The 144,179-nt window shown below is 43.9% G+C and overlaps 1 protein-coding gene across 1 annotated transcript; it reads left to right on the top strand.

The window, feature by feature from the left end:
• The first annotated feature begins 25,940 nt into the window (after positions 1-25,940).
• On the top strand, positions 25,941-93,130 carry LMCD1 (LIM and cysteine rich domains 1). The gene is made up of 6 exons (XM_003894145.4): positions 25,941-26,209; positions 57,805-57,893; positions 62,278-62,533; positions 72,966-73,301; positions 90,419-90,634; positions 92,444-93,130. Exons 1-6 carry the CDS (start codon positions 26,168-26,170, stop codon positions 92,600-92,602), a joined length of 1,098 nt encoding a protein of 365 aa, XP_003894194.1. The 5' UTR covers positions 25,941-26,167; the 3' UTR covers positions 92,603-93,130.
• The last annotated feature ends 51,049 nt before the right edge of the window (positions 93,131-144,179 follow it).

The raw sequence follows: 144,179 nt of genomic DNA, 5'->3' as shown, positions 1-144,179 counted from the left end.
CCTGAATAGACCAATAGCAGGCTCTGAAATTGAGGCAACAATTAATAGCCTACCAACCAAAAAAATCCAGGACCAGACGGATTCACAGTCAAATTCTACCAGAGGTACAAGGAGGAGCTGGTACCATTCCTTCTGAAACTATTCCAATCAATAGAAAAAGAGGGAATCCTCCCTAACTCATTTTACGAGGCCAACATCATCCGGATACCAAAGCCTGACAGAGATACAACAAAAAAAGAGAATTTTAGACCAATATCCCTGATGAACATCAATGCAAAAATCCTCAATAAAATACTGGCAAACCAAATCCAGCAGCACATCAAAAAGCTTATCCACCATGATCAAGTGGGCTTCATCCCTGGGATGCAAGACTGGTTCAACATACGCAAATCAATAAATGTAACCCAGCATATAAACAGAACCAAAGACAAAAGCTACTTGATTATCTCAATAGATGCAGAAAAGGCCTTTGACAAAATTCAACAGCCCTTCATGCTAAAAACTCTCAATAAATTCGATATTGATGGAACGTATCTCAAAATAATAAGAGCTATTTATGACAAACCCACAGCCGATATCATACGGAACGGGCAAAAACTGGAAGCATTCCCTTTGAAAACTGGCACAAGACAGGGATGCCCTCTCTCACCACTCCTATTCAACATACTGTTGGAAGTTCTGGCTAGGGCAATCAGGCAAGAGAAAGAAATCAAGGGTATTCGGTTAGGAAAAGAAGAAGTCAAATTGTCCCTGTTTGCAGATGACATGATTGTATATTTGGAAAACCCCATTGTCTCAGCCCAAAATCTCCTTAAGCTGGTAAGCAACTTCAGCAAAGTCTCAGGATACAAAATTAACGTGCAACAATCACAAGCATTCTTATACACCAGTAACAGACAAACAGAGCCAAATCATTAATGAACTCCCATTCACAATAGCTTCAAAGAGAATAAAATACCTAGGAATCCAACTTACAAGGGATTCCTTATAAAGAACCTCTTCAAGGAGAACTACAAACCACTACTCAGTGAAATAAAAGAGGATACAAACAAATGGAAAAACATACCATGCTCATGGATAGGAAGAATCAATATTGTGAAAATGGCCTTACTGCCCAAGGTAATTTATAGATTCGATGCCATCTCCATTAAGCTACCAATGACTTTCTTCACAGAACTGGAAAAAACTGCCTTAAAGTTCACATGGAACCAAAAAAGACCCTGCATTGCCAAGATAATCCTAAGCCAAAAGAACAAAGCTGGAGGCATCATACTACCTGACTTCAAACTATACTAGGCTGCAGTAACCAAAACAGCATGGTACTGGCACCAAAACAGAGATATAGACCAGTGGAACAGAACTGAGTCCTCAGAAATAATACCACACATCTACAGCCATCTGCTCTTTGACAAACCTGACAAAAACAAGAAATGGGGAAAGGATTCCCTATTTAATAAATGGTGCTGGGAAAATTGGCTAGCCATAAGTAGAAAGCTGAAACTGGATCCTTTCCTTACTCCTTATATGAAAATTAATTCAAGATGGATTAGAGACTTAAATGTTAGACCTAAAACCATAAAAACCCTAGAAGAAAACCTAGGTAGTACCATTCAGGACATAGGCATGGGCAAGGACTTCATGTCTAAAACACCAAAAGCAACGGCAACAAAAGCCAAAATTGACAAATGGGATCTAATTAAACTAAAGAGCTTCTGCACAGCAAAAGAAACTACCATCAGAGTGAACAGGTAACCTACAGAATGGGAGAAAATTTTTGCAATCTACTCATCTGACAAAGGTCTAATATCCAGAACCTATAAAGAATGCAATCAAATTTACAAGAAAAAAACAAACAACCCCATCAAAAAGTGGGCAAAGGATATGAACAGACACTTCTTAAAAGAAGACATTCATACAGCCAACAGACATATGAAAAAATGCTCATCATCACTCGCCATCAGAGAAATGTGAATCAAAACCACAATGAAATACCATCTCACACCAGTTAGAATGGCAATCATTAAAAAATCAGGAAACAATAGATGCTGGAGAGGATGTGGAGAAACAGGAACACTTTTACACTGTTGGTGGGACTGTAAACTAGTTCAACCATTGTGGAAAACAGTGTGGTGATTCCTCAAGGATCTAGAACTTGAAATACCCAGCCATCCCACTACTGGGGATATACCCAAAGGATTATAAGTCATGCTGCTATAAAGACACATGCACATGTATGTTTATTGTGGCACTATTCACAATAGCAAAGACTTGGAATCAACCCAAATGTCCATCAGTGACAGACTGGATTAAGAAAATGTGGCACATATACACCATGGAATACTATGCAGCCATAAAAAAGGATGAGTTCATGTCCTTTGCAGGGACATGGATGCAGCTGGAAACCATCATGCTCAGCAAACTATCACAGGAACAGAAAACCAAATACCACATGTTCTCACTCATAGGTGGGAATTGAACAATGAGATCACTTGGACATAGGAAGGGGATCATCACACACTGGGTCCTATTGTGGGGAGGTGGGGCAGGGAAGGATAGCATTAGGAGATATACCTAATGTAAATGACGTGTTAATGGGTACAGCACACCAACATGGCACATGTATACATATGTAACAAACCTGCACATTGTGCACATGTACCCTAGAACTTAAAGTATAATAATAATTAAAAAGAAACCTATCATTTATTTTGCTTATAAATCCAGAGGTTGACTGGGCTCAGCTGGGCAGATTTTGCTCAGGGCCCTCATGTGGGTGCAGTTGGATGGTGACTGAGATAGGGTCATCTCAATGGTGTATTCACTTATGTGTCTAGATGTTGTGCTGGGAAGTCTCCACAGCTGGGGCTGGATGAGCTGTGGCTCCTTGTCTATCTTTCATCCTCTGTGTTTTCTTTCTATGTGGGGTCTCTACCTGGGAGCCTCAAAGTCCCTGGGTTTCTTATACTGTGGCTATAAGTATAGGCCCCAGAGCGCAAAGATGCATGGCCTTTTCTAACTTGGCCTTGGGTGTTCTGCAGCAATCACTTCATCCCATTCTGTTCGTTGAAGCAGCCACCAAGGCCCACCAGGCTCAAGGGGAGGAGACATTGATGCCACTTCTTAATAGGAGGAAAGAATTTGCAGGCATATTTTAAAACTACTACCTGGATATTAGCCCCCATTTTAATAATGGGAAAACTGAAGCTCAGAAAGGTTAAGGAACTTGGTGAAGGTCCCCAGAGCCAGTAAAAGGCATTAAACTCAAATCTGTCATCTACGAGCACTATCTGCCCAGTGTGCCCGAAGCATTGTAGGTGCTCAATAAATGTTTGTTGAATGAACAAAAAAATGAGAGCCATCATGACGATTATTCTTAATTTTCCCTTCTGCCATGCTTAATCAATGGCTCCCTGGAAATCACAGCATTCAAGAAATGATAACCAAGAATCATGACAATTGACAATCAAGGAAGAATTTAAAAGAAGCTATTAGGTTGGTGCAAAAGTAATTGTGGTTTTTACCATTACTAAACCGCAATTACTTTTGCACCAACCTACTAGGACTATCGTTGTTCAGCCCAGGCCTCCCAAACCCAAATCAAGTAAGATACTTAGAGCTGCCAGTCAAGATCTGATTATCCAAGACCGTGGAGACCATGCTGTGGACTGGCCAGATGGAGTGGAGGCTGCTGGGGACCATTCTCTCCCCCAGCACACCAGCCACTTTGATACCTAATGACAAGAAGAGTTAAAATGTTGGGGACAGATGATCTAAGATTTACTGGAAGAAACTACAGCACAGATGTACAGATGAAGAAACTAAGCCCAGAGACATAGGGACCAATTCAATACTCTCCAGTCCATTGGTGCTATGGCAGGGAAAAGCATCAGACCTTGCATTGTAGGTCCATAGACGTCTCAGTAGGAAGATAGCATGGACCAGGTATTTGGGATATACACCAAATCAGACAGGCCTGAGAGGAATGCTGGCCCTCCATGTATGGCTACATGATCATGACCAAGTCATTTAACTCTAGGACATTCAGTTTCCCTGTGTTGAGAAAATATAGCTATTAATTGTCTTTCTGGATTAGTAACAATAACACATTAATAACTCCTATAAAAAAGTCACTAAGCATATTAGTCTGTTCTCATGCTGCTAATAAAGACATACTTGAGACTGGGTAATTTATAAAGGAAAGAGGTTTAATGGACTCACATTCCACATGGCTGGGGAGGCCTCACAATCACGGCAGAAGGCAAAAGAAGAGCAAAGGCACATCTTACATGGTGGCAGGCAAGAGGTCATGTGCAGGGGAACTTCCCTTTATAAAACCATCAGATCTCATGAGAGTTATTCATTATCATGAGAACAGCACAGAAAAACTTGCCCCCATGATTCAATTACCTTCCTCCAGGTCCCTTGCATAACACATGGGGATTATAGGGACTACAATTCAAGATGAGATTTGGGTGGGGACACAGCCAAACCATATCACTAAGTAAAGCATAACTAATGTAATAGGAAAATGTGGGCAAAAGAAAGGAACAGATAATTCACGAAAGAGGAAACATAGAGCCAAATATATATGTGAGTTGTTCAAAATCTTTAATGATCAAGGAAATGCAAATCAATACCACAATTTTTTTTAATGTTCATTAGCTTGAAAAAAAATTTAAAACTGACAATTCCAAACATTGGACTGACTATAATCTACGTATTTCCAGTAAGCATGTAAATTGGTTCAACCACTTTGGAAAATCAAGATGCAAAAGAATGTTCAAGGCCACACTGTTAACAAGAGCAACAGTCTGGTGATAACCCAAAAGCCCATTCAAGGAAGAATGAATGAATAAACTGTGGGATATTCCCACAATAGAATATTTAAGAGTATATGGCAGATACTTAGAATATAATAAGAGTCTAAATGGATAAACTACAGAGAAATGCAACAACATGGATGGGTCTCAGCAATGTATTAAGTAAAGAAGACAAGTCCCTAAACTTACCTAAAGTGTGATCACCTTTTATATACATTTTAAAACAACTAGAATGGAATAGACACAAGTATTTATGAATATGTATAGATGAAATAAAGTTATATAAAAAGGAAAGGCGGGGTGATGGATATGAGACTCAGGACAATAGAATGATGGGGGGGTGGGGATGAGATGACGGAGGAGGCATACACTTAGAGGTAAGTTATTGTCAAAGTCTGAGATTTTGTTTTAACTTTGAGGTCATGAGTATTCATTACATGATTCAAATATGAAATTTTTAGTATGTGTATAAACCAAGAATCCTTAATTAATTAATCCTCAATTTAATTTTGTGAAGCAGAGGACCAGTGACAACAATTTCTTCTTCGTCAGGATGCTGTGCAGATGCAGAATGAACAGCCCAGTTCTTACATAACTCCCCAGCACACAGCAGGCCCACAGTAATAGGGCGGTGATTGCTGAAGTGGGCTAAAGAAAATAAAATCCCTTTACTCCAACACCCTCTGCCTTGTGGCTTCATTAATTTTATGCATAAATACAATCTTTCCATTCTTGAGGGGCCCATGCTTTTAAAAATCACCTAGCTCTTATCTGATAGATAAGAAGACCTACTCACTTCCAAATCTCAGCAGATTTGTTTTGAACAGCAAGCTCTTTAAGGTATGGGGATGTGCCACACAATCCTTTGCTTCATAAGGAGCTCTCACAGTTTGATCTCTGGCCCTGTCCTTTTGAACCATTTTTCTTGGTCTAGACCCCAGGTCAAAAGAAAAACTGGCTTTCCACAGAGGGTGAGGGTACCTTGTTGACACGGCTCTTCTACCTGGCCATAAGTTCGAGATTTTTTTTCTTTTTCTTTCCTTCCATGCAACACAAGGAATAGAGAAGTCATTTAAGCCATATGAATTCTTGCAGGCTTAAAAAGCACATTGCCAGCCTTAAAAACATGTCTCTGTTTCCTTTGGCTAATTTGCAAATCCAGTAATATTTTCAGATAAGAAGGTAAACAGAGGATGGAGGAGATTAAGGAGGCCTATCTTAGGCTAGTATCTTTATAGAGAGACCAGGAGAAAAAATATTACTGAAGTCTTTCCTTTTCAGGGAAAAGAATAGTAGCCAAGCCCATGATAGCCTCAAAACCTGGAGGGTGATTGTATAGTCCATTCTCACACTGCTATGAAGAAATACCCGAGACTGATTAATTTATAAAGAAAAGAGGTTTAATTGTCTCACAGTTCTGCATGGCTGGGAGGCCTCAGGAAACTTACAATCAGGGAGAAAGCACATCTTTGCAGGATGACAGGAGAGAGAATGAGAGCCAAGCAAAGGGGAAGGCTCTTTATAAAACCATCAGATCTCGTGAGAACTCACTCACTATCATGATAACAGCATAGGAGTAACCATCCTGCCATGACCCAGTTACCTCCCACCAGGTCCTTCCCATGACACATGGAGATTATGGGAACTACAATTCAAGATGAGATTTGGGTGGGGACACAGTCAAACCATATCAGTGATAGAGGGAGGTACTTCTCTCTGCACTTTCAAGAAAAATGGGAACACAGTGAATAGGGTGCCAGACATATTTGCACAAGACCTCAGACTCAAGGCTTAGAGACAAGGAACAGTGTCAAAAAAGAAATTGGAATACTCTACAGTCAGAGCTCTAGGATGAAATGAGTTGCCTGAGAAGGGAGCAAGTTCCTCATTTAAAAAAAAAAAATCCATTATCTTTCAGTAAGTTCTTATTTGCAAGGATACTGAGGAACTGTCTCAAGATGTTAGAACCAGATCAAAGGTTTTAACCTACGGCTTGGATTTGGGGAGGTAGGGGGGATGAATTATCAGAAACTGAAGGTGAAAGTCTGGATAGATTGAATGAGGATTCACATCTTCTATAACATTCTCAAAGAAGTGTGTGTTCCTAAGAAAGATAGTGAATCAATAGTATAAACGATCTTTAAGGTTGCTTCCCCCACCGAATCCCAAGACCTGGAATCATTTATGTCTTTGAATTCAGGCTGAGGCAAGTAGATATTTTATAGGCTTAATTTAAATATGTACCCAACTAGAAAGTAGGCTCCATGAAGAAAAGGATTTTTATGTTCCCTTTGTTGCTCCATAACCGGTCTCTAGAACAGTGATTGACACATACTAGGTACTTGGAAAACATTTGTTGTTGAGTGGATGAATTGACCCTACCTGAAGCCTGCATTCTTTTCACTTAGTGTGACCCACAGACAAATTATACCTCATCTGACTGGCAGTGGAGGTGGCTGGACCTTAGCAAGCACTCATCTTTGGACTTTATCTGCACCAAGTCAAGGAGTGTCCCACATAATGCTACTGACAACCGCATCTGCAATCGAACGTCAGTGCCTGATTATTTCACCTAATGGTGCAACTCTGAAATGTCACCCTAACCCCCACAGCAAAAAAAACCCTTCCTAGTCCAGAAAGAATGGTGTTAACTGTGGCCCTGGACACTGGATTTATAAAAGGCATCCGCTGTTCCTGACTTCCAACCTTCCCACGTTGTTGATATTGAAACCTAATTGTGTTGATGTTGGTCTCCAAGGTAAACAAAGCTTTACAGGGGAAATGTTTGGACCTAGAGATTCCTGTTTGCTCCAAGTATGGACTAATGGCCAGAATAATGAGCATTTTCATTCATTTCCTTTTAAAGTGCTCCTGCGAATGTAGCTAAGTGGACAGCTCAAAACAGTTCCTACTGGCCAATTATCAAAAACAGTTTCTGGAATATGATCAATACTTCCCACCCCTGTGGAATTTTCACTTAGAGAAAATCCCAAGAATTGTATCTTTATGAAGGCCCCAAGATCCTGAGAGTAGAGCAATAAAAGAGGGGAAGTAGAAGAAGGGAAAAGAGAGAGGAAAGAGAGGGATGGACATCAATTGCTGACATGAATGCTTACTACATGCCTGGGACAAAGTTAAGTTTTTCAAATATATGACCTCATTAAATTCTTTCGACAGCCCTAAATGAAAAATTTTCTTTTCCCCATTTTGTAAATAAGAAAACTAAGGCCCAGGGACAGTTCAAGGTCACACAGTTGAAGTATGACCGTGCTGGGCCTTGATGCGAAAGCCTGTGCTCTTATACACTAGGTTGCACTGCCTCTCAAATCTTGTTCCTCTCTCTCCTCACCATACGTAGTTTTCCCCGTAGTGTGAGGATGGTTTCTGAATTCAACTGTGAGTCCTCTGGCCTGGAGAGGAGAGAGAATGCATATATAAAACAAGTAACCAATGGTGGTAGCAGATGGCAAAGGCTGGAGATGGTAGTAGAGGTTGGTGGGTAGACCAATGAAGTTGGACCTTCTCTGGAGGGCAATGGCGGCCAAAGCAGGGTTGGAAGTAGGGGAGGAGCACGGCCAGGACTGTGTGTTAGAAACAACATGCTGACAGTGGTATGCAGCCTACATGGCATCCTGAACAAGACAGACATCACTGGGCTGAGGAAGTCGTCTAGCCCATGAGTGGCACTTGTGGAAGGACTGAGCCTGGCAAACCTCAGCCTTGTAACCTAGTCTGGGAAGCCAGCCTCTGTTGGGTTTGGCAAGGAGACATGTATGAGCTCAGCAGGAGGGAATGCAGAGTGTCACTGGTTTAGAGAGGAAAACGATCTGCTGAACCAAGACCACAGCTGGGTCATCCTACAAAAGGGCTTGGCAGTGTATCCAGGGCTGCCTTTGTTTTCAGACACATGTGGTATCACATCCACACTGGAGGCAGCCTCAACCCTGGCACACAGGGGCTTACGGCTCTGAAAACAATCCCTAGGAATCTTGTTCCTCCAGGTGTGGTCCAGAGACCAACAGCATGAGCATCACCCGGGAGCTCATCAGAAATGCAGAATCTCAGGCTCCACCCAGACCTACTGAATCAGAACCTGCATTTTAACAAGTTCTCCAGGTAATTATTTTAAATTTGAGAATCACTATCCCGACATAGTGAATCAGAATCTCTGGAGCTACATTTCTCAAATCTGCATAATTTCTAAGTTCATCAGATGAATCAGACACACACTAAAGTTTGGTCACCAGGGCAGGAAACCTTTGAAATGTCCTAAGAATGTCAATATTGCGGCATCTAAACTACATTCTTCATAGGCCTCCCATACCCAGGAGTGTCACAAAAATTCCCTGTGAGCAGGCATGGGCAATATCATGACTTGACCTGCAATGTATCAACTTCTGAAAAAGGAATTGTGACTGTTTATACACAGAGCAGGTGGTCAGCTAAGGAGCATAATAGAATGTGTTCTAAAGAAATTCCACAACCTGCCACCCACTGAGCATGTCTCTCCATATCTGGAGGAGTTTCTAGCCTAAAACCCCAACACTGGCTTAAACTGTGCTTCTTTTAAAAACTTACATTTTTTTTTTCTTGGATAAACACACACACACACACACACACACTTACACTCAGATTAAGTTTTTGACGACTTTTCAGAGCCCGCTTTTCCTAGTGGCAATTTATTAGCAAGTATTTTCAGTCTACCTCCAAAGAAAATCTTGGATGTTCCACCTCTCTACACATCCACTGCCACATCTTGTCTCATCTGCATGCCTGCAAGAACCTCCCAGCTGATCTCTCCGCCTCTACTCCTGCCTTCTCTGGTCTCTACTCCACAAAGAGCTCCAAGGGCCCATTGGAAGACATAAATCAGACTATGTTATACCCCAGCCTGAGGCTAAAATCTGCCTCTATCAGTGTCCTTCAGCTGCTGTAACAAATAATTACAAAGATGATGGCTTAAAACAACAGAAACGTCTTGTCTTCTGTTTCTGAAGGCTGGAAGTCTGAAATCCATGTCACTGGACTAAAATAAACGTGTCAGCACGGCTGTGCTCCTGGCTCTAGGGGAGCATTCTTTGCTACTTCCAGTTTCTAGAAGTTGCCAGCACTCCTTGGCTTGTGGCTGTATCACTCCAATCTCTGTCCCATGTTCACATTGCCTTGTCCTCTTCTGTCTGTGTTGACTTTCCCTCACCTCCCTTTTATAGGAACATGTGTGATTACATTCAGAGCCCACCTGGATAATCTTCCCATCTCAAGATCCTTAACATAATCACATCTGCAAAATCTGGTTTGTAATATCAGATAACATTTACACGTCTAGAGATTAGGATCTGGATACCTTTTGGAGACCATTATTTAGCCTGCCACATTGTCTTTCCATTACACTTAATAAAATCCAAAGTCTTTACTGTGACCCATAGTTCCTACTGATATGGCCCTGGCCCACCACTCAGACCCCATCTTCTTCCACTTTTCTCCTCTCCCAGCCCACCCTGCTGGTCTACTTTCAGGTCTTCAAGTATGTTCCTACCCCACAGCCTTTGTTTTTGCAGTTCCTTTTGCTTGGAATGTAATCTTGGCCTAATGTGCTGAGTGAATGAATAGCTTATTCCCACGAGAGCAGAAAAGACAATGGCAAAACTAGAAGGAGCAGCACGGCTGGAGACTAACTTTGCCCACTTTTCAATTTGACCTGGAGAGTTTTCTGGTTAAAGATGTTTTTACCCCCTCTTTTTTCAATTACCAAATATCCCAAAATATCCACAGTTCTTAGTTATCTGTGGGCTCTCTAGAAGGGAATCACTTTAGACAATTGTACCCATTTGAATTGGGTACTGATGGAAATCATGTCACATGGAGCAATCTCCAGGTTCCTTGTTCTGGTAAAAACAAGGCAGTCTGAGAAAATCCAATAGATTGGCATTCCAATCTATTTTGACTTCCAGCAAGAATTTTGATGAGGCTGCTTCTTCTAGTGCTTGATGAATGTTCATTGTTGACTCTGGGCAATTTTACAAAAGCCACTGCTTCATCCTGCCCTGGAGACAGAAGGCCTGCCCGTGGCTAAGTGGCCTTTACTTACCTCCTGACTCTGAGAGCAAAGCTATCATTAAATGGAATTTCTAATAGGTTATTATGATGAAAACATAAATATAAGGAGGTGTTTTTGCCCCATAAAGATTCTAACTTCTATACAGTTACACAAATTAATATCAGTCACTATAATATAGATACTGGGTTATCTAGAGTGACCAATTCAACTCATTCTGGTTTGCCTGGGACTTTCTCTGTTAGCATTGTAAATCTTGCATCCCAGAGAAACCCCTTAGTCCCAGATAAACCAGGACAGCTCGTTGCCCTAGTAGTAGCTACCTGACCCTACCACTTGGTCAACCCAGGGCAAAGGGTATATAAGTGGAGACCCATATAGCATAGGTCTAAATATATGAGTTGTAAATCAAGCGAACACACCGTTGAATAAAAATGTGTTCTCTCCTACCCTGACAAATGTTTTTGAAACAATTTGGCAGTTAAGGTTTGAATTCCAAGTTCTTGAACTTCTCTCTGGATCCTGGTCTGTCTCCACCTACTCTTCCCACTCCTAGCTCTGTTCCACACTTCAGGGGTCTTGCTCACATATATGCGTAAACTCCATCTATAACCCATACACAGCCAGCTCTTGGTTATTGCTTGGGCCTAGGGGTAAATTGTTATGAGGTTCATCTTGGAAGCAAATAAACCCAGGAAAGCGGCCCACTCAGCTCTGGAAGTGGGATTAAGACCCTTCAAAGACCCTTAGTGGGGACTAAGGTACTTAAAATCCGGCCTAGAAGGAGTGGATAGCCTAGAGGAGGGCCAGAGTGTGGTCCTCAGGACTGGAGCCACTCTTGCCTGGGCATGAGGGTGATGCTGGTAGTCACAACTCACTAGAGGCCCCTTGTAATTGGAAACCATGAAATAATTTCTAGTTTCCAAATAAACCACCAGGTCCTTCTAGGCAGAGGTTAGAGTTGTTCAATCTAGAGAAATAAAGTTGCACAAAATCTTACAGATGCCCTCAAACTATTCCTAGAAATAACTAAGGTCCTTGCTAGAAGAAACAATTATAGTACGGTAGAGAAAAAATACATGTAGTACATTATAGTACAGTAGTACAGTAGAAAAAAAAAATTGCTTAGAAAATGACTCTCATGCCTGGAGATTTATAAGAAAAGTATCTGCCATAGAGGAGACCAGAAGCTTGACAAACTCCTCTTTCCAAGTTCATGTTAATGCTAGGATTTCTGTTTTCCTTCATGGGATTTACTTTGATGGATGATGCAGAGGGCAGTGGAAGTATCGGTAGGTTCAAAGGACCACATGCTCAAAATGACTTGTCTGATCTTGCAACCTAATCATACAAGTGTGGTGCATGCCAGGAACTCTATGTTAAGTAAATAACGGTACAGATGATAAGAGGTGGTGTAAAAAAATCATGAAAGTAGAAAGTGATGATGTCATAGTGCCAGATAAGCTGGGTTTAGATAACGCCTCTGCAATTTACTACTGGTGGGGCTTAGGTGAGTTACTTTACTTATGTGAGCCTTGGTTTGTTTCTAAACAAAACAGGGATCCAAACAGTATCTACCACATAAAACTAGTATGAAGATTGATTAAGATACAGCATGTAGGCCAGGCGGGGTGGCTCACGTCTGTAATCCCAGCACTTTAGGAGGCCAAGGCAGGTGAATCACGAGGTCAGGAGATGGAGATCATCCTGGCTAACATGGTGAAACCCGTCTCTACTAAAAATACAAAAAATTAGCCAGGTGTGGTGGCGGGTGCCTGTAGTCCCAGCCACTTGGGAGGCTGAGGCAGGAGAATGGCATGAACCCAGGAGGTGGAGCTTCCAGTGAACCAAGACTGCACCTCTGCACTCCAACCTGGGCAACAGAGTGAGACACCATCTCAAAAAAAAAAAAAAAGATACAGCATGTAAATAACTCAACCCAGTGCCTAGAACCTGATAAGTGTTCCAAAATACTGCTTACCTGTAGTAATAGAAGTGGTGGTGGTGGTAGTTGTAGTATGACACAAGTACAGTAGTACTAATTGTTTTCAGGAACAGGCAATAATTGTAGCAATATGAGGTGCAAGCAGATTACCTGGTGATATGGTTTGGCTGTGTCCCCATCCAAATCTCATCTTAATTATACCTCCCATAATTCCCACATGTCTTGGGAGGACCTGGTGGGAAGTAACTGAATCGTAGGGGTGGGTCTTACCCATGCTGTTCTCTTGATAGTGAATAAGTCTCATGAGATCTGATGGTTTTATCAAGGGGAGTTCCCCTGCACATGCTCTCTTGCCTGCTGCCACATAAGACATAACTTTGTTCCTCCTTTGCCTTCCACCATGACTGTGAGGCCTCCCTAGCCATGTGGAACTGTGAGTCAATTAAACCTCTTTCCTTTATAAATTACCCAGTCTCAGGCATGTCTTTATTAGCAGCGTGAGAATGGACTAATACAGTTGGATTCTGAGGCTCACTGTTCTTGAGTCTGGATAAGAAGGAGCCAACTTTAGTGATAACTGAGATACTGGGTAAAAGAATCCTTTGGGGGAAGGAGATGACATATGGATGAAGAAGCCTGAAAAAACTGTAAAATGACCAAATGGAACTGGCAGGGAAACATGAATCATTCATGCCTTCATGAGAATATGCAGCACTGTGTCAGCAATGCCTTGAGCATAGAGCCATCCCAAACCATGTAGGGGACACCAAGAGAAGCTTCTGAGAAAGCTCTCCAGCATACTCACAGTTATGAAGACTCCACCTGAGTCACTGCAGCAAGTCAGTGACATCTTAGATGATAGAAGTTGGGTCACTTACTGGCAAGACTGAATCAACACCCCCCTTAGCAACTGTCCCCATCACTGGCCAAACTTAGGTACTACACGATCTGTAGATGAATCAGTTCTAAATTAAGCATGAAGATTTCCAAGTTAGTTCAAAACGATCTAACATCTAGACAGAAGGTACATATCAGAGGACAGGAACATAAGGAGTGAGAAAAAATAGAAGGCTATGTTCTTTGAGAAAACTATTTTCTTTTGAAAGGCAGGACCTATTTTTGCAAAAAATGACTGACTCACTTTATTTTTTGGATCACTGAAAAGGAAAGAGAGTGTGTGTAATGGATTGCTTTACAACCAAATAAAGATGTCATGTGTACATTAAGCTTTCTAATTTGGTTTATATTATTCCAGCTACAAAGAAAATGCACACTTGAATCTAAGATTGATTTATTTCTGGGTTGGATTCTCTAACGTTCTTTCTACTATTATAAGTAACTTCTCGAAAACCTTTCTCATGCTTTCTGGGACTCAGGAGCATAGTTCACCCTAACATGCCCTCTGACCTGGTCACCCCAATTCCTCCTCTTGTTCCCAAGGGCTGTGAGCCTCACTGCAGGGTTATTGGCTCTTTGGGAGTAAACTAGGAAGTTCCTGAGTTCTCGAAGTCTTTTGTCACAGCTTTTCCAGTTCCAAGGCTTGTGTTGGGGCACAAGCACTCATGGTTATTACCAGGAGCTCAGAGAGACCACAGTTCAACTCCCAGCTCTGCCACCTGGCTCTGCATGACCACAGACAAGTTGCTTAATCACTTAGAGCTTCAGCTTCCTCATCTGTGAAATGGGAGTACTCAGAGGCCCTAACCCTAGCATTATTGGGAGGATTAAGTGTGACTATCTTTGTAAAGGGCTTGGCTCAGTGTCTACCCACATGGCAAGAGCTCCACAAATGTTAGTTCTTACTCTTTCTAATGGAGGAGTGTTTGGAGTTATTTATTTAGATGTCCTAGAAGTTAAGCCACTGGAATCTGATACTTTCAGTAATAGAGAACTGTAAGCGCCAGCCAAACTCAACTTTTCTTGCCTCAAGGCCCATTCTTTTCCTGTCATAATGCTCCCATTCATTACCTTTTGTTGTAATTGTTTGCTTAACATCTGTCTTCCCCAGGAGAGTGAATCCTGTGTGTGTCTTTTTACATTGCTGCATGCCCAGCAGAGCTCTTGATACAGAAAGAGATGTGCAATCGTTATTTGTTAAATGCCTGAAAGACTGCTCCACAGATTGAATAACTGAGTAATTCAATGAAAAAAAGAACAAACTCAATGATTGAAGTTGGCCATTTATATTCAACTGGAGTATATAAAAGTACTTTGCTATCATGACAAGAGGTAGGACTACAGAATTGTAGATTTTACCTAGGAAATAGTAAAGTCTTTAGAGGAACACATAATAACCATTTCTGAATATATTGAAGAGTTTAATTCTGTTTTTGCTACCCATCAGTGATGGGATAGGGAGTAATACCCTACGGCAAAGCACTCACTTCACATTCACATAGCCCTCAAATTGTACATCCCTCCCACCCTCCATCATAATCCAGGATCTGTTTGACAGCTTCTGACTTCAGTGTGACTATCCATGTCAGATGACGTCATTGCTAAACCATGTGTCTTGGGTTGTGAGAAAAGCTGGGAGAATCAACAGGAAGGCCCAAAACTTTTAAAGCCTAATTTCTGATAAGTAAGAATCTTTCCTGAAATCTCCTACCCATTCTTTTCTTCTGGGTGAGCTCATCCAGTCTTTCCAGAAAGACTGATCAGCAGCAAGGCATTGCTGGACTTTGTCAGGGGGATTTGGTGTCTTCATACCTTGTTCATCAGCCACGAACACACTCATCTTTCAGAAGCTTTGGAATTCTGCCCACGGCTGTCTGGAAATTCTGCTGCATTCCCAAGGGGCCTCTTGGGATGTGCATGTTTAGTCACAGAATATCCAAACTATGTTTTTAAATTATTACCTGCCTTGTGAGAACAAACTAAAATGGCCATTGAACAACATGCTGACTATCCTATTTTGCTCCTAAAAATCTGTGATTGTGATAAGTGGAACACTTACTTAGTGCCATTTTTTGTCACTAGGGAAGACTTGACTCCCAAATGTAGCCTGAGCAAAATCTTAAATGTCACTGGAAAGAGTTTCTCAGAGAACCAAACATGATAGCTACCTACCTGGCAATTAGAAAATAATTATACAGTACAGCTACCAAGTACCAAACAACTTCTCCATGCCAGGCACTAGCTGCACGCTGTTCGTTTCATCTGTGTGCCAGGACTATGAGGTTGGTAGTATTGCCTCCATTTTATAATAGGTGGATTGAGGATCACGGTAAGTAGCCAGCCAGGGATTTGAATCAAATTTGTCTGACTCCAAAGCAGGAACTTCTACCCTCTTACAGGTCATACCAGCCCACTGAGATGGGGGGCGGGGGGCACTGCCCACAAAGTGGAATATAATGGTGGAATCAAACTTAAGCAGAGTACCATAGTGCCTAAAACACAGAGGGGAGAAGAGGAGAAGACCTCTCATGCACATGATCCTAGCTTTCTAATAGATTAACTGTCATCATGCGGGAAAGGGAGAGCCTTTCGAATAGATTCCAGAGGCTGGAAAAGCACAGAAGGGTGACAGCCCCAGGAAAGCAGATGTCAGCCCAAGGTAAAGAAGAACCTTCTAACAGTGAGAGCTGTCCAAAAGTACTTGGAACTGGCTGGTAAAAAAAAAAAAAAAGAAAAAAAAAAGGAAAAAAAAAGAGCTGCTTGCCATGGAAAGCAGAGGGAAGCACACCCTGTTGGGATGCTACAAAGTTGGGGGATACGATACCTTTGAGGTTCTGTCCAGCTCCCAGCCCCTCTGTTTGCTTTGGGAAGATGTTTACTAATCCCCCTTGCCTGCACGCAGCTACTCCCTATTGCAGACATGCATGTAAAAGAATCTTTGCAGAATCAGTCTGACAAGACAGTTTCATCTCCCTGGTGATGAAGAAAGCAATATGGGGAACTGTTATTATGAATCCAATTCATGACAAACAAAGAAGAACTAGGTGGACATTAAAAAGGAAGGGAATCTTGGGAGAACTATGGGTGTGACTCTGTGCCAGGCAATGGGTGGGTGCTCTATGCACATCATCTCACTTCAGCTAGATGCCTCCCTCTTGATGCCGGGCTCATCATTTCCATTTAACAGCCAGAACAACCTGGGAGAGAAGTCCATTTGCCTGTGGCCACATAGCTAACAAGTGATGGAGCTAGGGTTCAAACTCAGATATGCCTGACTTGGAAACCCTCACTCTTTCCTCAAAAGTATGCTGCTCAACCCAGTGAGGGGAAGGTGAGACAGGTGAGAGGACAGTAGGCAGGACAGGTAAACTTTGATGGGCAGCAAATGAATAATGAGGCTTCAGCACGGAGTGAGACATAAAGGACTAGGACACTAGGTCAGAGGGACATGCTCGGGCAGATAATTTCATCACTGAGGAAGGGTGAGAAACTGGGAGGAAATGGATCAGGGCAGACATCCCCTCCTTCACAATTGAGTCTAATTTTGGCCTTGAGCCCAAGCTACAGAAATTATTTCCAATCACAAATGATGCAGGTTCATAGACAGGAGTTCAGACACAGGTAACATTCAGAAGCATCTTCACCATTTTTTTTTCTAGAAAATGACATGATTTCAACATCCCATGGGGCAATGTTGCCAGGTAACATCATGTTTTCCAGAAGGCATTGGAAAATTAAAATGCCAACATGGCAAACAGAATGGAAAATGTGATAATGGGAAAAATGCTAAGGCTTTAATTATTCTGATTTTTATCTCCTCTCTGTCTCTTAAGTTCTCCTGGAGAACACAGGTGCTATAAGACTTCCCTCCTCCACTCACTAATTAGAGATTCCCTGATGGGAACATTCCCAATTTTCCCTATTTACTGGGGGGTAGAAGGTTATTCTAAACTGGAATGTTATTCTAAATAGGCCACATAATTAGGTTATTGAGGGTCACCTACAATTAGCCCACAGGTGTTAAGTGATGGGTAGGGAGGAGAGGAAGTGGTTTTTATTTCTATCCCAGGTCCCGTAGCACAGCACAGCTTGGCACATGGTAGTTACCCAAGAAGTGGTCACTGGTATTTTAGCTGTGGTTTTGTCCTTTTTCTCAGTGTTAACTTTGAAGTCTGACCCATGTGGGTTCAATTTCAGGCTCTGCAACCAGCTATGTGACCTTGCAAAAACTACTTAACATCCCCAGGGCTCAGTTTGCTCTTCTGCAAAATGGAGATAAGATCGCCTGACTCAGGAGAGTGTCAGGAGGATTCAGTGAAATTTTGTGTGGCTAGAGCCTGGCAATGTCATGTTGGTGGTAGCTCAGAAACAGCACCTGGTACCAATTATCCTGAGCATGTCCCTCGAAGCTGACAGTTCCCTCTTTGACAGGCTACTGTAAATCCGCAACCCAGCCCCCTGGAAGCTAGTTCACCCCTGCCACTACTCTCCCTTTCCCCCAAGAATCAAAGTGATTCTTAGACTAAGAACTTGAAACTGCTGTATTGCTCCTTAATCCTATTCAACACACTTTCTCGGTGAGTCATAGCGACACCTGATTCCCTGAGGGACACGTAGATAATGACAAGGACTTGGTTATATCCCACTGCAAACTCTACCTTTGGGTCAGCAAATTACAGAGATTCAGCTCAGTAAGAAGGTCCAGCTCAGCAATTGCTCTAGGTTCCCCACTACCTCACACTCACACCTAATCCCCAAAGAATCAAGAGGAGATTAATGCAACTGGTCCCCCTGGTCCAGGAATCCAGGCCATCAGGGCTCAAACCATACTTTTGCAGACAGCCCCAAATCCACTCCTCACAGCAAGTCCTACTTTTTAGGGGCAATTTTTATTGATAATTATTTTAATGACAATATTTCTCTTGCATCTTCAACTTACAAGTCATTTTTATGTATAGGTATTCCTGACCATAAGAAGTCCGATGGCTCAGGATTAGATTAGCTGAGGGAAAAGCACAACATAGAAAGTGAAGGAAACCACTCACGAGAAGTGTTTGCCCACCTGTCGCCTCATGGCCCAGTGAGAGGCCCTGGTGCTATTTTCCATGACCCCGTGAAAATATTGATGGTGTTGACTGTTTGCATCACTCGTGTTCTTTGTGTTTCTTTAATAAGGCTGTTCCCATACTTGAAGAGGCCACATTTTTAAAGATGAGGAGACCCTGGCACAAGGGACTCAGTGCCTAAAGTCACTGTCAGTGGCTAAGGAAGAACTCAGCAGTCAGTTTCCTTATGACTCAAGAGCAGTCAACAGATCAATCTAGAAGGCTGCTAAATTTTTGTCTTGTCTTCCCAACACCTCAAACTGGTTTTCCTATTCTAATTCATTTCCAAGTCTTCAATTCAATTATTTTAATTAATCCATATACTAATAGACAAAGATAATATAAAAGAAACATACCGGGCAGACTATATCTGAGCAAGCCATCTAAGGCTGCCCTAGGATCATCTCTCAAACTCACTGTTGTGTCTGCGTGGGTTAGTGTTCTGGCTGGAAACACTCAAAGTGGTAGCTGGAGGGAGTTTAATGAAGGGGTTATTTATAAAGGAGAAGGCATGATTCAAGGACTCCCCACTGGTTCCCACAACAGTGGGAAGCAGGGACCACCCCTAGGCCTGAAAAGGCCAAGGGAGAGAGCAGTCACCAGACCAATGGGAGCTGTGGCTTTAGGTAGGGAGGATGCCAACCCCTCCAAAACCCTGCCTAGCCCAACAGGGAGGCAGTGGGAGAACAAATACACCCACCCCTGATCTCCTACCTCAGACTGGCTGAATCCAGTGGAAGACAGCAAAGGAGTTCATGGATGGAGTCCAAGGGTCAACTTCCTGGGCACAGAGCTGAAAGAAGAGGGAAGAGAGTGAATCTGAGGGGCACATGGAAAATATCCAGAATAGTTCCCAAAGGCTGGGGGTCCAGTCTCTCCATCCTTGTCCAGGCTATGTCCTCACCCTGAAACCAGGGGTCTTCTGAGCAATCGCAGGGTAAGTTTGGATTCCAACTAGCGACGAGGCCTGGAACAGCTTACTTAACCCAGCAGAGCTTCAGTCTCTCATCTGCAAGTAGGAATAACACACTTTCCCCTGGGGTTTTAAGGATTAAACTTATAAAGCACTAATGGCACATTGGAAATAAAAGGCATGTGTTCACTTCCTTCCAGCTACCCAGAATGGGGGCCTCTCCAATTCTGCTGCCCGAAACAAAAATGATAGAGGCTTGACCACATCCACACACACCCTCAGAAGATGGATAGGCTGGATGTGTCATTAAATAGTACACTAGTTAAATTAAATGTGTAATATGATTAAATCCTCCAGGACCATAGCTAGAGTCATCTCCTAGATGCTAGGATAAGAGAAAATGCTGCTTTAAAAACGAGATACTCAGCTTATGGCACTTAGTGCCCCAGGAAAGTATAAGAATCAAGAATCAATTAAATGAAACCTTCATTTAAAAATAGGTACCAAGCTTTTTTACTCCAAGAGAATTAACTCTTTAAAACAGAACCAGGAAAGATGGGGATGATAGTGCATTGGTTTTCTACGCTATGTAACAATACCACTAACTTCACAAAGACTCCAAAGTATCTTGTTCAAATCACCCAGCTTGCCCCTGTGATGGAGCTAAACATGCAGATTTTCTGGGACTTAGGCATATGTGCCTTCCACTCCCTTATCAATCTGTCAAAGAAGGGAATGATGCCATTGCACCATCAGGTGGGATGTGTGACTGATGTGCAGAGCAAGTTTCTCACTTTCCCCCAGTAAATTTTGACAAATTTGAATTGCCAGATGATGGTCAGTCACATTTTTAGCAGAACCAGGATCAAAATGCAGGGCTCCAGAGTCCTGATCTATTGTTATTTTGTAACAGGCACATTTTCCTTGTGTTTCCACTTCCCTTGTCAAAGACTGCAAGGCAAGACACTGTTTGGGACCAACAATTATGTTCTGTTTTTATCCAGATGTTTTAGCCTTATAGGCAAAAACTTTTCTGGTTCTAAGAGGTCATCCAAAAATCTGGAAAAAATTAGACAGTTATTCTAAAGTGAAAGTTACCATGAAAATGACAGGAAAGAAACCAAAACCTTAAGTTGTGAATAATTCACATATATATGGTAAAATGATGGTCCACGTTGATACAAATTAATGTAGAAGGTTCTTGTATATTTATATTAGTTAATTCAGATATCCTGTGTTCCATGGACCATTTCTGTCTACCGATCCTTAAGTGTTAGTTGTGTTCAATGAATACAATATGTAAAAAAAAAAATCCAAATAGGATTTGGTTATAATTTAATTTAACTAGTATACTATTTAATGATATAAACAGAACATACTATTCATGTTTTCACATCGAAATAACTTGGGCCCTGCTTGCTACATTGTAATAGTAAAAACATCATTATGAGCCATGATTATTGGGAATTTATGAAGATGTTGGCATGAAACCAAAAGATCTGGGTTCAAGGTCTTTCTAGTTCTGCCCCTTTCTAGCCTTGTGACTCTGACAAAATCAGGTGTGCCTCCCAGTGCAGTGTTTAGAACACATGGTAGACCATACTGCACCAATTAATTACCAGTTTTTAATTGCTCAGTTTCTCCGCCTGAGAGTGAGACATTGTGAGTTACTGGCTAGCTTTCCATTAACACCTTTTGGTGTCCTTGCTGTGAGTAAAACAGTAAATCAGACACTGTCATTCCCCTGCTTAAGACTCTCTATAACTGCTCTGCTCAATATGGTAGCCACCATCCAGATGTGGTTGATGGTAGCTAGATGGAAGCCACCAGCCAGATGTGGTTATTGAGTATTTGTGACGTGGCTAAACTGAAGACAGATATGCTGTAAGGGTAAAACACACACCAGATTTCAAAGACAAAGCACAAAAAAAAGTGTAAACCATCTCAATAATTTTTATATTAATCACAGGTGGGAATGACAACATTTTAGTTAAATTGAGTTTAATAAAATATATAATAACTATTTCACCTGTTTCTGATTTTTTTAATATGACTATTAGAAATTGTCAAATTACACACATGGCTTGCATTGTGTTCCAGTGGGAAAGCACTGATGTCTAACCTCCCACCACTTTCAGAATAGAATGTAAACTCCTTAGCATGGTTTATAGGGCCTACATGAGCCAGCTCCTGCATGCCTCACCTGAGGCTCCTCATACCATTCTCCCTGTCCCACCACACTGACCTCATGATCCCTCAGACACACCACACTTGCACTCACCTCAGGGTCTCTCCACTCATGACCCCATCCTCCTGGAATGTTCTCTCTATGGGGACTCTACTCACAGCTGACTCATTCTCCTTCATCAGGGCTTAGTTCACACACCACCTGTTCAGCCAGGCCATCCTGGATCCCCTGATCTAAAACGACTGCATCCAATGAATTTGTCCATTTATTTCCTCCTAGGCACTCACTGCCATCCTTAATTACCTTATCTAAATATCTGTCCACTTGTTTAATGCCTGTTCCCCCCTACACACACATTAGAATAGAAGCTATATGAGGGGAGGGGCATTTCCTGTCTTATTCACTGTTGCATCCTCAGCTCATGGCCTAACCCATAGTATTTCCCAATTCAATCTTTGTTTGTTTGTTTAATTAATTCATTCATGAATGGTAAAAAGAATACAAAACTCAGAGTCAAAAATCCCAGTTAGGACAAGACCAGTGAAAATGAGGACAACAACAGCAGCATCTTAATCCAAGTGCTTCCTGTTTTGCTTATAATTGACCATCTGCAATCATTATGGAAGCAGTGCAGTATAGGTGAAAGGGTGCAATCTGAAGTTAAAAACTCTGAATTTAAATTTCAGCTCTGCCACTTGCCAGCTGTATGACCTTTGATACAGCCCTGGGACTGTTTGGGATTTCTGTTTTCTCTGAGACTGGTGGTCTTGGAGTTCAAGTAAGATTAGGGCTCTGTCAACCAGAGAGCCCCAGAAACAGTTATTAGACCAAGATGTTCTCCAAGGAGAAGGATTCTTTTATTTACCTTGATATCTCTAGCGCCTAGCAGAGGGCTTGGCTTATGGCATGTACCCCAAAACTCCTTGATAGATGAATGAATGCTTCTAATAAGCCCCAGTGTCAAAAAGCAATGACCCTTGGAGAAATCAGATCTCTACTCTTTCAACTTGGAAAAGATATCCAATTTTCTTCCAAAGAGAGGTGAAGAGGACCTCAGAGCTGGAGTGAGGCTCAGGTGAAATAACTATATTTCCCTCATTCTCCTAAAAAGTCCCAAGTTGTAATAGTCTGTCCAGGTGTCCGGCTAAGTCTCTGAATACAGGTCCCCTGGAACAAGTGGGTCAAGTGTAAGGTTTAAAGTGTCAAAGTCAGAATCCTCAACTGAGGAGACAGCAACTTCTAGCAGAGAGCAGGGATCCCCTCTCTGCCTACAGCAGGTCTTTTTCCAGAAAGGAGGGAATGAGCCACCCCGAGCAGCAGCTCCTGACACTCACATTCTGAGAAATTCTGAGAAACAGCTGCAATATCTGCCTCCTTAATTGTACCTGGAGCCAAGGGTAAAAATAAGGAAGGGGAGAGACTCTTGTGGTTGGAGCTATTAATAAATAGTGTTAAAGTTAATAAATTAGTATTATTTCATGGAACAATATTTTTTCAAGATGGGGCAAGGAGGGTGGCTGGGAAGGGAGTGGGAAATGACTTCACTGGGCAGGCTTTTGCCTGGTTTGAAAGGGATAAAGCTTGCCTTTGTTATATTCCTGGCTTCTGTTCCCACAGCTCTAAAATATAAAAGCTTCTGACATGACATCCTGATTTAGCACTATTGTTCCTAGGATTTGCTACTGAAAGGACTATTCATGTGGAAACCTCCTCTCCCAAGCCAGGCTTCTGTTGACCACTGTTTATTTACATACTGGTTTAACATGCAGCCCACCTTGGAAGTTTGGACAAACCAGGCCAGGTGTGCCATTGCGCCATCTCTCCCTATTCTTACCTTGCCTGCTTACTGCATGGAGGTAGAGAGTAGAAGGTTACCAGAGGTTGGGAAGTGGTGGGCTGGGGTGTCAGGGAATTAAGAGAGGTTGGTTAACGGGAACAAACACAGTTTGATAATAAGAAAAAGTCTAGTATTCAATAGCACAGTAGGGTGACTATAGTTAACAACAATGAATTGTATACTTCAAAATAGCTAAAAGAGGCTGGGTGTGGTGGCTCACTCCTGTAATTCCAGCACTCTGGGATGTTGAGATAGGAGGATTACTTGAGGTCAGGAGTTCAAGACCAGCCTGGCCAACATGGTGAAACTCTGTCTCTACTAAAAATACAAAAATGAGCCAGGTATGGTGGCTCATGCCTGTAGTCCCAGCTTCTTGGGAAGCCAAGGTGGGAGAATCCCTTGAACCTGGGAGGCGGAGGTTACAGTGAGCCAAGATCGTGCTGCTGCACTCCAGCCTGGGCAACAGCGCAAGACTCTGTCTCAAAAAAAAAAAAAAAAAAAAAAAGCTAAAAGTGATTCGACATGTCCCTAATATGAGGAAATAATAAATGTTCAAGGTGATGGAAATCCTAAACACCCTGATTTGATCATTACACATTGTAAGCATGTATCAAAATATCACATGTACGATCATTACATATCAATTAAAAAATATATAAAAGCCAGAACCCAACCTCTATTCATTTGCCAAATGTGTACTGAGCCTATATCACATGCTAGGTACTTGAGGATACAGCTGGGAGCAAACAAGGCAAAAATCAGTTATAGCAGAAATCTGTGAAAGAAGAAATAGGTCAACCCTCATCTTGGAAAAGAAAAGCCACAAATAGAAAGCCCTTTCCAGGAATGTGTAATAAAAAGTCACAATTCAGGATCCCTGGCCGAGATTTGGGATGACTGGAGACAATGATAAGAACTAAATTGGAGGAGGCTTTCAAGAGGAAAAAGCCTCCAGCAAGAGACAGCCCCCAGAATGGGAACTGCAGCCTCCCCCTCTCAGCAAATCCCTCCCGAACGGTGTACTTCGGAACCACTGTTCAGTCTCTGTGCAACCGAGTTTTATTTTAGCCCACAGGAGCCCTGGTTTCTAGCAGGGGGCACTGCAAAGAGGCGTTACAGGCCGAACCCCTCACAACAGAGACGGCAGTATTCTCTCTAGGATCAAAAGGGCTTGTGTTTAATCCTCTGTCAGAGCAGGGGAAAATGCCTCTGGGAATCCAAGTTTGTGGAACCGGCTCAGCAAAGAGATGTGGCTTTATGGGCAAACAACATGACATAGAGAGAGGAACCTGGCCAATTCTGTCTTACAAGAGTAGTTATGTTATGTGTTGCAAGGACTCCACATTCCATGGATTTGTGAACTCAGATGGAATCTTGTTTGTCCAGGCCTGCATGACCCCATTTATCTAAAAATTACTAACTTACCAGTTTATAGTTTACAATCCTGTGCCCCCCGCCCAAACCCCACCCCCATGAGCTCTCTCTGTCTCTTACTCTCAGTCTCTCAGGTTAAAGCCTTGCTCAAGAGTTCAGCTGTGGACCAGTAATTCTCTCTGATTATTTCCTCATCTATCGTCTTAGAGTCATAATAATAATCATACCTGAGATAATATAAGCATACAACAAGACAATATGTCCTTAGGAGCATCTCTAAGATCAGGACAGTGATTTCTTGCTCATGGAATAGAGAGGATTTATGTTAAAGCAAGTTATGAGAAAGCAGTTTAATACTTTACAAATGTTAAGTTAAAAAAATTCATAACTCGCTGAATATTTTCTCCTCTCTGGGTACTGGAGAACTCGCCCAGGTTTGGGAAAAGTTAGCCAGCTCCTGCAAAACACCTCCTCCCTCGGCCCTCCCCGCGCCCCCTACGACCAGGCAGAAAGGGTGGGAAGGGGAGCACAGCTCAACATTTATTTCTGGATCCAGCTCACTAAAAATACCTCGGCCCTCCTGTTTGATCACTCTCCCTTTTGACCTGAATGGATCGCGGGAGCCGCGCCGTCCGCCCCACCCTCGGCCCGTTGCCCTTTAAAGGAAAAGGGCGTGGGGACGGATTCCTGCCGCTCGAGGGATAGAAGCGAACCGGGCAGTCAGGGGCCGCGGCCATGCTGACGTCAGGGCAGCCAGCGCTCCGCTACGCTAGCGGCCACAGTGCAGAAACCTTCCGTCAGGGACAGCCTCGCGCTGCGATTGGCTGGCCTCGCGCGAGCGCCTGCGCGGAGTGGCTGGCGAGGTTTTAGAGGGAGTCCAGCTCTCCAATTAAAGCGGCCCAGCTGCGCCTGGCTGCGCATAGAGCTCCCTCCCAGGCCCGCGAACTTGGCCATTCAGCCGCCGCTGTCCCCGCTGCGCGCCCTCGCGCCTCTGCCTGAGAAGCCAGGCGCTGTTCCTCCACCCCAGAAGAGGATGGCAAAGGTGGCTAAGGACCTCAACCCAGGAGTTAAAAAGGTGAGCGGAAAGCTGTCTGTATTTACCCAGACTCATTCTTTTTCTTGTTTCCCCTTCCCATCTGTTCTCGGAAACTTCCCAAAAGGTAATGAGAAGGAAACTCTTTAAATTCCAAAACTGCATGGAAAACAAATAGTTGGGGATACACGTTTGAGCTAACAGGCACACACATCCCAAACCCATTGTTGTGTAAAATATTTGCAAAGGGTCTTATGTCTTTGGTGATGCTAGTTAAAATTTAATATTTAATTAAGATGAAACATATATATATATATATATATAGATATATATAAAATCTTATGGTCTGTAAAGGAAAAACCCCTAGCTTCCTCACTCCCTGTCCTCAGGTGGCTGAAGTAAGGGTTGAGGGCATGTAATATTTACTCATAGTCTCCCTTTTGCTATTATCCCAGTGTTTTGTGTGTTTTCCCCAGTACACACACACACACACACACATGCACAGTTTCTTTAGTTGGTGATGTTGGCAGTGGCAGCAGTTCCAGCATAAGGGAACTGATTTCTGTCCCCAGGGTCTGCACGTTTCCCTTTCAAGAAGGGCTGGCCCGGAGCCCAGAAGGTCACGGGTAAACTCCTTCACAGGAGACTGCGGCTGTGCCTATAGCTCCAATATCATTTGTTGCTTACCTGAATGCAGCTGGGAGAGGGCACAGGCTGGAGACTTAGAGAACATGTGAATGGGAAGGGAACAGAGAGACAACCTAGGCTTTACAGATGGGGAAACTGAGGCCTGGAGTCACAGAGAGTTGGTTCTAGCAGGCAGCTGACTGTAAGGAAAGCCCTAGGTATCCAGACTCAGTTCCTGTCACTTTTTAACTGCACAGTATTCACCAAGTCACTTTTCTGAGCCTCAGTTTCCTTGTCTCTGATGTGGGGATGACAGACCTAACCTCCCTCAGGGCAGTGGTAGCAGGGATATTGACACTGTGAGTTAATTTCCCAAAGCAGTAGTTGTTAAACTCTGATTTCACAGGATTTAGTCTTGCAGGGCAAAGTCTTCCTTAAACATCTGCCATTAACCTGCAGGATAGAATGAGAGGGGGAAGAAAAAAGACTGTGAGAATCAAACTAAAGACACAAACAGCCACTTAGAGGCACAGCATTCACCATCTAATTTATAGCTGTGATCTTTTATAGACAATTTGCCCAGACCCTATCACAGAGTCCAGTGGATCCTTCTAAATGGGTATACCAAGTCACATTGAATCTGGGCATTTCTCTGGAATGTATCATGCCTCATTGCATTTGCCAAGCTATTTGCAGAATCAAGTCATTTCCCTTTCTACAGAAATTACCATAATACTTTAGACTCTTAGAAGATACCTATTAATCTCTACCTAGTAGTGAGTTATGCATGCAATGCTCTTAGTTCTCTATGCATTTTTCTGGACTCCTTGAGGACGAACCTGTCTTGTTCATCCCTGTTCGAACATAGCACACCATGCCACACAGCAGGACTCAAAAACGTATGAGTGAGCCACGAGAATGTCTATCCAGCTAAGACCACACTGTTTGCATAGGCTTCATTTTATGCATTATTTTTTAACTTGTACCATTGATATTTGTGTGTCTGAACTGCCTCCCCAAGTTCAGACACAGAATAGTTCCGGGCTAAAGGTGGCAGAGTTCCATTGTCCTCTGGAAAGTGAAATGATTCTGAGTATTTTTAACATAAGCTGGTTTATGGTTACTGTATGAGGTGAGATGAGGTATATGGAGACTCCCCCTCCTCACTGCAGTCCTGGGTTGCCACTTGGAGGAAGCCTTGTTTTTATTTTCCTTTGCATAGGGGAGTGTGATTATCCTGATTAGAGGTGGAACATGTTCTCCTTCTTGTCACCCCCTAGTGCCAACTTCCTTGGCCTGCAAAGGGTTTGTTTTCCATTTAGATCCAATTACAGGCTTAGAGAAAGAATGCGGTGGGTAGAGATGAAAGGGCAGATATTTTTTTACCTCTTGGGACTGCGACAATCAGGAGGAAGATCACCATTTTGTAGGTTAACCAATGCCTTCAACTCAAAATGTGGAGGGGAGGGAAGAGAACCGACAAGCTCCTCTTGCTGAACTGAATGTCACAGAAGTGATTAAGTACTACGTGATATCAGCAACATGCTGAAAAGTTTTTACTGCATATTTATTTTTTAAATCTGTAACAGTGGGGGGGAGGTTTATAACATTTGGCTTCAGGATGCATAATCACACTTAGACATTTTGAAACAATTTCATAGACTCTTAGAGCTACAAGGGGCCTATTTACAAAATGAGAAATGGCATACAGGCTCTTTCCATTGCCCTACCCCCAAGGGGGTTGGGGCAGGAATCCCCACCAACTGGATAGTCATAAAAAGATCTTCAGCAGAGAACACAAAATCTAAAAACTGGAGTAGACTTAAAGATCATCTCACCAACCCCAGGCAGGCTAGGGAAAGAGACTCACTAGGGGCCACATACATACATCATGGCAGACCTTACAAGTTCCCCAACTTCTCTCTTTCTTTCTAAGTAAAATGCTACCACTGGCTGCTCTTGAACCATCATTTTTTTTTTCTGTTAGGATAGAGAAGGTTTCCTAGCCCAGACAGTTCCCTGAAAATGGTGAAATCGCCAACATGTCTTAATAACAAAGGGCCTTGAAGGCCAAATGCCATTTTTCTGGGTGAAATCAATCTCAACTATGGATTTGTTCTTGTTAATTAAGGATGCAAATTATTAGTGCAGGCTATGGCTTCCGATCTGGGTTAAGTCCCAGCTCCACCACTTACTAGCTGTGTGCTCTTGGGCAAGCTAATTAACTCTGAGTCTGTATCCTCACCTCATTTGAAAGTTGAAGAAACAGTAACAACATCTACCTGCCAAGGTGGCTGTGATAATTAAGTGAGATGATGTACATAAAAGGCTCAGCATATGAGCACTCAAAGTTAGCCATGGCAGTCCTTGGTGGTGGCAGTACATTTCAGTGGGTGCATGGATACTGAAAGGAGTCTTTTGGCAAATGAAGGACACTTTTATTTATAACTGTCCCCATCTGAAGAGCACCCAGCTTGCACTCAGCTGAACCTAAGCCATTGCTCAGCTTTGACAAGCTAAGACAATGACCAAATGCTGTTGCCTTCATTCTCACCCAATGGATGCAAAATCTGCTTACGTGGAATAGTCTTCCCTTCCGAATGTGGATTGCCAGTTATTGAGCATTTCACTTTGGAGTTATATAATGTTGGGCCTGGAAGGGGAATTGGAGCTCCTTACTTTTTAGACAAGGAAACTGAGGCCCAGAGGGATCAAGCTCCTTGTCAGAAGTTGCAAAGAAAATGTACTGAAGCCTATTAGGTTCTGCAAGAATACAGACCCCTTGACTCTCAAGGAGCCATCTGTAGGAATTTAGAAGGGATTAGAAGAAAGAGAGCTAGGAGCCTGTTCATAGTTGACTGTGCAGTCACCAGTGGGCTGGCTCCACAGGGAGCCAATTAGAAATTCTCACCCCTCAACAAAATGCCCACGGGGCATTAAATGATGGTAATTCTAAGTGCATTGCCAGGTCCACCTGGATGTCTCTCTCCATGCTTCTCTACGTCACATCCCTCTTGGCTTTCCTGTCCTTCAGGCTAGGCCTTCCCTCTGTACTCAGCCCTTCCTGCTTTCACCTCCACTTCCTGCAGTGTGCAAAACTACTGGCACATCACCCGGGTGAGCTGATCCAATGTAAACACGGCTCCTCGAGAATTGTCGTTGGCTCCCTCAATCTTAAAAACATATTAAACTGTCACTTAAAGACCTTAATAGCCAAGACATTGGAGACATGCCCATAGGTGTATAAGCAACTTGGCCCAAAACAGAGCCTTATTTTTTAAAAACAGAAATAAATTATCCAAGTCCCTTTTAAAGGCTCTCTAAAAACAGATGCTGAAACCATTACTTTGTAAATTGCAGATTTTTGTCCTAACCTGCAGGTGTGTCTGACTATGTGGAGTTGGGGGCTGACAGTTGACTTTCACCAATGTATCCGCCACTGTGGTAGTGGGAGGCAGGGAGGAGCTTCATCAGATTATCTTCAGGCTTTAATCTAAGCCATCTCAGCTCCAAGGCTAGGAATTTGCTCAGAGCTTACCAACACTCCTACGAGTTGGAAAGTGGAAAAATGACTTTGGCATTCCCCTCTGAGGATGCTTGGTTTGATCCTTTCTTCATGCAACTGACCAAAGGTGACAAGGATGAAAAAAGAATAGGCTGAAATCAGCAAAGGCTGGGGACCAGGAAGGAGGGGCTGCGCACAGGCTTTTGTGTGTGTCTTTCCTTCCGCCCTTACGCAGGCCACTTCCCAAGAGGAAAAGGTAAAGAGTAGAGAAGTAAGGGAATAGTTCCTCTCACAGTCCTCTAGAGCCAAGAGGGCTCCAGGAGAAGTATTCGATTTGACTTTAGGGAGGCAAATCGTCCTTTCTTTTCAACTTCACATTCAAAATAGCTTGTGTGTCTCATAAAGTGGAGATTTGCCATGATAAGTAACAGACCTTGAGAGCTCTTATCTCCCGACCATTCATCCAACACCATTTAAATCTTTATTTTAAGAACAGATTTCTGGCAGGGGCGTGAGTCATTATAATAACTGCAGGCATTTACTCACTGGGTGACTTTGGACAGGTCACCTTTCCTAGGAAGTGGCAGAATTTGGGTAACAACCAGGGTTCTTTCTGCCTCCAGCCCACTGACCTTTCCTTTACACCAGACCATCTCCCAAATAACAAATGATTATGAAAAAATAGGCTTAAAACTTCGTTCCACTGAAAGCGGAATTGTGAAGCAGCTTTTCAGGACATCCAAAATGAAGAGCCAGCTGTTGCTCTTGAAGAATCTTCGTTTAGAAATATCCTCACATCCCCTACCATTTGATAACAGGAAGAGGATTTGCCCAGCTGCTACTATCTCACCAGGTGCAGGGCCACCAGCTACTTTTGCAGGACTCCTTCAAGATCACAACATTTCCTTAACTCCACATGGAACAATTGGTGTGTCCCAAACCATTCTTGAATGTTTACACATAGCAATAGCGTAGATCTGCAAAAGCTCTAGAAAATGCTCTCTATAAAACTTTTATAGAAAGAGTTACATATGAAGTGAGTCTCCTATGTCCACCAAGGCTCCTTTAGTGGCTGAAACACAAATTTAGTATCTAATCCTGTATATTTGATGCAGAAATTGTGTTTTCACAAAAACAGAAGGGACAAATCAATTACAGTGCTTTGTGAAACTCCCAGATCAACTCCTTGTCTCATATCTGCTCTTTTGTATGAGAAGCAAACCCTTTTACTTTTTTTTCTCAGAAAAGAGAAAGGAATCTGTTCTTGCTTTTATTATCTATTTGGATTCTTGCCTCCTAAGAGACTTATTCTCTGTTAGGACAGGCCAGTTTGGGGCTAGGCAAAAGAGAGGAAGGAAAGACGTCTCTAAGGGTCCAGAGATGATTGACATTTTCTTGTGTGTTAGCTCTTTAGCTTCAAGGACTACCATGCAAAGATATTTGTGTCCTTTTTTACACATGAGTAAGACTAAGAGTTTAAAATGACTTGCCTAAGGTCACGTGATGACAGATTAAGAACTCAAACTCAGGCCTCTCTGACTCTAAAACTTTAGTTCTTTTTACTCTATAAGAAACAGAAGGCATTCATAGAAAGCAGAAATCTGGTGTGGAGGGACTATGATTATTACTGTGACTTTCATACACAGATCAATTTCTTCCAGCCCACTGAACTCATTGACAGTCTGGTTCAGAATCTTCCCAGCATTTGCAAAATGTTGCCAGGCATCTGCATCTCTTCGATAGCTCTTGGTCACCACCAGGAGTATACTGTTACCCACACCAAATCAGAGCCATTTCCTAGGTATAGAATAAAGACTTTCTTGATTTCTCCTGGTTTTCCAGAAGGCTAATGGACATCTCCCAGCAAAAGACTAGTAGAGAGACCTTTTAAAGAATAATACGTATTATCCTAATACTCTAAAATAATCCTAGAGACCTTGTCCCAGAGCTTTCAGGAAACTCTGGCCTGGAGATAAGGTTGGCCTTGACATGCACATTTCTACATGTCTGGTCAGCCTGACCCATGGCCTACCCAATAATATGTAAATCATGACCGAGCCAAACATGGCCTGGGCCCCCACCAGGAGACATGCTTTAAAAGGAAGTGTAATTGCTAAGGGAGAATAAACAAAGGCTCCATTTGGCAAGTAACTCTGTTGAAGGACAAAGGAGTGCCAGTGTCCAACTCAAGGCGGCTGTTTCAAATCCACATGCTTTGTGTATAGGTTTTGTCTCCTCCTCCTGTTTAAAAAATATTGAGTCCTTTGTAAAATTTATCTTTGGAGACAAATGCTAATGAGACATTGTCTAAAAGAGCTGAGCAGAATCTTGTTATCTGCTCATTCAACCCCTTCATGTCACAAATGGGACAGGGGGAGAAAGGGCATATCTGAAATTTACAAAGAAAAAAATGGCATATCTGAAATTTACATAAGAAATGGCATACCTGAAATTTACAAACTTACATTTACTTGAGTGGTGCCACAACCAAGATACATTGACTCTCAGCGTCTTTTATGAATGAAGGAGAAAAGAGTGTCTGCTGTATTCTGTCACTTCCACATCCAGAGTGTCCCAGTTTTGTGTCAACCTCATACCCTGAAACTCAGAAGTTCAGGTGGACATTTTGACTGTGAACTTAGCTTTGGCCACAAGGTCCAAAAGCCACTTCGAGGAGCCATTAAACACACAGCATTTGCAAGCACAAAGATCTAGGTGTGACCTGCAGTTCTTCAATTTGCCAGGTCTGCAAACTTTGCCAAGTTACTGATCCTCTCTGGACCTCTGGTTCTTCATTTGAGAAAGATAGCTAACCATAGTTCTACATTAAACAATAGTTTAATGAGGTAAAGTGCATAAAGTGCCTGGATACATAATATACCCTTGATAAACATTTTCTCTTGCTCTTATGGGTATCCCCTCTCATCAGCAAGATGCAAAAATCCCATAGGTTATTAAGTATTGGAATGTGGAAGACCAAATTCAGTTTACCTACATCACATGGGGCTTGTAAGCTTTCAGACTGCAGGACCTTCTCTTTGTAGTTAAACTTGGACCTAGCCATAAATATGCTCAGGCCACATCACATTGCAAAATCATGCGAATAGCCACAATTCATCTTGGGTGTTTCCACAGCAGCCCTCCCCTGTTCCATTACCCCATTACTGGTCTTTCCTTCCAATGTCTTGCTTATAAGATAGGGCAACAGTCACTCATTTCTTTATATAACAAATATTTATTTAGCATCTGTTATGTGCCGGCCACTGTGCTAAGTGCTGAATACATGACAATGAATAGAAAAGCTTTGATCCCTGCCAAGTAAACTTGAGTCTGGTGGAATTTATTTTTCATAAGGCAGGAGACAGGTCAAATAATGTCAGTGTTCTGTGAGTCTTTGTGTTCCTTGACCTCTCCCCTCCCCAACACACCCACATACCTCTCCTTCCTTTTCCAACCTCCCTTTCCACCCTCAGATTTTCCAGGACACATACCTTCAGAGCCACATCTCAACTCTGATCATCCCTACAGTGTAACAGTAGAAAGTGTGTGGTAGTTCTCCCAGTTGTCACATTTTAAACAGGGCCTTTGGGAAGAAACCACCAGAGGCACTGAGTGAAAAGGAGTCTGAGGCAAGGGGGACTATTGGCAGCTCTCAGATCCCACCAGCAGCCAGTGGTCTCTCAGCCTTCCTACAGTGATGTGGTGGTAGGCCAGTTGTCTTTGCTTAGCATATGTTTGCTCAGCATATGTTTTCAGAGGCAGCTGAACATTTAGATTGTATTTTGCATAGTATTGATGTCAAGGACACCAAAGGGCAGGAGCATAGGGAAAGGGCTCTTGGCTGGCTAATGACCTCATAAGAAACCTGCCCTTAGAAGAGAGCATCTATTTGGGCTATATGACTCAGTGGCGTTTCTAGGTACTGATTCATGAGGCTGACCATCCAGGTGACTGACCCGGGCAATCTGCTGGCTGAAAGAGGTGGAAGGAAAGTAGATCCCAGCTCTGCCCTCATCCTGGAGGAGAGCCACCCCTCCTACCACGGCACGCGGGTGCTCCCCACCCCAACCCTGGGTCAGTGGCCAGCCAGTCTCCTTGTTAAGAGGATCTGACTCTAATGTGGGGAGAGGTCAGCATCTGGGGGCTTCTTATTTTAGAGGAAGTATAAGAGAGAGATATTTTGAAATCTTATTAGTGGATAGAGGGGAGGCTTTTAACCTAGGATCTATAGATAGAATTGAGGGTGTCAGGGAACTTAAATTAGGAAAAGTATTGCATTTTTTATCCCTAACCTATAACTGAAATTTAGCATTTCTTACTGCTATGAATAATGATAAATACCCTAGAAGTTTAGCAGCCCCTATGCCTTTCATACCAATGGAAAGCAGGTATTTTTATATCACATTACAGCTGAGATAGATCCTCATCCTACCATTTATACTAATCCCTGCTCTGAAATAACCATAATTATACCCACTGCTAGATCATATTCATTAACTTAGTAAAGGCACATCTGTTACTAAGTCACAAATTTGTTTTTATATATTGATACTATCTCAGTAATGTTGGTTTTCTTTGCATTTTTATCTTATGCATTTAAGACATTGTCCTAAGAGATATTCTCATGTCAGATAAACAAAGAACCTAAAAATATAAAGACTCTTTCCACATCAAGCTAAGGCATTAGCAGCATTGCACCACACACACACACACACACACACACACACAAATATACACATATAATCATAAACATGTAAGCACACACATACAGCTATAGTGGATTGAGGTCTGAGGCTCTTGGAGTAAACAAACTCAATTCAAATTCCAACTCTGCCACTCATTTCCTATTACCTCGAACAAGGCATGTTAGTTCTGAGCCTCAGTTTCTTCATCAATAAAAGGGGCCTAAAAGTTATTGTACTCATAACAATCACCTAAGCTCTTGGCACAGTACTTGACATATAAGGAATGTGTGTTAAACACAAGGCATCCTCACCATTAAGAGAGCTAATGAAGGTGAAATGGTAAAGAGAATAAAAACATTACTTTGTTGAAGCTTTTTAAACTAACCTTTGATTTGGCTAACTCTAAGAATTTATTTTGTCCAAACACATATTACACAAATATTACATGCCAGGGACTGAGCTGGGAAATGGAGAAATAAAAGGAGAGGAATTTTAAAATCTGATGGTCTCAGAAAAGGAACAGCCTAATCAAATCATCAAAGAATCATGGCAGTGCCTAAAGACCTTGATCGGGGTACATGTGTGGGACTGAGAGAGATCAGAAGAGGAAATATTTAATCTTACCTGGGGAGGTCAAGAAAGGCTTCCCAAAGAGGGGACATTTGAGCTGAGCATTGAAAGACGAGGATGAATGAGCTGTTAGGATCAGGCCACAGTCCAGTTTTATACCTTCCAAATCTGACACCCATATTTTCCATTCTATTCAATTTCCAACTTGAGGAATATCACCCATCTTGGACTGTGGAGAAATACATTCCACTGTATTCATCCAGCCACAAATGCACATCTTTTATCTTCTCATCTGAGAACCTGTTCCTCTTCCTCTCAAGCAAAACCCACTGGGGTGACAGGATAGCAAGGCCTGTCAGGCTGCACGTAGAAAACTTCTCATGGTAGTGACTTGAGGCTCTCCCAAGCCCTGCAATGGAGATCCAGAAAACCCCTTCTGGTTGAGTTTGAATTTTTGCAGGAAGATACAGGTTTGTGTTTTGACAGCAGGAAAAAAAGGTAACCAAATATATGCAATATATATGGAAAGAAAGGAACACACACGTGTGTGCACACACATATACGTCTGTGAGATCCAGCACATGGCACATGTGAGCAGAACATGAAAACACCATTCAGAGGACCATAGCATGTGTGTGCACCCTGAGCTTCACTCTGAAGCCATTTAATAACAAGAGGAAAAGAAATCGCAAGTAGGACTTTTTGATGAACTGTGAGGAAGCAAAACAGCATTCTGAAATATGGGAACTTGGTTAACAAGATCTGGAATCTTGCATCAAAACAATTCCTTTCACACAGTTTTTACTTCGATTTCTGACTTGGTCTGAAAATGTGAGTTCCTTCTTGCCATATTTTAGAGCAGGTGATGCATTGAAATGAAACACACATGGCTTGGGTATCTCAGTGCCGCTAAGATGATTGTCCTTGATTTTTGTCAGTTGTACATGGTACATTAAACAGAGAAAAATAAAATCCCAGATGATTCCTTGGCAATTATCTGAAAAATAACATTATGGTGATCATCCCTGCATTTGCAAGGACATGAAGAAAGGGCAAGACTTGGTGGAAAAGCTTTGTTTCCTCTAATCTGTCCTCCTACAGAGCCAACAGACCTCAGTAGCCCATGGGGAAGATACAACCCTGTAATGAGATTCCCAGCTAATTAAAATGGCTGTCATCACCCACCTTGCACATTTCCATGAGCCCAGCCCAGAATTGGACCATCACAGGGGAAATCGTCCTATATTTATTTGAATAATGTTTGTACTGTATATTTCAGCAATTAAAATTAACTTTTAAGAAGCAAGAAGAGGCTTAGGGATTCTCTAGGTCAACTGCCTTCTTTAACAGATGAGGAAACAGACCCAGCAAGGCCAGATGACTTGCTTGAGGTCACAGAGCTAGTTAGTGGGAGAGGTAGGATTAGAATTCAAGGTACTATAGCCTTTCAAGTTCAGAAAGACTTTTAAAAACTGTGTTGTGTAGAACCACTTCCACATAAACATGAGATGAGCTGGGCAGCCAGTTGCTGTCAGAATACCACTGTGGAACACTCACACCTCCTGAAGATGTCTAATTTTTTAAACTTCTCTAATTATTGGAAAGCTCTTTGTTATTTTGAGCTAAAATTTCTCTCTATGTAACTTCTCCTTACTGGTTTTCTTTATTTCCTTGGCAGATTCAAGGAGGTAATGGCCATTTTTTTCTGAAGTCCCAGTCCCAGTTAACCTACTAAGTCCTACATATTGGTCAGGATGAAGGTCAGAGCATCTGTATTTTGGGTTTCTTCCTACCTTCAGGGAGACCTGGTGTCAGTTCTTAGCTGAGTGAGATGGCCAGCAGACATCCCCCAAGGTTTGTCTGGGGATCCGTCTTGTTACTTGTGCCAGCTCCTCCACCTGGCTAGGATAGTTCCCTCCCCTGGCCTCACTCAGGTAGGGAAGCCCTTCTGTGCCACCAGCTATCCTGTTTCTTGCAAGAGGATTTTTAATGTGGGAAATCATGGCAAGAAAGAGGTGCTAGGCAGCATTAAAGCACCAAGAGAACTCCAAACCCATGTCATAAACACTCAAGAAAAATCAGCACTGTTCTACATGCATACATGCATAGCACCTGACTTTCAAAGAAAAAAGGAAGAGAGGGATGTATACAAAATCAAAGAAGGCTAAGGAGGCAAAGAGGAAATGCTTGATAAATAGAGGTAATATCCAAAACTTTTAAAAAATAGTTTGTAAAGTTGTCATCACTTATTACTCTGTGGAATGCTAGAACAGTACGAGGGTAATCAAATTTTGCATGCTTGTATCTTTTCCTCTGGAGGCAGTACTCAATAAATAACTATGAAGGCTGGCCATCAAAATGAACTTGCTTTCATGAAAAGATACCACTAAGAAAGTGAAAGGCAATCCACAGAAATAAAATATTTGCAGTATTTATATATACTGATCCCCAGACAAACCCTGGGGCATGTCTGCTGCCATCTCACTCCGCTAAGAGCTGACACCAGGTCTCCCTGAAAGTGGGAAGAAACCCAAGAAATAGACACTCTGACCTTCATTTTGAATATTTATTTGTGTGTGTGTATATATATTTGTGTATATAGATAGATAGATGATAGATAGATAGATAGATAGATAGATAGATAGATAGATAGATAGATCGATCTGGGTTGTACTCAGAATATATAAATAACTTCTACAAATCAATTTAAAAATCAAATTTTTAAAAAACAGGTGAAGACTTGAATAAGCATGTCACAAAAGAAGATGTCTGAATAGCTAAACGTATAGGAAAACATGTTCAACATCATTATTCATTATAGAAAAACAAATGCACAATGAGACAGTGTCACATACCCAGCAGAATGGTAAAATTAAATACTAACAGGACAGAGTGCTGGAGAGGATGTGGAGCAACTGGAACTCACAGACGTTGCCAGGGAGAATATAAAATTATACAACCACCGTGGAAAGCTGTCTGGTAGTATCTAAAAAGTTAAATATATATCCACTTTGTATTCCAACAGTTACACTTCTAGGTATATGTCCAAAAGAAAGGATCACAGATGTTCACAAAAAATCTTGGGCAAGAATATTTGGAGCCATGTTATTCATTACAGACCCAACCTGGAAATATTTCAAATCTCCGTCAACAGGAGAATGGATAAACCAATCGTTTTATATTTGTAAAACAGAATATCTAACATATGTAACAATATGGGTAATTTTAAACCTGTTAGACAGAAAAATAAACCAGACACAAAGGAATACACACCATGTAATTTCATTTTTACGATGTTCAGAAACAAGCAAAACTAATCAACAGTGATAGAAATCAGAATAATGACCACCTTTATAAGAAGAGGTGTTTATTGAGTAGAAAGGGGCCTGAAGGAACTTTCTGGACCACTGAAAATATTCTACATGTTTATCTAGATGATGGTCACATGGGATATACATATAAAGTAATCGAGCAAATACTGGAGATTGGTGCATTTTTACTGCATGTAAGTTTTCCTTTGGAGTACTATTAGATAATAATAGAGACAGTATTTGATAAACAGTTGGAAAGTGATATGTATCCAGGCAGCAGACCAATGTGAGGGCAAAGCATGAAGAGTGAGTTCCTGCTGCAGCCCCCTGGAGGTGTCACGTTAAGGGAGAACTTTGTCTCTAGGAGCTGCCACCGGAACCCTTTCAAATCTTGCCATTGAACTTAGCCTGGCATCCAGGTTTCTATGCGATGGGTCCCTTTTCAGCCACATCTTCCGCTACAACATTCTGCTGCCCCAGGCAGACGTGTCACTCATTCCCTGAACATACTTTTTCTTCCTTGTGGGCATGCTGAGAGAGTTTCCTCCTCCATGGTCCCAAATCCCACCCCTTCCTCAGTGCCTTCCTCCATAAAACCATCAGTTCTGATTAAGTTCGCTGTCCTGTGAACTCCTAGTGTGGACTTACTCTCCCGCTGCACGCACGTTTAATTTTCTGAATGGCCCTGAAGCATCTGCAGTGACTGTCTTGCCTGCCTAACTTTGGCACCGTCATATCCTGTTTATGCTGAAATTCTCCATGTTATGCTCCTTGAGAACAGAGATATTCCCTCTTCCCCTTTGGGTGTACCCTGGAACGGTGGCACATGTTAAGGGCTCAGTGATATTAATGGATAGAAAAGGGAGTGGGATGGAATTGGGAAATAGGAGACAGAAGGAAAGACATCAAAAGAGATAAGAGCAGCTTTGTTCTCCTTTCTGACAGGGACAAGGAATTCTGAGAGGTTAGAAAGAAGGAAAGAGACCCTAAGAGCAGAGGATACAAAAACTAAACAGCTGTGGAATAGAGGAGGGCAGGCCATTAACCTATTCAATCTCCCCTCAGTGTGGTCCCTTCCCATTCTGCACCAAGATCAGAACTGCAAAGTAGAAGTGGGCGGGGGGAATGGGTAGGAGACTGCCTGGTAGTGTTTAGGAGGAATCTTAAGATGGAAAGGAAATGAAAATGAGAGAAACTGGGGAAGGCAGTGCACCAAACCAGACCCTGAATTTTTGTATGCTTTCAAGTTTTATTCTCCTTCTTTAAGCTCGTCTACAGAAAGATGGGCTTTAGGATGGTGAACAAGCCAGGCCTTGATTCATTTCCCCTTTTCAAACAACTAACTTGAACCTTCATCTGAACCTCGAGGCTCTCTCTTTCTGGATGGACTTCTCTTGAGAACAAACCCCAATTATTTCCATGGTCTGGGGAAGCGGTTGGCCTGGATCACGGAACAACAGCAGCTGCATCTCAGGAGGCTTGGCCCTCCTGAGAGACAAGAGCTGGAGGGACGACTGAAAACTGGCTGAAATTTAGTGCAAACCTCTTATAACTCAGACAGCTATCTACTTTAAGTTTGTAGTCCTTGATGAATATTTATACCAAACTAGGGCCAGTGGAAAAGTTCCATCTGCGTGGATTTTAAGAGTTTTGCCTTTCCTCAGCCACGTTGACCAAACTCAGGAAAGTGGCGGAATCATTGCCAAGTACATGCTCTTTGAAGTGCAAGAAATTCTGAGAAGGCCTTGAATTCATCATATTTCTTCTTATCCTGAAGACTTAGAGTTGGCACTCCTTTTAAAAAAAAAAAATGCTTAATATCAACACCTCTCAGTGCTTTATAATTTTAGCCAAGCCCTTGACACCATGCTGACCACAGCACTCTTGAAGGAGTGGATAGGTCTATTCGAAGTTTTGCAGGGAGAAATTGCTTTGTTGGTTGATATTTTTAAAATATGAATGATCCACTTAATCACTGCAATTCTCCTCTTTAGTTTGCTAGTAAGAAAAATGACCCCAACTTTTATTCTTAGTGTTGTTAGTCGTCCTCTACTCCTCAGAACCAAAACACCAGAAATTTCAACCATGTCGTACCTTTTGATGTGTGAAGATAAAACAGAGGCTTTACTCTAGCACGAGGCATAGTAACTGCTCTTACCAAGTACAGGCCGGGTGCCAGGCATTGTGCTACATCATTTTTTCCGAATTTTACAATCATCCCATTTTGCAGATGAGTAAACTAAGATCCAGAGGGATTAAGTTCCATGGTTACATACTTAGTCATGGTGAATGTGAATGAAATGTGGGCAGTTCAACCCACAGCTCTTCCTTTTCCTTCTGTACAGCTGGAGGATCCCTTATATGAAAATCTGGAATACTCTAAAATCTGAAACTTCCTGAGTGCTGACATGAAGCCTTGAGTGGAAAATTCCACACCTGACCTCATGTACTTCATGTACGCACACTTTGTTTTATGCACCAAAATTATTTAAAATATTGTATAAAATTACCCCCCAGGCTGTGTGTATAATGTGTATATGAAACATAACAATTTCAGGTTAAGGCTTGGATCTTGTCCCCAGGATATCCTATTATATATACGCAAATATTCCAAAATCTGAAAAATATCCAAAATCTGAAATACTTCTGGTCCTCAGCATTTTGGATAAGGGATGCTCAACCTGTACTATTTCTAATCTATATCTAATATGTTTGCAGTGTTCCAGAAGTATGGGTCATGGACTTGTTGGTCCAAAGATGAATTTAGTTGACACACAGACATGCACTGACAACATTGAACCATGTTAGTCAGCATCTTTCTCTCATTTCAGTTCTTTCATTCTTCTGATTATGTCAAGGAGGAAGTCTCCATCTGATGCTAAAACGTCTTTATCATCCCAAACACTTGCTGAACTTCACTTTAAACAATTGGCAATTAGTTCCCAGGCTCAGAACTTGTAAAAGGCAATCATACCTAGCTAGAATTTAATTATTCATATTTATTGCATTTGTCGTGGTTACCATCTAATTTTTATACACTTTAGAGATAATGTTTTTCAAGAAAAATGTTTTTAAACGTGTGTGTAAAGAAAAGTCAACAATCACACAGATGGTGTATGGAGAACAAAATTCATGAAGGAGGAACATGAGGTTTTATAAACATCTAATGTTTAATTATCCCTGGTTTTCAAAGCATCTTACATGCATTAAAATATTTGATTTCTACAACCACCTCTTGAAGCTCATAGGGATTATGATCAATTTTAAAGATGAAAAAAAGAAAAGGTTCAGAGAGCGGAAACTACTTGCCAGGGTTCACACAGGTAGTAAAAATGTAGCCAGGGCTCAGGTTCAACGCTAAGTTCCAGCATGCACAGAGTTCCCCCAACACTTTGTCAGCAAATCATTCAAGGGCAGGAGTGGATCAAGGGGTATTCCAGAGCAATGATCCCAGACCAGAAATGCCATGGAAAGGCTGCAAGGCTTACTGACTCACTGATTGCCCTGAGTTTTCACAATTTCCCAGTGCTTGTCTGTATTCTATTTCATAGAGAAGCCTGCAGCAGAGTTTTTCTAGAGAAGTCTGATTTTCTGTCTCTAGTGAGTCACCTTCCAGATGGTCAAGAAACTGGCTGTCCCATCAGAGGGTCATCTCTTGCCTCCTGAGTACACCACACAAGGGATGGCACAAACTAGGAATGGACCACTTGATGAGGAAAACTGGGTTCTGCAGCAAGAAGACAGCATTTCTTTCCAAGTCTCCTTGCCTTGAGCAGTTGACTGGGATTCAGATGTCAGGTCTGGGTGGCTGGATAGGCAAAGATACCAGAAACATAGGAGAAACAGGGAGAGAGTGAGTTAGCAGTCTCATCTGTCTATCCATGAAGAGATTCCAGGAACTGAAAACACTCCTGGAGATAAAGATGAGAGCTGGAGAGAATAGTTGAAACTACAAGTAGATTCTAAGAAGAGAGGAGAAGAGCCAGTGGGAGAACCTTGGGGAGAGAAGAAAGTTATTGAGGAAGGCAGAGAAGCAGGTAGTCAGAGGGGCTGGCGTAACCACAGGAGGCTAGGATCCTGAAAACCAGAGGAAAACAGGGTGGCTCTCTTTCCTTCCAGCTCCCCTTTTGGGCATCAAACGCAGATGCAGGATATCTAACATATATCAGATTTGATGTGCCAAGAAGCATAGATGATGGCGTAGATGAAGCATAGATTAAGGCATGGATAAAGCATAGATTAAGGTGTTTTATATAAAGGTTTATTGAGGAGCTACTATGTGTAAGGCATTATTCTAGACACTGGTAACAGAGCAATGAACTAGACATAAAGGGACCCTGCCCTCATAGAGCTTACAGTCTAGCAGGAAACAATGACATTGAAGAGTTATACACATAATTAAATAATTATCATCATGGTGGATACTACAAAATAAAAGGTACAGGGTTTTCTAAGACCATATGATAGGAGTGTCTGAGGGATAAATAGAAGTTTGTTAGGTGAAGGGAGAGAGAAATGGTGTAAACAGAAGGAACTGTATGTGGGCAGGCTCAGAGGTATGCAGGAATTTGGCATCTTTCCTGGGACATATGGTTAAATGAATAATTCTAAATTTACTCAAGAGATAATTTTCTGGAAAGTAACTTGGCTTCTGTAGTTCTGTTTTACATTTGAATTGTGGCAAATGAGTCTGAAAAACAAGACCTTGAAAGTGAATTATTTGCAACTAATTTGTTTCATAAAACTGAGCTTAGAAAAATGTGACCTAAATACTCTTTAAATTCCTTTTAGTCCTAAAGATCTATGACTTTCTTACATGCAGAATCCAGCTATATATAGTGTGTACAGTTAGATCATTATGTGGGGGAAAATCAAGGAAAGGATAAAACATCTGAACCAAAAAGTGTATTTAGTGTTAGTTTTAAAAACATATGATAGCAAAAAAAAAAAAAAGAAAAAGAAAAAGGAGTCTTTTATAAGAAGGATGCTTGGTTTAAAACCAGGAAAACATCTTGCTGAAGGCACTACACTAAAACACATGTGATATTTTACCATCAAGGCACCAATGTTGGTTGAAGGAAATCCTTTTCCATCTGCGCACACGTGTGTGTGTGTGCTGTGTGTGACTGTGTGTGTGTGTGTGTGTATCAATGCTTCCATTGTCATGAAAGTTAACCCAGGAATTCCTGTGAGATTCCCGGCAGGAAGCATTTGCATAAGCAAAGCCTTAAGACTTTTAATAACAGTGCTGCACGTTTATACAACACATTTCCTTTTAAGATACTAAGATTCAGACAGGCAAGATTAAAAATCCACCAACTTGGTGTGTTATGTCTCCCCTATTTCCAAAATTAACTCCAATAAAAGTGTGTTATCCTTGGAAAGATCAGTAGTGCTGCAAATTTGGATTTCAGATACATGCATGCACAAACACACACACACACACGCACACACCAAATGACATTCCTTCAGGATGACATTCTTAGACATCAGGCTGCTAAAATCAGGGGTATCTTATAAAACTGGGGAGGTATAATAAGTAGCTATTGCTGACCTCAAGCTTACAGATGTATCCTTGAGAAGGAGTCTGCTAAGGGCGGAAACCTAAGCACCACAAAACCAATTAGATTTTAATTTCCAAGTGTAACCTGAAGACACTGGCCTGGGGACACCAACAGCTTGTTCTAATTTAGGAAAGGTGGGGTGGGAGGGGAGTAAGGGGTCCCCATGGGGACCTTATTTTCTTCTATCTTGATTTCCCTCAAGTTACTTGGTAAATCACTAAATAAGATTCCCAGGGGAGTTGGATAACTTCTGGCTCATAGTGATGCTGGTGACTTTACTACATATTCCCAAAGGCTGGCAGGACATACCTAGGGAAAGAAAAAGACAACTCCAAGAGAAAAAACGATTGTGTTGGAACCTCTGGAAGCATTTAGTTTGGCAAGAAATGCCAGGTCAACTTTTGCCCTATAGGAATCCCTTTCATAGGCAATTAAAACAATGCCTACTTTTGGGACTCTGAGTGATCTCAAAAGATTCATAAAAAGTCCACAAATGGAAGGAGATCAGAGGACCATCCTCTCACTGACTGAATTAAGCAGGTAGCCCCTCAAATGACAGGTTGACTTTTCTAGAAACATGGACAATTCTGAAATAAACAGCAGAGAATGGTTTTGCCTCTTAGCTGGTTTTCTCAGTCTGCCTTTGTACAATTCACTATTCACATTAGCCTGGGCAGTATCTGTAGCTAGTTCAAAGGGAGCTTGTGTCAAAGGAAAATATTAGTTCAGCCTTAAAAATCCTATCACTTCAGTCCAGTGGGGTCCCTTATACATAAGATTTGTGGGCCTGCTTTGGATACAATGGCATGTAAACATCAGCAAGAAGCAAGAAGCTGGCAGCCAAAAAGGCTGTTTTCCTTTCCCCCTTGGTCATCATTGTGTTCGCCCTGCCAACAGAATGTTCAACAAGGAGTCCATGTCCTGGGCCAGGACTGCCAGATTCGTAGATGTTCCATGCGCCATCACACAGATCCAGTCACCCAGCAATGAATCTTTGAATTTAGAATTTGGAACTTTTTGCCTTGTTCTATACTCCTCTTTTTCAAAGTGACCCCAACTCCATCCCCTTTGACAGATAAAAGAGAGATCCTGTGACTGTTTCCATTATTCCCCTTCTCAAAGGCTATCACCCATGCCAACTGGGAGAAGGAGCCCAGCCTGCGAATGATTGTATAGAATTGCTTACAGCTCCTCTGTCCAAATGTCCCTCACATCAGGCTGTTCCAAGAGTTGCAAACCCTTGAAAAATGTGCTGAGTTGAGTCTTATCACCTCTTCGTCTATTTTTGATGGAAGTGCTAAAAATACAAAAGAGTAAAATTATCCAAAAGGCAGACAGAAGAAAAAGAAAAAGGAGCAGATAGTCTCCTATCTTGGCTAGCAAAGCACTCACAGTGTCTGCTCCCTTATGCCAAGTGATACTGTGATGATAGGTAGACAATGCTAGTAGATTCGGTTGGTAGACCAGATGACCGAGGGAACTGTGATTGCAGTAATGGATTCTTAATTAGAAGGAGAGTTGTTTTTGTTTTGTTTTGTTTTGTTTTTGTTTTTCAAGATGCAGATGGTGGGGTCAGCTTCTCAGGTGGAGTACAGTTTTAGAACCACCACCAACACCCAACCCCTCAAAGGGAAGCACAGGCTTCTATACACTTACTTCTTTCATGGCCAGGCTCTGGGTATTTTGGCTTTCCTGGAACCATTCTCAAATCAGTGAAACTTGGCTAGCAGAGATGGGGTGAGGGGAGGCAAGAGCAAGGTCTTAAACAGAGAAAGCTTTCATTTTGTATTTCCCTTTCCACATATGGATTTGCTTTTCTACTCTGTTTTTATAGCCAGATTAACCCCTTTTGTTCACAGATGATGTGAGCCTTGGTGGTCTCCAATTATCCCCTCCCCTGGAGGGGAAGGCAGAGCTACACAAGTGATTACAAGCTCAGCAGTGTTCCATGAAAGGGCATCCATGGTGGCTTGGAGACTGCAGCGGGGAGGAGAGTGGGTATCTAGTCTAGGAAAGTCAGAGTCTGCCCTGTGGAGGTGATAGGAGGAATTGGCCAGCCTTTTCCAGAATTGCCCCAGGGTTCTGTTCCTCAAGGAGCCTGAACACAGTGATTGGAACAGAGACTTCAGGGACAGCTGCTGTGGGAGTCACAGGAGCAACAGTTCCCTTTCAACAGTTCCCCAAAGGGTCTGGGACTACCATGCTTCGCTCCAGCCTCTCACATGCTCCAGCTTGGCACATTGGGCTTCTGTGAATTTATTCCTCATTTGTGACCACCCTGATTTTAACTTAATCTCACCCATTAGACATGACATGTTGAGAGAGAGGGACATTAAGGAGAACATGGTATATTTTGCCCCAAACCCAAATTTTCCCTAGAGTTGAACCTGGAAAAACTAATCCTGAGAGGGGGAAAAAAAGGAATGATCGAACAATTTAATTGATGTTTAAAAATTAAAAATTAAAGAGAATATATCATTTGACATAGAGAGTGAAAACTATTCTTTCATTCAGCATTTGCTTAAAACTTTATTTGGGACACCAGAAACTCCTGACATCACGAGATAAATCCATCTGACTCTTCCAATTACAACCAGTCCGTGAGATAAATTTAACACACACAAACCATGTAATAGGAAATATCATGGAATCTTTACCCTGAAGTGCTGCTGATTCAGGCACTTCTGCCATCAATTCATTATCCACCAATTGTGTTCTCATTCTGTTGCTTTAAATAGTATTGATTTTTAAAAACAAAACAAAACAAAAGTTTCCATCCCTAGAATTCTAAGTACTAGATCAGTAGGACTCATCTCAAATTGTTTAGTCTGTGCATTTTTATCTTCATTACACAATTCAGGAAAAGAGTCCCTAAATTAAAGGGATTTCTTCACATTTGTGCTTGTCCAGACAGAGGAATAGGAATGCCTAAGGAGCAACCCTGGAATAGAAATGGTAGATCTGAACACACACACACACAAACACTCACACACATACACACGCGCACACATGCACAAGCACACACAGCTCCCTAAAGAGCATCTGTCATATGACCCCTAATACAGATGAGGTCTTTGTTGCTGTCTGTGTGAAACTCACTGTGGTTTTAGGATGCACTTTATCCAAGTTGTTTTTTTGGTTGATTTCTGCCATAAAAGTGGGCTGCAAGTCTCACTCTTTCATATCATACTTGGGAAGACAGGATTCTCTTGGCCACAGCCTAAAGCCATAGCGTGGGGCTTCCCAAAGCTTGGGGAGATGAGTGAGCAAGAAGCCAAAGGATAAACACGGAGCAGCAGTTCTGCTTTAAGATTGGAGGGAGCAAGATGGGGAACATTTGTTTTACATTACAACAGAAAAAATAGAGATTATGGAATAGGATGCAAAAAGTCACCCTGATGTTTAAGAGCAAATAGACTGGAAAGAGTCATTGTTCCCCTTCCCTCAGCATCCCTGGCTTTCCAACCCCCTGGCCTTCTCCTCTGGTGACACACAGGACCTGTCTCAGGAAGAGAGGTCAGGCAGAGGATTTACTTTCAGGAAGGGCAACAAATGTAGGCTTTAAGTTATGGACAGGCAGTGATCATATTGGTAAGTATGTTGATTCCATTACTCTGTTAAGATTGTGTAACCCTGTTTTGGCAAGTCCTTGCTTCAATTCTTGGAAGCTTCAAACAATGGAAGAAGTCCAGACCCTTGTCAAGACCCCAGTATTCCTTTTTTTTTAACTTTTAATTTTTGTGGGTACATAGTAGGTATAGACCCCAGGATTCTTAAGTGGGAAAGTGAAAAAAGCCTTCCCTGCCAGGCCACTCCCCAGAAAATCATACTTCTTAAGGAAAAAAAAAAAAAAGACTTCCCGTGCAGCTTGCAACCATTTGAGTGTTGTACATTCCCAGGTTGGGCCCCTTCATCTAGTGGAATTCCTCAGTCCAAGCTTCCACCTGGAGTTGGGGAGGGTTTGGGGACCACCCCTCACCTCAGGCGGGGCAGAGAATCTCAGTATCCATGAGCGCCCCAGAGAGGAGTCAGCCAGCCAGTGAAATTTAGAGGAAGAGGAAGGGCTGTGGTTTCCCTTCGGTCTGGTTAAGAGAATGACTGCATTTGGCACCAGAACCTGTGGGGCAGGCTTGTGCCAGGGCTGATGCTGAAATGACAACAACAAAAGCCAGACTTGCTATAAAAAACTTTCCTTGTAAGGAATGGTGGTCCACAAGCTGAGTATGAAAAGAGAATTTTTTTCAGCTTTATTGAGGTATAACTGACAAATAAAAATTGTATGTCTTTAAGAGGTACAACTTGATGGATTTGTGTTGTTTTTGTTGTTGAGACAGGGCCTCCCTCTGTCATCCAGGTTGGATGCAGTGGCACGATCACAGACCACTACAACCTCAACCTCCTGGGCTCAAGCAGTCCTCCCACCTCAGCCTCCTGAGTAGCTGGGACCACAGAAGTGAACCACCACACTCAGCTTAATTGTTTAATTTTCTGTAGAGATGAGGTGTCACTATGTTGCCCAGACTGGTCTCAAACTCCTGGGCTCAAGCAATCCCCCCAGCTTGGCCTGCCAAAGTGCTAAGATTATAGGTGTGAGCCACTGAGCCTAGCCCAAATTAATGTTTTGATATTCATATACATTGTGAACTAATCAAACTAATTTTTTTACATGGTGAGAATACTTAAAATCTACTCTGTTAGCAAATTTCAAGTATAGAATACAGTATTGTTAACTGTAGTCATGATGCTTTACATTAGATCTCCCGAAGTTACTCAATCTGCCTAACTGAAACTTTGTACCCTTTGACCAACATCCCCCCATTTCTCTCAGTCCTCAGCCCCTGGCAACCAAAATTCTCTTCTGTGTTTCCATGAGTTTGACTATTTTAGATTCCACTTCTAAATGAGTTCATTATTTGTCTTTCTGTGCCTGACTTATTTCACGTAGTATAATGTCCTCGAGTTCATCCCTGTTGTCACGAATGGCATTATTCTTGTTCCTTTTTGAGGCTGAATATTATTCCATTGTGTGTGTGTGTTTGTGTGTGTGTATGTGGGGGTGTGTGCCACATTTTCTTTTTCCATTTATTTGTTGACAGACACTTAGGTGGTTTCCATATCTTGGCTATTGTGAGTAGCACTGCAGTGAACTTGGGAATGTAGATATCTCTTTGAGATACTGATTTCATTTCCTTTGGGTATATATCCAGATGTGGGATTTCTGGATTGTATGGAAGTTCTACTTTTAATTTTTTGAGGAACCTCATACTGTTTTCTATAATGGCTGTACCAATTTACATTCCTCCCAACAGTGTGCGAAGGTCCAGGAAGGGAGATTATTAAACCAATGAGCTGAGAGCCTGAAAGTCCATGTGGGAACAGTTGAAGTTACAATGGTGAGATCAAATGATTCCCAAACTTGTCTGAACATTGGCATCCCCTGGGAACTTCCAGAAATACTGATGCCTGTAATCAACCCCCAGAGATTGTGGCAAAATTGGCCTGGAGTGCAGCCCAAGTTTTGGAAGCATTAAAAGATCCCCAGGAGAGTTTAATGTTGCAGACAAGTTAGGGAACCACTGTTGTAGCCTCTCGATACTCAAAGTGTGGTCCCTGGGACAGCAGAAATGGCTTCTCCTGGGAGGTGGGTAGAACTATATGTCAGGCTTGCCCCAGACTTGCTGAACCAGAGTGTACATTTGAGCTAGATCCCAGGTGATTTTATGCTAATTAGAGTGTTTACTTAATTTGAGGAGCACTGCCCTCCTCACACACCCAGACCAGGCAAAATCCCCTGCTAAAGGACAATCTCATGGCACACTGTTTCTCCTTCCTAGCACTGATTGCATTTGTAATTTTACATTTGTGTGAGTTGAGAAAAACCTGTGAGGGCCCCAAAATATCTGGAAGAGGCTTTTTGGCATGGAACTGTAGTGCATGGGTTAAATTAAAATGTGGATCTGGAATTCAGATACCTGTGTCCAAATCTAAGCTCTAGCACTTTAAATTGACCCCTTTGAGCCACACTTAACTAGAGAGACTGGATTTCCCAGGCTTTTCTGGTTTCTATACTAAAAATTTCTACATCCTAGGCACCAAACAGTCTAGTGCAAACCAGGACAGTTACCCTTCAGTTAACTCATATACAACCTAGAAGCACTAACAATATATCAGTGGTCTCAAACTTTAATTGTTTATCAAAATCACCTGGAGGACTTGAACAGCGCTGTCTGGGCCCCACCTGCAGAATGTTTGATTTCCTAGGTCTGGGGTGAGGTCTGGGAATTTGCAGTGCTCACAGGTTCACTGCTGCTGTGCTGCTGTGCTGCTGTGCTGCTGCTTGGGGACCACACCTTGAGAACCACTGCAACATACCTGCCTTATAGAGTTGTAAGATTTGCACAAGGTCAGGCTTAGCACAGTGCCTGGAAAACCACATATTCTAGTCCTTTTACAGCTACTATTATTCCTTTTGATTATGGAAAAGATGGGACTAAAGATGGACCCTAAGGAGTGAGCAGGTTTGAAACTCTCTGAGGTTGAGATGAGCATGAGCAAAATCCCAGAGTTTGTGTGGATTTAGTTCTGCAAGAGGCTCAGGTGGTTGGAAAGAGAATCTGGGTGGAAAACAGTAAATAATATGGAAATAGAGACAAATCTGAATAGGTGAGGTGGGCCACATTGTGGAAGCCCCATGACATCTAACATCCAGCAACTAACATCCAGCAACCTTTATTCATTTAAAAGTGATTCAGCATAACTTCAAAATGAGACAGTCTCTAGTATCCTTAATACAGACGGAGTTATGAAGAGTTGGGAATAAACCCAGAAATGAATTGCTTCTTGATTAGCATGGATTTTGCTTCTATTTTTTAAGTGAGAACAGTTTCTAGGTAGTCGTTTTCAACATGTAGTCCCCTAAGCTACTGTCCTTCCAGGCATCTGCACAACTTGGGTCCCAATGTGAGCTCCAGCTCCTAGATCTGGTCCTCAGCACATGCAGTCTCTGGCCTTTCAGGCTTCCAGGGAGGCAGCAGACAAACTAAGTGAAGTCAATATCCTGTCACTTTTCTCCCACAAACTTTGCCCGAGGTTCTGATTCACTTTCTCCTCTGGCCATTGACTCCCCACCTGCACTTGAAGTCTATTTGTTGCCTTGGACATCTACATTTTAGTTTATTGAACAGAACAGGAGCAAGTGGTAGAAAGCCTGGGACCAAGGTGAATGTGTCTAACCTTTGTCCTGCTACTCTCAGCCCAAACCTTTCCAGCACCCCTCACCCCTGCAGACACACTGTCCCTCCTTTTTGAACCCAACTGGTCCAATGCCCAGAGTCAGAGCTAGACTCCTAGAAGTGCTGTCTGGGGTCTGGAGACTCCCGGGACAGTAAGAAGTCATGAGTTCTGGGTTGCAATAATATGTGCGTAAATTACATTCTTAGGAGCAAATTCTGTCAGTTCTAGGGGCTTTTCTCATGAGCAAAATGTAAAATACCTACTTCCTAAGATCATTGTGAAAAGCAACTGAGATAAGGGATGTGAATATACTTTGTAAACTGTAAAGTGCTGTGTCCTTGGTGGAAAGTGCGATAGCCAATTGGATAAGAGCACAATTCTGATGTGAGGCCTGCCTGGTTTCACATCCTGGCTCCACCACTTACTAGCTGTTGAATCTTGAAGAAGAGCTTAACCTCTCTGGGCCTCAATTTCCTTATCTGAAAATGAGGCTAATGAAATTATCTCATAAAGTTGTCAAGAAGCTTAAATGAAATGTCATAAAATGTTTGGCATGCGCCTGGCACATAGGAAGTACACAATAAATGTTGACTATGATCATGATCACTGGGAAAGATAAAACACTTTTGATTAAAGGCCAGTATAGGAAAAGGTAGACTTAGGATACCCCACCACCACTGCCTTCAAAGGAGCTCCAGTGGAGACCATCTGGATGGGCAAGTTGCTTCTCCACTCTCAGACTCAAGGTCATTCATCATCTGTTGACTGGGAATAATGACGATAATAATTATACTTCAATGGGAAGTCATATTATTAAATAAGAGAATTACTAAGTAAAATCACTGTGTAAACTCTAAAGCCGTTATTATTGGGGTTGTTCATGGTGGTAGAGTAGTTTCAGGGTCATATTTTTAAATACAATTCCAGTCCCTTCCCAGAGCTTCCCATAATTGTATTCCACCCAACCCATCTCACTCCATTTTCTCTCCTGGAACCCCTAGGGGAGGGTTTGTTTTAAATAACAAGTCATGTTGACCAATAATCTTTAATAACATTTATACTTATAGAACTTAACCAGTAAAAGACAAGTCTGCTTTGAATAGAATTTTGTGTCAATTTGGAACGTACCACCTCAGAAAGCAAACCTGTGGGTAATCATTAGAGCATGTGATAGTACTAAGATACAACTTTCAAAAAGGTAGAATCACGACTTTTGTGCAAATATGAAGTGAAATTTAACAAAGATTGTGTTCTAAGGAACCTGTATGATGTTTAGGCCAGTTTAAAAAGCTCTCGAAGAGTTAGGTATTTATAGGTAATTTAATGTTAGGACAAGATTGATGGGTTAGTTACAAAACTGGTTAATGTCTTCAAGAACAGTAAACTATAACATTTGGGGTTATCTTTTTTGAAAGGACAGAAATTGTTTGTATCTCTATTGGATCAAGATCTGCAAGTTAACATGTTACTTCACCAAGTCTCAGAGCTGAGCAAAGTAAATTTCTCTAATCCTATGGGGATGAGGAGAGCCAGTGTCATGTTGCCTCCATATGGCATTGAAAGGATGTGCCACTCACCTTTCTGCCTTACGTCTGAGTTTTAAATACTTTTCTGGGGGGCTAGGGGGACAGGATGGAGTTCAGTGCATGGTCATAGCTCACTGCAGCCTTAAACTGCTGGGCTCAAACTATCCTCCAGCCTCAGCCTCTCAAGTAAGCTGGAACTACAGGTGCATACTACCACACCTAGTTTGTTTTGTTTTGTTTTGTTTTCTTGTAGGGATGGGGGGTCTCACTGTGTTGCACAGGCTGGTCTCGAGCTCCTGGCCTCAAGCAATCCCCCTGCCTCAGCCTCCCAGAGTGCTGGGATTACAGGAATGAGCCACCACATCTAATTATTTTTTTAACAATGGTAAATGCTTATTTCAATTTACTGCCTTTTAATGTTACATGCTGCTTACAACAGCCCTATTCAGACAAAGAAAGGGCAGGGATAATTCATTTTTCAGAGGAGGAAACTGAGTTACTCCATGAGGAAGAAGCTGAGCTGGAAGGAGAACCCCCATTTTCTAATTCCAAATCCCATGCTCATCCCTAAATTCCCAATTGCATTTTCTCTTTTACGTTCCTCTTCCTCTCAACCCTACGTTGTTCTTGGTGACATTTTTTTCCCTCTAAGACTTCCCTTGGGATTCACCTGAAGGCAAATGCTTGAGAGTTGCCCCTGCTCCTTGCGTCCCCAGGGGTCTCCTGGTCTGATCTAAGTCCTTTTAAGTCCCTGCCACCATTCAGTTTCACAATAATATCAGATGAACCACATCCTACTAACCCGAGCCAAATAAAATCGTCAAAACATTTCTTCCTCTTCTCGGGAGAAAGGACAGATTAGATGCTGCATTCCAAGAAACCTTTTTTTAAGTGATGGTTTCTTTTAAACTCTTCTATTCTCAGCTACTGTGAGACACTGTGCCGTCTTTCAAGAGACAGAGCCCACATCAGAAAAATCTACTGTTTATAAACCGGAGTATCTCACTTGGAACTGTGGCTGACTGATGTTTTCCCCTCCTCAGTAAACAAGATCGTTCTCTCTGTGTTGAAGATAGTGGGGTCTGTCTGGCTTCTGGATGAATGGCATGCAGTAGACAAATGACTATTTATTACATTAAACAGTCAGCCAGGAAACTAGCTGCAAGTGTGGCCTGATGACCTGAATCAATTTCTTCCTTGCAAGGCCATTTATTTTTCTCTCCCACATACTTCTGTTGCCATGGAAACCGTCCCACTAGCCAGTGGAGACCAGGGCCAACTCTCTACTTCCCGAACCTCCATTTAGTTTAGCGTTCTTGCCCAACTAGGCCAGACTGCCTGCGTCTTCACTTGCCTGACTGCATGGGGCTTTCTTTGTGCTTGTTGAGATTTTAACGTCGATTCTCTTCAGGTGATGGGTAGCAGAGCACCGCAAGGGCAAAGGGCTAGGGATGGCCTCGCTTAATGAATTAATCATTAAGTATGGGACATGTGTGAGCTTATTTTGTTTTTACGTTTTGTAGGAAAACCTAGTCAGAGAGGCAACTCTTTCTACATGTCATGAAGGTAGGGAATAAGAAAGTACAGAGGATGTGTATTTAGAAAAAATAGTTCCTCTGAAGTCCCCTAGCATTTTGAAGCTAGAAAAAAAAAATGCGTTGAGAACATCTAATTCAGGGTCTCTCAAACTTTTTTTCACAAGATGTAATTAATGACAACAACGACAAAGAACGCTCAGTGCCTAATAAGTGTGTGCCAAGCCCTTTTCAGGCAGCATCCCATTTAACCTCTTGGTAACCCTGCAAGGCAGGTTGCATTCTTGTTATCCCCATGACGCAGGTCAGGGTCAGGAGCCTGGAACTCAACAAGCCTACTTGCCCAAGTACAGCAGAGGAAAGGGGAAAAACTGGCACTAAAACCCAGGACTAAAGCCTGGGTCTCCAAACCCAAAACATCTGCTTGCTCTCTACCTCACTTCTTGCTTCTAGCGTAGGCTGGCCTGTTAAAGGCTCGGGAGCCTCTACACATCCATTGCCTGCCATTTGTATTTGATCAGGTAATTCCCTCTCCCACTCCCAACCAGGAACCACTTTGTAACATCTCACCAAGTGAGGATCCTGCAGAACAGAATGTGGGCAACCCCAGTGCAGGCAAGTTCCTTATTTTTCAGAGGAGATGCTTTAGGCTGGGCAAGGAAATGACTCGTCTCCAGTTACACAGCTAATAAATGCCAGAGTTGGCACCCAAAGGCCAGACCCCTGCATCACCAGCCAGTGCTCTGCTCTGCCCTGCTATGCTACCTACGTCACTATTTCTAAATCAAACTCTGAGTTTGCAGGCAGATTGCAGCTCCACTCTCCAAGCCAAGCATCAGAACTAATCCCCTTGTAGAATGAGGGTTAAATCAGCCTCTCATTAGAAGAACAATAAAGCTGAAGTGTGCAGGGTGCTTTGCCACTTGGAAATGCTTCCACCTACCTCTCCAGTTTCCAGCCCTCTGAGTATATCTGAAATGGTCCAACAATAAAGCCTTATTCACAAGTTGTATATCTCCCAAAATAAACTTTGAATGCCTCCAATTTTAAGTGTGTAAAGATCACTACATTTCAACTAGGAGAACTGAAGGTGTCAAGAAGGAGAGGTGGAAATGAGCAAGGTTATATGCCAGTGGCTTTAGGGAGCAAAGTCCTGCCTGTGAATGAAAGCTCTCCAGCTTAGGAGAATGAGTTAGCAGTGGGTGTTGTCTTAATTTTCACTTTTCACATGACTCTAGCATTGAATAGGCCTAAATGTAAACATGCTTCCCTCCACACTCCACATATGTGCAACATGGCTCTCACTCCCTGAAGCTGTAAATATGTACTGAACAAAATGACAGAGTGTGTGGGGACATGGTGTAAACAGCAGTGACCAAATAGAAGGCAGGGAGGGAGGCATTATTGCAGGAAGATTTGGTACAGAAGAGAAGTATTGTGAAGGACAGTTGTCTCTTTCCATATGTCTGAATTCTACCACTGGCAATGAGGATGGCTTCACAAGTTTCACTGCTTGTTTTTTTTTTCCCCCTCTTAAATGCCAAGAGAGTACACTAGTAGCATCCAAAGGACATGCTCAGATTGTATGCCCTACTCATACCTTTTTTACCTTGCACATTTTCTTCCTTCTGCTAGGCGTCTCCTTCCCCTTTTCTGTCTGTCCATCTTGCACAGCCCAAATCCAAAGTCACCTCCTCTAAGAAGAAGTAATCTGCTCTAATAAACTCATATTTCCCATATGAGTTTATTAGCACCTGCCTTTGTGCTTCTAAAATCTGTGGCAAAATAAGAACAGTTACCATTTCTAGTGCCTAATGTGGTCCTGTATGTTACATATATTATCTCTGTACCCATTTGGCAGGTAAGGAAACTGAGGCTCAGTATGTCCAAGGCCATGCAGCCAATAAGTTGAAAAGCTCAATTTGGAATCCAAGTCTCTCAAACTCCAAAATCCGTGCCTTTTTTACTACACAACAGGCAGCTTCCTTTACCTCAGACTTGCCCCTTACAGGAGCAGGAGATGAATGTGTTTTTCTCTCCATATCCGCCTAGCTAACCGTGAGTTCCACTAGGGCACACCTGAGTCTTATATTGTATTCCTGTGTCTGGTACATAGTAGATGCTAAATAAATGGTATGTTTGTTGGATAAGAAGCTTATCCCTTTACATTACTAGTTGATTGAGCCCTGCTTCTGGTGAAATCATAATAAAGTACATCCCTGTACCAAGTCGTCCCCACCCCAACCCCAGTGGAGAGCTGGGTAAGTTTCTCAGCCAGCAGATCCATATTACTAACCCACTTCTTCTCCAATGTTAATGTAATGAAGATCTCCTGGGAATTTTGTTAAGGTACAGATTCTGATTCAAACCGGCTGGAGTGGGGTCTAATGGTCTGTATTTCTGGCAAGCTCCCAGGTGATGCTTCTGGTTCGAAGATGCCATTTGGGTCTAAACACCTCAGCAGCAGGAGCCAATGCACTTTTGGTACCTTTGGCTGGTAACAAGTAATAAAACCTGTCTCATGCATTGTTCTCCTTCCAAAGGACATTTTAAGTGTTCATGTGATTTTTCAATGTTTTAGCAAAATATTTAAGTTATGCTTGGAGCTATAAACATTTGGCAGCATGCACGTTTGTTTGTGCCTGTAGCTTTGGTTTAATCACATTCTATCAATAAATCACAAATAAATGAGGGAGAGGAGACACTCATTGGAGATTCCATTCCAGTGACAAGTGAGAGTGGGTGAGGGTGGGGGATGGAACAGATAGATGGTCACTCACAGCAGGGCGTTTCCAACCAGTCTTGCTGTTTTGAAACAGCACTGGAGGCTGGGAAAGAACCCCCATTGCATTCTTATTGGGAAGAGCCCCACCCTTCCACACTTGCCTACCCTCTGGCCCCATTCCATGTTCCCGTTTGGTCTTCTCAGTTCCTGGTAAACAGTTTGTGATGGCTTATTGATCTCAAGCCCTTTGAACCCCACACAGTCCCTTTGCCAGCATGCCAAGTCTTTTAGAGGTCAAGCATCTCCGGTCCAAGATGTTTGGAAGGAAAACACCCTCTTTTCTGTTCCTTTTCCAGATGTCCCTGGGCCAGCTGCAGTCAGCAAGAGGTGTGGCATGTTTGGGATGCAAGGGGACATGTTCGGGCTTCGAGCCACATTCATGGAGGTAACAGATTTTGTCAGGAGGGTCCCTATCTGCCTTTGTTACTTGGCTGTCCTCTCGGGGAACCCTGGTTGCTTTCTTCGCTGAGACTGCTTTGGTTGTATGCGTTGTCAGGGAAGGATGGCTGCAGAGGGAAGGCACTCCTGCTTGGTCCAATTCAGAAACATGAAAAAAGTCCTTGGGGGAGGGTGGCGGGGGGAGTAAAGATGTGAAGAAGGAGTTTAGCGCTTCCTAAACCATTTCAAGGTAGAGTCCACCAAGCCCAGCCCAGCAAGAACTGCTCTGGAAAGACCCAGGCAGAGGTTAGCTGGTCCCTTGTGCATTTGGGGTATGCCTTAAGGTTTGGTGGATGGGATTGATCTCCCCGCACTGCACTAACATCGCTGTTGATGGGTTTTGGTCTAGAGTGACCCCTGGGACAGAAAGAGAGGTCATTCTGTCCACAGTACTTAAAAACCAGGACCTGGTATTCATATCCGCACGGGAGGACCATAAGATCCAGCTGGAGTTGGATTTGCAGATGTTGTCTTTCTTTTTTTCCACTGATGATTCTGAGGACAAGAGTGAGGCTGCCACACTGCACAGTCCCTGGGCAGCACTCATGTCAGCATGTATGTGGACAGCACCTCTAGAGTTGTGCAGGGAATAGACTGTGAGACTGTCCCTGCAGCCTTGGGAGAGGAAAGTTAAGTTCTGTGGAGCACATAGCAAAGAAAGAGTTTTTATCATCACTGCTGTAGTGTTGCCTTGGGCCCTCAGTGGGGGAACAAAGTTTGGAAGGTGTTTTCGCAGCAGTACTGACTTCCATTATGAGATGGGAATTATAAAAATAACTACTTACTCATGAACCGAATGAAATCTTTTTTATTTAAATGTTGAAATAAACCAAAGCGGTAGGTATTAGGTATCTCCATTTCGTTGATCAGGACACTGAAGGCAGGCAATGGGGTGACAACTACCAAACGGCAGGATTTGAACTCAGATCTGCGTGAATCCCAATCCCATGCTCCTAACCATTCTGCAGTACACTGGGCTATGAGCTTTCAGAGCAGAACTGTGTTCCCTGACTCCATTCCCTGACAGTTCCCAACCTCAGAGGAGCTCGCATCGTCTTCTGGTTGCTAGGGACCTTCAAGGTCATGTAACTCAGGCTTCTATCCCCTGCAAATAATCCATCTATAATTTAAACACTCCTAGGAGGATTTCTCCGCATTTCTGTTTTGGCCATTTGAGCTCTTTCCGGCCTGGAAAAGTCGACTTCCTTATCATTTCAACCCCACTGGTCCTGAATCTTCCCTTAGAATCTCAGAGCAGCGTGGATTCCTCCTCAGCAATTTGAAGACAGCTAGGATGTCTCCTTTTAGACTTCTTGAGTCAGGAGAAAATGTTATCTAAATGCACTCACCGAGTCAATTAAATCGGTTTCCCCTTCTCTCAAGGATCACAATCCTGTGCTGCCTGCTGTCAAACATCTGAAAATGGTCGTTTGGTAGATTTTTTTCTGGTTTTCCAGTTGTTTAGGAAGAGAGGACAATTCTGGACCCTGTTTCTCATGGCTACAAGCAGAAGTCTCTTAGTATTGTTTTAATCCCTCCATTTCCTTGTCGTCGTACAAATGATTTGAACATCAAGTGAAGAAATACAGATTGAAGCTTATAGGTCCTGCATATCAAGTGTCCTTGGTTTGAAGAATCCAAATAGGGACTTGGTTTGAAGAATCCAAATAGGGACTTAAATTAGACTCAAATTGAAGCAGTAACATCACAGAAGCTTAGGAGGGAAATCCTGTTAAACTTTTTAAAACTCTCAATTGTTTGAAAGACCTTTAAATGACCAAAGTGCCAGCCAACCTGGTTTAATAGGAAAGTCCATCAACTAATCGTCACAGGACAGAATTCAGTCTCAGGTTACCAATGACAGATTGCAGAAATGACCGTTTTAATACCGTTGAGGATATTCTGGGGTGTGCCTGTGTCTTCTACAATCTGGGCACCTGGAAAGAGTGGGATGGGGTGAGAGGGGTGTATTCCTCATGTGTAAAGTCCCAGAAATGTGCCTGGCCACATGAAGAGTGTGAATAAAAGGGGAAATTGTGTCGACACAGTTTCAAAGAACATCTCAGATCTGTTAACTTTTTTTTTTTTGTTTTGAAATGTTTTGCATTCCCAGCCTCTCTAATTAGCATCCTGAAATTCCACATTAACCGAAAAAGCTATGGGCAGCCTCCTCATCTAGTTCTATTTATGGAAACTATTGGGGAGGTCAGAAGGTCAGATGGGACACTGAAGAGTCAGGTTCCTCCGTGTCCCTCCATGCCAGGATTTCCTTCACTTTCTGCCTCTTCCTCCTCCTTCCACTTCCAGCCCTGCTGTTCTCACTCCCCACCTGTCAACCCCTGATACTGCCTAGTGCCTGACTTCTTAAAGAAGCAGGTTCCTTGTGCCTGGCTCTGAAAAGGGATAAGCAAGAGAATATTACTGATGGTGAATAAAATGCAAAACAAAACCACCCATTTTTATTTTTATTTATTTAATTTTTTTTGAGAAGGAAAACCTCATTTATTCCCTGCAGCACCCTTAGGGTCATTTTCTCTTTTTTGCTGCTGGAATGCATCCTTGAGATTGTCAGTTTTAACATTTCTCAAATTGCAGCCCACTGAATGTGAACTTGTACTGCAAGCTTCTCCAGTAGCATTCAAAATGTCATGCTGCACATCACCGTATCAAAGTCAAGGAGTAGCTTTGCACTAAAGAGAGGTGTTTAACCTCCCTTAGCCCACTGTTTTCCAAACTCATGACCACTAAGCACCAAGCCTTTTTCTATGTACCACATAATAATCTCCCAAAGAACTGGCCTAGGCCAGTAGAACTACCCCCAGATTATAGGCAACTCTCTTCTGCCCCGAACATATTGTACTTTATATAGTTTCCATCTGATTGTCTCTCCCTCCCCCATCCCAACTGTAAGCTCCTTAAAGGTCACAACAAGGCCTTCTTTTCATATTCAGTGAGGAGTTCCCAGTCTCTTAGCACAATTGACATTTTGGGCCTCATAACTCTTTGTTGTTGGAGCTGTTCTGTGGAATGTAGAATGTTTAGCAGCATCCCTGGCCTCTACCCACCAGACACCAATAGCACTCCCCTACCCCACTGGGACAATTGAAAATGTCTTCAGACATTGCTAATTCTGTCCCGAGGGACAGAATTGACCTTAGTTGAGCACCATTAATGCAGACCATCAAGGTATGCCCCCACTAGCCCCACAATCAACATTTGTGATATTCGATCAGACGTATTTACTTCCTGAGTATAGGAGGGAAAAGGAGGGTTCCCTCAGCTTTGCCGATCATTCAGCTGCAGTGACCTCCCTTGCTGGGCCTACCTCATCCCTGCAGTTGGCCTTGACATTGCTCACTTTACTTAACAAGCTCTCAAGTTGCATGCAGAAGAGCATCTGAGAGCCAGCACAGCCTGCCCATGGTGACAGGCTGGAAAGGGAGGGGAGCAATTTTCCTCTCACGCCATGAAACTCTGGATTTCTAAACCTTAACAGCATGACACCAAGTAGCCACACATTTTTTTTTATTATCAAAGAGAACCATGAGGCTTTTTAGTAAACCTGAACCCTCCCCAGGATGTGTTTCCTTCTCCTTACAAAGCCTTCCCAACAAACATCCATCTCCCCAGCCAGAGGGATTTTCTCAGCTCTCTCCCTGCTGGGTCCTGTTCACAAATTTCTTGAAGAAAATGTTTACTGCATTCTAACGTCAGTATTTATGCTAAAGAGTTTAAAAGTTGCTGAAGCTCCGAGGCTATGATCTTGGGAAACAATTTTAATAATTCTTTAGAGCAGGAGTTAGCAAACTTTTTTTGTAAAGGGCCAGAAAGTAAGTACATATTTTAGGCTTTGTGAGCCAGGCGCTCTCTGTTGTAACTACTAACTCTGCTGTTGTTGCCCCTGATCAACCACTGACAATATGTAAATGAATGGGAATGGCTATATTCCAATAAAACTTTATTTACAAGAGCAGGTTGTGGGCCAGGTTTAGGCTATGGGCCACACAGACTCCAGCCCAGCTTTAGAGCATCTCTGATGAACAAATCGGACTTTGCCATGGCAACCAGCAGGAGTGAAAACATGCCACTCTTTTTACCAGCGAAAGTTGTATCCTACATTCCTCACTGATAGATTAATATAAACACTGTCATTTCCCAAATGCAAATCCCAATTCCAAAGGCCTTTTAGTCTCAGGTTACCATTTGTCTGCTGCTAACCTTTCCAACTTAAAGTTTTAGCTTGCTTTTAAAAGGGTAGATGCTGCTAGCAAAAGAATCTGCCTCTTCTTTCTGGAAGTTAATCTCACTCATCTCCATCCACCCACCCCCAGGAAAATATGCAAGTCTTGCAAATGCAGCCAAGAGGACCACTGCCTAACCTCCGACCTAGAAGATGATCGGAAAATTGGCCGCTTGCTGATGGACTCCAAGTATTCCACCCTCACTGCTCGGGTGAAAGGTGGGGACGGCATCCGGATTTATAAGAGGAACCGGATGATCATGACCAACCCTATTGCCACTGGGAAAGATCCCACTTTTGACACCATCACCTACGAGTGGGCTCCCCCTGGAGTCACCCAGAAACTGGTAAGAGAGCTTCCCCAACTAAGCAGTTGTTTTCCTATCCTTATAAATACTAGCTACGTCAAGTGTTTCTGAACTTCAAACATGGGGTGGCAAGAGATCAAGGTCACAAAAATGACAGGAGTGGCTGTGGTTTTAGCCCTGCCCTTATATCATGTGATGTTGAAATGAAGACTATCTGGGCCTCAGTTTTCCTTATCCATGAAATGGGTAGAGGTATTCATATGGACCCTAAGAGGCCTTGCAGCTCTAGTACAGGGGCAATCATTGTTCCATTTGGGCTCCTTACTTCCGAACAGGAGATAGTTTTTCACTCAAAATTCTGAGTGCTTGTCTCCATCTGCAAGATATTCATTTTCCCTCAAAAGAGCCTGGGATATGCCCTTTGCAAACCTGTAGGAGAGCTGAGAAACAGTTCTCTCTTCTGCCTAAACACTGAAACCTATTGGTCTTAGAAGGGAGAAACAAACTGGTTTTATACAACCTTGAACAAAAGCAACCAGAGAAATCTCAGGTAAATGATCAGAGAAACCCTGAGGAAGGCAGAAAGGACACAGGTCCAGAGAGAGCAAGTGACTCACACAAGGTTACACCCTAGCTGCTCACTGGAATCCCCAGGACCTGCAGAAGGTCTCCATACCCAAGTCTCATCCCAGACTACTGAGTCAGAAGCTCCAGACTACAGAATCCAAATCATCAGATGTGACCATTTTAAATGACTCCCCATGCAGCCACCTTCAAGATCCAATGCACCGGATCGGGGCTCCTATAATCTCAACATGTGTAGATATCACCTGGGGAGCTCATCAAAATGCATCCAGCAGGTTCAGGGCCATCCTGAGATATGACACGCCTGTCACACTCCCAGGTGATGTTGATGCTACTGGTCCCCAGAACCCCACACATGGAGTAACAAGAGGCTAGATGATTTCTATAAGTTAATACAATTTGTAGGAGGTTCAACAGTTTTAAAAATGCAAGCATGGCATTTAACTGAATATTTGCTGGAAGAAGAGGAGTGCCTTTGGAGCCCTTCATGGCCCTACCCTTCAGGCTCTTCCATGGCTCCCATCACTGTGCTCGCACTCCCAACATCTCAACACCTTATGGCACTCCAACTTCCTGCTTCCAGTGTTAGAACACACCAAGCTCCTGCCCTCCTTGGGGCTTTCGCACTTCCTGATCCTTTTTTTGAAAAGTTCTTTCCTTGCTCTTCCTAAATAGTCCTTCCCCAGATATTCAGTTTACAATAGATGTTCCCTGCCATCCTATCACATTTTTTCTTTCTTTTGGTTTCTTTAACAACTTTTATTGCAAGTAGATTATCTTTTTTCTGTGCCTAGATATGAAGGCAGACACCCTGTCTGTCCTGTAAACTGTAACATCCCTGCACCCAGCACAGTGCAGGGTGCAGGATAGGTGTGACGAGTGTTAGTGCAATGTTACCTTTTAGGCCAGAGATGCTCCAAGTGTGGGCTGTGGACTGGAGCTGTTCCACACAGTCTTTGTGACCTAGACCCAATGTGAGAATATATGTTGGGAAAATGTTACAGCAGTTTGACATACAACTGTGTGATGGGATGAGAACTCATACCATTGAACAGAATTCCACGTGGTAAGACTCACACTGAAATCTCATGGGGCATGTGCTACATTCTAATCACATGAGAGAGACCACAAATCACTCTGCAATAAGTGAAAAACAAACAAACCTTGATCCTTCACCATATGGAGTTTGAGACGCACAGTTCTAAGCTGTTGCCTTAAGGAGGGAAAATCTCTTCCAGATAAAGTGAAGAGAGGCTAAGATTTTTTTCTTGATCTGTACTTTTTGAAAAGCAAAAGCACATTTTAAAAGAACACTTCAGCATCCATGAACTCAATCACCCTGTAAGGCAGAGTTGTTTTACATGTAAGGAAACACAGAATGGTTAATTGGCCTTCAAAAGTTTTTAGCGCTAGACAGGAGCTGGTCCCGGGCCACAGAGCGTGGCCACAGAACAACAGCAGAGCCAGGACATGCCCGGTAGTTCAGAGCTCAGGTCTCCCTCCAGCTCCAGGTCTGGGTAAGCTATCAAACAGGTCTCCAGGATGTCGGTGGAAACTAAAGCAAGCAGCTCATGAAAGAGCCGTCTACAGGCGTCAGGGACCGGCTGGTGAAAACCCCAAACACGTTGACCCCAGACTAATCAGGGGAAGGTATCGTCAGGCAGTGATTAATGCTGGCTCCTAAAACCACATAGCTATAAAGAACCCCTCTGTCTGCTCTGCATCTGGGCGTCCAGGGCAAGTCACATTTCTGAGATTGGACAACTCACCCTTCCCACTGACCTTCCTGACTTTTTTTTAAATTACTGAATGATCAAGACTGATTATATTTTGGGAATGGGACTGAATTTTGCTATGTCTCATCCTTTGCAACCAGAAAGAAAGCCTGAGCAATTCTTAAGCCTTCAAATGCTGATAACAATAAGCCTAATTGTGGATATTTGTTAAGTATTTACTGTCTACCAGCCACTATACTAGGAACTATCCATGCACAATCTCATCTAACTTTCCAGCACTGTTAGAAGTATACGCTCATTACCCTCATCTACAAAGAAGGAAACTGAGGCTCAGCGAGAGGATGCAGCGATGCAGCTAGCCAAATGTCCCACAGCCGATTTAAGTGACAGAGCCAGGTCTTGAACTCAGGCCACCCTGACTCCAAAGTTTGGGCTCTTCCCTACCAATCCAGGCGAGGCCAGGCGACCTGGCAGGTGGGAGGGGAGGCAGGAAGGAGCAGATACCCTGGGTTAGCATTTTCAGGGAAGGCGATCATGAAGAGGAAGCAGCTTAAGTGTGGCTTTGAAAGCTAGCCAGGATTTGGGGGAAGGAAAGAGGGAGAAGACAAAGGAAACCAGCATCCACTGAACATTTGTATATGTATCTCATGAACATCTCACCACTCCCTATTTGCTGAGTATGTTACAGGCCCATTTTACAGAGGAGCAAACAGAGGCCCATGAGGAGCCAATGCAGGGGTGGCACTTACTCATACCGCGCCCTCTGCTTCCACACCCATGGCAGGCATTGCTTATCAGTCAGAGTACTGTTTCCCATTGACTCCTTATCGGCCTTCAGGATCCTTCTTCACACAGCACTCTAGGTCACCACTATGGGCTGGGGTTGACTTGTCAGATGAAGCCCATTTACTGTTCTTGGCTGCCAGCGGAAGAATCAGAAAGAGAAGAATCAGAACAGAGTCTCCAGATTCCAGATCCCATGTGTGTTTCACTGCCTAATCCAGGGTATAGGAGTTCCTTCCCTTCCACTTTGCTTTGCATTTTTAGTTTCTTTCCTGATACAGTCAGATTCTTGGAACCTCTCCACTCAATATGTCCCAGCCAGGTTGCAGAACACCAAATAACTCAGAAAGGTCCTCAGGGGGCCAGGTACAGTGGCTCACACCTGTAATCCCAGCACTTTGGGAGGCCGAGGTGGGTGGATCACCTGAGGTCAGGAGTTTGAGACCAGCCTGACCAACATGGTGAAACCCTGCCTCTACTAAAAATACAAAATTAGCCGGGTGTTGTAGCAGGCATCTGTAATCCCAGCTACTCAGGAAGCTGAGGCTGGATAATCGCTTGAACCCAGGAGGTGGAGGTTGCAGTGAGCCGAGATTGTGCCACTGCACTCCAGCCTGGGCAACAAGAGCAAAACTCCATCTCAGAAAAAAAGAAAAATAAAGAAAGGTCCTCAGGAAAAACATAAAACCTAAACCAACCTTCCCAACTGGTCTGAGAAAACGCCTCCTGCTAAAGGTTATGGGAACGTGATTTAGCTCCTATGACATAGTCAGGTGTCAGAGGTAGATAACGTGACATAGTTGGTTATCAGAGAGATACCTGGGAGATTCTGTTTCAGAGTCAGAGCAGTGCCAGGTGGTTGACTCTGGCCCAAACCTCTGTCCCTGTCATTCCCTTCCCAAGTCCATGCCAGTCAATCGTAGTTGCTTGGAGGGCTGTGTTAAGAGGGATTCTGAGGTCTTGATTAGCAGCGTTTATGAATAGGGAGCAGTGGTGGAAGTCTCAGACCAGCCAGGCAAGGCCAGGCATCTTAAATACACACCAGTGGCAGCTGGATGTGGTAGCATTGACAATGCAAAGACAGAGAGGCTGGAGCCTTTTTTTTTTTTTTTTTTTTTTCCGAGACTGAGTCTTCCTCTGTCACAGTGGCAGGATCTGATCTCACTACAACCTCTGCCTCCTGGGTTCAAGCGATTCTTGTGCCTCAGCTTCCCAAGTAGCTGGGACTATATGCCCAGCTAATTTTTTTTTAAGTAAAGATGGGGTTTTACCATGTTGGCCAAGCTGGCCTCAAACTCCTGACCTCAAGCAATCTGCCCCCTTCGGCTTCCCAAAGTGCTTGGATTACAGGCATGAGCCACCATGCCCAGCCCCAGCTGGAGCTTGAGCTGCAAAAGGATCACTGGGTCCTTGGGAAGGGAAACTCCCTTTCTCCAAGGCTCCAGCCAGGAAGCACATTACCCCTGCAGCCACAGACACCCAAAGCCAGTGCAGAGCCGTGAAAGGACACCATGAACGCAGGGGTCAGCTAACATCTGGCTGATTCCACACGCAGATGCTGCCCCAGGATCCCTAGCACACCAATGATTGTAAAGTTCACAAGAAAAGGATGCAGGTCCTGGAATCCCAGAGAAACAGACACATCCAGGGAATGGGGGATCCTGTTACCACTTGATGCTTACACAGCCCGCTCACTCTGAAGTGATGACTAAAGGAAATGCCTCCAGAGATTGGGGAACATTTTTCCTCTTGGAAAATCATCCATCTTCTGGAGAGGCAGCAGAGAAGGGCTTGAGACCCATGCTGCTGGGTTCAAAGCTGTCTCTATCACATACTAGCTGTGTGACCTTGGGGAGGTTACTTAACTTCTCTGTCCTCTGTTTTCCAAGAGGTAACATTAGTACCTTCCTGCTAGGATTGTTGTGAGAATTAAATAGGTTAACGTGTGTGAAGCACTTGGCAGAGTGCCTGGAGCATAGCAAGCCCTCCCTGAGTTGGCTGCTCCTATCATCCCTTCAACTGCTGAACCTGGGGAAGTCAGCAGTCTTCCCAGGAGGGGCAGTTACTCTCCCATGAGCCGAATCAGCCTGCACGGGGCTGCTTCAGCACTTGGTGTGAGAAAGATGCTAGTCAGGCCTGATCCCCACGCTAGCAGAGTGAGCCAATCTCTTGTTTCCACTTCTCCAAAATCCTTCTTTAGATTCTGGAAGCAGGGGCAGACCCTGGGCAAGAAATAGGAAGGGGACAGTGTGAGCAAATTTGCCACCCAAGGCTACACACTAACACATCTCTGCAGGGCCCTGTGCCTGCCCCAGCCTGTTGGCTGTCCGGCTGCCACTTCCCACTGTCTCTGATGGTCACATCCTCTTTCCCCACTCACTGCTCCCAGAGAAGCCCCAACCCTGGGATGCCCTGTGTCAGAGCCACCCAGGAGAAACTTTTAAACTGCAGATAGATGGATGGATGGATGGATGGATGGATGGATGGATGGATGATGGATGGATGATGGATGGATGGATAGATGGATGGATGGATGGATGGATGGATGGATGGATGGATGGATGGATGGATGGATTTTGAGACATGTTACCCAGGCTAGACTGCGGTGGTGTGATCATAGCTCACTATAACCTTGAGCTCCTGGACTCAAGCGATCCTCCCACCTCAGCCACTGAAGTAGTCAGGTCTACAGGCATGTGCCACCACACCTGGCTGATTTTTTAGTATTTTGTAGAGATGAGGTCTCTCTGTGTTTCCCAGGCTGGCCTCAAGCAATCCTCCTGTGTCGGCCTTGGAAATGCTGGGATTACAGGCGTGTGCCACCACTCCTGGCTTAAAGTGCTCATTTCTAGGCCTCTCCAGACCTCCTAAATCAGAACCTAAGGATAGACCCAGAAAACTTTTCACAAGTCTCCCAGTGGTTCTTATGCACCCTAAGGTTTGAGATTCTTCAGACCTACCTGGCTGACATATTTGTGTTAGAAACCATCTGTAATTTCATACTGATCAAGAAAGAAACTACCAGACAACCCAGTCTCCTAAGACGGGGTCAGGACGAAGCCCTTTCCAGATGTTTCTGCAGCTGTGTGATGCACAGGGGCTTCTGCTCGTCCATGTGGTTTGTGGACTATCTTGGCCTCTTTGACAGGAATCCACCGTCTCCTTCCCCTTTTCCGAGCTATAAATCTGGGTTGGTGATATTGCTCTTCTCTCTCTCTTGGTTGTGGTGACTATTGAGTGAGATTGCCAGGGATTTCTCACAATGGTCAGAACCCTAGGGATTACACAATCTACCCTGAACTTTGTAGATGAGGAAACTGAGGCCCAGGAGATACTTTCTTGGTCTGACACAGAGCAGCAGGAGGACTGGACCTAAAACCCTGACTTCCTGACACTCTACCACCCAGGTCATCTCTTCTGTCTGAGAAAGCACCTTGAAAAGCATTCAGAAGTATGCAGACATACCTGGGATTAGCTGGGTATGCTATGAGCCTACGGTGCCAGAAGGTGTCTCAGACAGGTATCCTCTGGGATCTAGGGCAGAGCCACCAATGGGGCATCTGCAGCCGTCCCTCAATTTGAGTCCCACAGAAGCTCAGGTCACCTGTCTCTCCCTTTTCTATGCTGTTTCCCAGAATTTATTTACTTTGAATCCCAGCAGGTACCAAGCCCTAGACTTGTACTGCCCCACCCCACAACAACCCTAGCTTCCTCACCACTGCTCCCTAAAATCAGACAGCAACAGGGTCTGTACAATATGCATTTCAGCATGAATTTCCGTGTTCACTCCCCCAATTCCCAAATGAGTCCAGCCCCAACTGATAAGCTATGGGCCAGATGGGTTCTAAGAGGCTGAACCTAGCAGCGGCCACCTAGGTGATGGGAATCAGGAGACCGGGTGCTAAGGTTCAGAGTCAGGGTCAGGCATGGAAATGGAAAGTGGTTGTCCAGGATGAACAATTTGCCTCTCACAGTTTCTCAGGCTGTGGCCCTGACCTATATCTTCCCCTAATCTCTCCGTCCCTGGGACTCACCCAAGTATAAGAGTTCTGTTCAATAAAAACAAATATATAAATGAGGCCAAATTGGACAGTTACTTGTGAATACATTAATATTCAGACAGTTACCAGTCATATGATGTGGAAATGTTATTGACCTGAGACTTTGTCGATTCTACTATTAGAAGTTGCCTTTACATATTTTTTAATTAATAAACCATGAAATACCTTATGTCAATAATGATTTAATTATACTTTTCTAAGAAAAAGCAATTTTAAACAAGGTTGACTTTTTTTTTTATTAGGAATATTTCCCAGGAGGTAAATGAAGTAAAAATATTCAGTTTTGAGAGAAACAAAATTCATATTACAAAAACAGGAAATCTAAAATGAACATCTACTTAAATTACACCATTCTGATCAAGAATGTTAATCTCTGACTATAACTTGGAGCAGAGTAAGAGCTCATTTAGGCCTCTCTCAGGTGTTAGCAAAATTCATATTTCTTCCTTGAGAATTCTTAAGTTTTGCAAAAGCCTGAAGCAGCTGGGAATCATCCTCCGGCCTTTCCTCAGATATCTGTCCAGTGCTTGAGAATCCCAGTTGTTTATCTCACTCATTTTTTTTGTTTGCCAGTATTTTATTGAAACAGTAGTTCAGGTAAGGTCCAGGAGCCAACTTCTTGCATCAGAGTTACCAGGATTCTTGTTTAAAATGCAGATTCCTGTACCCCACACCTAACCTACTGGAGGGAGATCTTGACTGGGGCTTGGTGCCTGGGAATCTGCATGTTAGTAATTTTTCACAGGGTTATTGTACACTGTGTCCATTGAGAGACACTACTTTGACATATGTAGCTGGTGAATCTGACTGTAATCAGAGATTTGAAAAGAGAAAAGCCACAGATAGAAAAGCAAAGAGGGCCAAGTGCGGTGGCTCACGCCTGTAATCCCAGCATTTTGGGAGGCTGAGGCAGGTGGATCACCTAAGGTCGGGAGTTGGAGTTGGAGACCAAGTTGGCCAACATGGCGAAACCCCATCTCTACTAAAAATACAAAAATTGGCCAGGTGTAGTGGCTCACGCCTGTAATGCCAGCCACTTAGGAGGCAGAGGCAGGATAATCGCTTGAAGCAAGGAGGTAGAGGTTGCAGTGAGCTGAGATCACGCCATTGCACTCCAGCCTGGGCGATAGAGCAAGACTCTGTCTCAAAAAAACAAAAGCAAATAAAAACAACAACAACAAAAAAAGAAAAAGAGAAGAGAAAGTCAGTAGCATGTAGATCGGGGTGTCCAATCCTTTGGCTTCTCTGGAAGAAGAATTGACTTGGGCCATACATAAAATACACTATCACTAAGGATAGCTGATGAGCTTAAAAAAAAAAATCACAGAAAAATATCATAATGTTTTAAGAAAGTTTACAAATTTTTTACGAATTTCTGTTGGGCCACATTCAAAGCTGTCCTGGGCCATATGTGGCCCATGGGCCATGGTTGGACCAGCTTGGTAGGTCCTACGGTTCTGTTAAGTAATCCTACAGCCACCCTAGGATTTACAAGCCTCATTTTTACAGCTGAAGAACCTGTGCAGAGAGTCGGCATGACATGGCCACAGTCACACCGCTGGGATACCTACAACCAGGATTTCAGTTCAGGACAAGCTGATTCCAGAGCCTTTGCTCTTGCTACTGCAGTAGAAGGGACATGGCCTGCCCTCAGGGAGTGGACAGTCCCGCTAGAGGGTCAGCTGAAATACACTAGGAATGGTTAAGGACTAGGGAGAGATCAAAGCATACAGTGCTGCTTGTAAGAACAGGAAAGACAAGAGAGGGCTTTTCCTTCTGGGGGCAGGGGGAGTTGTAAGTCCATGAGTGAAGGTAGAAATCAAGCCCATCAATTGTGGGGCCAGTGAGAAGAGAGTGCCGAGTGGGACACAGGTTTCGTGAAGGCAGCCAGCTGGCATTACTTGTCATTATACTGTAAGAGTTTTATCAACTGGCTACTGTCTAGCAAATGATACTAGAGAATAGATTTAAAAACAGCAACTTCTCTTTGGGGATAGAGGCAAACTAGTAAATGTAATTATTACTATTAATTGAAAGTCAGAGAACAAAGCAAAATGAGCTTTATTCAAATTCTGATGGAAAACCTAGCCCATGAGTAAATGTAGACTCCTTTCTCTTTCCAGTGCCGTCCAAAATTGAAAACTACAGTGTTCCTTGGAGAATAAATGATAAAATAATGATTATTATTAGCAAGTAGAGAGCTAGCTACTTAACGAACAGAGCACACATTAGCAGATGCAAACAAGTGTCTCTTTCTCACACTCAAGATTGTTGCCTGTCCCACACCATGACATGGGCTGGCGCGGTCACAGGAGAAACAGAACCCACTGACCAAGGACTCATTTTAAGTGGTACACACACACAGAAAATAGCATTTAAGTACATTAAGTACAACCCTGCTTATTATTTGTTCCAAGCAGAAAGAAGACTGGGTGCCCTTATTTAATAAATATACATAGGAAATAGTCTGGAAGGACAGACACAAAGTTGTTGGTAAGCTGTTACCATGAGCCAATAAGGTGTAAGTTTTTAAAATCCTTTTTAAAACAAAGGACAGTCATACACCACTTAATGCTGGGGTTTCGTTCTGAGAAATGTGTCCTGAGGTGATGTTGTCTTTGGGTGAATGTCAAAGAATGCACTTACACAAACCTAGATGGTTGTAGCCTACTACGCATCTAGGCTACACAGTATAGCCAATTGCTCCTAGACCACAAATTGTACAGCATGTGACTGTACTGAATACTATAGGCAATTGTAACATAATGATCAGTCAGTATTTGTGTATATAAACATATCCAAACCTAGAAAAGGTACAGTAAAAATAGAGTATGATAATCTTATGGGACCACTGTGGCATATATGGCCCATCGTGGACTGAAATGCTGTCATGTAGCACATGATCGTACAGTATGCATATGGCAAAGTGCATGAGTCTGATGTGTACAGCTTGACGAACTTTTACACAGATACACTTCCATGGCCCTATCACCAAAATTGAGACATAGAACACTCCCTACATACACAAGGTAGCTAAGGGATGCATGTTTTTCCTTTACTAAAGTTTTTTTCTCTCATGTATGTATTATTTGTCACAATGGACAGTATTGCTTTCGTAATTTTCTAAAATTACAAAAGTAATCTAACTGCATTAAGTTAAGAAAATGAAGACTGTGGGTCTTTCAGTTGCTAAGAATGCTGGAAGAGAATGCATTTTTAGTTTTAGGTAGATTCTATCATAGTTTCTTTAACTGATGAAGCCCCGTCCACATCACGTTGTCCCTTCCTCCTCCTCCTCCTCCCTAGGGACTGCAGTACATGGAGCTCATCCCCAAGGAGAAGCAGCCAGTGACAGGCACGGAGGGCGCCTTTTACCGCCGCCGCCAGCTCATGCATCAGCTCCCCATCTATGACCAGGATCCCTCGCGCTGCCGTGGACTTTTGGAGAATGAGTTGAAACTGATGGAAGAATTTGTCAAGCAATATAAGAGCGAGGCCCTGGGCGTGGGAGAAGTGGCCCTCCCAGGGCAGGGTGGCTTGCCCAAGGAGGAGGGGAAGCAACAGGAAAAGCCAGAGGGGGCAGAGACCACTGCCGCTACTACCAACGGCAGCCTCAGTGACCCGTCCAAAGAAGTGGAATACGTAAGTTTCTCCCATGCTTCCAGCCAGTCTGAAACCATGCAGGCCCGGGGCTGGACCGTCAGGGCCCCATCACAGGACTTTGTTCCCTCATTCGCGCATTTATTCATGAATTTGTGCATTCAGCAGATATTGGTTACTCATTTACTCTGTGCCAGGCACGGGCCCATGGAAAATGATACAATACCACTGCCCTTGAAAGGCTCATAGTCCAGTGGAGGTCACAGACAAAACCGACACAGTTTAGAGAAGGGACATCTAAGCCTGCGTGGTGGTGAGGGTAAGCTTCAAGAAGTTGGTGAGGTACAAGCCGGTCTATAAAGAATGTCTAGGGGCCATCCAAGCCTTCAGGCTTTGAAGGGAGGATGTGTACCCCCTTAAAGAGGTGATCATTTGCAAAAAGAGCCAGGAGTTCAAGAAAGCACAGTGCATTTAGAGGATTAAAAGAAGTCCCACGTGATTGGAAGTGTGGCATGCTTGGGGAGCTGGGGACACGAGGCTGGGAAGGGCAGCAGAGGCTGAATTTCTGGAGGGTTCATTCCTTCCATCCATTCATCAGTCAAATACTGATTAGCTTGTATTAGCTGCTATGCCCCAGGAAATCAAACAAGCAGAGGACACTGTCCCCAAACTGCAGAATGCCATGAAGCTAGGACTTTATTCCAAAGGTCATGGACAGGCTTTTGGTCAGAGGTACATGGTCCATGCTGTGCTTGCAAAAGTTTCTTCTAGCAGTGTCTTAGTCCATTTTCTGTTACTTATAGCAGAATACCTGAAACTGGGTAATTCATAAAGAAAACGAATGTATTTCATACATATGTGGAGGCTGAGAAGTCCAAGGCCGAGGGGCTGCATCTGGTGAGGGCCTTCTTCCTGGTGAGCACTCTCTGCAGAGTCCCGAAGTGGCTCAGGGTATCACATGGCAAGGGGGCTGGGTGTGCTAACTCAGGTCTCTCTTCCTCTTCTTAGAAGCCAGTCCCACTAATGTGATAACCCATTAATCTATTAAGCCATGAGTGGATTAATCCATTCCTGAGGGCCTGAGCCCTCACGACCCAATCATCTCTTAAAGGCCCCACCTCTCAATACTGCCATGCAGAGGATTATGTTTCAACGTGAGTTTTTGGAGGGGATATTCAACCCATAGGAAGTGGCAGTGTGGAAGAAGTGCTGTTGAGGAGTGAGCCACTGGGAGCCATTTTGAGAAAACAGAAAGGAGGAGCCAGCGCTGGGGAGATGAAACCTCACAGCTTGGTTTGTCTTAAACTACCCCACAGAAGGCGAAAGGAATGCTTGAGGCTAGTGTGCACTGCATTTCTGGTCCCCAGCCCCTGTTTTACCTTTTGCTCTCCCTGCCCCATCAACCAAGTGTCCTCATTTGTTTCTATGGCAATTAACTTTTGGAGATAGAAGTCCCAGCACACGAGATCCCCAAGCACATTATCTACCTTGCTGAACAGACTGGCAGTCACCCATGAGCCAGGCGACCCAGGGAAATGCCAGCCCAAACGAAGCTGCTGCCACATCCAGAGAGGGTTGTACTCTTTCTCCCTTGGAGTCACTCAAGCTAATCATCCAAAACTTGCATCTTCCATCTCCAAGCCCCATCTTATTAGCACCATCTGGGATTGCCATCCAAGGCAGTGTTTTATCTGAGGACTCTAAGACCAAAAAACGATTTATTTCCTCTACTACAGATTTGGCAGTGATTCATAAAAGGCCCAGTTCTCAGGAAGAATACATGTCCTAGGGATGTAAAAAAGAAAAAAATACTAGATCTAGTTACCATGGTCTATAAACTGGTCTTCCCCGCCCCACCCTGATCCTGGCTTCTGTCCACCCTCAAATAGCTGTTTGTTCATAAACCCTAAATACTAGATAATTCCAAGTTGGAAGGAGACCTCTAAGTCGTTGTAGTATTTCCAAATCGCCATTCCCAAGAGACATGTGGATCTGACATCGTATTTTATTCTTGACTGAGCCTCGCATATTTGTTCAGCATTGAACAAAGGCAAAGGCAGCGCGAGAACCCGGGTCCTACAGTCAGTTTTAGGAAATAACTGTGACACTTGAGAAGCATTTAAATAGCAATACTAGACAGTAAATGGAAAAGGCCAAAGTCAGAAAATAAGTAGGGATTCCAAAGGAAGCCTTTATTGGTTGGACTGGGCTGGGCTAGCTGTGGGAGACAGACTTCTATGTCCCTGCCCCAACCACAATTTTAATTTAATTATTATGTAATTAGTGAATGAATGTCTGTCATCCTCTGTAGATGCTGAGGTCTTGTTCATCTCTTTATTTGCAGTGGCTGTCATTGATATACATAGCAGTTGCTCAATAAATATGTGACCCATGAATGAAAGTTTGAACTTAAGCCTAAAAAATGGGATCTATTTGGATGGGCAATTTGCCTAGGGGGACGGCACGATTCCAATTCCACATTTATTAAGCCCCTGCTCTGTGCCAAACACTATGCTCACACTGTCAGGGTCTATCTTTAATTCTCACAGTTGCCTGGTAGGGTGAATGTTACCAAACCCATTTTACAGGTGAGATTCAAAGATAATAGGTAGCTTTTCTAAGATCCCATGGTTTCTATGGGGCAGAACCTGGATCCAATACCCTTTCTGTGATAAGATGCTAAGTTGTAAAACCCTGCTTGTTATTTGTTCCAGACAGGAAGAAGACTGTGTGCCCTTATTTAACTCCCTTTTCACCTCCTTGAAACAGGGGAGTGAATCCTGATAAAGGTAGCTAGATAGGCTGACAGGCCACAGACAATGTGTTCCCAGCAACCCCGCCATTAGGAGTGGGTATGGGCTGCACTCCCTGACCCGTCTGCCTTGCCTCACCAGCATTCACATCAAGTGGACGTGTGTGCTGGCCGCCCTGTACGCTTGCGCCCTCTCCTTTCTCATAAAAGGGCAGCATAGAACAATTACCAGAGCCAAGCATCAGGCAGGAAGCCTGACTTCTGCTCCCCTGGTGAAGGGCAATGATTTTTGCAAGAAGTGGTCCAGGGATTCAACTTGAAAATAAAGGTGTGGGGAAGAAATTGTAGGACTCAGCCTGACACCCCAAAACTCCCATAAAACTTCATTTTATGGGAGATAAATGAAGGGCAAAAAGAGAGACGTGAACATACGGGAACTGTAACACCTGCCTGTTTATCATCTTAATCGTGTTCATTGTGATTGTCGTTAGTGTTGGCAAGTCCGTGGGCATTGCCTGAACCAAGGACAGGACTAAGCAAGTATCTGATTTAAAGCTTACAACTGCCCCAATATGTGAAGTGGCTGTGCCTCCCCAGGCTGCTGGGCCTCAGAACTGGGATTCAAATTAACATCTGCCTAAAATCAAGTCTATGTTCTTTCCCATTTCCCAAAGCTTATTCCTAGGAGAGCTACCAGATATTTTGGACCATAAAAGGATCATGTGGCTGGCTCAGGAAACATTAGAGTGAACATGAAACTACAGCAGGAGTGAAAGAAACTACATGGGTTTCTTTACAGAACTTCTCAGAGCCTTTAGGAGGCCAGTGCTGTGGTCCTTAAACTAAAGAAAGGCTTGTTAAACTCCAGAAGCCTGGGTCCCACTTCCAGAGCTTCTTAGTAGTAGGTGTTGGGTGGAGCCTTTGCATGTGCATTGCTAACAAGTCCTTGGGTGATGCTGGTCTGGGGCTACACTTTGAGGACTGCTGCTAACAGTGTTAAAAAGTGCCTTAGCACTTTGGGAGGCTGAGACGGGCGGATCACGAGGTCAGGAGATTGAGACCATCCTGACTAACACGGTGAAACCCCGTCTCTACCAGAAAAAAATACAAAAAATTAGCTGGGCGAGGTGGCGGGCACTTGTAGTCCCAGCTACTTGGGAGGCTGAAGCAGGAGAATGGTGTAAACTCGGGAGGTGGAGCTTGCAGTGCGCTGAGATCTGGCCACTGCACTCCAGCCTGGGCAACAGAGCGAGACTCCATCTCAGGAAAAAAAAAAAAAAAAAAAGTACCTTAGATGTGAGCTCAGCAGAAATGATACCACCAATTTGGCCTATAGTGAGAGTCTAGATGGTAACATGGGCATTTTCCAGATGTATTTGGCCTCCTGGCTCTATGTATGTATATATGTATGTATTTTGAGATGGAGTCTCACTCTGTCGCCCAGGCTGGAGTGCAGTGGCACGGTCTTGGCTCACTGCAAGCTCCGCCTCCCAGGTTCACGCCATTCTCCTGCCTCAACCTCCCGAGTAGCTGGAACTACAGGCACCTGCCACCATGCCCAGATAATTTTTTGTATTTCTAGTAGAGACGGGGTTTCACCATGTTAGCCAGGATGGTCTCGATCTCCTGACCTTGTGATCCACCTGCCTTGGCCTCCCAAAGTTATGTATGTATTTATTTATGTGGGATGGGGGGTGGGTTACCCCAAGCGAGCGCACCTTTGAGAATGCTGCATAACCCTTCCTGTTGCTGGAGAGTTCTGGAAGCACAGGTGCAGAATCTACCACACTATGCTCTGTACCCTATCTTGATGGCCCCCATCCCTGATGACACTAACTCTCTGCAATCTGAGGCCAGGGCCCCACTTTCCACTACACCCACCCCCTGACACACACCAGCTGTGAGCTTCCTCGGCTCCCTCCCACCTTGTCCACCTGCTGGGGGACGTCCTTCCTCTGAGTCCTTGGGAGAGGGCCTATCGGAGCGATGGCAGGGTCAGCCTGCCAAGTCCTCCCACCAAGCCCCCCAACCCAACCGTCCCCATTGGAAAATAATGTCCATACCAGAGAAGCGTTATTGCCAAAATGCCTGTGGGGAATTCCTACTAAGGGGCCATGTTCTGAGTGAGCCCAGATAACAGTGGTGGCCAGGTTGCAGGATGCACTGCCGTCCGAGCCCAGCCCACCTGCATGACCGGACTGTCAGTTACATGATCTGAACACAGTGAGCAGATTCTGACCCCAATCCCAGCTTCCCAACCCCAGGCCAGCAGACGGGCCCTACTGACAGGATAGGGCCACCTAAAATTAGCCTTGGCACCTCTGTCCACTTCAGAAATGATCGAAAAGCTGTGGCTGTCCATGCCTACCTCAGGGCAGTCCTCTGTAAGTGTTATTATTACACTGAGGTTAGGAGAGGCAGGATATCATGGGAAGTTCCTCCGGCCACCAAGTTGTCAGAGTAATCCTTCTTCATGGGGCAATACCAAGCCTGAAAAATCCTGGTCCCAAATGCTACTGCACCCGCTGTCACCCCTGAAGAAGTGAGCCCTTTTCAATCAGTGAGGCCAATGCAATTCAAAAATATTTAGTCTCCCTCTCTTTTCCTCACTTGTCCCATTGTGCAGGGATGGAGGGTAGGAAAGAAGACAAGATGAGAATCAAGGGAAGAAAGGGGAAACTGTGAGCCTGCAGCAGGCACTGTGCAAGGTCTCAATCTCTTTATTTTTTATTTTTCTGGATACACGGCTCTCACTCTCTCACCCAGGCTGGAGTGCAGTGGCAGGATCATAGCTCACAGCAGCCTCAAACTCCCAGGTTCAAACCATCCTCCTGCCTCAACCTCCTAAGTAGTAAACCTCTTTAACTATTTGTAACAACCAGCGAGAGAGGTTGGGGTTGTTATACCCATTTCACAGATGAGGAACCTGGGGCACAGTGAGGTTACCCCACTTGCTGATGAAAGTGGGGCTTCGGTTCAATCCCCAGTCCTTCTGCTTCAGTGGCAGAATGTAGTCTGAAGCCGTCTTGGGGTGGGGCCTCGGCAGGGTGGGTCCAACCATGCCACGGGGTATATACATGAGTGTTTAGGTTCTCCAGGGTGGGCAGCAGTGTTTGGGGTAACTCGCAGCTCAGCCCACTAAGCATTTGGGAGCCTCTTATCTGCATACTGAGAACAATGAAAGGACTCCCCTATCCACCCCCAGTTCCACGCACTGTGGGTTCTTGTGGGCCTTTTGAGTATCAGAGATCTCCATGGCCAGGGAGCTGCTGACTCCAGCAACCTGGACCCGTCGTACTCACCAGGCTGGTGGGAGTCCCTCGCGTACTCTCCAAGCCCTGCACTCCCCACCTGGATGGAATTGATGGGCCCCTGAGCTGAGTGGGCAATGATCTTAATGTTCTGACTTTTAGCAGCTCCACCAAGCCATTGCCCTGCATTTAGAGAGCTCGCTGAATATTTTCTCAGAAATTAAATACACAGATTTCCCGGGCATGGTTATTTTGCCCAGGAATTTCCGCCTTTCTCCACACCCCGAACTTGTAACTGAAGAAAGGGGAAAGAAAGCCAGAACATAGCCTTTAATGTGATCTCTACTCTAGCATTTACCATTCCTGTCGGGCGCCTCCCCGTCTTGCCCCTTCCCCAACCACTCCTTTCTCAGGCCAAGTGACTGCCCCAAAAGAGCAAACTTAGGAGGATGACAGTCCATTGAGAGAAGTGAAGATGTTCCCCACAGTCATAAAAACGTGTGAATATGGTTCTAAATCATCCTCCAGGATGCTGGGAGCACAGTCTGACCCCTCTGCCCCATTTCCCCACAAGAATGCTGAGAGGAGGATGGGAGTCCTCCGTCCCCTCCCTCCCCGCCAAAGTTCTGCCTCTCAGATGGAAACTTACAGCAGCTGGCGGCTCAGCCCAACTCCAGCCCCAATAGAGGGACATATTTGTGGGCAAGGGACTTCCAAGTCTTTGTCTAAGCAGATGTTTGGCTTGTGGGCTCGGCAGGCGGGCTGGCTGGCTTTCCTGCCAGCTCCACTTGGGAATTTGAAACTGCCACTCCTCTCCACTTAGTGAGCCCCATCTGAGCTGGAGGACAGGAGGGTAAGAGGCCCAGAGACAAACCTGGGGTCATTCACCCAGAGGAATCCCTGCTCCCCACAGTCCCACCACCCGTGGCTCAGGCATCATGGGCAGGGGCCTGGGGGCAACTGCAAAATCACTATGGTTACCAGCTTCTCGACATCTGCTTGCCTCTTGCTTTGCAGTGGAGATACTTTAGTGACTTTCAGGGAGATCTTTTTTTTTTTTCCAAAGAAACTTCCCTTTCTCCCACTTTTTATACTATAAATACTTTCCCATGTTGCCACATGGCCTTCATGAGCTTTTTTTTTTTGAGTGGGCTGCATATTATTCCATTGACTAAAACAGGAATTGGTAAACTTTTTCTGTACAGGGCATGTAGTGAATATTGAAGGTTTTTCAGGCCACATGGTCTCTGTCACAACTAATTACCAGAGCTCTTGAAGCACTAAAGCTGCCATAGGCAATATCTAAACAGATGATCCTGGCTGTGTTCCAGTCAGACTGTATTTACAAAAACAGGTGGTAGGCTGGATTTGGCCCACAGATGGGTGAGGTTTCCTGACCCCTGAACTAGAAGAATCATAAAGAATGGTTTTAACTTTTTATTAATCTCTTTGGTTTTACTCAATTTTGTTTTGCTAACATGGGTTAAGTGATGACGATGATGTTGATGCTGTCATCTCCCATTCATTGACTACCTAGGTTGTGCCAGGCACTGTGCCAGAGATTTTGCATGTTGTTTTACTTAATCCTAAGAACTATCCTACAAAGTATATCGTCCTCCTTTTTACAGACAAGGGAATTAAGAGACACTCTTAAAGTTAAACAGTGTTTTCAAACTTCAGGTCACAATCCATCAGTAGGTAATACATCAATTTAGTGGATTACAACCAGAATATTTTTAACTGAAAAGGGGAGAGTGTTTCAGGAGTAGTAAATATTTTTCTAGAAAGCTTTTTTTTTTTCAGGAGTGTGTGTGTGTGTTGGATCAGGACATGAAATGTATTTCCCACTGTGGATCACAGACAAAAACAAAAATTTCAAAAAACAAAGCTGAGGAAATTGTCTAGTCACCTAGATGGTGAGTAGTTAATGCAAAACTAGGATCCAGACCTGCCTCACTCCAAACCTGACACAGACTCTAATTAACAGATGCTCCCATCTCCGGAGCATCCACACAGTTCTAAGCCCCGGGCAAGGCCATTGCAATGGGAGTGAACACATCTGAGACTCTGTCCCTGCTCAGCTGTGGACCAAGCAGCATCTTTTTGCAAGGAGCCAGTCCTTGGGCCCATGCTTGTCAGAGCTGGATTTGAGAACAACCCACACTGATGTTCTCTTATACCTGTAGCATTTATGAAGACTTTCCATCTCCCTCACTTCATCACATAACCAGGGAGGGAAATTCAGTTAGAAATGTTTAATATTTTGCCTTGCTTGGCAGAGAGACCCATAATAGATAACCTGCCCCAAGAAGAAACGTAAGGTGAAGGGATCAGTTAACAGTAGTGACCACCAACATCAGGGTAAGACATTTCCTATGAGCCAGGGCCTGCTTCTGTGTGCTACAGATGAGAAAACTGAGGTTCAGAGGGTTGGATGATTTGTCCAAGAGCTTCACCAGTGATGAAACCATGGCATGAACCATGTTCCAAAGCACATGACCCAAACCGTTGCCCACCCACCCTGCATATTCTGCACCATAGGGAGCCTTGGGAAGACTATACAGTGTGGGGAAACAGAAATTAAGAGAGCTAAGGATGCCAGAAATGATGTTAGACTACAAAAAAAAAGAAACACACCCATAAAAACCTCTGGGATACATGAGGCTGCAAAGCAAAGATGGTAAATAGTCACCATAAGAGGAAATGGGGAGATGCTGTTTATAAATAAATTATTGAGTATTTGTGTTGGAAAGAACTCAGTGCCTGAATTCAAGGCCCTTGTGTTAATATTTACTGTATTGTAGTAGTGAGATTTCCACGAGGCATTCTGGGTTTAGACTGGGTAGGCCTTTGGATAAGGGCCTTTCAGAGGAAAACAACACAATTCAGACAGAATTTCTGGCAAACCCGAGACAGAGATTATTGCTGATTTAGAGCCTTCTCCATATCTGCTGATCCCTCTCTGAAGGCCAACACAGTTCATTCCTCAGAGACAGTTCTTCAGCTGAGTAACCCTTGGCCACTGTCCCGAGTCTGCTGTTGCCTAAAACACTTTGTGTCTTGGTTACTCCCATTTCAGAAACCTTAATAATTCTGTATGTACACATTTGATGTTTCCATCACCTAGGGCTGCATATCAAAGCATCCCAAGGCATATGGCTGAAACCAACATCTATTTTGCTCACAAATCACCATTTTGGCAGGGTTCAGTGGGGACAGCTTGTCTCTGTCCATTCGCTGTCATTTGGAGGAGCTTGCAGGCAAGAGGCTGGAATCACCTGAAACTCGTTCACTCATATGTTTGGGCTAGAGGCTGGGAAGACACACACAGCTGGGACCCTCCCTTGACCTCTGCAAGGTCTTTCCACATGGTTGCTCTCAGATGGAAGCTTCGGGATACCAAGACTTCTTTCCTGTCAGCTGAAGGCTCTCAAGGTGTGTGTACTGAGAGAGAGAGCCCAGGGAAAAATATTGCCTTTATTACTACCCTGGGAGCTGCATAGCATCACTTCATCCATGTTCTATTCTATAGAATCGAGTCACTAAGGTGGGACTGTATTCATGGAAAAGAAATTAAATTCCATGTTGGTTGGAAGGGTATCCAAGAAATTTGCCAACATAGCTTAAACACACCATGGCTGAGGGAACCCCACAACCCTGCAGGGTCTTAACTTTTGAGCAGCTGAATCTAAAATGTTCCTCAGCTTTCTTGAGGCAGGTGTTTACAAATTGCAAAGACCCCAATATTCAAAATCTTTCATTTCAATTAAGAATCTTGTGCCATTAGAATAAGGAACAAGGCAACACTTTATTGGCATGGGGAGAAACTTCCCATTTGTTCTACTTCTGAAAGGTTTGTTTCACACATCCTCTACCCAGGTGGGAAATAGTCTCCAAACAAGGTCACATGACAGATGTTGGAAGCGTTCTCATGAGCAAACTCCAATCTTAGATAGTTGGGAACATGAACAAGAAACAACTGATATGCTAATTATAAAGTATTCTTCTCCATGCCTTTTACCATAGTCCCAAAGAACTTTCATTTGACCATACTAGCTCCTTAATAGGGGAAGTAGCCTGAGAATGGCCTTATTGGCCTTTCTTAAAAATAGTGTTAAATTTAAACATCCCAGGAATTCAAATGAGCCTTTGTTGTAACTGAACTGAATTGGTGATATCAGTTTTGCTGAGCTTATGTATAAAGTTATTTTTAAACAGTCTATAACAGCGGTTCTCAAAGAGTGGCCCCGACCACACCAGCATCCCCTAGGAATTTGCAAATTATTGTGCCCCACCCCAGATCTACTGTATCAGACACTGTGGGAAGGTGGTGGCAAGGGTGGGGGAGCAGAGATATGTTTTAACCAGCCGTCTAGGGGATACTGAGGCAGGCTCAACCCTGAGAACCACATCAGGGTGCCTGCCAGTGCTCCCCAGACCAATCCAGGTGCATTTCTATCCCTCTCCCTTCCCCTACTTTCATGTCAATTCACATTTGGTAATGTGGAGTGGGGAGCCCCACTGACATATCATGGTGTTACCCAATGGGGTGTAGTTTGGTGAACTGATATGAAGTCCCTTTTGTGTGGGAGGGAAAGAGCTGGAAATTTCATTCTGTAGAACTGAGAAGCCAGACAGACAACTCACTTTGTATTCAGACAGCCCTGGCCAAAGAGTTTACAGTTCCCAGCTCTGTAGGAGGGAGGGTGAAAATAAGTAGACAGTAGACTGTCTCCAGGGGCAGGATCAGATATGGGGAGGAGCAGGTCCTCTAAGCAGAGGATGAGTGGAGCTGAGTCTGGAGCAGTGGCAAATGATGAAAAACTCACACGACTCAATTCTCTGGCCTTGCACAGATAGAGAGAACTGACAGGGGATAAAACAGAGCTCATCAGTGGCAGGAATGACCCCCTGCTAGTCTACATGCCCTTGGTATCATGGAAGGAAATCCAGGCTTCCAAACCTGCCTTCAACATGTCTTTGTCATTTTAGGAAAGTGATTTAATCCCTCCGGGCTTTACATTTCTAGCCTGCAAGGTGGATAGAGGTAAGGAATAGACAAGATTTTAGCAAATCATTATTGAGCCCTTAGAAAGTCCAAAAACTCCGTTATGTCATTTAACCCACACCACAATCCTATGATGTTGCTATCATTACAATCGCCATTTAACAGGTGAAAAAACAGAGGCACAGATAAGTTAGTTCATTTGCCCAAGGTCACACAGCTATGAATCCAGGCAGCCTGACTTGGTATCTCCCCTCTCAGCCACCTGTTGCAATTTAGAAATTGCAGACCTCGCTACAAAAGATTGTGGGAGAGACTAAGTTTGTGCAGAGAAAGGGCCAGGATGATGAGACCCAAGTAGGCTGGGCATTCTGACTCTCAGCTGCTAGCTTGTTTCTGGTGGCTGAGGGACCACCAGATGATAGATCCAGGATATCCTCAGATCTCTCATCCTTCGAGATGACTGGGTTAAGGACACAGAAAATGGCTCAGAGGCAAGAAGAGCACATTTCATCCTGACACATGTTGAGAGGGCTCCTTACCCAGGCATCTTGTTTTCATAGAGTGATAGTGACACTGTTTGCTTAAAAGGGCCGGCTACTGGTAGAAACCGGGCCAAGAGCCAGGGATGCTAGGGAGAACAGTGAGGGATGAAACACTCCTCCAAGAGGGGCTTCACAAAGCGCTTTCCAACAGATGAGAAGGTTGCCAGCAAGCCCTGTGAACAAGAATTTTCCTTCCTTCCTTCATACTGCTGCCAGAATATCTCCCTACAGTGCAAATTAAAGCCTTGAACTCCTCATCTCAAGAACCAGTAATGGGTTAGGTGCAGTGGCTCACGCCTGTAATCCCAGCACTTTAGGAGGCCAAGATGGGAGAATCCCTTGAGCTCGGGAGTTCAAGACCAGTCTGGGTAACGTAGTGGGACCCCGTCTCTACAAAAAATGTAAATATTTTTAAAATGTCTTAAAAAGAACCAGTCGTGGCTCCCCATTGCCTCCAGAGTGAAGTCCCAACCCATAACCTGGGTTCAAAGTCACCCATGATCACCCTAAACTGCCTTTTGGACCTGATATCCCCCTTCTTCCTTCAGTATATCATCAGGGTGCCTGCCAGTGCTCCCCAGACCAATCCAGGTGCAGTTCTATCCCTCTCCCTTCCCCTACTTTCATGTCAATTCCCATTTGGTAATGTGAAGTGGGGAGCCCCACTGATATATCATGGTGTTACCCGATGGGGTGTAGTTTGGTGAACTGACACAAAGTCCCTTTTGCGTGGGAAGGAAAGAGTGGAAATTTCATTCTGTAGAACTGAGAAGCCAGACAGACAACTCACTTTGTATTCAGACAGCCCTGGCCAAAGAGTTCACAGTTCCCAGCTCTGCAGGAGGGAGGGTGAAAATAAGTAGACGATGATTGGTCACTGGTTTTTTGTCTAGACCCCCGATGGGCTCCAGGCCAGCTGAATCTCAATCATGTGAAGAGGAACAGGATTTTCATTTGGACGAAAAACTCACACCCTTCATTCTTGGGGGCATAACTGAAACCACAAATCTAGCATGTTCTAAGGAACATTATCAGGCACAGTCAGGATCCAGTTCAAGATATATCCAGTTAACCAAACACATTCCTTATGTAGGCAGTCATTCAAGACCTCCTATGCTCAGAAACTGCTATCAGTACATGGACATTCTTTGTTATTCATTGTTTTTTTTTTCTAATTTTCACCATGTTAATGTTTATTTCCTCTCCAATATATAAAAAGTATATTAAGTATGCTATCAAAGTATATAAGTTAAGAATAGTAAGTGTGCAGACTCTTATACGCTTCCCTGTTTTCACATGGCAAAACAATAAATATTTCTATTTTGGCTGAAACATAGTTGATACTAAGTTTAAATTAGCATCTAAAGCCAGGGTCAGCAAACACTTTCTGTGGACGGCCAGGGGGTAAATATTTTAGGAGATGTGAGCCAAGAGCCAAAATTGCAATATCATGTGGGCACTTTATGTAACAAGAGAGAAAACAACTTTCCTTGGGTTTTTTTAATGAAATTCAAAAGATAATAATAATAATTGAGCACAGCGGTTTTTTTCAATATAGGTCTACTAATAACAAAAGTAGAATTCTTTCTTGAGAGAAAACATTTCACTGAATTGGAGGGCAAACGTAAAATCCAGTCTTCATTCTCATGGGGCTTGCAAGAACAGACAGTGGCCGGGTTTGGCCACGGGCCGTAGCTTACTGACGCCGGATCTCAAGGCCACATGATGGAGTAGAAAGAACTTTGGCTTTGGAGCCAGGTTTGGCCTCTGTTCACATCCTAGCTTTGCCTCCCATCAGCTGTGCATTACTGAGCAAATCACTGAATCTCCCTGAACTTTAGTTTTGCCATTTCTAGGAGAGAAGATAATGATTTTCTGAATAGAAAATAACTCTAGAAGGAGAAATAACTCTCTTGGGTTTATGTAAGGGGTAACAGTAACAAGAGCAAAGTCCTGAGCACAGTGCTGGATGCAGACACGCCGTAGGGACATGACAGACATTGTCGTCTCCATCATCATTATCGGGGCTTACAGCAGCGGGGGATAACTCTAAAATGGCTCAAAAGATTGCGTGGATTGAGAATGTCAAGCTCCCATTCTTTAGAGGATTAGAATGGGCAAGTTATAAATGTGCAATGGATGGATACCTGAATGAACCAGTGAATGACTGAACATTTGGCAACTTTCGCTGCTCCTGGGAACTGGCATAAGACAGAAATCTAGAGCTCTCACAGAGAACTTCTCCCAGGCACACTCACCCTCTCCACAAAGCCCTAATCCTAACTGAAGCTGAGGAACAACATGAGTTGAGGTCCACCTTGTCATGATTTCTGAGCAGGCCAGTGAAAATGTTACTGGCAGTAAAAGACAGATGAAGGAGCCCCACATGGAAAGAGAATGACAAGCAGCCAGGCACTGGCTGCCTTAACTGCTGAGAGGCCCTGTAGGGAAGCTGCTTCTCACCTTTAGCCGTTGGGCATGCTGCTCCTTTGCCATGCCAGAATGCATGCTCCTGGGAGCCCTCCTAGCCCTTCAGACAATTCCCTGAGTTTAGTCTCCCCACCCGACCCAGCTCAGTTCCCATAGAAAGTCACAGAGCCAAAGGCGGCAGTTTGAATCCCAGCTTGTTTCTTGGCTGTGCCCCCCTTCACAAGCTCTTTTGTCTCCTTGGGCCTCGCTGGTCTTATCTATAAAATGAGTGCATTTCCTATATACCTGCATCTCCTACCCAGAGGACTGCTGTGAGGTAGATAGGAATGTGGTTGATCCCTAGCCCCTTATCCCTCAGAGAGGCCTCTCCTGCTAAGGTGTCCCTGCCATCCACCCCACAGTCACTCTCCATTCCCTTACCCTGTGATTGTTTTCCTAGTATTTATCACACTGCATGATTATCTCATCAGTTTGTTTATAGATTTATTTTCTGCCTCCGTACACACACAGCCCCAGTTTCCCTGAAGACTGTGGCATTATATGCCTGGGTCTCTGGTGTATCCCCAGCATCTAGTCCAGGGCCTAGCACACAGTAGATGCTTGGTAAACAGGGATGAGCCCCTGAAAGGCAAGAGTGTTTTGAAAGCTCCCAAGAACTTTCCACAACTGTCTCTGGAGCCCAACTCTCTGCTGCACTTAGTCTAAACCTGTCTCTAAGGTGCAGACAGATGCATCATCTGCTAGTGTCTTCCACATTCATCTGTTGTCCCCTAAGTAGGAAGTATGAGGTTGGAGGGCAGAGGTTTCCAAATATTCATTGTTGATCTACTATGTGCCTGGCACTGAGGAGATGTGAAAGCAAGCATAGTTGAATGTGGCTCCTGCTCCCAAGGTACTTCCATCTAGCGTAGAAAGAACACGTATCAAATAACCATACAGAGAAAGGTAAGCAGAGAAGCTTTAGTATGGACTTAATTGCCCATGAAAGGAGGTCAGAGAAGATTTCCCAGAACAAAAGATCTTTAAGTCTGAGTTCTGAAGAATGAAAGGGAGTGAATCAAGCAAATAGGAATGGGAACAATGTACCAGACATCCTGAACAGCAAGGGGAAAGGCCTCATGGCAGGGTGGAGCATTCCTTCATTCAACAACTATTGATGGGGAATTTATGTGTGCGGGGCCCAGTAGAGGGTCCTGGGTCAGAGCAGCAACCAAGCAGCCTCTCTCTGCCCTCTGCAGCTAGCCACTTAGTGGAGGGAACAGATATAAATTAGGTAATTCCATAGGTATTTTAAAAATAATGTTAGCTAACATGCATGGAGTCCTTTTGGGGGGTCTGCCAAAATCATGCATGGGTTCCAAATAACATGTAGATACTTGGCCCTGGAGGAGATGGAGCACTCTTTAAACATGGAGAGCTTAGTGATTTCCTTCCAAAGAGGATAGTATGGAAAGGCAGAGAAGAGTCACTTTACAGTGGAGAATCTGACAAACACTGCCTCCACCAGAAGGTCAAGATCAACCCCAGTGGTAACGAGTGAGGGCGACAGTACATACCCTTGGTAGGATGTGATGAGAGGAGCAGTTTGCCTCGTGATCTTCCTCCCAATGTAGTCATCATAGTAACATCAGGCAAATCCCAACCGAGGCACATTTTACAAAACACCTGACCAGTACTCCTCAAAACTGTCATGGTGGCCAAAAACAAAGTCTGAGAAACTGTCCCAGCCAGGAAGAGCCTCAGGAGATATGACAATTAAATGTAATGTGGGATCCTGGAATAGAAAAAGGACATTGGGTAAAGTTTATGAACACCTGAATAAAGTCTGGACTTTAGTTAATAATAGCATATCAATATTGGTTAATTAATTATGACAAATATACCTTATTAATGTAAGATGTTAAGAACTCAAGAAACTGAGTGTGGACTATATAGAAATTCTCTACTGTTTTTGCAATTTTTCTGTAACTCTATAACTACTCAAATATTATTATTATTATTATTATTATTGTTGTTGTTGTTGTTATTTGAGACAAGGTCTCACTCTGTCACCCAGGCCAGAATGCAGTGGCACGATCATAGCTCACTGCAGCCTCAAACTCCTGGGCTCCAGCAGTCCTCCCGCCTCAGCCTTCTGAGTAGCTGGGATTACAGACGAGCACCACCAAAATTGGCTAATTTTTAATTTTTTTTGGTTGAGATGGGGTCTTGCTATGTCACCCAGACTGGTGTCAAAATCCTGGCCTCAAATGATCCTCCTACCTCAGGTTCCCAAAGTGCTAGAATTAAAGGCATAAGCCACCACTTCTAGCCAAAAATATTACTTATTAAATATTATTTAAAACTGTTCATGCATGGGTAAAAGATCCATTCAACGTGCAAGGTAAACAAACAGGTTTTAATGTAACCAAGTATGAAAGATTCATTGATGTGCTTTCAGATTTCACACTGCAACTAACTTGAGAAACTATCCTCTGTCAAATTTTAATATAATATCAAAGAAGAATATCCACAGTTATCTGGAAGGGCTTTTAAAATACATCTCCCTCCTTTTTCCAACTTTATGTCAGTGTGAGTTGAGATTTTCTTCATATATTTCAACCAAAACAACAGCATGCAAAAGATGGGCTGCAGAAGCAGTTATGGGAATCCAGCAGTCTTCTGCAAGTCATTGAAGAGATTTGCAAAAATGTAAAACAATGTCTTAAAATTTTCTTCTCACTACTTTTTTTGTTTTGAAACATATAGTTATTTTAGTAACAAATATGTATGTTAATGTATTACAGGTTTAGTATTGTCATTTTTAAATGAAAAAATAAATATTTAAATTGTTCTCAGTTTTAATTTCTCTTATGGTAAATATCAATAGCTATTACCCACATGAACAAAAACTCTGTGGGGGTCTTGATAATTTTTAAGAGTATAAAGGGTACTGTGACCAAACAATTTGGGAATCACTGTGCTAAATAAATAACTTTATTTAGTCCTCATGAATAGCCTGTTAGGTAGGCAATATTATTGTACCGCTTTGCAGATGACAAAACTGAGGCATGGAGAGGTATAGTGACTTGCCCAAGGTTACCCAGGAAGTAGAGAGACTGGAGCTGGAATTCGAACCCGTGTCACTGTGCTCTCCTGACTTCCTTGTCTCCTGTGGTCCTTCCCCATCGTTCCAGGTCTGCGAGCTCTGCAAGGGAGTGGCCCCTCCTGACAGCCCCGTGGTCTACTCGGACAGGGCAGGTTACAGCAAGCAGTGGCACCCCACCTGCTTTGTGTGTGCCAAGTGCTCCGAGCCGCTGGTGGACCTCATCTACTTCTGGAAGGATGGTGCACCCTGGTGCGGCCGCCATTACTGCGAGAGTCTGCGGCCCCGGTGCTCCGGCTGCGATGAGGTGGGAGATAGTGGCTAGATGGATTGGGGGGCTTGAGGGACACTGCTGAGGGTAAGAGCCCAGAGGCCAAGAGGAGTATGGCTTTGTGGATGATGTGTTCTACAGATTGGGAAACTGAAGTCAGGCCTCACTGCATGCTCTCAACCTTCATTTTCTCATCTGCAAAATGAGGCAGAAAACCATGGGATTGTTGGGAGGGGTCAGACACAGTGCCAGTGAATCTTGTCCTCGGCATAATACCTAGCACTTAGTAAGTACTCAGAACATACCAGGGTGAACCAGGAGGCATTGCCCATGTTCAAACCTGTATCTGCATCTGTTGTTATTATTATAGTCATGTGGCTACCTAACTCCAGAGCCTCAGTTGAGCCTCGGTTTTACTACTTATGAAATAGGGATGAGACCAGCACCCATCCCATAGAGTGGCTATGAGGATAAATGAGATAATGCATGAAAATGCTTGCCACAGGGCCTGACCTAGGAACTTATACATGGTAGCAGCTCTTAGTCTTAACGATAATATACTATAACATAATATGAGATGTAACATTAATGTGACACGATACAATACGATATGATAGAGATGCTATGAAAGGGATTCAAGTCTCTCAAACTGGTTTGACGAAAGTAACTCTCAGGTGTATTAACAATGACAGTACTAATTATGATCATAGTAAGTACTGTTTGCATGCCTTTGGTTGCAGACAATATACTGACTTCATCTTTGGCAAGTATGAAGGTTAGAAATTAGAAATGCCTTCTTTATATTGAACCAACACCTATTTTCTACCACCTTCTATGAATTGGTCACCACATGAAGTTAAGACCCTGTAGTTCTCTTACCTAGTAACTCTGTTATTAAGTGATATTAAGAAGGAAAAGAACTGTCACAGGCCTGCCCTGGAGCCTAATTTTTGAGGTGACAACAGTATATACACAATAACAATTCTCCATCATTTATTAGGAGCTTACAGTGGGTCAGTAATTTGCTACATACTTTATGTACAACATGCCATTTATATCACAACAATCCTTTAGGGAGAGATAAGCATGATTTTTTCTCATTTCATATTTAAGAAAAGTGCAGCTCTGAAAGGTCAGTGCTAATCAGATATCCCTGACTTTGTGTCAGTCAACATTCTAAGCCTTTCATATGTAGTTGGCCATTTGGAAATCATGGAACTTTTTGGGATGGAAAGTATTTGTATCCCCATTTTACAGATGTGGAAGCTGAGGCACAGGACGATTAAGTAATTTGCCCAAAGTCACAAAGCTGGTAGATGTCTTAAGTGAAAACTCATACCCAGTTCCTGTTTGACTCCAATACTAGAAGGCCCATTAAACATTATGCTCCTCTGCACTTCCTGAGCCTCAGGGGATCCTTACCGTGTGTCTATTCCAAGAGTCACTTCGTTCCAAGCCCAAGTGACCCTCTGTACTCTTGCTCTTGATGATTGGCCATTGGCAGCTTATCTTTCCCTAAGCTTTCTTCACCAGGGTGTGTAATCCCACCTTGGAACTAAACTTTAGATTTGGCCCAAAAAGTATCACAGATGCTAGATAAGTAAAACCTGCGTGTGGTGGAGGAATTTTTTTTTATTCCATCTGAGAAGCTAAGATACAACCACAACCTTCACCAAATACAATCCTTACTGCCTCAAATTTATGCCAGATTTTTCCACTAAGGCTTTTAAAGGTTAAAACAAGAATAGGATGGGATGAACCACCACCCTATAACTTGTCCTAGATATACCATCTCTACCTAGGGACAGAAACTGAGTCATGCATTTCTCCTGCTTCCCTCCCCAGATAATATTCTCTGAGGACTACCAGCGTGTGGAAGATCTGGCCTGGCACCGGAAGCACTTTGTCTGTGAGGGCTGTGAGCAGCTGCTGAGTGGCCGGGCGTACATTGTCACTAAGGGTCAGCTTCTGTGCCCAACTTGCAGCAAGTCCAAACGCTCCTGAAGGGCTGCCCACTCACAGCCAGAATCCACAGGATCCCACTGAGAAGGAGCACCAGGTGTGCTGAGACCATCCTAAGGGGCCGACATGACAGCAAACAAGTGACATAAACAGTGATTTGCTTTTCAGTGAGAATATATATATCATATGTTATATATATTCTAGGATGATATATATATTCTAGGTTGGGTGGTGATAGATCCTTGAGGGTCAGTAGTTTCAAAACCATAAATATTCTAAATCCTAGGATGGAGTTCCTTTTCTTTCTGTTGTTTCCCAGCTACAACCAACTAAAGACACAAATGGCATTCTGCAAGGGGACTCTGGGAGGAGTTTTCCAGAATGCAATTCCGTGTGAGCAAATCGCATAGCTGTAGAATGTGCGTGCTTTTTTGTGGACACAGGAGCTCCTCCAGGAGCAGGCTGGGATCCCAACTATCGCTTGTTGCCTCTTTTCAAGTGGAATTTGAATTTTAAATAAACAACATTTTTGGCATGATAAACATATCAATAAAAGTTTTGTGAATTCCACATACACCCTTATCTAATTATTTACACCATGGCAGTGATTCTGCAACATCTATTTAACCCCACGACCCTGAATGCCAGTGCTGGCAGAAAATATGGTAAAATACTAATGAGCCTCTCTATCAATGTATCTCATCAGACTTCCACTGGGAGTGTAGGCTTTGGGACAGAACCCCGCCCCATCTACCTATTCGAGATACTCCCAGATCACTAATGTAACAAAGGTGTCATGGTTTATGGTACACTAAAAAGTGGCCTGCTGGGAATCGATGAGCTTCTCTTTAGCCTGGTACCTGACTCAGCTGCCCTCAGAGCCCAGGCAGATCGTGAATGAACCCCTCTGGGAATAAGACCAGTACTGGGGAGCCGCTGAACAGGGGCCACCTAAGCTCCAGCAATGGGTGCCACATGGGACGTGGTGACTAATGTGGGCAGATCTTTAAAAATACAGCACTTTTTCAAATGCCAAAATAATGGGAAATAAAATTTTTTTCAATAAAAATTAATCTAAAAAATTAATGCCACTTTTTTGAGAAATCTCAATTTTTAATGTTGCCAACAAAACACTGAATGAGTTAAGTAGACTAGGTCTTTGGGCCAAATTGTATCTCCATTTTATGGTCTCTCTGAACATTTTCAGCTCTTAAATTAATTTCTTTCCCACAATTTCTAAGAAAAACATGTTTTTTTCTACTGGGAGTATAAGGATGAAAAAGACACAAGTCGTCGGAGCTTACAGTCTGGTCGCCAGTGGTTTTCTTTCTGGAACTTCCTCATCTGCTGCCAGGTTTCTTTAACCTCACCATCCAAATTTTGCTCTGACCATCTTGTACCTAGAAAACTCCCATTTGTGCTTTATAAGTTTCACCAAAGCCATTGCTATATCCTCCCAAGGCAGTGGTGTTCTGCTCCCAGCTGCTTTCTCTAGTCACCCTCAGTTTCCTAGTTATGTTCATTTTCTCAAAGATAAGTTTCAAGTGTGTCATTTCCTTCACTCAATCTCCATAGCTCTTCATTGCCTGCCAAGTCAACAACCAAGTCCTCATGGACATCTGAATCCTTCCAAAACTTGGCTTTGTTGTCTTTCTGGCCTTGGAGCCCTTTATTTCCCTAGATTTCCAGTTCCCTATTCTTCCTAAGCATGCAGAAGCTCCCTCTGATCAAGGGAGCTTCCCTTTGCCTTTGCTAGTTGAGGACTGGCTACCTGAAGACCAACTCTGGCTGTTGAAATTCTATTCATCCTGTAAGGTGCTTCTCAAGCATAACCTGCTTCTCTGGCACTTTCGTGAAGCACTGGTGAAATACTCACCAATTCATCAGTCATTCATCCATTCCACAGATATTCAGTGAGCATATCAAAGTTCCAATTCCCATGCTGAATATAGGGGATACAGTGTGCACAAAAAGAACAGTGACCCCTACACCCATAGATGTTACGGTCTGTGGGGGAGATGGACCTCAAGCAAATACTCTCACAAGTCAATGCAAAATTACACCTACTGTGCATGCTATACAAGGAAGATTTGTGTTACTATAATGCATGTAAACTGGACTTAGGAATATCGAGAGAGGTGCCCCTGGGAAAGTGACACTTGAACTGGGCTGTAAAGGATGAGTAGCCTTGCCAGGCATAGTGGCTCAGGCCTGTATTCTCAGCACTTTGGGAGGCCAAGGCAGGTGGATCACTTGAGCCTAGGAGTTTGAGACCAGCCTGGGCAACATGGCAAAACTCCGTCCCTACAAAAACTACAAAAAGTAGCTGGCATGGTGGCACACCTGTAGTGTCAGTTACTCTAGAGGATAACCTGAGCCCAGTAAGTCAAGGTTGCAGTGAGCCATGATCATGCCACTGCACTCCAGCCTGGGTGACAGAGTGAGACCCTGTTTCCAAAAATAAAAATAAAAAAAATTTAAAAAGAATGGGTTACCTCTAAGTTGGCAAAGAGAGAAAGGACAATGGTTAAAGATGGATACATGAACGCATGTGCAAAGGCCCTGTAGTGGAAGACCCACCAGTTTATTCAACACCTATTTGCTGGTGTTAGAGATACAGTGGTGAACATGGCCCATGGATGGAACTGAAAGAGCATGGTGAGGAGGGTGGGCCTGGGGCATGATAGGTGGGCATGGCCAGCCTGCTCCAGTTTTGGGGCAATTCAAGACTGGTCTCTGTCCTAGGAGCAAGGGGGATCCTTCAAAAAGCTTTAAGCAGGGGCTGGTGATAGCTGGACAGGGAGATCATGAGATACATCATCTCTTCTCTGTTGAAACCTCAGCACAATGCCTGATTGACTTTGTCCACTGGGTCACACCATCATGGATGGGCATTACCTCCCACAACAGTCCCCACGGGGCACCATCCAGAGCCTGTCCCTGCCTTTCTCATGTCTATTAATGACACCCATCCTTGCGTTTGGAGCACCTGAATCATCTCTGGCACTCGCCTTCATATCTGATGGGTCACTCAGACCAGTCCTTTCTCTCCATCCTCCCTTTCACTCCATCCCAAAAGTCATATCTCACCTTGAACATTTTCTCCTCAGACTGACAAGTCTCCCCTACAGGAACTCACCCTTTCCACCCACCACTTCCAGATGAATTGCTCAGAAACACAACCCTCATCTTGCACTCTCCTCTTAAAGAATAATCAGGGAGCAATCTTGCACTCTCCTCTTAAAGGAACAATCCTCTTAAAGAACAATTCTGTGTTGCACACACACAAAAAAATTGAAACTATTTTACCTTGTAATCAAGTTTATTTTTCCTGCCCCAACTCTCCTTCCTTCCTGTTATCCTTTCAGAAGCCAAATGGGCAGCTTGCAGTCACAGTATGTGCCCCTGCTTTCCTCACCTCTGTACCATCACTCAGGCTGTGCCTTTTGCCTGGAATTCCCCACAATTAAACACTGTGTTTAATTGCTACCTCTGCTGGGGGGCTGCAGTAGCTGAGTGGGATTCTGTACCAGAATTGGAAAGATCCATGTTAACTCTTGCCTGATTCTATCTCCCATGTCAGCAGGAAGAGGGGCTGCCATCCCCACCCCTCCCACTCTCTAGGAAGATTTTCCTCTCTCACCCTTCCCTTGGGGTGTTTTAGGTGCCCTTTATCTGTAAGCTCATAATATCCCAGGCTTACAATAATTCTTCCACGGCCTTTATTGTGCTATAATTATTTGTTCATGAAAGCCTTCCCCTATGAACTTCTAAAGAATAATTGTATTATCTTTATTTCCCCAACTCTTAGTACAAATCCTGGCAACTAAATGAAAGAACAAACAACCTGGGGTTCTGGGAAGGTTCGTCTTTGCTGATGGCACTGTGTTCCAAAATGACCAAGGTCAAATATAAAAATTTCAGATTGAGATGAGGTAGACACTGCTGGCGGCCTACACGTTGCCACCCCACTCCACTTCCTTCTTCCTAGTGGCAAGGAAGCGGTGGATGGAGAGGGTGAGTTCCTGTCAGGGAGACTTGTCAGTCTGAGCAGAAAATGTTCAAAGTGAGATATGACTTTGGGGATGGAGACAAAGGGAGGATGGAGAGAAAGGACTGGACTGAGAGAAGAGCTCACTCCCCTTTATGTAAATTTGCTTTGCCAACCTTTTCTGTAGCTGGAGAAAGGCCATGCGCCTCTGTTACCAGCCACTGGGGCTTGTGCTTTGGGAGGGTCTTAGAAAAGTGTTCTTCCTTAATGAAAAGAGATACTGTGCAGTAAATAGCCCTGCTTTTGTTTTATTTTCTTTTGATAGAATGTCAAACTTACGAAAAAAGTTACAAGAAGAGAACAAAGACCCATGGGAGGGTGTTGCTGACACAATGCTTTATCACTCTTGAATATTTTCATGTGTAATTCCTACAAATAAGGACATTCTCGCACATAACCATCAAAAGCAGGAAGTTAACACTGATGTGTTTCTACCATGAAATCCTCAGATCCAATTCAAGTGTCACCAGCTGTCCCAATAATGTCTTTTATAAGAAAAACATTCAGTCAAAGATCACTCATTCCATTTGGTTATCTTGTCTCTTTATTCTTCAATTTGGAAGTGTTCTTTGTTCTTTCCTGAATGTCCATGACCTTGACATCTTAGAAGATTAAAGGTTGTTTAAAGTTGTTGAGTTAAATATCCATTAAATTAGGTTTGTCAGATATTTCCTCGAAATTAGATTCAGGTTATGCATTTTTTGGTAGGAATACCACAGAAGTGATGTTTTCTTTCTGTTGCATCCAATCAGATGATACAGGATTTTGATTTGTTCCATTACTGTTGACATTAATTTTGAACACTTGATAATGCCAGTATCAGCCAGATTTTTCCATTGTGAAGTCATTCTTTTGTCCTTTGTATTTAATAAGTGTGTTTAGGGGCTTTGGGACTATGTCAATATCCTGTTCTTCATCAAAATTCCACCCATCGAACTAATTATTATTATGATAGTTGCCAAATGTTGGTTTTTCTAATTCAATCATTTCTTTAGTGTTTATTAGCACTCTACTATAAGGAAAAGCACTATCTTCTCCCCATTTATTTATTCACTTATTTACATCAGTTTGGAGTTATGGATTTCTATTTTACTAAATTGTTTATAATTGATTACCATCCTTATTTATTTTAATGCTCAAATTGTCCCAGATTATGGCCAAAGAAAGCTCCTTCAAACTGGTTGCTATGTCCTTTGAACATGGCCCATCATTCTTTAAACACATTTTACATCTGGCACAATAACATGCTCCATACCCATCCTGTATTTTTCCTGCCCCATCTTTGAAATCAGTAATTTCTGAAGGAGTTCCTTCTTAATCTGGCTGTTGTTGTGTTGGAACTCCTGGTACCACCTTAGAACCTTAAGGAGACAAGCGAACCAAGCCAGTAAGCTTTCCATGATGCTGCTTAGAGTTAAACAGAGCCTAGGCACTGAGTTATGTCATGGAGACAGTGAACTAACCTCTAGACTGCTTGCTACATGAGACAATTGATTTTCTTGTTTTCTATGTAGGGCAGTACATTTCCTCATTTTGAAATATATTTCTTCAACATATAGCTTTTCATTAGTGTCAATTATAACCAAAAACAATGTGACAGATACCTGAGATGTTTTACATTGTAGCTTGGGTGAATTAAACATTTCTGAAACCATTACATTTCCTAGTTTATTTGGATTTGTTTAAGTTGACAAATAAAAATTGCATATGTTTATGGTCTATAACATGGTGTTTTGATATATGTATACATTGTGGAATGGCTAAATCAAGCTAACATATCCATTACCTCACATAGTTATTTTTTGTAGTGAGAACATTTTAAAAATATTGTCTTAGCAATTTTCAATCAAGCCTGTCCCATGGAGACACAAGCAATAGTGACACGAGTGCTTGACTCGCTGGGTTATCAGGCTTTGGCTCCAAATGTTTGGCTTCAAATATGAGAAAGTTACATGAAAGATGAAACTATGCAATGGCATGGCTGTTGGTCATTCACATCTCTCTCTGCCAAGAATGGAGATGATGCTCTTGAAGGAAGAAATGTGTTTTCTCCTTTTTCTCAACTGGTATTTGCCTTAGGTCAGATTCTACTAGTTTAAAGCAAAACGATCTCCTGGTCTGATTCTCTTGGGTCTCTAGTAATGGAAACTGCAAGGATCAGCATAAAGTATTTCTTTGTTCTGACCTTGGTACAACATTGCTTCTTGAAAAATGAAAGTATTTGGACGTGCAGACGGAAGCAATTTTATTCAGGTCTCCCTTGTTGCAAATGAGGGAAGTCCAATTCAAACTGGTTTAAACCTAAAAAAAAAAAAAAAAGTGAGAAGGGATTTGCATTCTAGAATCTGTTTTCTAGTCAGAAAGTGCAGAAGAAGGGCTAGCTTCAGGAACGATTGGACACAGTAGTTCAAATTACAAGTTAAGTCTCTGCTTCTTTTCTCCATCTCTATTCTGTTTTCCTTCACATTGGCTTTATTCTTAGGCAGGCTTACCCAGACAGCCACAAACACAGCCACCAGCGGCAGCTGGGCTCACTTTTGTCCTTGGAGCCAATGAGCCCAGTGAAAAAGGAGCTTCTCTTTCTGGGGCTTCCCGGGGTGACTTTGATCAGCCAACAAGGGTCAGTCCTATGCTTATCCCTTGACCAATCTCTCTGCCCAGAGGGTGGGGTACTCTGATTGGCAATGCCTTCATCGTGGGCCAACTACTGTGGGAAAGGGGGAGGGATTAGAGAAGACAGCCACACCCAAATCTCATGAAACAGTCCCCTTTATTTAAAAAAGTCCCTGTGAGAGCAACAGGAGCAAAGCACAGAGAAGAAGCCATCTTGGAGAAGCTGGAAGAGAACTGACCAAAGAATCCAAGAGACTAAGACTGTGCAGGGTTGGGGAACGGAAGCTCACACAGGAGGCCTGGGCAGAGCTGCAGCAGAGCCAGGAGAGAAGCCAAGTGGCGCAGCTCATCTTGAAGTAATTATAATGCCACTAAAATTCTCATTTGTCTTAATTTTTTTTAATTACTGGCAAGATAAGGCAAATGTTTTTAAAGGCCTAAATAAAATGATATTCCCTGAAGGTAAAGTCCAGAGGGTTTTACTGTGGCCTTATTTTTTTTCTTTTTCTATGAAAGATGATGGAGACTTACTAAACTGTTTTTATGGGGAAAGTTTAGCAAATGTGAAGGATGTACTTCCATGAGTTCAAATATGGAAAGTTTTAAAATAGAAGAGTGACACAAGCAGCTAATGATCCCAATATGTTAGAGTATGCAGGCTGCTGGCTCAGGTTCTGGTTTTTAATCAAATATATAAATTATGAAATATTGTTACAAGGAATCGCAAGCCTTTGCCCTACAAGGGAATCGTTTGTGCTTCAGTTGACAGGAGAGCTCTGTGGAGTTCATCTTCTGCTGATAAGGGGACAGGGAGAAGGAGCAGACGGGCAGGCATCCTTGGCCCACACAAGGGGACCATCCAGTGCCAAAGCTAGAAGGAAGAACATGCTCCAACCAAAGCCCCGGGCCAAATAGAACAGTGTTTGTCTGTTCAGTACGTTGACTGTGTGGTCTCTGTCTGCAGGGGAGGTGTCTGTGACATCTTGGGCCACAGCAAATAAGCTGAGCTTTCAGCTTATTTCCACCTGAAAGGCCTTCCTTCCAGCTGCCTCTGCCTTCCAAGTTTAACACAAGCTCTCCCCGCTTTAGGAAGCCCCACTGATTCCTCCAGATATTCCTTTAGGTTCTCAGAGTCTTGACTGACGATGTAAGTGATTTGGCCCTTGATCACACCGTACCCATGTCAGACCCCATGTTTTGTCTTCTGAACAATGGGAAGCTCACTCACTCACTAGTAGATTCTTGTATTCATTTAGTCACTGGGCATTTACTCAGCACCTACTATGCCCCAAGCATTGTGCTAGGCCTTGGAAATCCAATAGTGGACACAGCAGACATGGCTCCTGTTCTTAAGGAGGGATGGTCTATCAGAGGAGAGCAACAAGTAGACAATTATCTACTCAGACAGGCCTGAAGCCCAGCAGAATCCCACCTTATGTTCCCTTCCAAGGTATCCCTCCGCCTCCCACAAATAGTCATTGCAGGAGTGGTTTTTCCCACTCACTGACCAAGTAGATTCAACAGGCCTGGCAGTGTAGCATTGTCATTAACAGCATGGACTTAGGAGCTAGACTGCCTCAGATTCTAATCCCAGCACCTTAGATCAGTCATTTCACTTTGTCCCCAAGTTTCTCCATTATAAAATTGAGATAGTAATGGTGTTACTTTATGAGGTTGTTCTGAGGATTTAATAGGTTTATGCATGTTTAAAAGATTTAGGACAGCTCCTGACACATAGTGAGTGTTCAGCAAGTACCAGCCATTGCCCTTGTTGTTGCTGTTGTTTGTATTACCCAGCAGTGAACCCTGAAAGAAGATGTCTCACTTGCAATCTCTTCTACTCTTTGAAACAGCAATTAAAACGAAATTATTATGTAAGTTTCTTAAAATCTATCAGCACAATTGCTCACTAATTTTCTTCTTTCCAGTCTGAGACCTTCCAGCCAATGCTCAAATATTACCTCCCCACCAAGAGAGACATTTCAACATCCTGATACACACACACACACACACACACACACAACTGTGAATGTAGATGCTCTTCTGGTGGAGTCTACCTGCCATTTCAAAGCAAAGCGTTGCCTGTCCTGTATTTGTGCCGTGCGTGTTCTAAGAAGGGCGAGTGACTGTACTGATCATCAGACTCACGCTGGGTCCCACAAAGTGTTAAGAGATTACCTGAGAGGCGCTGGGGAAACATTTTACTAACAGGGCCATGCTTTTATGTCCCACCTAACTCACCCTAGGATTCAAACTCAGAAATTGAAATCTCCAGAGGCCTTCAATTTAAAAAGTGAAGACCAGCACGTACCACTAACATCACTCCAGGGAGGTGATCTTCAAGAAAACTGCCTCTCAAACCAGAGTGCTTATGAGAATCACCTGGGGAAATGGTTAGACTTTGGACTCTGGTTCAGCAAATCTGGGGGATGCAAATGCTGGTCTGACAACCACACTTGGAGGAGCAAGGCCAGAGCACATTGGAGTTGAAAGGGCTGATTAGAAGTCAGGTTATCTGACCCCTCACCTAAGAAGAGGGGAAATAGAGTTAGGGAGTACAAGTAGCCATATCAATAGCACACAGCAAGCTCAAAGCAGAACCAAGAACACAATCTGGGTCTTTCACTCCCAAGCAAACACCCATTCTGAATCTACTAAACCAGGGATCAAATCCCGGTGCCTGCAAGAGCCAGGCAGTTTGGTAAATGTCTGATGCAAGCTAGCTGCCAAACAGCAGGGGCTCAGCTGCTTTGGCTCACTTTTTAAAACACCAGCAAAACATGGCTGTTAGGACAACTGGCCTTTGGGCAGCCAGTTTGCATTCCCTATAACCTTAGAACCAGTGGTCAGCAAATTTTTTCTATTAAAAGCCAGATAGTAAATATTTTAGACTTTGCAGGCCACATGAGCTCTATTGCAACTACTCAGCTCTGCTGTTGTAATGTGGAAGCAGACATTGACAATCTGTAGACAACTAGACATGGCTTTGTTCCAATAAAACTTTATTTACAAAATCAGGAGGTGGGCCAAAGTTTGCTAACCCCTGTCTTAGCAGACTAGACAACTTGGGGAGAAAATTGTCTCTATTTATACAAAGTGTGACTGATATTATAGAACAGTATTTTAAAAATGTAATTTGTGTCTTTCAAGGTCAATAAAGTGTTGTCTTCTGTGAGCTAAAAGGAGGGCAGAAGTTAACAGTCTTGTTTCTTCAGTTCCAAAGTACACATTAGATAAAAACATTGCATTCCTAAAATAGGGATTCATCTCAGAGATGCAGCGTACATTTAACACAGTAGCGTTTCTCCAGCCCTCTACAAGTTTGTTTCTTAAGTGAGTGGTAGGCACAATGAGGTGAAAAGTCATATATAAAGTGACATCTGATCAATTTGAAACAACTTGTATAAAGAAGTTCAAATTCCTGTGCCTGCAGTGTCACTTCGCTTAAGGAAATCTGCAGTAGTAAGCTGTGGTCATGCCACTGCACTCCAGCCTGGGTGACAGACCAAGACCCTGTCTCTTTAAAAACAAAACAAAACAAAACAGGCTAGGCACAGTGGCTCAACACCTGTAATCCCAGCACTTTGAGAGGCTGAAGCAGGAGGATTGGTTGAGCCCAGGAGTCCAAGAATGGTCTGGGTAACATTGTGAGACCTCAGCTCCACAAAAAATTCAAAATTAGCCCAGCATGTTGGCATGTGGCTATAGTCCCGGCCACTTGGGAGGCTGAGGCGGGAGGATCACTTAAGCCTGAGAGGTTGAGGCTGCGATGAGCTGTGATTGTTCCTGCCTGGGTAACAGAGCAAGACCCTGTCCACAAAAAGAAAAAGAAAGAAAGAAAATAAAAGAAACCAGCCGCAGAGAGGGAGCTGGTATGAGACGTGACGTTTGGCTCCTCAGCTAACAAGGTGACAGGATATGACAAGTTGAATTTCTAAGTCAAGGAAGCAAACACATTTCCATCTAGGAGAAACTTCATGTCTTGCCTTGGTGAACGAATTGAATTCATTTGGAACCAGCAGTAGAAAATTGCTGTTTCTTTTCTGAAGTAAAACGCAATATATGACCAGTGTCACTTCGCTTAAGGAAGTCAATTCAGTAGTGGCTGAATTATCACAAATTCCAAATTAGTACATGGGTCTGAGAGAATGAGCCAGGATGCACCAGTATATTCACATTTTTTAAGGAAAGCATTTTTTAAACAAAGGGTCGTTAAAGATAGGAGCCAATAAGAAAATGCCAAAAATTATAAAGGAAACACCCACAGTCTAAATCTAAAACACCTTATTATGGAATGACTAAACAAAAGTTTAAATAGCCCCAGAGACTCTCACTATTAACAATGAGAAGTCGAATCATTCAAGTCTAAAATTACCTGGCAGTCTACCACGGTCCTCAGGATGGATGCCTGCTTTTCTTTTGACTTTCATTTCTTCTTCCATATTCAGAGTCACTCAAGGGCCTTCTGATTGGGTACATGTGTTTTTTTGGTTCCATTTTGGTTGAGCTGTCAATCTACAAATTAGAAATGAGATCCTCTGGTCTTTGCTAAAATTGTGATTGCTTTCTATTGTCTTGAGTAGGAATCCCCTTGCATGAGAATGTGCACATAGCCCCAAATATAGGTCACCCATTGTCCATGGGGAGTGACTTTGGGAACTGACTTCACTTTAGGGGTCAGGGCACTGTTTACTCTAGGAAACTTCTTTCCACTTAAAAAGTTTAAAGGTAAACTCAGTTCCAGGCAAAGATTTCATGACACAATGTGGCATCCTCCACGCTAGAAAACTTTCAAAGAGGAAAAAAATAACTATAATAATAAACAGGGCTAATCTGGGTGTTGTCTGTTTCATTTATAATGCAGAATTAGAGCTATTTTCCTCACTGATGGCTTTTACCAAAAAAACTAAGTCATCTGCAGGCAAATGAGCAGCTGTCTGAAAAGAATGGACTTGAGCTAGTGACTGCTGTGTTAGAGACTCATGTAGCATCAGGCTTCCTTTCTGGGGATGGGGGAGTAAGGGAGTTTTACACACACATCCCTAATTTAAGGCCAGGTATCTGGGCTCTTCTCCCCTCCTGCGAGTGTTTCAATGGCTGTGTTTTAGGAAAAGGTCTAGGAAGAGGAACAATGGCAGACACTATAACCCAGCACCAAACGACTCATCAGAGAAGTCAGTGCCAGGTGTTACTTAGAGAGAGGGAATTTCTGAGGTCTCTGAAGACTAGAACACCGTTCTGATGCTCTCTCGCTACACCCATCCCATAGCTACCGTGGTATCAGGGCCCTGCCAGCAGAGTAGCTTAGGCTTTTCCTAGCCAGAGTCTTCTTTCAGCCACACAGGGCTACCTAGTTCTTGTGGGCTCTAGATATAAAAAGAAGCCGTAACCAAGAAGGCAGAAAGCCTGAGTTCAGATCTGAGCTTTAACAATAGTGGCTCTAAACCTCCATGTTCTACTGTACAATGGGACTACCTGTCCTATCCACCTCTCAGGTAGATGAAATGGGGGTAGGCAATAGGAAAGAGCTGTGTACATTGTCAAGAGCCCTATTCATGTGTGGCCTGTTTAATGGCTCCCGCCTAATCTGATTTCAGATGAGCATTCTTTCAGCAGCATTTAATGGACTAAGTCAGATACATTCAAACATTTTTTGAACTATTAACGTCAACGAAATTTTACACAGTCTCTCCATATATAAAATAAATGAAAGCAGGGCTGCAAGAATTAGCAGGGGGAGGGGAGCTAGAGACTCCCCCCAACACCACCCCACCCATCAGCCTCTCATGGCAGCATCCAAGGCCTCTGCACAGACCCCTAGGGCTCCCAGCAACCAAGTGCAAAAAGTTGTAGACCAGACCATACCAAAGTCTCATTCCTGGCTAGTGGCAGCATTAACAGAGAGCAGTAGAAGCGTCCTGCCCCTCCCAGTCTGCTAGTTCCTTAAGGAAGGACTTTGAGAGGGGAAAGAAGGCAACTTGACAGCATGGTTCAAATCGAAAAGGCAAGAAAGCTGCTGTCATCAGGGGCTTGGAGGGGACTGCAAAAAGTGCCTACAGATGAGGCAGGAAATTTGGGCAAAGGTTGCCAAGGCCACGTTTAATTATCCCTTCCAAGTCTTGCCCCGTCCAGCCTTTCTGCACACATCATGCAAAAGAAAACCGCAGGCCGGGCATGGTGACTCTCACCTGTAATCCCAGCACTTCAGAAGGCCGAGGTGGGTGGATCACTTGAGGTCAGGAATTTGAGACCAGCCTGACCAACAAGGTGTAACCCTGTCTCTACTGAAAATACAAAAATTAGCTGGGCATGGTGGCAGGTGCCTGTAATCCCAGCTACTCAGGAGGCTGAGACAGAAGAATTGCTTGAACCTGGGAGGCAGAGGTTGCAGTGAGCCGAGATTGTGCCACTGCACTCCAGCCCGGGCAACGGAGTGAGATTCTGTCTCAAAAAGAAAGAAAAAGAGAACCACCACCCACACTCTGTCCAAACAACCCACATGGTGTTGAGTAGGAGAAGAATTATGGGAGATTTCCTCAAGTTTGTTTTTCTTAACCATCCAACCACATGGAGCAGCATTTTGGCCCCAGAGCTGCAGGTTTCCAGACCAGATTTCAGGGTCTTCTGCATAGAGGACATGAGGTTTCTGTCCCACCCAAAATGCTGATGTCGGTGGGGGAAACAGCTCTGAAAAGGACCTGGTGCTTACCCCCAGATGGTTCCTTCTGTCTAACCAAACTCCTATTGGGAAACCACAGATTATACACATAAAAAATGATCTATGGCAGCTCCTGGCCTCAGATAACTGGGGAGGACTTGCTCCATCCTGTTCTCTTCCCAAACTGACAGTCCCCATGGCACTTGGAAAACAAAGTTCAAAAACAACTATGTTTATTTCTTTGGCCTGCGTCATCATAGATCACCAGATATTCAGCATGGAGCAGAGGAAGATTATAACATGGAAAGTATATGGGTGTGGTGATGCTCACTTGTAGTTCCAGCTACTCCAGAGGCTGAGGCAGGAGGATCTCTTGACCCTAAGAATTTGAGACCAGCCTGGGCAACATAGTAAGACCCACCTCTTAAAAAAAAAAAAAAAAAAGAAATACAGGGAAAATATCAGGACAATTGAGGAAAATCGGCATTAGTTACTATCAGTAATACAGCCTAGAAACAGTATGTCCAGGGGAGCCTGTCATGGCCTGGTGTTTTGCCTATGGGTAAGCTGGGGTGCAAGTAATCTCCTTTTTGCAAATGAGGAAACCGTGGCTCAGAAAGCCCAAGGTCACAAGGTGGCTGGAGGAACAGGATAGGGGTTACTGCATTTCATAGATGATAAAATGTGTTGTAGGAATTTTATACATGGGGAAACAAGTCCAGAGGGAAATGTGACTTTCTCAAGACCATGCAGCTAAGAGGAGTAGGGCTGGGGCTGGATCACAGTTGCCCTGGTTCTTGCTCCTGAGATCTTTCTACTTTACTCCTCATTAAGAGTGGTGGTAGAACCAGTGAAACAAGTACCACTTATTAATCATGTTGTTGTCTGTATTTTTGTTGTTTTCTTCTCATTTTTGGACCATAGTTCAGAGAATTCAACTAAAGTAAGTAAGCAAAGGAAGAACTGATTCTAAACAAACCCTCCTTTTCCTTGTTTCTTTATTGTAATTCTTCAGTTAGCCTCTGCTTGCTATGCAATTTGGTCCTCCATTCTCAGTTTAAAAACCAACAAAAATCCTGCCACCTCAATTAGTTTAATCCATACTGAGCCTGGTCTTTGCCAGCTGATGGAATCCTTGTGCTAGCCAGAGTTTGACTGTGGCTTGCTGAACCACAAGAGACAAATATGACCTCCATTCTCAAATAATCCACACTAAGATAATGACTGGACTGGGGAAATACTTCAGAACCATGTATCCCAATGGAAACTTGCAAAAAACAGGCAGAAAAAAAAATGGCCCAGGATCCCAGCAGAGCCACCCAGATTCAAGGCACACTCCGAGGGCCACAGTGGAAAGGAAAGCTCAGGGCCCAGAACCTTCCCCAGCATCTGAAGGCAGAGCTCAGAGTGTTCAGTCCTTCAGAAGGCTCTTCAAGAGCCACTTTACAAACAGGCTTTGCTGGCTTCTCCTATAAGTTGGCCTTATAAGCTTTCTCAAGCTGGCCTATACGTTTCTGTAGGGCAGAAGCATGTCTATTTCATGCCAGAGAATATGTCTCTGAATTAACTGTATTTTCTTCTTTTCTGTATTCTTGATACACTGGCACCTGGAGCCTTGCTGACAGAGGAGGGACTGCCCCTCCAAGTGCCAGCCAGTTCTTAGAGATAGTAAATGGGCTTGCCTTTGATGTGCAATAAATCCTGAGTCCACACTTCCCATCTGCTTCCTTTATCAGGTTCCTGCAGCACAAGACACTATTCCCCTGCCCTAAATCACCCCAAGGCCAGGTACCAGGCAACTAGGGATTACCCCAGACCCTACGGCCCAGAGCCCACCATGTTATTCAAACTCTCCAGTTCCCAGACTGCTCAGCCTGTTCACTCTGCCTTGCTCATTTCTTCCCAAAAAAACCACAATAAGGGTTCCTGCCCATGTTTTCCCCTCACTCCCTCTGCCTCTGGACCAGCCCTGGGGCTTCCCCATGTGGCCCTGCATGGCATGACACAACCCCTCTCCAGAACTGTGAGTAACAAACTATTTTTCAATAGCCATCAGCTTCTGATCTGTTGGTCTCACCAACCTGAATAATAGCAAAACCTACCTTTTAGTACAGTTTCCTGCCCCCAAACACAGATCATCACTCAACTAACACTCAACAAATAGCAAATGAGGACAGGAGCCACACATATCTATTCTGCCACTCCATCCCCAGAGCCTAGCACACTGCCTGGCACACAGTAGGTGCATAGGAAGCATCAGTTGAATGGATGAATGACTTCGCTGAGGGCCTACTAAGTGTCAGGTACTTTCCTATCTGGGGGCATAGCATATTGGGTGGAACCACAGATTTTAAAGGCTAGGTTTAAATTCTGGATCTGCTACTTTGTGGCTATGTAGACTTCACAGGTTGTTTAATTTCTCCAAACCTTAGTTTTCCTGTATAAAAAAGGAAAACATAGTGATAACCTCATAGAGTTGCAGGGACTCTTACATGAATGGTTGAGGCAAAGGGTACAGAGCTGCATGTGGTACACAGTTGTCACCATGTAAGTAATTACATTTTCTTGTTTTCTCCATCATCCAGCTTTGAGAAGCAGGGATTATTATTCCCAATTTTCAGAGGAGGAAACCAACATTCTAAGAAGTGAAGACATTGCCTGCTCAAGTTCACCAAGCTAGAAAGTGGTAGAGCTACATCTAGACCATTCATAACATATTAGAATCCAAAGTTCCCCCAAGTACAGACAGGGAGCTGGGTCTCATCGCTCCATGGGCTCACATTCCCCACTGCTCCTTGCACCCCATGCCTCCTGATTTTGTCTCCTGGCACTGTATCTCAGGATGCACACATAAGCCATTCAGAATAAGAACCTGGATTCCAGGAATTCAAGTTAAGTTACAGTTAACACCTGTGAAATCATGATTATATTATGCTTATCAGAGAGGCAACCAGACTTACCTAGCTGTCTAGTGGGATTTAAGCCACAGCTCCCCCCACAACACAGCTTAAACTTTTTTATTAGTTTTCAGCAATGAAAAATTGTAAGACTCTACAAAGAACAACTTAATATCCATACTTTGTTGAAAAATCAGAAGGTCCAGCCACACCAGCCTTCAGGCACTTGTCTCCCCATTTCCCCTGTCCCCTGAAGCCAGGCTCTGCACTCTCCCTCAGGTTATTACAGCAGCTTCCAGACAAACTTCCCTCTGTCCCTGTTCTCCAATTGTCCCTTTACACCACCTGCCACTACAGGGGGCCCAGGGAAATATACTCCAGTGCCCTTGTAGCAGGGATTTTGAAATAATTTAAAAGTAATGGCAGAACCACAATTACTATTGTACCAACCTAATAGAACAAGGGTTCTATTACCTATACCGTATACCATTATTAATTGGGATTGTGTAGAATCAACAGGTCAATTTGGGAAGAACTGACATCTCAACAATATTCAGTCTTCCAATTCATGAATATGGTATATGGTTCTATTACTAATTTCATCAGGTCACACCCTGTTCTAAATGTCTGAGTCTTTGTTTCTGTATATTTGGTCTGAACTCCTTACAGGGCTATTCCTGCCCTTCAGGGTCTGGCCTCTAGCTACTTTTCCAGACTCTTTTCTTTTCACGTACTGTAAAGCCGTCTTGAACTGCAGTTATATTCTAATGGGAAAGACAGATAATGAACAAGTGAAGAAACAAATGAACAAGATTGTAGAAGAACTATAAAGGAGCTGAACAGAGCGGGATGATAAACAGTTATTGTGGGCCACCTTGAGGTACAGCAATCCAGGAAGGCTTCTCAGAGGAGGTAGCCTTTTGATCTGAGACTTGGACAGATTTGCAGAATTGTCTGATGAGTGGTCCCAAAGGTGCATCCAGGTTGCCTGCAGTGGTAGATGCCAAAATAGATCCAATCCTTCCCGTCTTTCTGTCTCCATGGCCCATGCAATATGATTTTGCTGTCCCTCCCATCAATAGGTACAGTCTATTTTCCAATTCCTTGAATCTAAACTAGCCTTATGAACTGCTTTGACCAATTGAATGCAAACACTCTTCTTCCCTACATCAATTGCCTTGGCACATTTGTTGAAAATCAGTTGACCATATGCATGTAGGCTTATTTTAAACTTTCTGTTCTGTTTCACTGACTTGTATGTCTATTATTCATATTTACCCATACACCACATTGTCTTGATTGCTATGGTTTTATCATAAATATTGAGATCAGATAGTGTGAGTCTTCTAACTTTGTTTTCTTTCAAAACTGTTTTTGTTTATTCTAGGTCACTTGAATATTTTACACCAACTATAGAATCAGCTCAATTTGTACAAATGTGCCTGCTGGGATTCTTGACTGCGATTGTGTAGAATCAACAGATCAGTTTGGGAAGAACTGACATCTCAACACTATTCAGTCTTCCAATCCATGAATATGGTATATGGCTCCATTTATTCAAGTCTTCTTTCATTTTTCTTATTATGGATATGTTCCATTCTAGAGTTCCATCGTAGAGATTCAACATCTTTGGTTGAATTTATTCCTAAATTGTTGACAACATTGTAATTTTTTGAAATTTTATTTTCCAGTTGTTTGCTGCCAATATGTACAAACACAACTGATTTTGTTTGACTTTCCCTGAAAGGCACTTTCATCTGCTCTGTGCCTGCATTTTAGGGTTCAACCAGAGGCTTCTGGGAGAATATAAGGAATTTGGGGGCTCCTCTTCTTCAGCTCTCTCCCATCCTGGTATCCACCTTCACTCCCCAGTGGTTACAAGCCCTATGAGAACCTGGCTCTGGTTCCCAGGCCAAGTATATGGCAGGATTTCTGTTGGTATTTTGGCTACGGTTCATTTCACTATGACTGCGTCCTGTCTTCAAGCAAAAGCCATAAACCCTAGAAACTTAGTGGGTGCCTGTCCTTTCTTTCAAGGTCTGACCCTCTCCAAAATCTGCCTACTTTGTTGCACTTTTTAGAACCTCAGGAGTTGATCTTTGCATTTTATCCAGAGTTTATCATTGTTCTCTGAGGATATTTTAGTCAGTGTTCTCTAAAAAGACAGAACTAAAGGGATAGATGTATATATAGGGGAATTTATTAAGGATTATTAACTCACATGATCACAAGGTACCACAATAGGCCATCTGCAAGCTGAGGAGCAAGGAAGCCAGTCCAAGTCTCAAAGCCGAAGAACTTGAAGTCCGATGTTGAAGGGCAGGAAGCATCCAGCACAGTAGAAAGATGTAGGCTGGGAGGCTAAACTAGTCTTGCCTTTTCACGTTCTTCTGCCTGTTTAGCAGCTAATTAGATTGTGCCCATCCAGATTAAGGGTGGGTCTGCCTTTCCTTACCCACTGACTCAAATGTTAATCTCCTTGGGCAACACCCTCACAAACACACTCAGGATCAACACTTTGCACCCTTCAGTTCAATCAAGTTGACACTCAGTATTAACCATCACAGAGCATATTCTACCATCTGAGAAGTAGAACTCCTTGATACAAGTTTTTCCAAAACAAAAAACAAAAAAAAAAACAAAAAAAAGGGAAAATAACAAGTGTTGGTGAAGATGTGGAGAAATTGGGACCCTCGTGCTTTGCTGGTGGGAATGTGAAATGGTGCAGCCGCTGTGGAAAACAGTTTGGTGATTCTTCAAAAAGTTAAACATAGATTTACCATATGATCCAGCATATGGATTTACTTCTGGGTAAATACCCAAGAGAACTGAAAGTAGAGACTCCAGCAGAGACTTGTACACCAATGTTCATAGCAGCATTATTAATAATAGCCAATAGATGGAAACAGTTACATGAATGGATAAACAAAATGTGGTATACATATACGATGGAATATTATTTGGTCTTTTTAAAAAAGGAATAAAATTCTGATACATGCTGTTTCCTAGGGCTGTCATAACAAAGTACCACAGACTGAGTGACTTCAACAACAGAAACTGATTCTCTCACAGTTCTGGAGGCTAGAAGTCTGAAATTGAGGTGTTGGCAGGGCTGGTTCCTGCTCAGGGCCATGAGGGCAGGATCTGTTTTAGGACTCTCTCTTTGGCCTTAATCTAATATGAACGGTGTCCTAATATCTTCTTCTAATAAGGATACCAGTCCTATTGGATTAAGTCCCACCATAATGACTTCATTTTCACTTAATTATCAATGTAAAGATCCCATCTTCAAAAAAATATTACATTCTGAGATGCTGAGGTTAGGATTTCAAAATATAATATGTTATACACACTTGTCCAGGCACAATTCAGCCTATAACATGTTATAACATGGGTGAACTTAGAAAACCCCAAGGTATATGAATAAACCAGACACAAAAGTTAAATATTATATGATTCCACATACATGAGGTACCTAAAGTTGTAGCCAGATTGATACAGACAGAAAGTGGAATAGAGGTTACTAGGGGCTGGGGGAAGGGAGAGAGGGATGGGAAGTTATTGTGCTATAGAAAGGGTATGTAGGGTCTGTTTGGGACGATAAAAAAAATTCTGCAGATGGATGGTGGTGACGGTTGCACAATCATGCGAATGTACTTAATACCATTGAATTATACACTTAAAAATGGCTAAAATGGTAAATTTTATGTAGTATATATTTTACTACAATAAAAATACTTTTTAAAAACCTATGAAAAGAAATTATTACCGACAGTTTCTTCTCTTTCACAGCTGAAAATTGATGTAGTGAAGAGTACATCTATTTTTGTTTCTTGAGAAGCAAGAAATTTCCATTTTATGTTGTTTTTCCCCCCTTTGAATTACGTACCTCAATGCAGTGATGCTGTGATGCTGACCATTATTTTAAGACAACAGACAGGTAATTAAAGGCAAAATGAGAAACAGAAAACAGCTCTGAACAAGTCTTTAAAAAATGAGATTAAAGTCAGCACTTCAGCTTGAATGGCAGGTATCAATAAACCAGGCATTAGACTTAAATAGTTTACTCCAAATTTCCTGGATAGTCAGCTGGTGTCCTTCTGCCCCAGTAAAATATCATCTTTGGGGCTGTAGATTCAGCAGACTGATTTATCTCTCTCTGTGTCAAATGGCATCGTTACAAACTTAGAGTACAAAGTGCCGTGGCTCTCAGAGTTCAACACACGAAGACAAGCAATTCTCATTGTGTACAGCACTTCGGGATTTCCAAAACTTTTCCTTGGCCATTCACAACAACCCTGAAGGGCTTATCACAATGACCATGGAGCAGGTGAGAAAACCAAGGCCCCAGTCGTCCTTCAGGAGGCTACGTAGAGCTCCATATCTGGAAAGGCTATGCAATATTATAAATTACCTGAGAACAGGTTTTATCCTTTCCTCTGGTAGTTCAAAACTAATTGCCTTTTCTTTCCACTGGCTGAATAAAAGGGGGATATATACAATGGAGTTATAGATAATACAAGCCTGAATTATAAGTTTTGAATACTTGCTTTATGACCTTTTCAATGAATCGTGTAACTTCAGAAAGTCATCTCACTTCCCTATGCTTAGAATTTGTCAATGGTAAAACAGGAATAATAATAGAAATTACCTGGAACAGGGTAAGCACTCAATAAATATCTGCCAATGTTATTATTGCAGTGGTAAGTATTCTTACGTTCTTGGCAGTACGTCCAGTGCTTAAGCATATTACAATCTATTGTATCTATCTACAGCTACAGGTAGCCATCCATCTATTAATATCTATCTACGTTATCTAAGTCAACCATCTCAACAACTCCGCAAAGCAGATTATCTTATTCCCATCTTATAGGAGGGGAAATAGGCTCTGAAACATTAAATAACTTCCCTAAAGTTTCCCTAATAACCAGTTTACTGGTTTTGAAGTCCAAGCATTTAGATAAAGTTGTGACCTTGAAGACCCAGTTCCACTACCAGTGTGTGACTGTCAAATCACACACCTTCCCTCTTTTGCCTTCCCCAGCCTCAGTTTCCCTCATCTGGAAGACAGGAAAAACCAATCCATGCCTCCTCCACATGCTTGCTATGCATAAACTGAGGCTACAGCTGCAAAAACACCTTATAATTAAAATGTCAGTCCAGCGAGGCCCTGTAGTGAAGCTTTCTAAAGGGTGGGAGGGTTCATGTCTGTATTGTCCATGACTGTATCCCCAGTTCTGAGCACTTGGACTGGGATATAGTAGGTGCCCAATTAAAAGTAGCTTAGATGAATTGGGCAAATTCATTGTTATTGCTTCCCGCTGAGTGGAGGTTTCTCAGAGCAGATGTTTCCTGAATAATCTCCAAAATCCCAGCACTCCTGCAGTCTTCAAAACAAGAACCCGAGAGGGTGGTTACAATATTTGCCCCAGGTTTAACTGTGGTTCCAAAGAGTAAAAACAGAGCCCAGATTCCAGAAGAATTAGGTTACCTTTATGCCAGCGGCAGCTGTTCCAGATTAGGAAGGGTTGGTATCTTGCAGTAATTGTGCCCTAGCCTGCCTGAGAGGCCTTCACCACAGGGAAGGTAAATCCATCAGATCTCATAAATGGAAGTTTACAGGGAAAAATAAATGCCAGTTTCATTCATGACCTTCTTCTGCTGGCTCAGAGAGCAGCCACTATTTCAAAGCCCATACTTAGAGAACGAAACGAAGCATTCTAAGTCATTGTTGACTGCCCTGTGGCCATCCCTGTATTCGACTTGGATTTGTCCTACTATGCTTGGCTGACATTAAATTCCCATTCATTTCCTACTGTATCTTGGAGGAGGCATAGATCTGAGGATGATTCATGCCTGGAGAAGAAATGAAGAAAACTCTCCAGAGGCAGCCATTTATTTGGTTGCAGATAAAGATGCAAAGGAAACTAATTAAGGCTTTTGTTTTTAATTTATGTTCAATTTTGGAATGCACTATTATCAAAAGACCAAAGGAATATGTTTGCAGTGTCTCAATGATTTCACCAGCTAGGTTACAAGAGAAAGCGCTAAAACTTAAAGAATCTGCAAACAACTTTCCAGGGTTCAGTGGGATGGGGTCAGGAATGAGGCAAGAACTCCAGGTCTCTCCTTTCCTGGGACTCTCCTCTTCATAGAGAAAGTCATTCACAGTATTATTACACCCACTCATGCAGCAATGCAGACTCAACTACCAGCTCTGCCCCTTATTAGATACTGACGGGCTAGATGCTTAGCTTTTTTGAGCCTCAGTTTTCTCACCTGCAAACTATAATGTTTGCTTATATGAGTTGTTCTGAAAATTCCAATTGCTCATTGAGTGACAAACTTTGCAAATGGAGAAGTGCTTATCAGAGTTTGAACTTTCTTTAGTTGCATCATGTCTCATCTTTCCCACCTCTACCACCCCTCCTCCAAAGGGACAACAAGTTCTTTTAAGGCAGCATCTCTGTCTTGCCCAGCAGTGAAATGCTGTTCAAGATGAACAGGTTTTGAAACGAGACACATCTAGGCTTAAATTCTACCTTCAACATGTCATGGCCTTGTCAACTTAAGCAAGTTTCTTAAACTGAGACTCTGTTTTTGTCTTCTTGAAAGTGAGCTCATACTATTTTTCTCCAGTGTTGGTGTGAGGATTAAATAAAATAACAAATGAATAGCAATGGCCACTTATTAGATCTGCAAAGGATGTTCATTCCATTCCTTTTTTGCTTCTCTCAAAATACCTGTTTTTATAGCCCTACAGTTGTCAGCACTGGGCCTCTGCACATAGTGTAGGCCAACTTAGCGTTTTCTAGATAAATAATTGGTACCAGATAAATACTTTGTTCTAGACTAGCTGACTAATTTACTCAGCCTTGTAGTGCAACAAGAGTCATTTTCCAACAACACATTTTAGTTCCCTAATTACTACTTTCTTTGTGGGAAACCCAGAGGCAACTAATAGAAATGATATCCTTTCAGTTATTAAAAGCAACAAGGTAGATTTCCATGGTCTGGTATGAAAATCATTATCATCTGTTTTGTAACCCTAAGTGCATAACAGGCACCAACCTAAGAGCTTTACAAATATTTGTTCCTTTACTCCTCATAACAATCCTATAGTTGAAGCTGCTGTTACTAACCCCATTTTGCACGTGAGGAAACTGAGGCACAACAGGCATAAAGAAGGTCTCCAACCATATGAAAGATGAAATTCAAATCCCAGGACCATGAATGGAATTCACTATCAGGTAATTTAAATACGCACATGTATACATAGGTAAAACCACACACTGCAATTAGTTTAGGCAACTATAAAGTTAGAGGGCACTGTCCCCAAGACCACCTTCATTTCTCATGCCAATTGTATACTCAGAGGGATTCCCAAAACCCTCAGCTTCAATAATTTTCTTAAAGAAAAACTCACTAAAAGTGATTACACCCACAGCACAGTTTATATTACAGTGAAAGAATACAGATTAAAATCAGCCAAGAGAATAAGCTGATAGGGCAGAGTGTAGGAGAAGTGCCAAAGGCAGGGCTGTCATTGTCCTCTTCCCAGGGAATCATGGACATGTTACTCTCCTGGCACCCATATGTGACAATATGCACAGAGCATTGCCTAACAGGGAAGGCTGCCTGAGCCTTGGTGTTCAGAGTATTTACTGAGGTTTCATTACATAGGTGTAATTGATTGATTGGTGGATTGTTTGCCCACATGGTTGATCTAGTCTCCAGGTCAACTGATACTGCGTGATTCAAAGCCCCACCCTCAATCACACTGTTGGGGCTTGGGGCCCTAGGCAAACAAAGATCACCTCCCAGGGGTTGAGGGCAAAACCAGACCTTCTTGTAGGCAAGGTTAAACTCTTTACTGTATGCACATATATATAGTTGCACTTGTGTTTACACAAACAATACAAAGTGTATTCAAATACGTAGAAAAAAGACTGGACTAAAACTGTTAATAGTCAGAATTGATTGAAATGGAACTTAAATGTTTTACTCTACATATTCTTCCTATATTTATCTATCTATTTATTTATTTGTTTATTTCAAGACAGGGACTCACTCTGTCACCCAGGCTGGAGTGCAGTGGTGTGATCACAGCTCACTGCAGCTTTGACTTCCTGATCCCAAGCAATTCTCCCACCTCAGCCTCCCAAGTAGCTGGGACCACAGGTGCAAACCACTACACCCAGCTAATTTTTGTATTTTTTGTTGAGATAGGGTCTCCCTATGTTACCCAGGCTGATCTCAAACTCCTGGGCTCAAGCAATCCTCCTATCTCAGCCTCCCAAGGTGCTGGTATTACAGGCATGAGCCACTGCACCCAGCCATATTTCTCTATTTTTAAAATCCTTTCCAGTGAGAATATATTTGCATACATTGCTTGCGAAAATAGCTATCTTTAAGACTTTTGGGAATAAAGAACAAAGAGAAAAGAGATTTTACTGTGGCCACCAGGTCAGCAGACACAGTGCCAGGTCTGAATTTCCACGTCATTCTATAAATAGTATAAAATCTGCTGACTTAACTTGGTGTGGAATGGCATGAGCTGGCCATATCACAGGAATTCAGTTGGGAAATCCTAGTGAAATGGCACAATGTTGGGATTCAGGAGGAAGGGGAGTAAAGGAGACCAATCCAGGAGAGAAATGATCATCAGACAAGGATCAGGTTGACCTGTGGTGAGCTGGCATCTAAGGCTGGCCTGAGTCCTACCAGAGGAGAACTGGGGACAGTGGCTGGGATGGAGAACATGGAACTCAGGTCTTGGCATTGAAAATGGGGAATGGAAGGTGAAGGTCAGAGGTGCAGGAGGAATATTCTCCACCCTGAACCTCCTCCTGCCTGAACCCTGGCCAGTAGCCCAGAGGTGAGTGGCAAAGCCACGTGTCTGTCCTGTGTGTTGCTGCATGGCACTGTTCCCTCCTCTGGTGCTAGCCACCCACAAGCACTTCCAGCTCGGCACCCTGGGAGCTCCCTGCTTCACGCCACACCTCTCTGCACAGAGCAAGGCAGGCCTTCTTCCACCTGTGGCTGCTTGTCAGGAAACACTGCTGGACCCCTGGTCTGAGGGCCCCAGCTGTCCCAAACAAAGGCAAGGCCTGGAGGCTTTGACTTTTGAAATGCAGCTGCATTTTCCTCTCTATAAAGACTTCCTAACAAAACCTAGCAGCAAAGAAAAGCAAACCTACAAAATGTCACCTGCTTGAGAAACACAAATTAGGAATCATTTTGAAAGCATAATTCAAGCACCATATGGAACCTAAATTATTTACATTTTCCAGCATTTTTTTCCTTTTTAAAAGAGTCACAGCTTTTTCAAAAGAGTTCCTAGTACTATTAGAGGCAGGAAATGCAACAGTCTACTGTGTACCGGGTACTGCATTCATTCCGTTAATCCTCGCAATGACTCTGCAAAATACTACTCCCATTTCACAGATGAGAAAAACTAAGGCCCTGAGAGGCTAAGAAGCTCAACTCAAGGCCACACAGTCAGTGACAGGAAGGACCACTGTGCAAACCCCAGACTAACTGATGTTAGAGTCTAGAGTCTCTCCAGACAGTACTGAGAGCTCCCAGCCCTCAGATGGCCCGGTTAAATCTACATATCACACTGACCTATGGTCACTTGGTGCCTGTCAAGTATCGTCTCCAAATTCAACAGGACCTTGAATCCCAAAATGACCTGGGCTGACTAGGTCATCTTTTCAGGGGAACACATTTTTTAAATCAAAGAGCAAGCCCAGGGTCCAACAGATGAATGTTATTCTCCTTCAGGTATAAAAGACAGTCTGGGAAGTTGTCATTTGGATACCAGAGTGTGGTCATTCCAGGGATAGCTCAATGGTTTTTGAAGGCCATGGGGCAGAGCAGCAGGTCTTGGGACAACTCAGCAACTCCGTGCTCCCATAGTGCCCTGTGTGCCCCTCCAGCCCGCCTCTTACCACAGGCATGGAGGCTAGTGATTGCTATGTGTCTCTCCCGCTGGTCTGTGACATGGAGGGCAAATCAGTGTCTCAGTCGTCTCTGCACTCGGCACCCAGAGTAATACAGTTTGTCTGTGTCCCCATCCAAATCTTATCTTGAATTGTAGCTCCCATAATTCCCACATGTTGTGGGAGGGACCGGGTGGGAGATATTTGAATCATTGGTTTCTCCCATACTGTTCTCATGGTAGTGAATGAGTCTCACCTGATCTAATGGCTTTAAAAGGGGTTTCCTGTTTCAGTTGGCTCTCCATCTCTCTTGTCTGCCACCATGTAAGACGTGTCTTCTGCCTTCCACCATGATTGCGAGGCCTCCCCAGCCACGTGGAGCTGTGAGTCCATCAAACCTCTTTTTCTTTATAAATTGCCCAGTCTTGGGTATGTCTTTATCAGCAGTGTGAGAACGGACTAATACACAGGGCAATGGTGAATAGAGACCATGCTCAGGGAAAAAAATTTTCAATGGAAAGAGAGGAAGGAAAGGAAGGGAGAGAAAGAAGGAAAGGAGGAAAGAAAATAAAGTAGAGCAATGTGAGACCTATTGTCCCTCTAGTTATGAACCCACTGAGCTCAGCCTCTGGAAAAGGTTCTACAGGGGAGCTGACCTGCACGAGGCCATAGGCTCCCCTTTCCTTGCACCTGTCACTCAGGCTACAGCCCTTCCTTGTGACCTCAGTCAGAAGCCCAGAGTCTCCATCACCTGCTAATCAGCCCCAAGGACCCCACACAAGCAGCTGCCCCACTGAACGCCACTGCCTCATGGCTTGCCTCTCTTCTGGCTTCCAGGGCAGCCTGGAGATTGTTAACCTTCTAAAAAGTAGGCAGAGATCACTAGGAGGTAGCATGGGCTAGCTGTGCACAAGGCATAGGTAGTTCAGTTCATTGTCTCATTGCCTAAGACAAGATACTTCAGTCAGGAGTTGTGTGTAGACACAGAAAATCTAGACCACAACTAGGCTTCCCCTAAGACTCTTATGAGTAGGTGAAGAAATGGGAGCTATGTGGCTGTACAACCTATAATGTGCTGAAAGACCACCCCCAAAAGGGTGCCGAGTAACAGCTTCATGCGAGCCTGAGAGGGATGCAGGTGCCAGCCCAGACGGCGTGTTTATCAATGACTTGGGGTGAGGCACAGAGCATGCTCATCAATGGCGTGGGTGGCACTGTGATGAGAAGGGCTGCCAAATGTTGAATGAGAAAATTAGGACCCAAAAATATCCAGGCACCCTGGAACAATACAGCATGAATCCAACAAGGCAAAACTTTAATGGGGACAGATGGTGGAAAGCTCTGTGCTTGGGCCCTGAAATGCAGCTGCCCTAATCCCAGAGGGGGTAGCACAGAGTGCTAGCAGCATGTGTGAGGAAGACGTGGGGAGTTTTGTTGCATGTACAGAGTGTGGGGTGTCTGCTAAGCAGAGCTGTGATCGCAGATGTGTGGTGGGGGGGGCAGAATAAAGTGAGTGTCCTCCTTTTCCTTGCTCCAATTCAGAGCCTCCAGAGCCCCACACTTGAAGGACAGTGAAAAACAGGTACCCATCCAGTGGAAAATGGTGAGGACTGATGGGGACTGAAGCCATGTCTTACGAGCAATGGCTGAAAGCGCTATGTTTAGCATAGAGAAGAAGCTCAGGAGGACATGAGAGCTGCTTTCAAATATCTGAAGGGCTGTCACAAGGAAGAAGAATTCAAACTTGTTCTGTGTGGCTCCACAGGGTGAAGCCTGTGTGTGCAATGCCAGTGACATCAAGGAAGATTTGTGCTAGTAGAAGTCAACTCGGTACTGACCAGCAGTCAGGGCTGTCTAATCATAAAATGGGTTGTCTCCAGAGAAACTGAGCTCCCCGTCACTGGAGGTAATCAAGCACAGCAGAATGACCACCTCAGAGGGGTACTAAGAATGGTAGTCGCTGGCCAAGATGCTCCCTGTGGGCCCTTTTATCTCCAGGAACTGAACCTTTTTCCTGGGAGGCCTCAGGATGGAAACACTGCCTCTAGGGCCAGGTGTAGCAAAGCACCTTTTTCTGAAATTCTCCAGCCAGCCCCTCTCAACAGCTGCCATCCCACTGACTCCTTCTCCTAAATTAGGCTCCCTGGGGCCTCACACAGGGGCTAGAGCTCAGAGACAAGGGCTCCAGAAAGTAATTAAGTCCATGATATCATCACTCAGCTTGTCCTAAAGAACACCGAAGCCCCAAGGACAGGGGGCCAAGTTTCCTCAAATTACCATTCTTGTAGCAGATTTTGGCCTCTTGTCCCTGAGGGCCAGGCAGGCCTCAGCAAGGCGACACCTGCCAAATGGTAACCAAAATAGAGCTGAGCCCTGGGACCCAGGCTATCACCCAGAAAGGGGACGCTTAGTCAAGGACACACGAAAGTGGCTTCCCACATGCTTGCCCCTTCTCCCTCCACTGGGGGCTGCAGTTGTTCTCTTCTCAGTCAGCCAAACTGTCAGGAATGAGAGACAACCCCAACTGTGAGATGGAAGTGAGACGTGTTCAGATGGGCGAGACTGCGCATGAGTCTTAGGCGTGGGAGAACAGCAGGGCTTCAGAGCACAAGGGGTTCCTGAGAACACCCAATCCCCTTGCTCGGCAAACATGAGCCAGTGCTCACTACATGCTAGGCATTTTGCTATAGGGCAGACTCGATTCTAATGGTGGGAAAGAAAGGGAATAACAAATGAACAAACGTTCTGTTTTGTGGCATTTGAATACACTGGAGCCCAGAGAGGTTGAGTGACTTGGCCAGGGTCACAGAGCAATGGCAAGGCTGAGGGTCAGACCAGGTTTCCTTCCACCTTTGGTCAAAGTGTTGTTAGAAATGTCAGCCCCACTGGGCCCAGAAGCACAAAGGAGGCCCTTGCATCCTCCAATCTACCAACTCCCTCATCTCTGGAACCTCTTTTTTTCAGGGAATCAGAGTTTCTTGAGAATAAAAACTCCTAAGGCAGTAGCCAATGCACAATCTCTGAGTGTCTCTAGGAGGGAGGTTGGAACCTCACAGAGCAGACAACACCCAGAAGAGCTTGGGGACTCCCAAGACATTTGCAGTAATCCTCCCTTATCTGTGGTTTTACTTTCCACAGTTTCAGTTACCCTAGGTCAACCACAGTTTGAAAAGATTGAGTAAAAAATTCCAGAAATCAACAATTCATGAATTTTAAATTGCACACCACCATTCTGAGTAGCATAATGAAATCTCACACTGTCCCTCTCCATCCCACCTGGGACTTGAATCTTCCCTTTGTCAAGCGTATGCACACTGTCTGTGTCACCCACCATATTATACAATGTGAATGCATAGGGGCCGGGCATGGCGGCTCATGCCTGTAATCCCAACACTTTGGGAGACCGAGGCGGGCAGATCACTTGAGACCAGGAGTTCGAGAGCAGCCTGGCCAACATGATGAAACCCCGTCTTTACTAAAAGTACAAAAATTAGCTGGGTGCGGTGGCGCATGCCTGTAATCCCAGCTGCTTGGGAAGCTGAGGCTGGAGAATCACTTGAACCCAGGAGGGGGAGGTTACAGTGAGCCAGGATCACACCACTGAACTCTAGCCTGGGTGACAGAGCGAGACTCTGTCTCAAAAAGAAAAGTGATTGCATAGGAGAAAAACATAGTAAACATAATATACAAAAGATTTGGTACTATCTGTGGTTTCAGGCACCCACGGGGAGTCTTGGAACATACCCCTTGCAGATAAGGGGGGATTACTGTGCTTCATTCCCAAATGTCCCCTGTTGGGATAACTGCAAACATAAGGGACATGGGAAGAAAGATGGAGACATGTGAAAGGAGAAAAGGCAAGGTGAAGACGCTGCCAAAATGGGTGGACCACATTTGAATCCTTACCCAAATAAATAAACTTTAAATAAATATGTTTACCTACCAGAAATGACATAAGGTTCAACCTAATACATTCTGAAGTATTTGTGGATGAAATGACATAATTATAGGATTTCCTTCAAAATAGCCTAATGGGGGTTCCAGAAGAGGGAGAAGTGACAGATGAAACAACCGCAGTTAATAATCGTTGAACTGGGGGCTGAGTACCAAGGGGCCTTGTTATATTTGCTCTTCTCTCTACTCTTGTATACATTTGAAATGTTCCATAATTAAAGTTTGAAAAAATACATTGCCAATATTTTGAGCATCACTGCTAATGTCACAGCCTAGAAAGAGAATTTTAAAAGGATGTGAATATTTTGCAAAGGTCAATTTTGGTATCCATAATTATGTTAGTGCTTCTTAGTCTTCCTGGAAGTCATTTGGCCAAACTGCTATTGAATGGGACAGGGACTAGGAAAATTACACTCATCAAAATAACTCATCAAAATAATGGCAAAAAAAACCACTCAACAAAATAATGGCAAAACTGTTTCTCATCCTCACTTCTTTTCCAGGGGACCAATTTGCTAGCTTCGCCTCCTTCTTTGGGAGGAGGGTCCTCTATGGAAGCACCTAGAAGGGAGAAGCATTTCTTGTCCATTTAATTGCTTCATGGTGATCTCTGAGCTGGGCTATTGCCCCCTTGGCTCCAGTGATGTCACCCACAAGTCGGCTTTGGAGATTTAAGCAATCCTTCTGCAGTGCCTGGCCCATCCCAAACTCAGCTGCTCGGATGCCTTCTCTAAATAGAAGCCTTGTTTAGTGATGCCTACCCTTTTGCCTGCCTACAGAAGCCAGGCTGAGAGGCCAAGCTGATTAGTCATGATCTAATTTTTACCTGTGTCCACCTGTTGACGTCCATTTCCACAGGTCCTGAATAGTGTAGTCACGTGGTGTGTAATATGACAGCCTGTCTTTGAAGCAGGACTGTCCATGGTATAACGTGAGTATCACTGGCCATTCAGGACATGGCTTTCAGTGCTCCACAAATCTAGCATTAAGTAACATTGACTCACACAGTGAAAAATTGACCATATTCTTTTATCACTTCTCTGCCAATCTAGCTGGTTACTTCAAGGAGAAAGTCTCACTTTGAGCTAGGAACGTTGGCTCACGTGTGTTATCCCAGCAAAGGTGGGTGGATCACTTGAGCTCAGAAGTTGAAGACCAGCCTGGGCAACATAGTGAGACCACATCTCTGAGAAAAATCCAAAAATTAGCTGGGCATGGTAGCATGCACCTGTGGTTCCAGTTACTCTGGAGACTGAGGTGGGAGGATCACTTGAACCTGGGAAGGTGAGGCTGCCGTGAGCTGAGATTGTGCCACTGCACTCCAGCCTGGGCAGTAGAACAAGACCCTGTCTCAAGAAAAAAAAAGTCTCTCTTTGTTGCCACTGTCTTTATCACCTTTCTGACATACTTAATTTCCCTTTTTAGCAAAAACAAAAGTGTTGGCAGGTATCTGACTAAATAGGATAATTTGGTTCGATCTCATCATATTTAATTCTGTAGCTACTTTCTATTTATAAAAGTAATGTTGGTATCATGTATAAGCATAAGACGTGATAACAGCCAAGTGATGTCGGTTCCCATGTAAAACCATAAGACAATGTAATAAAACATAAAGTAAATATAATTCAGATATCCTGAAAATTACAAAGAAATAGATTAAACACACAGCTAATGAAGTTTGCATAGGTCCTTCCTGAAGCTGTCCCAGCACCACTCAATAAAAGCACCACTCAATAAAAGAGATAGCATACAGGAGAAAAAGCCAGAGTGAAAAGAGAAGGCAACCTTAATTGATTGGGATTAAGATATCCAACTTTTCAAATTCTAAAAAGCATAGGACCATATGAACACATTTTGTATGTTTTTCCCCTCAAAAAGGACTCCCTCCATCACCTAGCCTAGAACTTCAGGAATCATCCTTGCCTTTCCCCTCAAATCTCACTTATCATCTCCATCCTTCATAGTTATAAGAATCATTATCATTACCATCACAATCACCATGCTCACTTTCACTGTCATCATCATCATCACCATCATCAATGTCATGACTGTCATCACCACTATCATCATCATCACCATCATTATAACCATTGTCATCATCATCACCATCATCATCAATGTCATCATTATCATCACCATCATCAATGTCATGACTGTCATCACCACCATCATCATTATCACCATCATTATAACCATTATCATCATCATCATCATCACTATCATCAATGTCATGACTGTCATCACCACCATCATCATTGTCACCATCATTATAACCATTATCATCATCACCATCACCATCATCATCAGTGTCATCATCATCATCACTATCATCAATGTCATGACTGTCATCACCACCATCATTATCACCATCATTATAACCATTATCATCATCATCATCATCACCATCATCATCAGTGTCATCATTATCATCACTATCATCAGTGTCATTGCTGTCATCATCACCACCATCATCATCACTATCGTCATTATCATAACCATTATCAGCATCAACATCATAAATATCATCACTGTCATCACCACCATCATCACTATCATTTTCATCATAACCATTATCATCACCATCATCATCACTGTCATCACCATCATCATCACCATTATCAGTAACAATAGCCAATAGTATTTACTGAATGCTTCTTATGAACCAGGCATTGTGCTTCACCTCTCTTTTAGTTATTTCAGTGAATCCCTCACAAGCAGAGATGCTGTTATCCAGTCTGTCTTACAGCGGATGAAACAGATTTGGAGAGGTTACATAAACTGCCCATGCTTACACACCAGGTAAGCAGCAAGGTCAGGATTTGAACCCTGGTCTGTAGTTAGAGTCCAAGCTATTAATCACTACACCTTCCTGTCTTTAGTTTAATCACTGACTAGCTTAGACTTTCAGTATTTCTTTCTTCGACTTCAATACTACCTAACCAACCTGCTGTACTCCTATCTCCTCCTTCTTATATGGGAACTCAGTCATTCTTTCTAAGCCATCAGCATAGTCTACATAACACTCAAATATTTCCCCATCTAAAATCTTTCAAAGGGGCTTCACCCACTAAATAGTATAAACTCTTTGCACCTATTAGGATTTCTTGATGGAAAGCAACAGGAAAAACTCTGAGTAATTTAAGAAAGGAAAGAAAGGCAAAGACAGGGAATTTATTGGAAGGATCCAAGGTACTTCACTTAAGCTGAGCCTGGAGCCTAAGATATGGTGAGTACTCATCATAAGTTTGTTGAGTGGATAAATGAATGAAAGAATAAGTGAAGCAAGGGAGCAGGCTTAGTGGACCCCACTGATTTCTAGGCAGAACTGTAGAGATCCACAAAATCACCTCAGAAACCTGTAGTGGATGAGACTCTGGGCCACACCTACCCCCTCTCACCACTTCCATCTGTTTATGAATTGAGAAGATTTGTGTAGCCTGGCACAGTGACTCACACCTGTAATCCCAGCACTTTGGGAGACTGTGATGGATGGATTACCCGAGCTCAGGAGTTTGTGACCAGTCTAGGCAACATGGTAAAACCCTGTCTCTACCAAAAATACAAAAAATTTTCTGAGTGTGGTGGTACACGCCTGTGGTCCCAGCTACACGGGAGGCTGAGGTGGGAGGATCACTTGAGCCTGGGAAGCAGAGGTTGCAGTGAGCTGAAATGGCCGCCACTGCACTTCAACTTAGGTGACAGAGTGATACCCCATCTCAAAAGGAAAAAAACGGGAAGATTTGTTTAAGACACATTTTCTAAGGGAGTTTACCTCTTTAAAATCATGGGTAAAATAAGTAAAGCACCAGCCTGGAATCTGGAGGTATGCATTGTTTTCCTGGGTTTACCACTCACCAAGTGGATGCTTTGTGGCTAGACATGGCCCCTCTCTCAGCCTCAGTTTCCACATCTATAAGATGGTCATGTCCAGCAACTCTAAGTTGCCCACACTCAGGGAGAAGAGCTATGCAAGATGACTACATAAACACTGGATAAGCCCAAACACAAGCCCTGAAGATCCACTTTCTTAATTGCATTTTTAAAGTTAACATTTAAATGAGCTATACCCAGTCACAGGAAATGGTGAGGCCCCAGGGTAGTGATGGGGGGGAGAGGGCCTTGTTCAGGGTTTCCATAGCTACTACTAATAATCCACTAAATGCATTTCCGGCATCAGGATAAGTAGTAGGAAGATGAAAATTAAAATAGGTAAGAGTTGGGATTTATCCACCATCCAGCAAGTTCATAATGCAAATAAATTTGGGATGGATTTGTGTGTGTGTACATGTGTGTGTGTGCACACTGATACACATGGGTAAATGTGTGCTCAATGGAAAATGCCCAAGAAAACTTTTCCAACATTAACCCACACAGAGAAGGAAGCTGAGGCTCAGAGAGGCTGTTTCCACTTCTTTTACTACTGTTGACTTTGTACTAATGGTCTCTACAGACCAGTGTCTCCAGGTCTCCACACCTAGAAAGTGTTTACCCTGCTGATATGGTTTGGCTCTGTGTCCCACCCAAATCTCATCTTGAATTGCACTCCCATAATTCCCAGGTGTTGTGGGAGGGACCCAGTGGGAGAGAATTTGAATCATGGGAGTGGATTTCCCCATACTGTTCTCGTGGTAGTAAATAAGTCTCATGAGATCTGATGGCTTTATCAGGGGTTTCCGTTTTTGTATCTTCCTCATTTTCTCGTGCCACCACCATGTAAGAAGTGCCTTTCTCCTCTCACCATGACTCTGAGGCCTCCCCAGTCATGTGGAACTGTAAGTCCAATTAAACCTCTTTTTCTTCCCAGTCTCGGATATGTCTTTATCAGCAGCATGAAAACGGACTAATATACCTTCCGTCAACATCCCATACATAAACCCTTTCTAAATCACACCCTGCTCACTTGTCCTCCAAAGAGATCTGGCTACCCAGGAAGTCTCTGGGAGGAGGCTGTGGTGCCCTCTGAAATCATGTGAGGCAGATGCTGATATGTTCATCCATGTAAACTCACCTTATAGTGTTTTCACTTTAAGTGAGTTGGCACCAACACACCATGGACCTGCCAAAACTCTCCTATGTTCTTTGGACTCAAGCCCAGGGTCATCACATCACTTTCCAGGGAGTGGTGGAATTGGCCCCAGAGGGGAGAAACATCTGGAAAGTAGAAAGTAGGCACATATTACTCTTGGAACCTTCACGCACACCATGCGCTCACTAATCAGCATGGGGCTCACCTTTAAGACCAACTGAAGTGAAACCTGGAAGCAAAGCAAGGCCTAGGGGAAGGGCTGGGATCTGGAGTGGAGCCAATGCCTGGAAGCAAGCCCCTACTAAACTCCATACATTGAGACACACATTGTCCTAGGGGACTGGCAGGAGAAATGCTTTTAGCACACTAAGTCCTCACTTAACGTCTTTGATAGGATCTCTGAAACTGAGACTGTCAGCAAAACAACATGTAACAAAACCAGTTTGACCATGGGCTAATTGATATAAACAAGAGTTAAGTTCCTATGGCATAATTCTGGTCACAAAATCATTACCAACTTCTAAAGAAAGACCCAAAACACTCTAATAACAAACACTGAAATAAATGTAAGATACACATACTAAGAAATATTAATAAAAACAAGTAAGAGAATTATTTACTAAACTTTTGGTGAATCAGTGAGTGAGTTAAATCAAGGAGTAAACATATGCAAAGCAAACATTGTCAGAAGCACCTCCTACCACCACTCAGTTCAAACACCAACAATCACAAATACGGTGGCTCGCTGAGCACATTGGTACCAAATAGTTTATTGTTGTGCATTTGTATGATTATCGTGAACTCTATAAATTATTATTTTAAAATAATTCATGTTCATTCATTTATTCATTTTCCAACTTGCTTATTCCAAGTCAGGGTTGTGGGTGGCCAGAGCCGGTCCCTGCAGCTCAGGACACAAGGTGGGAACCCACCCTGGCCAGGACACCATCCTACCTCGGGGCACACTCACTCACACACCCACACAGACTCAAACTGGGACAACTGAGGGCGCCCATTCACGTACAGCACATCCTTGGGATGTGGGATGAGACTGGGGTACCCAGAGAAAACCCGCGCAGACACGGGGGAACGTACAAACTCCGTGCACACACAGCAGCCCCAACCGGGAATGGATTTTTTTATCAACATTATAACGAAACAATGTTGAACAAAATGACCATATTTGAGGGTCTTCTGTACAAATTTCCTGGAAACTAAGTCATCAATATTTATTAGGACTCTAAAAAATGTTCATGTTTTCTATCATGCTATAATTCCACTTTTAGGACTCTAAATGAAGGAAATAATTGTACGTGAACACAAATATGTAAGTAGAGGGTTTGTATATGTTAGTTACATACATATATAAGTATGTATCATTAACTATAATAGCAAAAAATTAAAAATTAGAGACAAAAAAAGTAAACGCCACTATTATGGGAATGATTATGAGTTGGTTATACAAACAAATTATGGCAATCTATGTGACAAAAAAATAGGAAGTTCTAAAAATCACATTTACAAAGAATGCTTACTCATAATGCTAAGAAAAATACGTACAAAACAAAGTTATAAGAAGGGAATGACTGCAGCTGTATTGAAGAAAAAAGCCTGGAAGGAAATATGGAAAATATGACCTGTGTCTAAGTGGTAAGATCCTGGGTGATTTTTACTTTATGCCATATTTTAAAAATATTTTGTAATGAATCTGAATTACTTTTGTAATCAGAAAAACAGAAACATATTTTCAATCTCAGCACCTCAGAACCCTCCTAGCTGACATGCCTAGACATGGCCTATAAACACTTGAGCTCAGCATCTGATCTCGGACCAAGGCCTGTTTTTACGTTTCTATGGCTCTCTCAATGCTGCGGTCTACTTGACCTGTGACCTTGAACCTCTTATAACGTCAATTTCCATATCAGTGAAATGGTCACATCAGCAGTTCTCAATCTCCTACTTTCTGTGTCTTGAGATCCTAGTTGTTCCCGGTCTCAGTTAAGGAAAGACCTCTCCATGATGGCCTAAGGGGCCCTAGCCTGGGTGAGCTCCTGAGGCTGCTCTGATTTTTTTTTTTTTCACACTGAAGCATGTAGATTTTTGCAGTTGTTGTTGTTGTTTATCTACTTTAAGTTCTATGGTACATGTGCACCACGTGCAGGTTTGTTACATAGGTATACATGTGTCGTGTTGGTGTGCTGCACCCATTAACTTGTCGTTTACATTAGGTATTTCTCCTAATGCTAACCCTCCCCCACTGAGCCTCGAAGTTTGGAGTTGCAAGCGGGAATGGCTTCAAGCGGCAGCCAGGCTGCTGCGATATTCCCGGAGAGCTCCCAAATGTGTTTGCTTTAACCTACAAGCCAACTCTTCCCTGGTGTGAACTTGTTGCTCAGCCCCTCACCCAGGACCGAACCCATGTCCTAGACTGGCTTCCATGAGAAAAGCACTCACACCAAGTGGGTCTGTCAGAGTCCTGGCAGGAAACAGCCAGCACACTCAAACCAGGATTATTTGGGAAATGTTCAATGGAGGGAAATTTTGTCAAGGTGTGGGCGAGGCTTATAGAAACCCCAAGGGATTGTGTGACTCCCTAGAGCTAGTAACAGCAGAAGCCAAGGAAGGAGCAACTTCAGGAAGCAGGAGACAGAGAAGGTTGTGGAGAAATGCCACTCCGTCACAGCTGAGGTCTTCTGTCGAGAGACCCAACCAGCCCAAGGCAACACAGCAGTTGGGGGATAGGGGAACCAGTATCTCCAGCCTCACTCTTTTCCCTCCCAGGCTTAAATGAAAGCTCCTTGTTGTCCAAACCTAAGTAAAGCACGTATCTTAGGTAGTTTGGGCTGCTACAGAATACCATAGACTAGGTGCCTTATAAACAACAGAAATTTATTTCTCCCAGTCTGGAAGCTGGAAGTCCAAGATCAAGGTGCTGGCACATCTGGTGTCTAGGAAGGGCCTGCTTCCTGGTTTGCAGATGGTCACTTTCTTGTATCCCCATGTGATGGAGAGCAGAGAGCAAGATCAAACCCTTGCATCTCTTCTTATAAGGGCGCTAATCCCATTCATGAAGGCTTCACCCTCATGACCTGATTACTCCCCAAAGTAAAGTGCATTCATATTGAGGGTTAGGATTTCAACCTATGAATTTTGGTGGGACACATTCAGTGCATTGCGCTCCCCACTGGCCAAACCCTCAAAAAAGCCAGAGGGCGAGGAGGTCCATGCAGGAAAGCCTCCCAGGGACCAGTCTAGAGTGGAGAAGGGTCCAGAGAGGATCCAGAAAAGCAAAAAGAACAGATTCATCCACCAAGCATTTGAGGATTTCTCAACAGTTTCCCCTGACAATGTGGGAAGGTCCATGTCACCCTGCACCCAAGATCTCCCTTGAAAGTTCTCTACTCAGTACATGGGCACGCCCCAGGCCCTTCTCTGCAGGGCTGGCTTTCTCTCTCTCTCCTGCCACTCACTCCTCCACACAGTGGTCAGTTTGCCCAATCCAATCACTCCCTCCCCAACATCAAACTTATCTCTCCTTAATTATGCAGAGTGATTTAGAGAGTGTCCTGCCCTCTGCTCCAGAGGATCACCACAGTGTCTCTTCCCGGACTACAGTGCTCTCCCGAGAGGCAATCTAGCCCATAGCTTTCTCATCTCGTCTCACAGTTTTGGCATTCACATTGCACAACTCAAACTGATTATTAGCTGCAAAACCTTGTTTGAGGAGTGTTGCGAAAAATAATTTTCCCTAATTGATCTGGATAAACATGTGTCTGTCAATATAAATCCCATCTCTTCACGGACGGTTGCTGCATCTGCAGCTATCTGCTTCAGGGCAAAACTAAAGAGGCTGTTCTGCAGCTGTGAGGGGCAGCCGCTGAGTGGATCCTTCTTTGAGAAAACTTTCTCTGAGCCAATCTGGAGGAATGAGAAGAATAACCAGATGCTTCCAGCCAGGAAGATTTTCATGTTTGTAGAGTCAGATTGGATCTGTTCCCCTACAAGAATTTGGACTCCCTGTGCCCACCAATGACCACAGAGCCAAAGCCACCTGTCCATTGCTGCCCAAAGGCAGACCACACTGGCTTCTGCAGCCTGGGCTGTCCTCATTCACTCTCTCTTTCTCAGGGGAGAGTCTGCATTCTGTACCACCTGGAGAGAGCATGTCCCTTAGAAATAATAGGCATCTTGTCTTCCTCAACAGCCTCCCTGACTGTGAGGCAGGGCGATCGTCGATCGTCGGTGGCTGCTGGGGTCACCAGGAAGGAAAATTGGGAGCCTGATTGTCCTGCCCAGCTTCAGAAAGAACTCAGGCCAGTCTAGATGGAGAATCTCCATCCCAGCCCTTGCATCCTCAGAGGAAACCCTCCACCCTGGTTTCTTATCACGTTCACGTGTGACATTGAACAGGTCCAAGCTTGCAGTCTTACGAGGAAAGTGGTTGGCTGGAGACACCCAGTGTCCAGTATGTGCATAAACACTGCCGTGGGTGTTGGTGGTTTTACTGCCAGGATTCTCCTCTGCTTCTGGAAATGGCACCTGAATTTTCCCGTGGGAAGCAGGGTTTGCCCTCTCCTTATCCAGGGTGTTTTGATGGGGCAGGTCCCATCCCCTGGATCCAGGCCCGGATAATCAGCTTATTTCAGCACAGGGCCATAGAGACTGGGGTTAGGCTCACTCAAGCCAGGGTGTTTGGCCCAAGGAGTCTCAGTCCTGGGACCTTTTGTAGAGCAACCAGGAAAGTCATAAGCTCTTGGCTGCAGGAATGCTGAGAGAGTCACAGCCAGTCTGGAACTAAGGGTATACCTCTTGCCATTAGCAGGATAGAGAAGCCTAGGAGACATGTAGAAAGAAACATGTTCAACAGCATTGCCTGAACCTCTGGGAACACCCCAGCCCAGAGTCAGAACTACACCAGACTTCTCAGTTCTGTGTGCCAGTAAACTGCTTCACCCAGGGTGGGTTAGGTTTCTGTTACTTGCCACGAAGTGTCCTAATGCCCACGTGTACATCTATGTTTTCTTTCTGCTGTTTCACTATTTGTTGGTGGGGTCAGTGACATCTATCTGTCCTCTGTACCCCTGCACACCTCCCTCTGTTTGCCTCTGAATGGTCCTGCCCATCTACTGCCAGCTGGGTGTTGGGAGGTGAGATCTCAGGCTCAGCCATACCACGTACAGGTGACCGCCTGCTGGCAGGTCTGAGATGACAGTGTGGAAGTGGGGCTCAGAGACTGCAGGGTCCAGTGCTGGGAGACGCACTCGGAAGGTTCACACCGGGACTGTGCAGTGAAAGGGAGGCAGTGCTGGCTTCTAAGGCACAGCAAGTTCACCAGGAGGCACCGAGTACAAGAGAGGTTGGAGGCCACAGTGAGAGGCTGGCCCTCATGCACAGTTGGGACCGCCAGGATGGTCAGGGAGGTGAAGACGGAGAAGGAAGAAGCCTGCTCTGTGGAGGCACTGGGTGCTTCTTGGCACACCCCAAGCCTCCTCTGGATTTAAACAGACTCTTTCTTTAATTCCATACTGGAGAACCAGAAGCCAGAAGACCCTGGTCCGGCCCCCCCTGCTGCATGGCTTTGGGCAGGAGGCTCAACTCTTTGAACCTCAGGTTTCTCATCTTTTAAATGGGTTTCAAAATAGACGGGCCTCAAAGGACTCCTAAGAGCACGAAATTGAAATGATAGGTGGAACGGAATTGTGTGAACAGGCAGTGTCTCAGTCTGTCTGGGCTTCAATATCGAAGTACTATAGACTGGGTGGCTCATAAACCACAGAAATTCATTTCTCACCGTTCTGAAGGCTGGAAGTCCGAGATCAGAGTGCCAGCATGATTGAGTTCTGATGAGGACCCTCTTCCGGGTTGCAGACAGCTGACTTCTCCTGTATCCTCTCCCGGTGGAAAAAGCTAGCTCTCCGGCCTCTTAGAAAAGTTGTTACTAATCCCATTTATAAGAGCTCCACCCTAGTGACTTAATCACCTCTGACAGGCCCCACGTCCTAATGCCATCACCTTGGGGACATGACTGCTGGGAGGACACTTTCAGACCCTAGTAGGCAGTTAGTAGCTGGTGTTGTTTAAGAGGCCGTGTTCCTCCATAAGAGAAAGATGGTTCAAAAAAGGCTTTAATGCCTTACCCCTTAGTAAGAATTCACAGTGGTTAGGAGAAAGGATGTAGGATTTTCAGACCAAACATTTTGAATTTCAATTATGCCTTTCATGCTTCCTCTTTAGGAAACCTGGAACAAGCCATTTTGGTTTTTTTAGATGCATCTGTTTCAACATTTTTCAAATGAGAAAAGGAATCCCAGCCTTCCCCCACATCTGGGGTGGGGATCAAATGAGGAAGAAAGAACTTTGTAATAACAACAAAAATATAAACTACCCATTAATGAGCACTTACTTTGTGCAAGGAATCATTTCATTTATGCATTTAAGTCCCACAATGACTCCACATTGTAAAAGTAACAGTAATAATGACAATATGTGACACTGGACTTAGCCAGGCATGGTGGCACACATCTGTAGTGCCAGTTACTTAGGAGGCTGAGGCAGGAGGATTGCTTGAGTCCAGGAGTTTCAGGCTACAGTGAGCCCTGATTGTGCCATTGCACTACAGCCTGGACAAAAGTGAAACCCTATCTCAAAAAAATGATTTAATAGTAATAATAATTACTGAGTATTTAGTATGTGATATGGTTTGGCTGTGTCCCCACCCAAATCTCACCTTGCATAGTAATAATCCCTATACGTCAAGGGTGGGGTGAGGTGGAGATAATTGAATCATGGGGGCAGCTTCCCCACACTCTTCTCTTGGTAGTGAATAAGTCTCATGAGATCTGATGGTTGTATAAATGGGAGCTCCCCCAACACATGCCCTCTTACCTGCTGCAATGTAAGACATGTCTTGCTTCTCCTTTGCCTTCTGCCATGATTGTGAGGCCTCCCCAGCCATGTGGAACTGTGAGTTAATTAAACCTCTTTCCTTTATAAATTACGCAGTCTTGGGTCTGTCTTTATTAGCCGTGTGAGAACAGACTAATACAGTACGTACTGGGCTGTGTTCTAAGACCCCTCCATTAATTATGTATCTCTAGTCCTCGCAACAGGTCTGGGAGGAGTAGGTACTCTTAATACCATCATTTTGCAGATCAGCAGACCAAGTTCGCAGAGACTGATGAGACGGTCTCAGGGCTGGGATGAGGCTTAGCTAAGATTTATTCAAAGGCAAAAGTTGTTTTACAATTAATCGTATACATGTTGTGTGTGTGTATACATACACCATATCTTGCATAATATGCATTGTAAGTAATTCTAGTCCCACAGTGGCTGGCAGAGGGGAGGCTCACCCAGGGCTCTACTGGTCACCTTGCCCTAAGCAATGATCACGCACAGGAAGCTGTGGATAGGACCCTTACTTGCCTTCCAAAATGAAGATGTTTCTACTCTCAGGTGTAGCTAAAGAGGTTACCTGGGACCAGTATGAGGAAACTGCCCCCATGATTCAATTATCTCCGCCTGGCCTCACCCTTGACATGTGGGGATTATTAGTATGCAAGGTGAGATTTGGGTGGGGACACAGCCAAACCATATCACATACCAAGTACTCAGTAATTATTATTACTATTAATTCTTTTTTTTTCAGATAAGGTTTCACTCTGTTGTACAGGCTGAAGTGCAATGGCACAATTACCAGTTATTTGCAAAGAGGCCAAGCTGGCCTTGGCAACAAAGCAACCTGGGGCCAAAACTCCTACTGAAGAAGAACAATCCACTTTCACCCAGCAGCTGCTGTGCTAGGGCCTCCCAATCACAGCCCTAGGCGACCAAGCTGCTCTCCTTATCCAGCCTCCTCTGACAGTTCCTGGTGGAGAAGAGGGGAGCCTGCTGTCGCTGTCAGCTGGTCTGCCCATTTGTCCCCTGGGCGCTGCTGAGGATAACACACGCACCAGCACACCGGGTAAACCAGCACATTGCGTTTCCACCCAGAATTTAAAACCAGGCAGTGGCCTGGCTCTGCACTTCCCAGCTCTATGACTTTTGGCAAGCGATTGAAACTCTCTGGGCTTCCGTCTCCTCATCTGTAAAAATGGGGATAAAAACAGTCCCTCCTTTATAAGCTTGTTGTGAAGACTTAGGGTCTGACACTTGAAAAATAGTTAGAATAGCGCCTGTAACTTGGGAAAAGCTTAATAAATGTTTGCCATTATTAGTACCTGAAAGGATCCCTTAAAAAAGCAAGGAATTGGGAGGGGGTCATGGTGCCCCCCTAAGGGTAGGTTAGAGGAGTCACACAGGGCTTTGTAGTATGACAAGGTGGGGAAGAGACAAGCGTTCTGTCAGTAGAACAAAGTCTAAATGTTTTACTGGGTTGTGCTGGAGGGGTTCAGGCTGTTTGAACCTTTAAAATGACTTTGGTTTCTTCCAGGTGTCTGCGGGCATCTGAAAGAAATGAGGAAGAAGTGCAGCATATCCTCTAGGAGCCCAGGACACCATCAGGGCCAACAAAGATCAGAGAAGGATGCCCCATGCCTGGAGCAGGTGACAGGGCAGAAGATACGCAGGCAGCAGCTGGGCCACCTTCAAGAGCAAGGCAGAGCACTGGGCCGCTGCGGAGAGCAGGGGGCTAAGGCTGCCACCCAGCTCCCAGGGGAGCCCAGCAGCTGAGCATTCCGGCTGTCAAAGCCTATCACATTCGAGACTCGAAGCATCACCATCCCCATTTCACAGGTGTGGAAACTGAGGCCCTGGGAGGTTATGTGTGGCTTCAGATGGCTCCAGAAAAGTCAGGCAGAAGCAACTGATCTGACCAATATGGAGGAAAAAAATGCTTAGAGATGAATAAGAAGGGTACAGAAGGCACCGGGATTCCAGGGGCTGGCTCATGGCTCTCTGAGACCTCAGACAGGCACGTGGGTTTGAAAGGCGAGGAAAGCATCAGTGAGGGAGAACACCCTTTAACAGGAAGTTAAGAGAGGTGATCTGAATCCAAATGTCATCTCTTCTGAGAGGCCTTCACCACCCTCTACAAGGGCAAAGTAATGCCCCCCAAAGCTTCGCAACCTCTGATTCTATTCATCCCTGGCATGTTCTGGGCTGGAGCCACAGCTGTGCCTAGAACTCAGCCCTTTGTCCTTTAAAGGATACAAATCCTGGGAGATACAGTGGCCTTAGGCAGGGCTATTTCCCAGAACAGAGCCTGAGCCAAGGCTTTCAGTGGGGGTCGTTTATTTGGACAGGGATCCCACGTACACTGTTGGGACAGCCACAGGTTCCGCTGAGGGCACCTGGAGCTCAGTCCCTCTGGGGAACGCTAGGAGGCACTCTAGAGCAGCCCTCCACGACTGCACCACCTGGAGAGAATCAACTTCCCACTCTCCCGTCTTTGGCTAAAGGTTGCTCCTACGGGCACCCCCTCCAGCACTTCCAACTGCCAGGCACAGTCGGCAGGAGGACGCCTTCAGACGGGGGCTCAAGGGCTGGCAGCATGGCTCCATCAGAGCATTCCCAGGAACAAGCGGCTAAGGCACAGGGCTGTGGGCACCCACCCACGAATCGATCTCACGTCTGCTTCACCCATCAACCAGGGAGAGTGAAGGCTCTGCAGCCCAGCTGCCCATGTCCAAAGCCCTGTTTCTCTCCTAGACCTGAGACCTTGACTTAATTTCTCTGGGCCTCAGTTTCCCCTCTGTCAAGTGGAGGGAATAATAATACCTCATTCACAGGACTCACATCTTGACACCTGTAAAAGGCTGAGAACAGCACCTGACACATGGGTGGTATTCTAGAAACATCTGCCGCTCCCTTAAAGACCAAGAATCCCCAAGGCAAGATCAGGGCCCTATTCACCTTCGTCTCCCCCATGCCTGGCCTAGTTAGTGCTCGGCAGAAAAGAGGCTCAGTTCAAGTCTGATGGATGGATGGATGGATGGATGAATGAATGAATGAATGAATTGGATTCAGGAGCTAACGTATTAACCTAGACCATGAACTTCCAGTCTGGCATCTCAAGCCTGGCTTTCTCAAAGACACTATAGTTCTCTGTGTCATCCTTCCTTTGGGAAGATAAAACACTTTAACTACAGCCTGCAAATAATAGAAGACATACTAAATCCGTTTCTGAAGAAACTTCCTGGAGCCACCTCGATTTTCCAGAGGGTCTGGTCCTGTAAGGGCACTCCATGGCCCAGGGACTGCTGAGAGGAAATTGGATGCAGGTGTTGCAGTCACCGGCCCTCGCTCCTGCGGGAAAAACGGCTCCAGCTCCGAGGTTTCATGTACGAGTGCCTGCTGCCCCCTGGCGGACCGAGTGAAAAGTGCCGGAAGTCTTGGAAACCATCAAGGTTGTCATTTCCACTCCTAGCAAGAAAAGATATTGAGGCAGTGCTTCTGATTGCGAATGTAGCTCGTGTGAGCCTTAAAACAGCCCTGCAAGGTAGCTAAAGATTATCTCCATTTCACAGATTTAAAAAAATGAGGCTTAGAAGGGGTCCTCCCATGGTGAGCTAAAAAAAATGACACGAGGCTGAGAGTTCTAATCCCAAAGTTCAACTATGCGTACTCTAAATGCCAATTTCCTCTTCTGACCGTGCATAAGAATCCTCTGAGGACACTGGGTAAAACTACAGAATCTCAGACACCGTTATCCCCAAATACCTAAGGGCGACTGAGAATCTGCATTCTGATGAGCTTTCTAGGTGAAGCCGGTGCAGTCAGGTCCCAATATTTGGACTGGCATTTGGAAAGCATTGCCTTCATCACATGGTCTCAGAGTCTGTGTGCGGACACCCCTCTCCCTCTAGTCCCGTGCCTGAGGGTTTGACCTCTCCCTCCCAGCATGTGCCTCTCTCTCCCTGTGTCCCCTCACATAACACCTAATGTGGCTTGAGGACATGCGTGCTATGCACACTGTGTGCACAATTGCACTGAGTCCTCACTGCAGACCCGTCACTAGTCCCAGGCAAACAGAGGTGCCCGAGAGTTCACTGGTTGACACGCAGTCGAGCCAAGATGTGAGCCCCAGGCTGTGACCATGGAAGCCACACTGGGTGATTTGAAGTCCCACTGTACTGTCTCCGCTAAAAAATATTCCCATCCTGTGTCCCAGTCCCCTGAAAGTCTTACCTTACTTTCTGATTATGGGACAGAATATATCACTAAAATGACGGTAACTGATTTGACCTAAAAGATTCATGTCACCCCATCCCCATTCCCACATCCCATCTTCCTTTTAGCTGGAAGTTTCAATTCCATCAGCTGATGAGAAAAAAGCAAAGAAATGCCACAGGATCAAAGATGCAAAAATAAGTAGCAACATGCTTCTGCAGCTTGGAGATCAGGATAGAGGGAGGGGCCTCTGAATGTGGATGCCCCACGGCCCATCTGCTCTAGATAAAAAACGGAAAAACTGTCTGCTGCCCAGAGCACCCCTCAACAGGGCTCTACAGTGCTTTTCTCCTCAATACGTGTGCCATTCTGAGAAATAAGCAGAAAATCAGATTCAGCCAAGGTTTTAATTCTTAAAAAAAAGAAAAAGAAAAGAATTAAAACTTTTGGGAGTATCCTGTGGTCTATTAGACAAGCAGCTCATCCCCCAGACTCACACGTGTGGTGGCAGGGAGGCTCTGAGTGGCTCTACTCTGGCTGTGTTCAGCTGAATTTCTAGAAGCTGAGGGCTGGAGGTGAGCAGGGCCCAGGCACTCAGGCAGGAAAGGGTTCTGAGGCCCCACACACACCCAACCACAGCAGTCCTGCTTGATTCGTGTGATATATCAGTGAGAAGTAAACAGTGCCATAGGAAAGGAAAGGAAATATAAGATCCAACCCCATTCTTCACAGTGCAAGAAAGAGACCTCAGGGGTGAAAGGACTTGCTCAGGATTGCACAGCTGGTAGAGGCCAGGCTGGAATTAAAATCCAATATTCCTTGTATTAAATCAACATTCTGCACTTTTATTCAGGCTTTCAGTCATGCTTGCTGGCGTTTATTGACAGGCACCAGTGGGACAGGCAGATACAAGTCAAATGTTCAATAAATACAACAATGCATGTGCAATACAGCAAACACATGTACAGTTGCTGCTAAGATGTGAGCCCTAAAGGAAGGACACGGGATCTCACCTGAATAAAGAGCAAGGGAAACCTCCCCAGGGAAAGCATCTGAGAGCTGAGACGAGTTGAGAGATGAATAGAGGGCCACCGGCCGGAAAGCCATATCTCTCCTATAAGCAGCCACTGTGGTGCAGGAGGCCCGGATCACCAGCCCCCGGGAGAGGCCGGGGACCAGCAGCCAAGCACTGACCCACCAAAGAGCTCGATCCAGGGAGAACGAGGACCCTTCTAGGTACTCAGCACCTCCTCATGCTGAGCTCTGCATGCCTGATCTCTTTTCATCTCTTCAATCCATCCTGCAAAGCAAGTGCTATCATCCCCATCTCACAGATGAGGAAACTGAGGCTTAGCCAGATTAGATGAATTGCTCAACATCTTAGAACCGAAAATGATCAGGGCCAGAATGTGAACCTGAGTGTGTCTGATTCCCAAACCCATACTCTTTCCACAACCCCAGACCACTCAATGCAAACCAAAAGCAGAGAAAATGGAAATCTGAGTGTAAACCAAAAGCATCCAAGCTGCTGTATCTAGCAGGTGCCTTCCTGCTGAGAAACATAACCCCACTTGGGCTGTTTGACCTGACTGAAAAAAAACAGTTCTTTCATCATTCTCCATTTAAAGTTCTGCCCGTGAACTAGAAATTTAAGTCCACCATGTTACAACAAGGTGATCACATGCTGAGGGCCAGGGTATTGGGGACCAATGACAGGGTTTTGGGAACCACAAGAATGACAGGGTCCTGGAAGGAAGGGGAGGAAAACAACAGTGGGGAGAGAAGTCCTTCCTGCTTTCAAAGAAGTGATCCTCCCAACTGGAACACACACACACACCTCCCCCCGCCCATGTACGCACACCACACAAACTCACACACTTACACCCATGCACACACCGTGCATACACACATTTCAGGACCACATGCCTCCCCTGAGCCCTGCAGGAAGGAAGCCCAAGGTCAGTCCAAATTTATATTTGTAATAACCAAAGCGCAAAGGCACAGCAGCTCTGCCACCCCAACAAGTACGGGGAAGGGAGGTGCAAGGCTCAGGGGGGAAAGGACCCAGCCCCAATCGCTCCTCTTTGGCATAAGATGTCATTTGGGATAAAGCACACAGAAAATTCCAGAATGCCATCCTGGATGAACCCGGCACTTTTTGTCTGCCTCTCCTAGAGGACAGGTGATGTTTCTGCCTGCAGAGCTTCCAGTCGCCTTTCAGATTTGGCCTACACTGACAGAACTTAGCTTGCGGGAGGGTGTGGTCATGTGACCTAGGTTGATCAATGCAGTCACTGCGTTCCCTGGCCAGTGACTGGGCATGCGACCCAGACCAAGCCACTGAGAGCCTTCCCTGGGAATTTCTGTGGAAGTTAATTAGCAAATAAGCTCGTAGCATTCTCTTTCCTGGGTTCACTGAGTACATAGGATGAAATTCTAGAGCTGCTAGTAGCTGTCTCACTACCAAGGCAGGGAAAGCCTGCCTGAGAACAAAAGCAAAAGAGAGAAATGCTTATAGGACAAGGAGAAGACAGGAGGCAGGGGAGATCGTGTTGGAATAAAATTGTTCAAATCCCTGGGTCCAGCTATACCTGAAGCTAGTAAACTTGATTAAGGTGACAGAATTCATCAATGACCTGTTTCCTGTTTAAGTTCATTTGAGTTTCTGTCATTTGTAAACACCACCACCAACTTAAGTCTTAGGCCTTTTCATCTGGTACAGCTACCTGACTCTCATACTGAGCCTTTCACTTTCTTCTGTTTACATGTAATGCTTCCTATTATCCTGAAGACTTAGAAAAGAGACCTCAGATCTTTGCAAAACCCTCACTAAGCCCAGCAGGGCTCTGGCCACCTAAAAGAGACCCTGTGATTGTTGCTGACTGGTGAAGATGAGAGCTCATGTTCCCCTTTGACAGAGTAATAAAGAAAAGGCAAACCACATGGGTCTAATGCTATTCTAAAACAAAACTGAATCAGGCTCAGAGCCACAGTCTCTGGTGGCCAGTTTTAGGATTAAAGGTGTCCTTATGTTCTATTCTCTACCCCTAATGACTTCAACTGAATCTAGGGCTATACCCTAACAGCCGAATCAGCCCTACAATAACAAAGAGAGGCAGAAATAGCAAATTAAGTCATATCCTGGCTTCAGTGAATGTCATGAAAACAGATGACACTGCAAGGGAAAACATGCAGCAGTCGTCAAATGGCCAGCAGACCCACTCTCCATCAGAACTAAGGATGCTGCGGCTCGTGGCTCACCGCTGCTTTCTCTCACTTGCCGCCTAACAGGAACAGTGATCCTTTGGGCCCATGTTGTTGCAGCATTTTCTTTTTAGATTCACAAACCAACGGTGCATCTGGGCTATTGAGCCTCAGCCTCAGCATATACAGTGCTTCCTTTTCATCCTAAAATCAAATTCATAGGCTAGGCATGATGGCTCACACCTGTAATCCTAGCATTTTGAGAGGCTGAGTCAGGAGGATTGCTTGAGCCCAGGGGTTCAAGATCAGCTAGGCAACATGCTGAAACCCCATTTCTGCCAAAAAGGTACAAAAATTTGCCAGGCATGGTGGCGTGCACCTGTAGTCCCAGCTACTTGGGAGGCTGAAGTAGGAGGACTGCTTGAACCCAAGACGTGGAAGTTGCAGTGAGCTGTGATGGAGCCACTGCACTCCAGCCCGGATGACAGGCAGACCCTGTCTCCAAAAAATAAAATAAAAATGATGTATAGCCTACTTATATAACAGATGTTTTTAAAACAGGAATTTAATGCCCAGATTATAAATACATATACAGGAGCAATAAAATACAGAGGAGCAATTGGAAGAAGGTAATTTTTTACAGACATGTGTTTCAGTTTGTAAATGCTCAGGCACAACCACGTGGGGAACCACAATGCCGTCATCAGTTATGCCCACTTAGAACACACATTTGGACTTAAGAAAAGTAAGATGATCTGAAGTCATTTCAGACAAGACATATAGGAAAAAACAAAAAACACAGGTGAGTACTAAATAAAAAATAAGCATTACATTAAGAACTAACTGATAGGACTTTTGTGTATAACTGACATTCTGCATGAAGGTCAGTGGGTTATGTGCAAGTCGTGTGAGATGCAGAACAGCATTGCTGGATGCCTGGCCTTCCTAGACTCTGTGCACTTAGTGCCAGTGGTGTCACTTCCAATCATTGCAACAACCAAGAGCTGTCCCCCCAATTTGTATCATGTACCTGACAGGCAGAAGACTCCCCTTTGAGAACCACAAAGGTAGGCCATGGGGGTAGGAGGGGATAGTCTCACTTGTTAAACCAGAGCAGGGGCCTCCCAGACTTCAGCGTGATGGATGAAGATGAAGTGAGGTCTTCCTTGGGGAATGCTCCCTCTTCCCCCTGCCACCAGCAGGTTCTGTCCTTGGGACCAGCTGCTGCCCATGCCCCAGTGCACCCTGACCCAAGGGGACGCCTCGTCCTGCCCTTGGCCTCCCTGACATACTGAGCTATGGAGTGAGCAGCAGCTGAAATCTGAGCCTGGAAGGTTTGCTGAGCCCAGGCTTCTCCAGGTTCATCTCCCTTTGCTTCTCTGTCCGGTTTCCCTTGGGCTTCTGTGGGGTCCCAAGGGAGCTAGAACCCCCTAACCCCTGCTGTTCCTGCACGAGGCTAGCCACCATGCCATTAGCCAGGACCCGCCAGTGTGTGGGGTTCCTGTGGTTCAGCCAAACTTGGGAAATAGCCACATGCAAACAGGACGCAGGAAAATCAGGGTTTGGCAGTAGCGGGTGAGGATGAGAGTGCTTATTTCCATATTATTTATCAGTGATGCCCTGGGGGATGACCTCAGTCTCCCCAACCTCCCTCAACTACTAGGCCTGTTAAGTCCACATCCAGATAAGGGGATTTGAGGATCAAGAGAGGGCACCAATGGCCCTCTGAGGGGCTGCTTCCTGAGGCCACTCCCTGCTGTAGCAATCCCCTTCTGGGTGTGGGGCAGGCATCATGAGATGACGGAGGTTCTCTGGTTACCCACAACCAGATGCACAGCTACCTGCCTAGCCCAGGACCACCTCTCCAAAGCTGATTCGGCATTAGGACTGCAGGACATCCCCTCCGGCACCACCCCCGACCCAGCCTTACACCACCAGGTGGGAGCTGCTGCCTGTGATGGGTGCAGAGCATCAAGCTCACATCTTACTCAGTGGGCAGGCTCTAAGGTCAGCCTGTGATGTAAAAAACTGTATCTATTCGAAAACACTCTCCAAATTCCTTGTATAGACACCACACTAGAGATTGGCATGCAGACTCTTGGTCCATCCAACACAGCTGGTTTGTTCTCCAGCTGTGAAACAGGTCTCTATTTCTTCAATTGGGAT

This window comes from Papio anubis, chromosome 2 (assembly GCF_008728515.1).
Source record: "Papio anubis isolate 15944 chromosome 2, Panubis1.0, whole genome shotgun sequence".
Lineage (NCBI taxonomy): Eukaryota > Metazoa > Chordata > Mammalia > Primates > Cercopithecidae > Papio > Papio anubis.
This window is presented reverse-complemented; position numbering and strand designations above follow the sequence as displayed.

Excerpts from the sequence above, each read along its gene's own strand:
- LMCD1 (XM_003894145.4), top strand. The coding sequence starts at position 26,168 with ATGGCAAAGGTGGCTAAGGACCTCAACCCAGGAGTTAAAAAG. Across the intron at positions 26,210-57,804 it reads TCAACCCAGGAGTTAAAAAG|ATGTCCCTGGGCCAGCTGCA; the intron begins GTGAGCGGAAAG and ends TTCCTTTTCCAG. Across the intron at positions 73,302-90,418 it reads CGTCCAAAGAAGTGGAATAC|GTCTGCGAGCTCTGCAAGGG; the intron begins GTAAGTTTCTCC and ends CCATCGTTCCAG.